The 102,694-nt window shown below is 42.2% G+C and overlaps 1 pseudogene; it reads right to left on the bottom strand.

Annotated features, from left to right (window-relative positions):
* Positions 1-29,218: 29,218 nt before the first annotated feature.
* On the bottom strand, positions 29,219-102,380 carry LOC138842403 (lipoxygenase homology domain-containing protein 1-like; annotated as a pseudogene).
* Between the last annotated feature and the right edge of the window lie 314 nt (positions 102,381-102,694).

Genomic DNA, 102,694 nt, shown 5'->3' with positions numbered 1-102,694 from the left:
CCTGTTCATCAGCTTTTCATATTGAATGATATAATGAAAGGGCTCAATTCCAAATATTGTGACATTTTACACAGTCATTATTTAAAATACTTCCAAAATGCCAAAAGGAGCATAATGCTAATGAGATAAAAGGCAATTTTGCATAGTTTTGACAAAGTTAGGATAAAAAAGATACTCCCTAGCAGGAGGTCAGGTGAAATCTGGGAATTAACACACCTACTGAAGAGGCGTGGTACCAAGAAGGATGTACATCTACACAAGAAAAATAATGTTTTGATTTTCTATAAGTTGTAAAGTGAACAAGACGCATAAAAGGGAAGAAAAATTTTCAGTGTTAATAGCAAACTTCATTTTTCTAGCTTTGGTACAAGAGTAGGTACAAACATTATTAATATGCTATTAAACATGCCATTAGTTGAAACTATTAAAAGAACATTAAAAAGCACCAACCCGTACATTTTTAGGGCTACCGTCAACAATTAAAGGTACTTAGAGATTTTCTGAGTAGAAGACTATATATATATAAGTTGTACTATATGTAGCTTTTGAACTGAGTGAAATGTGTCTCCCTTAAGTTGGTTAGTCTCTTCTGGTATCTGTTAGTTTCAACACCTTGTATGACTTGTGATCTGTCAGGTAGACAGGGGAACAGTGGTCAGCAGGGTACCTCGGCAGGCTGGGTTCAGGAACCCAGGTGCTTTTATACCAAGTTTTCCAGAGCTGTGGACCTGGCTGAAGGGGCCTGTGAGCTCCAGAAATGCCCCCATGAGTGCCTAAGGGACGGGGGTCCTGGATGTCTCATTCTTGGGTTTCTCAGGAGGGAGCCTGTTCAATATATGAGATTTCCTTTGTGAGGAATGTATATAAGCAAGAAATTATATTGGTTTGAAAACATTTTTTTTTTTTTTTCAGAACAGCTCAAGAGTGAGGCCCAGTGCTAGGACTTGATAGAGGAGAAGTAATTTGGAGTCGGAAGGAGGAAAATGACTGGCTGGTTAGAAACGGTCTTTTTCCAATGCATCCTTGGTGACGTGGAAGGCCACAGAGTGGCCAGCTGCGTCCAGGCATGGGCTCATTATGGGCAGAACTAAAACTGAATAACCTTAGTGATCATGAAATATTCCTTCCCACCAACCCTGTTTTATGCATATCAATAGAAGTGAGCAAATGTGTTTTTTTAAAAAAACTTTCAAATGACTCTGCAGACTGAAGCTGAGGCTACAGTTACAGAAGGATACCCGTCCTCACAGAGTGCAGACGTATACTGCAGGGCAAGATTTGACAGGTCGGGATAGAGGGGGCATCAGATCTGCCTGGGAAAATCAGGCAAAGCTTTCCAAAGGACCTGGGCTCTGCTCACGGATTCATGCACCAATTATGCACTGATTGTCTACAGCATGTCAGGACTCAGCCTGGTGTCAGGAGTGGGGTGAGGGGACAGACACGTAGTAACAGTGACCCTGCCGTTTGGGAAGGGACGTGATACAGACACTTGCAGGTACGTTTTGGGAGCCACCTGAGAGTCATCTTACCCAGTCCCAAGTGGAAGGGCTGTTAGTGATGGCTTTCTAAAGAGAAGGTGCTTGAGCTGAGTGCAAAAAGTGTGACATAGGGTCGGGAAAGAAAGACAAAAATGAATCTATATGGAGAGCACATTCTGAGCAGAGCCACAAAGGGAAGAAACAGAATTTGAGCAGTGATGGGAATATTGGGACTTGGGGGACTAAACGATTTAAAACACAGAGATGAGCAAATGTGAATCCGTTGCACGCATACTGAATGTGAAGTGAGGGTGCCGAGACAGAGGAAGAAAGTCTGTCAGAGAGGGGAACAGTGGGTGAGAGGTGTCATAGGAATGACATGGCAGGAAAATGAGAGCCCGGAAAGTCACATGAAGTTCGATCTTATTTTCTACCTAATGGGTAGCCACATGATCAGTGATGACATTTAGAACAGAATCTTGCAGCCAAGGAAGGAAAGGGATCAAATGGGGAGGCAGCATGGCCAGCTGGGAACTACCAGGGCAGTTTGGGTGAGTGGTGTGCCAGTCTGCTCCGAGGTGGCAGCAGGGGGTGGGATGCTGGGAAGACATCGTAGAGGCAGAATAACTGCAGATCGCATGTGGCAGGAGGGAAGAGTCCACAGTGGCTGGGGCTTCTGGTGTGATAATGGCATCGCCTAAGCGGCTCCGTAGTGAGGGGATCAACTATCTGGGTCTCTCCTCTCTAGTAAAGATCTGACGCAAGCCATGTCAGGCAGTAGGTTGCTAGTAAACTAGCTGGAAGGAAGGAAGGAAAGAAAGAAAGAAAGAGAGAAGGAGAGAAAGGGAGAAAGGATGAAGGGAGGGAGGGAGGAAAGGAAGCAAGGAAGGGAGGGAAGAGAGGAGAGGAGAAGAAAAGAGGAGAAAAGAGAAAAGGGAAGAAAAGAAAGCTCTGATTTGAGACTTTTTCCATGGTGTAATGCTTCCACTATGGCCAATTTCAAGATACCAATAGTTTATCAACTGGCTTGCCAAATTCCTGGGTATTTGCCAAGGGACTCCTCCCAGCCAGTTTGAGAGGGCTCTCATCCTCTGCGTTCTCTCCAATGCCAAGCATTTGCTCATCCAAAGAATTAAGTATGACTCTAGAGCAGTGCCCCCAAGAGAACTTTCTGCAGTGACAGAAATGTTGTGTATCTGTGCTAGGTGGCTACTGAGCGCTGCAACTGTGGCCAGTGCAATGAAGGACTGAATTTTTAAGTCTAATTAATTGAAATGTAAAGAGCTACGTATGGCTAGCGGCTGCTGTGCTGGAAAGCCCAGGTCTGGATATATACAGAGCAGGTAGAAAGCCCTGATTTTTATGCAAATAATATCCCATTTATAGGGAGCAGAGAGAGAGAGAAGATTGTGCTAACATTCAACTGTCAAGGCTTACGCAAAACCCAGGAGGGATGTCAGCAAGACAGTGAATAGTTTTCACTGTCTTCCCTCCAAAGAACACCAATTCTGACTCTCACTCACAGATGAGAGTAACTGTGTGAGTCAGGGAGTCCAGCGAACTTCTAGTACATCATTGAAATAAAAAAAAATATCTGACATTGGATGCATTGAAGAGAGTAAGAGCGACCGTGTCACTCTACCTGCATCACCCCTTCCCCAAGGCAGTCAGTTCAGTGCCAAGAGACAGCCCCCGACCCAGCCTGCAAATGTTCTCACGGGGGAAAGTGAGAGCATGTGAGCGAGGTGAGGGCCACGCGTGAGGCTGCTGAAGAGGTCCACTGCTTTCTCATCGCGTCCAGAGTACTGAGGTGCTCTGCATGACGGAGGGCTGGGGAGAGGCTGGCACACAGCGTCCAGGGCTCAGAAATCATCAGTTGGATGTGGATCCTACTAAGTGCTTTGCAGACGCCATCAAGGATGCTTCTCTGATCAACCACCCCCAAGCGACCCATGGGCACCCTACACTCTGTGCACCTCGATCACACAAACACACATGTCCAAAGTGCCACATGTTCAAAGTGATTATGAAAACATCACAGAAGCAGTTATCAAGAGGAGGGAAAGTACTAAAATGGGAAGCTCCGTTGGCTTGCTCTCAAAGCCTAGCTGACACTGTTCTGTCTTCAGCATCATTTTCACCTGATACAAATGTTTTGGTCCTTTCTCTCTGCAGAGAATTCTTTGCCCGGTTGCCTGTCTTTCTCTTAAGAGGGAACCGGCAGCCACTGTCACAGTTCACCTCGTGATCTGTATGTTCCTTTTCTATTTGGAAAGACTGGGAGGGGTGGGGAGACCTCATGGCTGACCCGAACCCGGGCGGGGGTACCGCATGCAGGAGGCAGTCTGCAACAGAGTGTGAGAGAAAGCAGACACACTAATGGTGCTGCAGAGACTTCACACGAACAGCTTCAGCTCTGGGAAGACCGTCCCGTGTAACAGACATTGTGCTAAATGGGAACAGGCAGTCCTCACTGGGTCCTCACAATCACCCCGTAAACTAGGCAGTATTAAGCGCAGCTTCCAAATGAGGAAATTGGGGCTCACTTATAAGTAGGAGAATTAATATTTGCACCTGGTCTATCTGACCCCCCCAGCCCACCAGTGAGTCAACCTGTCAGTTGCAGCCTTTATAAAGTTATAGTTCATATCAGTAGTTGATTGAATCTGATTAGAGTTATTGTGACGTAACTCCTCTCTTCACTGAGTTAGCGTCTAGCTAGCCTTAAAAAACATATTTTAGAGGCTTCCCTGGTGGCGCAGTGGTTGAGAGTCCGCCTGCCGATGCAGGGGACACGGGTTCGTGCCCCCATCCGGAAAGATCCCACGTGCCGCGGAGCAGCTGGGCCCGTGAGCCATGGCCGCTGAGCCTGCGCGTCCGGAGCCTGTGCTCCGCAACGGGAGAGGCCACAGCAGTGAGAGGCCCGCGTACCACAAAACAAAACAAAACAAAACATATGTTAGGCTAGCAAGACAAGAGGGCAAAGAAGGTCTGCATGGTACGTGTTTTTACGCACAGAATGATCTGAAGGCAACTTGCAGCTGAGTGTGGTGTGGGGCGTTTGCGGTGAAGATTGATGCGCCAACACAGTACCATTAACTACTGTTAGAAAACTCCCAGCCGCGAGTTGTCAAACGAGAGGGCTTAGGTTAGTTAATATTTATTTGTGAGGACGAGTATAACTAGATAACGTTATTTTGAGCTGTTTCAACTAAATTCCACTAAAAATTTTTCGTAAAATCTGGGGCATTATAAAAGATGACTCACCCAAAAATGTCCACTTGCCCCAGGATACCAGCAATGAAAAAAGAAACAGGATAAGGTAGGCGAATAGTTTCAAGTCAAAGAGAAGATCACGTGTCTGGTTTCCATGGAGCAGGCCATTAGGAGCTCGGGCCCGGCCTCTGCCCGTCTGCACGACGCTAAAAACACAGCCATTCGGTCCTTTTCTTTGTCTTTGTGTCATTAACTAGTGTTGGTTTATGTGACACTTGAAAGAAGTCACACAGAGGACGGCGGTTTCCCCTCGGGGTGGGTGTTGTTTTAGACAGACTGTGGAAACTTGTTGAAGAGACGTATTCAACTATTTTATCCAACTGAGGACTTTCTTTTTTTAATTAAAACTCGGAGAACGACAATTTGTCAGACATTAAGTGGTTCACGAGATTTAGTTTCTCGCCATCTGGACTTTGAATCCTATCTTGCAGCAAAGAAACCAAGGCGGGGCTGAACTGCTCTCAAAGACAGTCCAGGGCTTCAGACTCCAGCTGGACACACGCACTGAGCACAAAGCCACCACGCGCTGCCTGAGTTCCCCTTTACAGGTATGTACTGGTGCTGTCGTGGATTTCAAGAAATTGCAGAGCTGGTTAGCAGAGATGACATCACAACTTCCAGGAAGGGTCACAGATTTTTGTAAGTGGTTCAATTACTTTTGCTGCCTCTGGGGCACAGACTCCAAGTGTCTCTGAACTGTCATTCTTTACACTGCTTGTGGTTGTCAGCATGCTCAGCGGGAAGACAAAGGGTCTCCAGCCACATGTCTCCTAGGGATCTTGCAATGTGGCTATGACCGGACTGTTTTAGTAACAGCCAGCTCCAGTAAAGCGTCCTCTCTTGAATTGGTCGTCTGTGATGTAGGTTTGGAATCACATGTGAAATACACTCTAAAACCCTCCCTAACCCCTGCAATTTCAAGACCAGAGATTCTGTCGCTGAAATTTGCAGGACTGCTTTAGAGTTATCCTGCTAAAAATATTTATTGAACACGTTAGTGTCTGCCTACAATCCATATATTGAATAATGAACAGGTTACTGTTAATCATAGCATTATGATCAATTAAACATTTATATGTATTATATATACAGTTGGATATCTCCCTTTTAGCTCATTATTTTATAAAAATAAAAGCTTGGGCATCCCTAGGACACAGAGAGCTTTATCTTCCTCCATCTTGCCCATGGTGACCCCATCGTGGTTGTAACATAACATAATACTGATCATAAGTCTAGAAAATTTGTTCTCAGAGTTCCCATCCCCATAAGCCACTTCAATTTAGGGTACCCAGGGTGCATTCCTACTCTCTGGTGTTACAAAAGGGTTTGCAATCAAGAGTAAAGCTGAAAGGAGAACAAATGTGAATAGTTTGCACTCAGAAGGGAAACAGGTACTGAAACGTCCACTTGCCAGCCAAGGCATCATTAGTTCTGCCCAGTGGGAGATGCACCTGTTCGCATGGCAAGATCAAGAATTGTAATGAACCATGTTACAGTTACTATCAGGATCATGATTTTCATAATTTCAGAGCAATTTTACATCCATGACCTCATTTCATCCTTGCCGTAAATCCAGAGAGGTGGACAATATTATTCACATTTTATAGCGGAAAATAGCAGTCTTGATAAAATGTCTTTTACCCAACACACTTGGCCAACAAGTTAAGAGGTGAAATCAGAAGGTCGTTTTCTTATCACCATCTTTGTAAGTTTTAGGAAGAATGATAATTCCCTAAGAAAGGATGCGGTAGGTTTGTGCACGGCTTCACGCTGCCTGGCCAACCTGCCCTGGGTACCAAGAGGGCTGGACCAGTGTATACTGAGAGAGGATTTCTGGAGTTCATGCAGTGTGAGGGGAATTCTAACTAGACATCTGATCACTTTTCTGTGATTGGAGATTATATGCTTTGTTAATAGGGATTCCGTCACTCAAAAACCTTCAGAGTGTTTTGGAAATTTAAGGAGAACATATAAAAATGACAAAGTAGCTTTTCTAACATAGACTATGAATAGAAAAAGTGACTTTGCAAGCTTGTACATAAGTATAAATGGAATAAGGCGGCTGGGAAGATTTTCGAAGAGTGAACGCTCTGTCTTCCCTACCATGACCTTGGTTCTTAATTAAAGGCAAATATGGCTTCACGGGGACCATACATTCTTCCCCTGAGTTAACAGCATACCCTCCACAGAACCATTAAAGTCCATGCTTTTCACAGCATTAGACGCATCTCTCAATCTAAGTCTCAATATAACACTGGATCTTTTAGAAAAAAGTGTATTTGAAATCTCTTGGTTTGGGAAGATAAAGAATCTTGCAAATCAGCCTACTCATTGGGGAGAACATCTTGTACCCTAACAAACATCCCCTGGCTTCCGGTTCTTACTAGCAAAAGGGACTTTGAACAGCAATGTCTTCATAGGTGTATTTTTCCCACATGCATGTACACAAACATAGGAAAATACCTGGAAGCCATTTAAAAGAATATTTTGTTGTAGTCGATGGTTTGGATTGCTGTCAAAAAGACTTTTTTAAAAACTCAGCTTCTCAAAGTCATGGTGATTTTCACTTACTTGGTGATTTTCACTGCATCCATACACAACGGAGATACATTTGCAACCAAACTTCCCTCCTACTCACTAATTTTAAGATGTTCTTCAAGAAACAGATTTCTTAAATGCTTGACTATTTTAGTTAAATTCATCAGAATGTTGGCCTCTACCTAGTTGCTATTTCATTACTTTGCTACATTCTTCCTACCACTCAGAACACATCAAACTTTTATTTCACTATTGAGCTTCCAGAAATTTTATCCAATTTTACCCCTTCTTCCAATCTCTGCTGTCTTAGGGTTATATTCTATTTTATCGTGCCAATGATTTGATTTACTACCCAACTGAGTTGATCATTACATAGTTACCCTCCCCCAATTAAAAAACATGATATGTGGAATGCTGCCAGTTTTCTTAAGTAATGAATGTTCTAATTCCCATAAAGTCTTTACTGATAAAGGCAGCAAAGAAGACTAGCGACAACATAGCCTATGCAGTCAATTCTTTCTAACTAGGATGTTTTCCATGAAACATCAACTTTCTAACGCTACACCCTGCTGTTCTGATTATTGTATAGTATTTAAAAATTGATAAAATGTCACAATCCATTCAGAGAGTAACACTTCAAATTTAAAAAAGAATAATCTCTTCGAGAATACTAACGTTCCGGCAAGACCATATGTAAAGAAGGATGAAGTATCTTCTCCCCATGGATCTTGACCAACGAGAATCACGGAATTCTATTTCCAAGTGGCCAGTGAGTTACCTACCCAAGTACAAATGTGAAGTAAATACACTCTCATGAAGCCGAAAGTAAAATAAATGGTCACAGTTTGCAGAACTGTCTCCCTGAAGGATACCTCACGGGTACGAACTGAAATAGACACTTCTGATCAGGAAGCTGTGAGGCTGGGGGAATCTAATCATGTTTTCTGTCCATTCTGTTTCATGAAACTCTCAGACTTCATATTTTTGTATGACAAACAGACCATGAAATAACCCACAGGCATTTAGGAGACTTTCAGCGCCCTGAGGGAGGAACCTGTGCTGCTGCCCCAGTTACTCTCTGGGGTCTGAATGGTCGGGGGGGGAGGCAGGAGGGGTGCCCGTAACAGCTGGACAAGAGTGGCTTCTCTGTGACACACCACCCTGGGCTCAGGCCACCTTCCTGGAGCCGTCCCTCACTGTCAGCCATGGACATTCACCTTAGAAGAGGAAAGCCTTCTCTGGCCACGATGGAAAAGACCCAGGTTCTACAGCAGAGACAGTTCTGTCATTGGTCCTCTGTTTCACCAAGAACTGGTGGCCAGCCATGGCAGGCCTGGCCTAGCAGAGGTTTTAGGATCACAGCCCTACCAGAGTCTGTTACTTTCTACTTGTGACCATGCAAAGATTTAGTCTCATTCTTCTTTTTTCATAAAATCTTAGGCTCAGTTTAAAGATATCCACATTTAAAGATAAAAGATATCCTAGTTGGAAAAGGGGCAGCTATCTGGTCTGATTAGTTCTTAGGGCTAGTAACCTAGTATTCGATCCTTCATCAAAGATTTGTGGGATCCTACTGTGTGCCAGACACCACAGGCCCCCAGGATTCTGTGATCAAGAGAACAAAAGGGCTGCTCTTCTAAGAGCCTACGTTACAGTGGGAGAGAGCCAATAAGCAAATAGGCCATCAATAGGTACTCTCTTGGAGGATGTGAAGTTCTACAAAGACATATGGTGGGGAAATGGGATAAGAAGGGCCCGTGAGTGGGGCACGGGAGGAACGCTGCAAGTGGCCAGCGAAGCCGCGTGTGCTGGTGACACCAGAGCTGAGATCTGATGAGAGAGAAGAGGCTGCTCTGGGACGGTCCATGAGTACAGTTCCAAGTGGATGATCCCAGAGCAGGGACCACTAAGTGCTGTGGTGCTGACCATCTGCTCTGTAAATAGCCCATCAAACGTGCTGGGAGTTAAAACACACGCACGTGCACAATCCTGGTAAGGTTTAGTTTTAAAATCCACATTAGACACACCAACTCCCTGCACTCAAGGCGCAGCAAATCCTTTTTTACAGACGGTCTCTGTCTCTCTGTTGGATTCCCACAACTTATTATACAAAGCGCATCTCTCAGTGACAAGGGATTCGCTGGTAGCCGCAGGAAGAACACTTCGTCCTGGGGTGACTGGTGAAAAGGGGGAGGTTATGGCTTCTTCCTCTTGAGCCATTAACCTCCTGTGTGCTCTTCCCACGCTGAGCTTCTGCGGAGTTTTCAACTGTTGTAACTCCTACCATCCACCTCTGCCCAACACGTATAAATGCTGTCGAATATTTGTCAACATCAAGGGCTTTAAGGCTTAATGATGTCATCCTTCTAATCTTTAAGAGGGCTTATGAACTTGAAAAAAAATGTTGAAGCTGAGAAATGTCACACCAAAAATATCAATGGACTTCAAATTACCTTTTTAAGTTCAAAATGCAATCTTTTAAGTATTTAATTTATAAGCTTTTTAACTTCTAATTGCGGAAGATATTTCAAAACTCATTTGTTTACAAAGCATGCATTACCTCAGTGCCAGTAAGGGGCTAGCTACTGCCAACTAAGTAGAAAATTGTGGCTTCTATAAGACCTTAAAACCTAATGGTGATAATGTTTGCAAACATGAGCCTGTATCGCAGGTAAAATATTCTAGATAAAATTATTCCTACATTCAATATTTCTGGTTGCTTTTTGTGAAGGGTACATTTTGAAAAGTAGCAAAGACAAAACATTAAAGAGATGAAAGGTTGAAAATCTCTTTTTACTCACAGGCAGAGTAAGGGAAATAGACGTGACACAGATAAAGAAAGATGCTCTGAAGAAATAGTAATACAGATATTTCCTTCCTTTTCCCCATATGAGTATACTTCAATCTTCCAAGGTCAGGCTTAATAAACTTAGAAATCTCTAAAGCCTCAATACCTGGAGCTTGGTAAGTACTTGGTAAATATTGACGGAATGGAAGGGAGGGAGGGAGGCAGACACGCCATTAAGAGTACATGTGTTCCAAAATGTGTATTGAGATTATCAGGATCCAGTAACACCCTCTCCCCAGTGGGTTCCAAATAAATGGAGGAGAAGACAGGCATCAGATGGGCATCAAAATACGAACTTCACACTTGGTGAGACTGGATGGAAGACATGACTTTGCCGTGGTGCCGGCAGGAGGTATAATCCTAGGATGCACCGTGGGCCACTGGTCCAGTGCAGCCCTTCCTGAGCTTGCTGTGTAAATAATCCGTCACTGCCTGTCTCCCTGCTGAGCCATGAGAGTGGAGACTGACAGACGGAAGGCTAGAGCTGTTCCCATGAGGCAGGCTCTAGGACGCACCCCTATTTTCCACCCTATGTGGAAAGGCTAACAAAAAATCTCCTGGAGATAGATAAGTACAACCAGTTCTTGATCAATTTTGGGAAAATGAGGAAAGGTGTTTTAAATGACGCTTAACCCAATGAAAAAAACGGAAGTATTTGAACAGACTCCCCACCAAAGAAGACTTGGTGAAAAATAAACACCTGAAGAGATGTTTAATATTATTAACCATTAGGAAAATGCAAATTAAAACCTGATTAGATACTAGAATAGCTAAAATTTAAAAACTGACCACACGATGTGTGGACGAGAAGGTGGAGCAGTGTGAACTCCTGTACACGGATGGTGGGGATGCAAAATGGGACAGCCACACCCGGAAACCGTTTGACAGGTGCTTTTTTTTTTAAACATCTTTATTGGTGTATAATTGCTTTACAATGGTGTGTTAGTTTCTGCTTTATAACAAAGTGAATCAGCTATACGTATACATATATCCCCATATCCCCTCCCTCTTGCGTCTCCCTCCCACCCTCCTAGGTGGTCACAAAGCACCGAGCTGGTCTCCCTGTGCTATGCGGCTGCTTCCCACTAGCTATCTATTTTACATTTGGTAGTGTGTATATGTCCATGCCACTCTCTCGCTTCGTCCCAGCTTCCCCTTCCCCCTCCCCGCATCCTCAAGTCCATTCTCTGCGTCTGCGTCTTTATTCCTGTCCTTCCCTTAGGTTCTTCAGAACCTTTTTTTTTTTTTTTTTTAGATTCCATATATATGTGTTAGCATACGGTATTTGTTTTTTTCTTTCTGACTTACTTCACTCTGTATGACAGACTCTAGGTCCATCCACCTCACTACAAGTAACTCAATTTCGTTCCTTTTTATGGCTGAGTAATATTCCATTGTGTATATGTGCCACATCTTCTTTATCCATTCATCTGTCGATGGACACTTAGGTTGCTTCCATGTCCTGGCTATTGTAAATAGTGCTGCAATGAACATTGTGGTACACGTGTTTGACAGTTTCTCGTAAGTTAAACATACATTTATCATATGACCAAGCAGTCCCACCCCTAGACATATCCAAGAGGAATGAAAGCAGATGTCCAAAGACCTGTGCACACATGTTAATAGCAGTTTTATTAATAATAGTCTCAAACTGAAAACAAATCAATCTTGCAAAATAAAGAATGTTGCCCACCATCCAGTTCCACAAGAATCAAGCCATTAGCCACTGCAGTCGGTGACCCTCAACACACCCTGCAAGGAATTCAGGGTGAGGCACCTTGTGCTCTGGGAAAACAGACAGACCAGGTCCTTAGATAGTTAGAAATATTTCAGGAGAAATTTTTTATGAACCTAGATTCTTGCATCTTCCCATACTTAGAAAAGCACTAAAACCATTAAGTAAGCTATCTGTTCCCTCTGACTAGCAGCAACCTTCTACTCAGAGGCATGTATACTTTGACCAAAATCATATACATACTGACCTCGCCCACGCTCCCACCTTTTCGGAGCAGATCCTCAGAGCTATCTAAGAGGGTATCTCCCGGGCTGCAGTCCTCAGTAAATCCCCAAATAAAACGGAAACTTACAGCTCCCATGCTGTGCGGTTTTTTTTTCTGTAGACCCTCCAGTAAAAGATTAGGCAGTTGGGTCTGTGTCCCACGGGATGCCACGTGCCTCTGGGCAGTGGAGTGGTCAAGAGCTCGGGCTCTGGAGGCAAAGGCCTGGCTTTGAGACTCAGGTTTGTGACTGCCCGAGGTAGTACCTCCTCCCTCCGCCTCAGTGCCCAGGTCTTTCCTGTAGGCATCAGTACATGTCTCTCGGATTACGTACTAACTGAGACAATTCAGGGAATACAGGGCCTGGTGAACAATAACTTAAATGCCAAGAAGTGACTGAGTCCACCCCAATTTATAAAGGACAAGTGACCACTTCCACATCTGCTATTTGAGTCTATGATTAATAAAAAGTTCAGGCTGACGGAGCCTGTGTCACTTCTGGTTGAGAATCCTGCATCTCTACAAAGGGCTTCTCAACCCCAAGCCCTGTAGTCAGAGCTCTGCCTGCCTGGGTGTCGCCTCCTGAGAGCTCAGCGCCTGACACAGGTGGAACTTTTTCTGTCTCTTTGAACAGCCAGGCTTCAAAGAATTTAGAGCAAAAGCTATTTTAGGCACTTTGGTTAAATTGACAGGGCTGCTCCTTTCCTTAAACTACCTGTGACATGTTACATAGATTCCTGCTTAGGTTCCACAACTCTGCTATTTCCTGAACTTTGTAACGTTGGGAAGACTGGTTCTTCACAACTATTCTGCATTCAGGAAATTTGGCAGGGTGTTTAAAGCCAAAAGGAACCCAGTCCACCCAACATGGCCCGCCTTAAAGGTCCCCACTGCCTGCGTAGTGAAAAAGATACAACAGTGGTAAATCAGAAATTCCCCAGGCTGCACAATTTCCAAACCTCAGAAACACAAATGTAAATGTGGATACGTTGTCAAAGGCAAGATTTATGAAGAGGATAAATGATGGGACAGCCTCAGTCTCACCACCATGAAGCAGTGGGATTCCTAATTCAACAGTTGCCCAGGGGATTCCCGAGTGGTCCAGTGGTTAGGATTTGGTGCTTTCACTGCCCAGGGCCCAGGTTCAATGCCTGGTATGGGAACTGAGATCCCGCGAGCTGCATGTCATGGCCAAAAAAAGTTGCCAAATGCCAACACAAGGACCAGCAACCACCAGATGGCGTGAGAGTCACTCTGGGCGCCTCTTGTACTCAAACAAGTGAACCAACAAAAAATGCTCTGGACCCCACCCTCCCGAAAGTCCGGTGCACGAAGTCCGCGGGGGGCCCAGGGGTCTGCATTTTAAATAATGTCCCCAGCTTGTTCTGATGTACACTGACATTTGGGAATAATACCCTGAACAGAGTCAGACGGAAGAAAACTCTTACTTTGGGCTTCCTTGCAGACTTTTAAAAAATGTATTCAGAGACAGAAGATGTGATTGCAAATGCATTTTAAAATCTCTTCACAAGCAGGCCCTGACCACCTGCACTTAGAAACTACAAAGAGAAACTAAAAGATGATCTTCATGTATTAAATGTATTAAATAAATCAAAACAAAAAAATACCCTGTGGTTAGAAACCAGAACTTCTGGGTTTCAAGAGGTGGCGTCGGGCAGAGAATTTTATTCCTTAGCATTTCCTTTTCCTTGCATTGGAATGGAAATAAAAGCAAAGAGAATGTGTCCGAAATCTAAATAAAACCTACACCACAAACTCAAGCGCTAATTGAGAGACTGAATAAGCAGACCGCAGGCAGACTGACAATGACATAAAACTCACACGTCTGCTGCCACCAGCCCAGTCAGTAGCAATGGCCCCAGATGGCCAGGACTTGATCAATAACTGCTAGCTTCCCTGGCTTCTGTCCCTTCTCACAACTTAGGATCCACCAGCAAAAGCCAAATATACACCCCAAGCACTGCCAGGGAATGCGGCTTCCACCCAGGCCCTCCAGCAGCCTCCAGTCGGGGCCACCTGAAACCTTCCCTTCCTTCCACTCTCAAGCTTTCCACTTCTCATCAGGCCCTTGAGTCTCTGCCCAGGGCAAGTGAGCGGGGTGGAGCTTCTTGCTACAGCAAGCTCTGAGCAAACAGCCTTTGCGCTTCTCATTAGGATGGTCTCTGTTTATGTGCACATCATCATCAAAGTAACATAAAATAACAAGCAAAACCCATTACTCCCACTGTTCAAGAGCTCCGTTCCACAGGGATATCTCTGCCAGCGGCTACTCACTACAGCCTGAAGTTAAAGAAGTAGGGGCTGGGGTGGGAGTGGCAGAGCAATTGTCCTGCTGTGAGAGAGGGCTGGAAGCAGGAAAGATCTCCAGGCAGACAGGACAGGAAGGGCGGATGAAAGCTGCCTGAGGAAAGAGCTTGAACTTGCTAGAACACTTGGGCTGCAGACGAGATGGACTGACACTGATGACTTCAGTGGTTATGGGAGTGTATTTGAAGGACCGGCTCTGATACCGAGCAGGACCTTGGGGGGCTCCTGGACACAAAAGCCTTTCTGTGTCCCCTGTTTCTCGATTACAGGAAATAGGCTTCATTCAGCCTCCATGATCTTCCCTGAGGTCCAAGGAGGAGGTTCAAATAGATGCTAATCAGGAAAGAGAGGGGACGCGGAGACAAGGGAGGAGCAGTCAGGAAACAATGGTGCAGCCTGGGGGCAGGGTCCCGGGCCCCCCTCGAGGGATACACACAGTACCTTTGAGCCGTTTTGCAGATACTGAAACCCACACCAGGTGGGAGAAGTTAACGGTTAACAGTATGCTGCCCACAAGCACGTAGACCCCGGACTCTCTGGAACCAGAAGCTTGATGATGCCGGCTCCGATTACCTCACCTCCAACCAATCAGAAGAACGTCCACGAGCTGACCACGCCCTCTTTGACCCATGCCTATAACACTCCTCACGACCCCCTCCAGGTTGGGAGACACAGTTTTGAGGGCACTAGCCCGCTGTGGCCCTCTTTGCCTGGCAAGACAATAAAGCTATTCTTTGCTACTTCACCCAAAACTCTGTCTCCAAGATTTAATTCAGTGTCAGGGTACAAAGGCCAGATTCAGCTTCAGCTCCTGGGTGGGGAACCAGCCAGGGGGCTGAGGGAGGGACCCAGGCAGCTCCCTGGACCAAGGGCAGAAGTCCCGGGGCCCCTTGCTGGCTCGGGATGAAATGCCAACATTTTTTGGTCTCTGCCATTCACAACTCAAAGTCCGAGTATTAGCTTTGCTTGGGTCACAAGCCCGTCTCTAGCTGAGGAATGGACAGAGGAACAAGGACCACAGTCCTTAGGAAAAGCTGATTTCTCAAAAGGAAAGTGGGGTGTTCTTAGAAATGGAAGATGGGTGCTGGGCGGCCCAAACACAGTAAGTACTAAGGAAGGGCTCCTGGAATTTAACTTAACACGTCTCCCTTCAGTCTGCTAAACTCCAAAAAAGGGGTGGGGGGAGGGACATTTTTACGTGCTGGGCAATCTACTGACAATTTCAGTGTGCCTGAAACCTTCAGGCGACTGTGTCATGCTTCACTTTGACCTCTCCTCAACGACCACCAGCTTTATTGTTAAAATTTAAAAAGCCAGTAATCACTAAGCAGATTAGCAGTGAAATAAACTAGAGAGTCACGAAAGTTAGGACAATGGGCGGATTGGTGGTAAAATAACTTTGGGGACAGAAAATTTACAAAAATAAACCCTTTTGAGCTCACCTTGAGTCTTTTCTTCTCCACAGGGTATTCACTGTAATATTACTAACACGAGTGTAATTTCAAGGAGTGGGATTGCATTTTCATGGATTCTATTAGCCAAATGTCTCAGGAAAGATAGCACATTAAGCTTCATCACCAATTTTAAAGCATTTCCGAACATTCTGAGGAAATCATTGCGCACTCTGACCCACAACTTCTGGGACTGTCACTTCAGGATACATTTTTAGTTGCACTAACTGACAATGACATGTGGCAAAACAAGAGACTTCTCAGATCTATTTTTCTAAGAGTATCTTACTGGGCGAAAACAGAATCACAATAACTGTTGGGGAAAAAAAACAAGATGAATTTCTTAAATTATTTCCATTTTCTCAGCCTCCCAACTATCCCCATTATTCCTTAAGTATATATTTAATTTCCATTAGGGAAACATAACAGTTTTTTGTGCCTGCACTGATCCAGGGGGAGGATACAAGATAAATAAGATGAAAATTCCTGCTCTCCAGGAATTCACTGTCCAGTGGGGGCAGTGGACTGCTGTGTTCAAAGTGGTCTTCTCTCCTTTACTCTTCTCCCTTCCCTCTCCCAAGCAGGAGTCAGGGAAGGCAAATCTCTGACCCTAGAATCCTGGGGAGAAAGGCTGGGGCTCCTCCAGGAATGTATCCCTTACATATGCAGGTAACTAAGATAGCCCCCATTTACTTTAAATCATTCATTCAATTATTCATCTATTCTTAATTTTTTCAACAGACTACAAATTCAGCGATTCAAATCAAGTGGCATGACAAGACTCATTCCCACCTCCATCTTCCACATTCCTCAACCCCATCTCTGCCCTGCCACTGGTAACCTCTTTTTAAAACTTTTAACTAATCTCTTGGATGTCTGGAAGAAGCAAATTCATAGAGACTGAAAACAGGGTAGAGATTACCAGGAGCTCGGGGGAGAGGGAGATGGGGAGATAATTATTTAATGGGTACAGAGTTTCTGTTTGGAATGATGAAGCAGTTCTGGAAATGGATAGTGGTGATGGTTGGACAACATTGTGAATGTTCTTAATGCCACGGAATTGTACACCTAAAAATGGTATCACCTCACACCAGTTAGAATGGGCATCATCAGAAAATCTACAAGCAACAAATGTTGGAGAGGGTGTGGAGAAAAGGGAACCCCCTTGCACTCTTGGTGGGAATGGAAATTGATACAGCCACTATGGAGAACAGTATGGAGGTTCCTTAAAAAACTAAAAATAGAATTACCATATGATTCAGCAGTCCCACCACTGGGCATATACCCAGAGAAAACCATAATTCAAAAAGACGCATGCACCCCAGTGTTCATTGCAGCACTATTTACAATAGCCAGGTCATGGAAGCAACCTAAGTGTCCATCGACAGCTGAATGGATAAAGAAGATGTGGCTCATATATACAATGGAATATTACTCAGCCATAAAAAGGAATGGAATTGGGTCATTTGTAGAGACGTGGATAGATCTAGAGACTGTCATACAGAGTGAAGTAAGTCAGAAAGAGAAAAACAAGTACCGTATATTAACGCATATATGTGGAACCTAGAAAAATGGTACAGATGAACTGGCTTGCAGGGCAGAAATAGAGACACAGATGTAGAGAACAAATATATGGACACCAAGGGGGGAAAGTCGGGGTGGGGGTGGTGGTGGTGGGATGAATTGGGAGATTGGGATTGACATGTATACACTGATGTGTATAAAATGGATGACTAATAAAGACCTTCTGTATAAGAAAATAAATAAAATTAAATTAAAAAAAAACCAAAACAGTTCAACCCATATATAGGATTAAACATTATATACAAAATGTTTTACCTGCTTTTGGAATTTATATAGAGTTATATTCGTATATTTGTATTTCTTTCTTATTTTGCCCAACATCGTGTTTATGAAATTCATCTGTGTCATCGACGTGTCTGTAGTTCATTCACTTTTGTTGCTGCTTTATGGCCCAACCCATGCTCCATATTTGTGATGGTCCATGGATATCTGAAGAAAGTTGCATTTGGCATGTGTTGGATGCAGTGTTTTATATTTGTCTATTAGGTCCTTTGTTAATCATGTTATTTAAATCTTCAATGTCTTTTTTTTCTTTTTGCTATTTATTCTCTCAATTACCAAGAGAATAAGTATGTGTTAAAATCTCCCAATGTTATTATATATCCATCTACTCTTATTTGTGCTTATGTTTACTTCTGCTATATTATTAGTGACATATTAATTTAAAATTATAATCTCTTCCTGGTATATTAAACCTTTTAATCTCACAAACACACGTTTGCAAATTTTATCCTGTTTTTTTCCTTTCGGTGGTTACACTAGAAATTCAAACATACGTATTTAATCTAATACCTTTATCCTCCTAGATAAAGCAAGGGCTTTGAAAAGAGTGCTTTACTTCCCCCTCCCAACTTATAGACTTACATGGTATTTCTTGTTTCCTATTTTAATTCTATCTCATTTTATTTTAACCCAGTACTATCACATGCCTGCAGTCTATGTTATTTTAGGTCTTCCTACTTATTTGCCACTTTCTCTGATCATCATTTCTCTGAAGTCTCAGTCTTTCCATCTGCAATCACTTTCCTTCTACCTGAAGCACCTGCTTTAGAATTTCCCTTAGTGAAGGTCTAGTGGCAAACTCTTAGAATTTTTGTGCGTGTATCCTTTGTGCTAGAGAATATCTTCATTTTGGCCTCACTCCCCCTGGCTGGAGAATTCTAGGTCCTCCTCACAACTTTTCAGAATTCCCAAGCTGTCCCTCCATTCTCTGGCCGCTTTGTTGCTCCTGAAACACCGTCTGCGACTCTACGTCCTGTTTCTTTGAAAGTAAAGTAACTTTCCTCTCAGGCTGCTTGTTCATTGTTCTGCACGGTTTGGGTATCAGGCAGTATATACCGCGTTGGCGCTAAGATGTGGGTTTCCTTTCACATATCCTGTTTAAGATTCATTGGGCTGTTGGAAATGGTATCTTTCAACTTTTCTGGAAACTTCCCCACCATTATCTCTTCAAATATTGTCCTCTAACATTCTTTGTGTTTTCTCTAGGAATTTGATTAGATGTAATAGAACTTACCATTTTATTCTCAAAGGCTCTTCACCTCTCATTCACACATATCTTCTCTTTAGTCTTTCTCTGCTACATTCTCGAAAATTCTTGTTAACTTCCGTTAACAAATTCTCTTTTTAACTGAGCTTCATTTGCTGTTAAACCCACACACCTAGATTTAAATTGTAATCATTCCATTTTAAAATTTCTACAAACACTATTTAGTTGGTTTTTTCAGTATGCTAGATTAATTTTACAGTTTTCCACTTAAACAGATATTTTCACACCAGTTGCTTTTTTTTTTTTCAAATGTACTATAGATGTTTTTATACTCTGTGGACAACTCTAATATCCGAAGCCTTTGCGGTTCTATGTCTCCTAATACTCGTCAGTGCTTCTTTCGTGTAATTCAGAGCTGAGCTTTGATTTTACCGGGCACCGTCCATTTTCCTTAGCAAATTATTTGTGGGGATTCCTTGAGGCTTAATGAGAGGAGCATTCCCTACCCAATCTTCCTCCGCACAGCTTCTGCCTGATCTCAGCCCTCCCCTTCCCCACTAGGCTCCACACAGATGCCTGCTCCAGCTGTTAGGAATACAAAATACAGCTTCTTTACTTCCCGGGAGGGTATGTACCCTTCAGAAGTGGGCTTACGTTCGCACTTTCTAGGATCTGTCACTGCTTGGTCCCGCAAGTGTCTGTTTCAGCTGTTTTTGACAGACCATGTCATGTATCTGGGAGTCTGCAGATTCCCACTGCCTCACACAGTCACTGAAATTGAGATTGTACATTTCAGTCCCTTTGTTAATTTGAGTAAGAACAGAGGGGAAAGATTCTTTTCTCTGCCATCATCATGTTCATATTGGGAACAAAGTCCTGTCTGTCATCCGTGAAAGCCAAAATGTATAAGGGTTTGTGCTGATGGAGGAGAAGGGAGAGGGTTTTTAGAAGCAACAGGGTAAGGAGAAGAGATTTTTCTCTACCAGGAGGAAACAGGTCCGCAGTCCCCAGAGCGGTGGGATCCCTACTGGATTTGTCATCTTCGTGTAAGGAGAGATCCCGAGGGGGGGCAAACTTCCCAGGAGAGGCTGCATAGCAGCCTGGAAAGGAGGGGCCCAAGGCACTCAGGGTACCAGCCTTGCCAAAACTCCTGGCATTTTGAGAGTGGCCCGGAAGCAGAGCGAACCTGCTTCAGCAGAGACAATGAGAGACGGGGGAGGAGGACCGTTTTCTTTCCTTTCCAAACAGAGCATCAGCCTGTCAGATTCTCCTTGGGAAAGAGGACGTGCCACGACTATGCTTAAGAAGAAATTGTCTACCAGGCTGCGGGATGGAGACGTAGAGCCAGACATTAAGTCGGAGTATAGAAGATAAAAAGTGTAATATCTGCCACAGTTTTGAGTATATAAACTAAGATCCACGCCCACTATGGAAATGACAGCTGCCACTAGAGAGGAAGCACAGTGATATGGAAACACAGAGGATGGGGTGACATAACTCTGACTGGAGCTGAGCACTTCAAGCTTGGTCTCAGAACGTGAAAGCCCATTTTCCAGGCAACGAGGGGAGGACCTTCCACGCACACAAAACCACACGGGGACAGAGCTAGAGAATGGTGTGTTTGCAACATTCCAATCCACTGGCATGCCTGAGCTTGCAAAGACTAATGTTGACCTCATGATCACGACTTTGCATATTTATACACTTCGTGATCAGTTTAATTGGTTCTCTCTCCAGTTGCTGTCACGGAGGCGTGGAAACAGCCCAGGGAAGCTGCTGTTACCTTCCCAGAACTTCAGACCTCTTGTGGTAGAGAATGAAGGTTAATTTCTGAACTTGAGAGCCTTTGTTTCGTATATTCTATTCCACTGCCTGAAGGAATTGAAATGAACCTCCATTTTCCAAAACATCAGCATGAGGAGGGTCTACTTTGCAGAGGTTCTTTGCCTCTAAAAGTAATTGGAAATGTGAACTATTCAGAAGTATTACAGGCCCTTATAACTGTAGGATAAGCCTAACTCTGGTGGGCTTTCTAGAAAGCCCCTCCTCCCTATTAAAGAGCGATCAGCTTAGCTCTCCAAGGCACTGCACTGCCTAAAGCCACAGAGAAGTTGTATCACCCTTTGGTACAACAAATGCATCACTGGTATTTACCCACGCCTGCTTGCGCAGTGCATGTATGAGAACCCTGCAGAACCAGCAGGACACCAGCAACATCATTGCGCCATGACTGTAGCTTGCTGGTGAAGATAGAGGATTCAGCTCCTCAGATGAAAGTCTCTTCACACCCTCTTGACTTTGCCCCAGACGCAAGCCAACAGGAGAAGCCGCCAGGGCTGTGCTAGGCAATCATGGCGCTCCGTGAAACAAGCCACATTGTGTTTTTAGCCCTTGTTTTTGCACTTGTCTCCCAGCCCCAGCGTTTCCCAGGGACACACACGGCAGTTTCTGGATTAGGAGTTAACATGATTCTCTCCACAAGAAAAGGACACTTCTTTCCACTTGACCTTATACAGCAGAAACTAACACAACAATGGAAAGCAATTATAGTCCAATAAAGATGTTTACAAAAATAAAAATAAAGTATATGGGAGAATGTGGGTAGGTTATATGCAAATACAACGTCATTCTGTGTAAGGAACTTGAGCACCCATGGATTTTTAGTTTCTGCAGGGGGTCCTGGATCCCATCCCCTGTGGATACTGGGAGACAACTGTAATGATATGCATCTCTTCCCAACAGTGAGATTGAAATCAACCACAGTGGGAGTAGTTCCACCACAGAAATTGGCAAATGCAAATCAGGTCTTGATTTATTGTTTTGTTGATTGTCTAGACATAAAGTGATATAGAAAATGTTAATAATGGTGACCAAACTTAAAAGTGTACTGTGTCTATAGCCATTACAATGGGAATAGCACCAGAACTTGAGGAAATATTTTTTCTGGATTCAAAAATTATCTTATTTAACTTTTCTTGCATAATTGGTGAATGAGTGAAGTCCCAATATATGTCTTCATTGTTTCATTTTTGTTTTATTAATTAAAATGAAAATATTCATCTTAAAAAAACAAGAATCTATTTGCCTTCTGGGCTTCCCTGGTGGCACAGTGGTTAAGAATCCACCTTCCAGTTCAGGGGACAAGGGTTCGAGCCCTGGTCCAGGAAGATCCCACATGCCACGGAGCAACTCTGTGCACCACAACTACTGAGCCCAGGAACCACAACTACTGAAGCCCACATGCCTAGAGTCCGTGCTCCACAACAAGAGAAGCCACCGCAATGAGAAGCTCACGCACCGCAACGAAGAGTAGCCCCTGCTCGCCGCAGCTAGAGAAAGCCTGCGCGCAGCAATGAAGACGAACACAACCAAAACTAAATAAATAAAATAAATTTATATAAAAAAAGTATCTATTTGCCTTCTTTGTACCACATTCTCTGTTCATTTTTGCCTTCTCAGCAAACCCAGAAATAAATATGGCTTCTCTGCACTTTATCCAGTTTTCAGGGTACAGTCGATATATATGGGGGTTAGACTGAGACAGATGGTGCCAGAATCTGCTACAATAAACAAATAAAGAAGAATCAACACTAAATGGGTGAGATCAGTGTTTACACCACCTCCTCCCCCAGGAGAGGACGGTGACTCTGCCGCCGGATAGAAGTGGGAAGCGTCCGGCTCCCGTCTGTGTGGTGGGAGTAAAGGGGCGGGACTACATTCACAATTGAAATATATCGTTGCAGGAAAGTTTGTAAACGCAGAGGAGTTGAGTGTGATTGTTTGTGAGTACGAATTCCATAAATACACGAGCTGAACCAGGTATAATTTAATACTCTAATCTCTTAAAAGGTGCGCTCAATCGCAGGGCAGGGACGATTCGTGCATTTAATAGACTCAGAGTTCTTACCATGAGTCAGGCCGCGTGCCAGGACAAGACACGCAGAGGAGTATAGAAGGGTCCCGACTCCAAAGGGCTCAGGATCTAGCAGGAGGGGTGCCACCTGTGTGCAGCCACGCTTTACTCACTGGGTCCCCCACTAGCACAGAAGTCCCCCGGCGGGCAGGGAGAACCACTGAGCTGTTTGCCATTTACCCCGGTGCCTGACTCTGTGTCTGGGACACAGGAGACACTTAACAAACTTCTGCTTAATACACGGGTGTGTTTCCTCAGTACCCGCCTTGTGCGAGGCACCATGCAGCAGCAACAGCAGAGGCTAGAGGCGGTCCACCAGGGTCTCCTACAGCCAGCGTGAGACATACTGGCTGTGCTAACCCTTAACACGGTCTGCTTGCCACTTTAGGGAAAAAACCGTTTTAAACTTCAAATCACTGACGCTCTACTATCGATGTGTGTTCAAACTCAGATGTGAAATGTACCATTTCTAAGGACTAGGTTAGTCCTTAGTCATGGAGCAGTGAAAGGTAAACCGTGATAACAACAGCTTCTATCTGTTGAAACATTATCTGTGGATCACTGTATGTCAGACCCACCGGTTGTTTATAAGATAATTGTAGGTAGCATATATCTAAACTACGATTTTTTTTTTTTTTTTTCCGGTACTTAGGCCTCTCACTGTTGTGGCCTCTCCTGTTGCGGAGCACAGGCTCCAGAAGCGCAGGCTCAGCGGCCACGGCTCACGGACCCAGCCGCTCCGCGGCATGTGAGATCCTCCCAGACCGGGGCACGAACCCGCGTCCCCCGCATCGGCAGGCAGACCCTCAACCACTGCGCCACCAGGGAAGCCCTAAACTACGATTTCTGTTAGACATAGATTCATTTAATATGTTTTAGGGAAAGAATGTAATGACATCAGTGATTGCATGGATATTATGAATGTGGTTTAAAATAAGGCAAAGCTCCCTCCACCCTCAAATAACCTAATTTAAAGACAGCTTAAAGAAAAAAAATGTTGAGTATAAATGGTCCAGGTGGTACCTGCATGTGACAAGAACAGGAAGGTCACGTGCAGGATCAGCTGGGTGATCTCCTGGGACACCTGAACACACACGGAGCGATGCGGGCTCTGGAGCGGAACCGCCGGGTGCAGGTTCTGCTCTCCTATTTATTTCACCCGATGAGCGTGGGCAAGCCTCTCCCAGTCTCTGCTTCCTCACCGGCCGAATGTGGAGGATGAGAGCATCCACCTCGCGGTGGCAGCATCGAGATTCCAACCCAGGTCTCTGACGTCAAAGCCATGGCGCTCCTCGCTGAGCCACTGAACGGGTTGGAAGAAGCACCGAGCTGACAAGATGCGAGGCTCGCTGAGAAAACTGACCGGCGGATGGAAGACGTGTGCCCTGCAGGAAGCCCAGCTGCTCACCGCTGCAGCCGCAGCGACCAGCTCCCAAGAGACCGAGTGGACGAGGGTGGGTGTGAAGTGCAGAGGGAATGGTAACCAATCAACTGTTTTCTTTTCACATTGTACTCTGTACATCACCACCAACACTAAGAGAGACAAACTGCTCTCCAAGAATACGACTTCCACTTTAAAGTTAACATAGGTTGTATAAAAGCCTCTTACTGCCATCAAGCATTATGTACCCCTTCAGTGACTTTCCACTAAGGCCACCTAAACATTCCAGCAAACCCAGCAGGTGTCAGGTTTTCTGGAAGAGGAAGTGGGAAGAAGAGGAAACAATTTGTGCCCCGCACAAGGCAGGTACTGAGGAAACACACCCGTGTATTAAGCAGAAGTTTGTTAAGTGTCTCCTGTGTCCCAGACACAGAGTCAGGCACCGGGGTAAATGGCAAACAGCTCAGTGGTTCTCCCCGCCCGCCGAGGGACTTCTGCGGGCTGATCTCCGTCCATCACTGGCTGGTACTTCTCCCAAAAGCAATGAATGCGTCCGACACAAGCGACGCTGCCGGGGATTCGCCCCAGCACTAGGAAAGGGCGGACACACTGTGACCATCAGGTAAATAGCCTGTTGAAGGCACAGCGGAACACCCAGGTGGGCCCTCTCAGGAGGCCGGGATCCAGTCCCTCCTGCCCCGCAGCTGCCTTCCGCGAGCAGCTCCCACTCAGCCCTGCCATCATCCTGGTACGGGTACAACCACTTGCCAGGGGAGGGAGAAGGTAAGTAACATGAGGGAGGATGTAAAGAAGGCACATGGCTTAGAACGGAAAATAAAATACAGAAGCGGTTTAAGGAGGCCTTCAGGGAGAAGCTCAGAAATTTTTAAAAGCATTTAATATTTCAAGCCACACCAAACGTTCTCTAGGAGGACAACTGCAGTGAAACTGTCCTGCACTCAAGCTGAAGGTTACATTGAGTCATCCTTTCATGTTAGTTTTCAGAAACATCCTATGGTAACATTACAAATATTCTAATATATCTTAAAGTCAGTAAAACTTTCCCATTTGCAGTGTCCACAGTGGAAGCCTTTGTACCTCTCCTTTCACGTGATTGGTAGGTGTATACAGTGGCTAAACCCTCAGACTCTAGAACAGGACTCTTCAAGAGAAATATAACAAGAGTCATGTATGTAATAAAAGGAAAAAGGTGAAATTAATTTCAATATTTTCATTTTAATAAATTCAGAAGATGATCATTTCAACATGTAATCAATATAAAAATTACTAAGATATATTATTGTGATGGTCTGAATATTTGTGTCTCCCCCCAATTTTTATGTTGTTATCCTTTGGGAGGTGTTTAAATTCTGGAGGGTGGAGCCCTTTTGGATGGGATTAGTGCCTTTGAGCAAGGCTCCAGAGAGCTCCCTTCTCCCTCCTCTGGGAGGACACAGCAAGAAGTTGGCAGTTTGCAGCACAGCTTGGAAGAGGGCCTTCATCAGAACCTGACAATGCTGGCACCCTGATCTTGGACTTCCAGCCTCCAGAAGTGTTAGAAATAAATTTCCGTTGTTTATAAGCCACTAGACTATAGTTTTTGTTACAGCAGCCTGAATGGCTTTATACAATTACATTCTTATTTATTCCACATCTTTGACAGCTGGTATGGACCTTACACCTACATCACACCTTGATTTGGAATAGGCATAGCTCAAGAGGTCAACAGACACCTAGCTCCCGTGTGGGGCAGTGCAATTCTAGATTTACATGTATCTTGACCGGAACCCTGACTCAACCAATCATATTTAAGTAAGAAACTTGACCTCTGTGTCTCAGCTTCCTCATCTGTGGAATACAGTTATCACAGAGCCCGTGCAGAAGTCGTCTGTGAGGATCAGATGAGATTGTGTGTAGTCTTGCTTCACCGGGGAGCCTATTCCAGGGTCAGAGAGCAGTAAGCGCCAGCTGGGGACACGCCTCTGATTTTCTCCCAGCCACACAGAAGGAGAGGCGTAAACAAATCTTAGTGGGTCCAACAGCAGAGTAGACTCCCTCTTATTTTAACTCTACAATAAAGTTCTAAATAACTTCTTTCTCAGGTACTTTTTCTTTTCTTATTAGTAGAAGGGGACTTGAGTTTAAATGGCTAAGTTATGCTGAGGAAACTAGTGAAACCTGTCTTCTATTTTTTTTTTTGGCTGTGCCGCGTGGCTTGCGGGATCTTAGTTCCCGGACCAGGGATTGAACCGGGGGCTCTGGCAGTGAAAGCTCTGAATCCTAACCACTGGACCACCAGGGAATTCCCAAAACCTGTCTTCTAAACTCTCTACAACCTCAGTAAATTTTCTGACAAATCAGTAATCAAATTACTGAACTCAGTCATTTTTGCAGGGATCTTCCTTAGTGGATAATTCAAAAAATCATGGTGATAAAATGCAAACAGTAGGTTTGATAGACACTAACTTAAAATTCCACAGAGTGTCCAAGGGACCAGGAGGCCCTGCACTGACTGGCTTTTCTGTGATTTGCGCAGGGCATTTAATCTCCTTAGGCGTCAGTTTTCCCATCTGTCAAGCAAGGCAGGAGACTAAATGTTAAATACGGTTCTTCCACCTCTAATGGGGTAGCAAGAAAATTCCCCTTTTATTACTTATGTAACCCTGGGCCTTCAAGGAGAATGAGCTAGGCAAACTCTGCCAATACTGCTAGAGTTCAGTTAATGATAACAGTGCAATGATATGCCGTGTGTAGTATTTCATATGATCTAGTATAACACAGTAAAACATGTGACTACTTTCATTTGTATCATTCCGTTCTTTACAAATACAGTTTCCTTGTTTGTAGTTATTCCAAAATGTTGACAGACCCTGGAGAAATAAGTGACTTCCGTCTTGACTTCTACTCGTCTGCATTTGCCAATAACATTGATTTTAGCTCTGAAGAGAATATGACTATTAGCACCTGCTCTGCATGACTCTTGATCTTTTAAATGTGACACATTTATAAGAGCAATAAGCTTTTATTTACTCTTTAGGTTATTCCATGTTTACCATTGTATTAAAAGCAATAAAAATATGTTGGATAATATTAAGCATAGCTTCATATGATACCAAATATCTAGATGTGATATAGAACCAAATGTGGTGTATAAGCTGCCCAATATAGTAGCTACTAACCATCTGCAGCTATCGAGCCCTAGAACTGTATCTTGTTCTACCCAGGAACTGAATTTTTATTTGATTTGATTTTCATTAATTTACATGTATTAGTCACATGTAGCAATTGCTACTGTATTGGACTGTACAGATCTAGATTTTTAAAAATGAAAGTTAACTATTTGGAGAGTTCTGAATACTTGACATATAATTTAGAAATAAAAGTTTCTACCTCCTTTGCATGTATGGCATTGTATCTAAAGATTTATTTAATCTAAAATTGCTTCTATTGCAATAACATTTGTCATTGTGGAGCTTCTAATCACTGCAAGACACTTTTTCAGGTAATTTATGTATATTGTGTGAAATCCTCAAACAACTTTGCAAAATAGGTGTCATTATTGCTATTTTACATAAGAATAAACAGAGGCTCCCAGAGCTAGTCTGTGAAAGAGCTGTAATTCAAAGCCAGTTCTGAAAAACTTCAATTTTTCCCCATTAAGAAATAAAGAGTTCTTGCAAAAACTAAAACTATAAGGTCTCTTCCTACAACTTGAAGGTTATAAAATGGCAGTAACTCCTATGAGGCACATACATTTCAAATGGATGTGTAGTAAGAAAACAAGCAGAAGACCAGAGGAGTGTTATACATCTTGTTCATACAAGTAAGAATGCAACTCCATATAAAGTTTCAAAAGTATGGATATTTCCCAGAATCGGAACTATTGTAAGGTAAAACCCACTCAGTCAACCGAAGTGCTTCCCCACGTGTCCGAAAGAGTGTCCTCTTCAGGAGTCAGCGATGACCAAACACCTGCTGAACTCAGAGCACGCATCCCTCCTCCCCTACCTCATCAACAAGTGGAAGCTCCTTGAAGACAGGGGCGCTTCATTTTTTATCCCTAGATATCCAGGACTTGGCATGGTGCCTGACACCTAGGAGGCATGCAGTTTGTGCTTGAGTCAACGGATGAATAAATGAATAAACACAATGCAATGCATGTGTTCTCTAGATTCAGGGAACATGTAATCACCTAGACATCCACCTTGGCACTTGGGCTCTCACACATGTCTCTATCATGGCCCTTAGGTCGTGAACGTTTGTTTTCACGTGGGCGTCTACTGAGTCCTTGCAGTCAGGGACCATATTACTTTATCCCTGAATCTCCTTAGCTACTCCACTTCTTACCATGGTTCATGGTAAATTACTATTTGTACCATGACTGAATGAATGAACCAACATATTCTACAGATTAATAACGACAGGAAATTCGTTATATGATTTCTATTTATAGCGCACTTTGTTTCAAGATGTTGTTCATAACAACCCTATAAAGTAGGTAGGTCTAAGTTAATCATTCTTAGCATAAAGAGTCTGAAACTGAGGACCAGAGAGTTTAAGTGATACTCCTATGAATGGTCAATGAATTCCAGAGCTGCCCTTGCAACTGAATTCTCTTAACCTATATTATATCTACACCATATTAGAATAATGCTTTAGAGTTCACAGTTCATACATACACCGTCATTTGATTTTAAATGCTTCAGATGAACCAGGAGGAACAGGTATTATTCCCACTTTAAATACGAGGAAATTGAACCTCAGAGACATTGACAGCAATACCCACGTTTGCAGATCTAGCGGGAAACAGAGCACCTGTTTGAGAAACAGAATCAAAAACCTGTTTTCTAAGACCTAATTCAGCGTCCTTTCCATTTCAGCATGCTTATTCCAGAAAAGAAAAATACTAAATGTTACAACATTTAGTAATTACTAGTGTGGATAAAGAACGGCTTCCTGGGGAGAGAAGGCCTTCAGCTCGGGTTTTAAAGGAGGGGAGGAGGTGGCCAGACGGATGGAGGGGGCAGGCTGGTGACACAGCTGGAAGAAATGGGCAGTGACACCACACCTGTTGCACGGGAACAGCACTTCTTGATTGCCATCTTCCTTTTCAGATTTAACGATAATCCTCTCAAGAAACCAACTGTTTACCTGTGTAAGTTGACAAAGGAGATCGCTTTGACTCTTAGCATAAAATATACTAGTACTGTGATTTTATTCATAGAATTTCCTAATTTCCTGTTAAAATACACTTGTCAGGCAATTTGCATACAAAACTATGCACATCCAAGTTATAGCAGCAGAGAGATGCAAGCCTCAGTGAGCTACCTGATTACTCAGAGCAGGGGAAGCAGAAGAAGAGAGAGGGTTCTCTGCCAGGGGCACAAACTCTCTGTTACATTCTTTACAAAGTATTTAAAAGCCAAACACAGCAAATTAACTCACATAAATGCATTTCAGTACGTTATTTAGAGAAGACTGATATGTTTAAATAATAATGTAAAGTCACAATCATCATTCTTAATGGTAAAAACTTAGAAGTTATCACTGATTATTGCATTTGTCAATGTAATTAAATAAAGGGAAAAAAGAAAAAAGGAAGGAAAGAAGGAAGAAAGGAGAATGAAAAGTAATTTGTTGGAAAAGAAGAAACAGAACAGTCGTTATTCATGGATAATGTGACTTTCTAAATTTAAAACCCCAAGAAGTTACAGAAAATAGTGGAATCAATAGAGATGAGGAAAATGGTTAGATATACAATAAATATATAAAAACCCATGACATTTCTATTGACCAGAAAGGAACAGGCAAGAAGAGTAATAAAAACTTAAGAACGTAGGGTAGGGCTTCCCTGCTGGCGCAGTGGTTGAGAGTCCACCTGCCGATGCAGGGGACACGGGTTCGTGCCCCGGTCCGGGAAGATCCCACATGCTGCGGAGCGGCTGGGCCCGTGAGCCATGGCCGCTGAGCCTGCGCGTCCGGAGCCTGTGCTCCGCAACGGGAGAGGCCACAACAGTGAGAGGCCCGCGTACCGCAAAGAAAACAGAATGTAGGGTAAATCTAAAGACAGATGTAGTATAGTTTGTAGAAAGATTACCTAAATTTCAGGAGTGACAGTAAAGAAGACATAAACAAATAGAGATATATATATTCATGAGTATAAAGAAATTAGAGATGTCACGTCCAAAACGTCAATGTAATTACATCAAATTCACCATAGGGTTTTACAAGAAAGTTGACAAGTGCATGGTAAGATGTACGTGGATGAGCAGAGCCCAAGACTGTCTCAGGCACTCCGGGACTACAGTAAGGTAGGAGAGTCATCCTACCAGGTATCAAAATGTATTATAAATCTATACTAAGTAAGACAACACAGAATTGGTGCTGGCATAGATAAACTGACTGATGGAATAGAAAAAAGGACTTGGAATTGACCTACACGTTTACACAAGCTGCTCTGAGCAACAGGGCAGAACCATGAAAAGACCACATGCTGAGACCATGCGTGATATCAGAAGACATCAAAGGCTCTTACTGTTGGTTATAAATGTATAAGACGAAAAAACTCAGCACCATATTTAGAACACTGTAATTTAATACAGTGTAGTTTAACACATTAGAAACATTGAGAATTAAAAGGTGTACGTCTTTGTTTAAACAAACAAACCTTATCAAGAGGAATTTGGTGCTTGCCTTCTCAGCATACAGCTCACCGTAAAGAGTAGGCATCAGTTTTCTGCTTTAGCAAATTGGCCACCTGCTTTCTGAGGTTCCCTCAGCTTCATTTTATCCTCTGTGATTTCATCCCATAAAATATCGCCAAGAGTTCCTTTAATGTGACGTTTTTTACCAACATCACCTTCTCTGGGACGTGTTCATCCTTCTGTCACAACCACTTTCCTCATTTACGGTCACAAGTTCCTTTCACTAAATTCTGCTGGCTATTATCTAAAGTCTCACAAATAGTGACAGCGTCAACATTCCCACAGTCGGATGTTGCTTCTGTAACTCCATTTATGTCTGATTTGAGCTTCACTTCCAGCATTATCCCTTTTGGTTTCTTTGATGTGCTTTCGTCTTTGAATTACACATTTTTGTGAAGTGTCAGTTGAGTTTGTCACTGCGAGACAAGGAGTCAATACAGCTACAACTACAACTACGTGCTTCGCTGTCTGTGCATGAACCGTGTGACAGACGGGCAGTGACGCGTCACTGTCAGACCCTGAGAGAAACGCAGTGATTGGTCGCTGCTCAGGATGTGCATCTGGGACTTAGGTGGTGATTCGTGGGCTGAAGAGCTAGCAGTAAAATTTGGACTTTATGCAGTTACCATGATCAAACCGTGGTAACTGAAGTTTGAAGCATGTTGTCGGGGGATTTCCATTATTTAACTAAATCATTGTAACTGGAATTAGTGCAGACAGAAGCCGTGCAAAGTAAAGACTGCCTGTATGTGATGGAGGTGGGCAGACTTTGTCGAGCCCTCAGGAAAAGATGGAACCTGTGATAAGCAGTGGGTACCAGTGGCTATACACACGGAAAAGAGGGAAAGTGGATTCTAGCCTCCTGTCAGACACGGAAATCAACTACAGTTGGAGTAGATATCTAAATCTTAGAGAGACGAGGCTTTATATATATATATATATATAAATAAATGTGCGTATGAACATACATACTTATATGAATATCTATCTACCCATATCTACATCCATCTATCTATCTATGTATCTATCTATATGGAATATCTTAGGGGTAGAGAAAGGACTTCCTTAAGATATGAAATGTGCTGATCATTAGAAAAAATACCATATTGTTAAATTCAACCCCATTAAAATTAAGAATTTCAGTTCATCCAAATATACCACCAACCAGACAAGACACTGCAGGGGTAACTGCTCGCTGTGCCGCCACTCCTTCTTCAACCCCTGCAAGGCTCCAGCCCACATTCCCCAGGAGTCTCTGCAGCTATAGATAACAGGATGACTAGTTTCTCAGTAATGACATGTGACCAGGAGTAGTGTGGGCAGTTGCCACTTCACTTGCCTAAAAGACACTGTTGCCGGGGACTTGCGCTCTTTCCCACGTGCCGTGACCAGCTCTGACCACTCAGAGGAGACTGACGCGGAGCTGGTGGTACACTAACAAGCTGAGGGGACCCTGGCCCCTGAGGCCTGGCAGGGAAGCAGAGTCCTCACAACTGCTCACGCTGGGACTGTTACCTGAGTGTGAAATAAACTTCTATCTTTTTAAAACCACTTTTTGAGTACTTTTTCTCAGAGGACCTTTGCCTTTACCCTAAATCTTATAGACAAGAACATGCATTTCCACCGAAGACGACATTCAACAGACAAAAAAAAATGAAAGAATGCTCACTCTTCTTAGAAATCAGGGAAATGCGAAGGAAGACCACGACGCGATACCATCTTAGACCCATCTAATAAAGGCGAAAATTAAGTGTACTAGGTGTTTATGAGAATATGATGTCATACAAATTCATATACACGCTAGGTAACAGTAAAACAGTACAATCCCTCTTGAAAATGCCAGGTTATCCTATAAAGCTGAACAGGGTCCTACGCTTTGATCCTGCGGTTGGCGTCTATGGATTTACCCTAGAGCAGGGCTTCTCAGCCTCAGCACCACTGACATTTGGGGCCTGATAATTCTTGGCTGTGGGACCGTCCTGTGCACTGTAGGATGTCTAGCAGCTTCCCAGGCCTCTGCCCACCAGATGCTGATAGCACTCCGTCCCCAGTGTGACAACAAAAAACAACCTTCAGACATTGCCAAGTGTCCCTGGGGGATGCCACATCACCCCCGTTTGGGAACCTCCTCCCTAGGGAACTCTGGCTTCTATGCAGTTGGGGACACATATGAGAATATTCACTCCAGTGTGTATGTAACAGTTCAACTGGAGACAGCACAATTATCCATTAACAAGAGATGGATACATTAATTATGTACAAGAATTTCTCACAATTCACAATTTTTACAAAGCACAAAAACTATCAAAATTATTTTTAGGGATACCTACATAATTAGTAAAGACTTTTTTTTTTAAGCAACGATTAAAAAAATCAAGAAATGATAAAAGAAAATTTAGGATGACGGCTTTGGGGGACAGAACAGGAGAGGTGAGTACAGGTACAGCAATGTTCTAGGCTCAGATTGGGTGATGGTTTATCTCAGACTTTATATATAATACAGATTTTGAAAAGGAAAAGAAAGAAGCACATAGCCTAGATATTCTATCATGGTAATTTTTTTTTCTTTTAGTGAAAAGAGTGTGCAGAATGTAGGAAGGAAAGTTTAGTCAAAGAATTTTAAAATCATGTTATAGTAATTGCTTTCAGCTTTCCTCACCCGACCCCATCAGTCAGAAGAGCCCATAAAAATCCTCAAGTGTCTCACCAAAGCCAGCCCTCCCTCCTGGCCTACCTGTCATTTTTCATCTTTTCCCGGGAATCTTTGCGTTCTTCTGGACAAGGCAGGTCCCCTGGCCACTCTAAGGGTCACTTTCAGACGAGGTGCTATACTTTACCTGCTTATTTCTTATGTGTCTGCCCCGACCCAGCCCGGACGGTGAGGGCAGAGACCACCTGCACCCTGTCCATATTTGAATGCCCAGCCTCTGACAAGTTCCGGCAACAAAGTAGGAGCTCAGCAAAGAACTCTTACATCAGAAAGCAGAGCTTTTTGAACCAATGGTCTGAGACCGCGTGACTCAGAATCCCCTAAGATGCTTGCAAAAAGAAAAAAAAAAAAAGCTTATTTCTGATGACTCAGTCCCTACTAAATCAGAATCTCTGCGGTGGGCCCAGGAGTCTAGTTTGTTTGTTGTAAGGTACCCAAATAATTCCTATTCTGAAGGTTTACAAAGTATACTGTAAACATAGGGCTCTTCACTGAAGTTTTCTATTTATTCTATTTGAGGTGAGATACCCACAGATACAACTGTATCCGAGCTAAAAGAATAACGTTGTTAGCAGCTTCTCCTTTTAAAACGGGAAGTTAAAAAAGGGTCCTGAGAGTTTAGCTGAAGTCTTTCCATACCTGCACAGGTTTTTAATCAGTGTTCCACTGGAAAAAAAATCAATATTTAGAAGTTTGTTGGTTCCTCCATCTAAAGCTTTTTTCTATATGAGTAATTTAGCTTCTTAAATATATTTCAAATCACAATGTTCCTTTAATTTTCCCTTGGCCATTTTTATTCTTTGTATCAACCAACCGTGGTAATAACACCTGACCCTTCAAAACCCCGCCCCTTCGTGTAACTTTCCTCTTCTTCCTCTCATCCAGAAAAGGTCCTGTTCTCACAGCAACTCCACGGTACCTCCTGCAGTCTTTGGGGTTAGATCTTCCAACACTGTTGGCTTCCCTCATCACCAAGAGGAGTCTCAAAATAATTTTTTAAACCTAGAGCCTGGTTAAGCCAGGGATTTCTGCTAACGGCCCTGTTCCGACCCATCTACAGCTGCTCTGCAAATCCAGACCTTGTTTGTCGGGGGACTTAGGATAAAAACAGGAAATGGTGCAAGTTTCCATCCCTCGTGGAGATCAGGCAGAGGCCACGCCTCTCTGCAGGGATGCCATGTATGGGGGGCGGCAAAGCGTGTCTTTCTTCCCTCTATTCAATTCCTTATTTCTGCTTCTTTCTAATAATTTCCTTCATGTGATCTTCATCTCCTTTATCACGTGTCTGTTTTCTTTCTATACACTTGACCTTCCCTTTTCTTCTTCCTTTCTCCTCGGTTTGGCCCAAAATACACACACTTCTTTCTTGCAAAAGTCATTTTAAGCTCTCCTCATTCCTTTTGAAGAGCTTTACTCAAAATCATTTCACTGATTTAAATCCATTCATTCAATACATTGTCATTCATTAAATTTCTACACTATTAAGCACTAAATTAGGCACTGGGAGAACAGAGATGAATACCATACAATACCAGACCTCAAAACATTCAAAATCTAGTAGAAGGAGAAAAGGCGTCTGGAAATAAATGTAATAAACGGTTTAGGTACCATGATATGAGTTAAAATATGTAGTTGCATTTTAGCAATAAATAATGCAGATTCCAGAGTCAAATAAATTTAAGTTTGAATTCAATAGCTCTAAGGGAGATAAAGACGATATTAATAAAGATAAAGAAGATATTAATGAGGTAGAGTTGACAAGACCTAACTAACAGTTGTGGAACAGGTAGAAGACAGGGAGAGAATGGGATAATCAAGGATGATTCCTAAGTTTCTAGTTTGTTGCAGGGCGTGAAGGACAGGAGCCAGGGGAAACGCACCTGCAGGGAAACATGATAGATGCAATTTTGAAAACTGCCTAGTGGGTCTGGAGATTTTAAACACACACACACACACACACACAGACACACACACACACACAATAAAGCTTCTGTATTCCTAGGAAATGTCTTCATAATAACATAGCAGTGAGCTTTTAAAGTCATGTAATAAGTCTAATCCAACAAAACTTCATCTAGCCATAATTTCTTAAAATTATTTTCTCATCTCAATTTTCCATGAGTTATACATTCATCTTTCCTTTCATCCACCTTTTATGCTACTTTTAATTAATCTGAAGAACAAACTTCTTACTAAGAAAATCTTACCTGGACCTGTCACATCATGACTAATCAGAACTTTCTTCAATTTTCCAAGAGACACTGCCTCGATATTAAAAAATATCAACGTGTATGATAAAAAATGAACTCAGTGACCATTAGGACATTTCTTTCTCTAGAAAAAAATAGCATTGCTATTAGTATTATATTAGTACATTACTATATTGCTATATATTACTACTATATTATTACTATTACCATAAAAATTACCCACTTACTATTTTACGTTCAACGTCCTATCCTATGCCTTGTGGGACATGCACAAGCATGTAACATGTAATTCTTGCCTTCCTCAATCATATGGTATGCCAGAAAAAGATTTATAAATTTTAATCATAGCGTTTATTTTGTCTACTACTGCTAGTGGTAATAATGGTTCTTACAGCCCTTACAAGGTACAAACCCTTCTAAGGGTTTTTTATATAGTAATTCATTTAATTCTTAGAATAAGCCATGAGGTAAGCACTGCTTATTTTCTCATTTTACAGTTGAAGGGAGTGAGACACACAGAATTAAATTCCTCACCCAAGGACACCATCTAGTAGCTGACCGAACCAGGACTCAGACCCCAGCGGTCTGCTTTTCCACCACTGCCGTTTGCCTCTCGGTGGCTTTCAGTTCCAAATGAACTATGTACTGAAATATGTGTATGTATGTACACATATGAAGTTTTTAAACAGACAATTTGTTAACTAGATATAAAGTGCACACATTCTAAGTGCACAACACACTCAACGCACACACGTCCACGCAGATAATAAAGCGTCAGCCTCACCCAGGACTCACCCCCACGATGGCCCATCCAGTCATTAGCTCCCCAAGTGGAACCAGCAACCTGACTTTTTATGCTTCTAATCAGTTTTGCCAGGTCTGGGACCACAAGCAGAAGCACACAGTGTGTTCACTTTCTGCTCGGCTTGTCTCACTCAACCTTTGGGAAATTCATCCATATTGTTTTGTTTAACGGCATTTTGTTCATTTTCATTGCTGAAGATGATTCCAAATTATTTATCTATATTACTTGTGGACAATAGTTTCTAGGTTTGGGGTATTACAAATAACCCCCTGCTCAGAAGGCTCTCGTACATGTCTTTTCACGCGCACGTGCGTACGTTTCTGTTGGGGAACTGCTGGGTTACAGAGCTTTGGTAGATGGTCTCAGTTTTCCAAAATGCTGATGCTGACACATGCTCTGTGGGCTCCGTGTCTCTGTGAGAGGCCTAGGTGCTCCAGAGGCTCGTCAATACTTGATGCTGTGATTCTTCCTAAGTTTAAGCTGTCTGATAGTGCACAGACACTTCATTGTGGTTTCCAGTGTATTTCCATGGTTACTAACAAAGTTGGATACATTTTTCACATTTGCTGGCTAGTTGGACAACCCCTTTTACAAAGGACATATTCAAGTGTCATGCTTATCTTTTAAACTGGGTTCTCTTTTTCTTGTTGATTTGAGGGCATTCTATATATGGTCTGGAAACAAGTCCTTAGCCTGTATTTATTTTACAATACCTTGTCACACTTTCTGACTTGTCTTAATGGCGTCTTGAGGAACAAAAGTCTTGAATATTAAAATGGTGTAATTTACATTTCCCCCTTTATTTGTAGTGCTTTCTCTGTTTTGTCTTTAAAGGTCTGGGGTTAGAGAACGGGCATCATTACTTAATGGCTCCAGAGTTTCAGTTTTGCAAGAGGAAGGAGTTCTGGAGATGGATGGTGGTGACGGTTGCACAACAGTGTGAATGTACTTAATGTCACTAAATTGTACAGTTAATTATGGTTAAAATGGTAAAATTCATGTTATGTATACTTTAGCCCAATTTTTAAAAATTTAAATCCTAATCTATTCGCAGGGTCATGAAGATTTTCTCCTATGTTCTAGATATTTTATTGTTTTATCTTTCACACTTAGACCTAAATTTGTGTGGAATTGGTTTTTAGGTTTAATATAAAATAGGGCTCATGATTTTTTTTTTCTATAATGATACCCAGTTTACTCTCTGAATTCATTAAAAGACTATTGTTTCCTTGATGCTGGACATAAGGATACGTAGCTATTCTTCTGGCTTTTGCCTGTTTCTCTGCTCTATTTGTCTTGTACCAATTAATGCTGTTTTAATTGCATTAACTTTAAATCTTGATATGTGACAGTGTGAGTTCTCCGGTTTTGTTTTTCTCAAGATTAATCATCTTCAACATTATCTGGGGTGTGTTTGACTCTTTGCATTTCCACATATATTTTAGAATGACAGTGTCAATTTCCATTAAAAAATACTTCTGGAATTTTGATTGATATTGCATGGAAACTGCAGATCAATTAGGAGAGAAGTGAGAATTTTATAATATTGAGTCCTCCAATCCAGGAACATAGTATATCTTTTTTTTTTTTTTAGTTGCAGTGCCTGGGCTTCTCTAGTGGTGGCGCATGGGCTCCAGAGCATGTGAGCTCAGTAGCTGCGGCGCGTGGGCTTCATTGCCCCGCGGCATGTGGGATCTTAGCTCCCCGACCAGGGATCAAACCTGCGTCCCATGCATTGGATTCTTAACCACCGGACCGCCAGGGAAGTCCCTATATCTCTATTAATTTGTGTCTTTTTCCATTTTTCCAATAACATTCTGTAGTTTTCCACGTAGAGCCTTGCTGTGGCCCCGAAGTTCCTGTGTGAAATGGGCTCATGGGTGGAGCGAGCGTGGTGGCAGGGGTAGAGTTGTCCGTGTGGCCCGAGGACCTGAGCTCCCTCCCCTAACGCTGCTTTGGCACCAGGGCTGTGGGTTCCCAGGATGCCAGCTGAGGTCACAGGGACCCAGTGCCTGCTGCCTACAGCAGTGACCTCTGGGATACATATTCAGATCAGCTCTGCCTCTCTCTTTCTCTCTTCCACCTTCCTTCACGGCTGCTTCCTGGGGTCACTTCCCCCTTTAATGACCTGCAGGACCCGCCCCGGGGAGAACCCACACAAAGGTCCCTTTTTCCGGTGGGGCTTCATGAGGGTCTGTCTTCACTGCTGGGCTGCATCCCTGCCCCAGGAGCCTCCTAAGTCTCTGCACAGCATCTCAGGCTCTCTGACGCCACTTTCTGATCTAAGCTTCCACTTAACGAACAACGGAACAGAAAGCTCTGCTGAGTATCAGGTTCTCCTCTGAACTTCCTTCCTATCGAAGATCGTGGACCCTCAAGCCCTAACTGCCTTGGCAGCTCTCCAGTGCCTTCAAAGCCAATTAAAAAAGACACACGTTTCTAGTTGTCAGCAGGATGGTCATTTTGTTACAAGCTATACTGTCCGTCCTATCTGGAGGTAGAATCTTGGGTTTTTTTTCTTTTTTTGGTGGGGGGTGAGGGTACTTGTTTTTAACAGAAGAGGAAACTGGGACTTACTCATGGTGGCATTGTTCTTGGCTAAGTCCCACTTCAACTCAACTTGAGGACAAGATGCATACCAAGAAATGACCACACCTACTGTACTTCCTAGCTGGTATCATATGAGCATCGCAGGAATTTTCTGTTGGAGTGTCTTTTTGGTTAGAGAAATTAGAGGAAAACTTGTGGGCACGAATTTAGAAGGATCTTTTTATTACCTGTCCAAGCCAAAACTTGACTTTGTTATTTTTTGGATTGATGAAGGCTTCGATTCCCTGAATCTCCTCTGGTGCCGATGAGGTTGATAAACATGTTAGACTCTGACTTGGCACCTGGCCTCCTGCCAGTGTACACGTAGATATCATAAACCACCACTGAAATGTCAGAAATCTGGTATTATCTTTCTCATATTTATTTTCTCTTTGAATGTAGTTAGATACCCTGGAAGGGAATCAGACCATTCTTTAACCTAGTTGATATGAGTTTTTCCATGGTACTTGGCCTTGGCCCTTTTTCTTATGTGCACCCCTATTCAAACACACTCTTGACTATTTCATGTTTAACCCATTCATACAGACTCTCAGCTATTCCCAGAACTACTGTTTCAAAATAATTATTGTTAGCAATTACGCACTTTCATTAACCACTACACTTTCACAGTTATTATGAGAAATTGTATTTAAAAAAAAAACTCTTCTCTCTCTTAATTAGATAAAAGTGGCAATTTCTTCCCCTGAAGTTTGGCTGTTCTAATCACAGCTGGTCACTCATGCTGCTACTTCATGGAGATCACTATTCCAATAACGGAGATTTTTAATAGCCTTGAGAGGGAAAAAATACAAAGATCCTAGAGAGATGCAAATTTAAATATGGTTTTTAAAAAACAGCTCAGTGAGGTACCAGCAAATTATGATCCACTATATTTGACCTTAGAATTAAAGCAACTTCTGAGACACTGGTAGAAGTCACTAATTTAGGAAAGAGATTTCTCTTGCTGATACTACTAATATGGATAATATCTTGGATACAATGAGTACCTTTTATTCCAGGATCCTAGAACTCTTTCTAAATCATCCTCAGTGCAATTGAACAGCTGCATTTATAGAAATTCACATTAACATTTTCCAAAGAACTCAGACATGAAAATCCAACAAGTAAGAAAACAAAGTAAGCGAGAAACATTGTCTGTTTCCATCACACCTGACCTTTAAAAAGACAAACGTGGTATACTGGGAAATGGTGTAAGCAGAGAAGATAAATCAGTTTCTTTGTGCTGTCTTACATATTCTAAAATGCCCCAGAGTGAAACCCAGCTGAGCTTAAACAGAAAATTAGAACACTGATGAATTTAGGACAATCACAGAAACCTTAAAAACTACCTATTAAGATGATCTGGTCTTACAACCTGTGTAGCTGCATGAACTGAATAAAGCTAAAACTCATGGTAGAATTCTTCATAAGACAAGTGTGTGGACGAGCATGAACAGAAGTCTTTCTAGAGAAACACTGTTTCTGTTTACCCAGAATATTTTCATTTAAGGCAAAGAGTGAACTTGTTTACAACTTAAAAAAAATAAAGATATTATATATAAAATAGATAACTAATGAAGACCTACTGTATAGCACAGGGAACTCAGTACTCTGTAATAAACTATATGGGAAAAGAATCTTAAAAAGAGTGGATATACATATATGTATAACTGATTCACTTTGCTGTACACCTGAAACTAACACAACATTGTAAATCAACTATACCTCAGTAAAAATTTTTAAAAATAATAAAGACCTTTAAAAAATTAAAATACATATGACAAAAATGAATAGTTAAAGGTTTAAAACATGCATATCAAAAATTATTTAGAACTGAGACATATATTTGCAGCACAAACAACACAGCCGTCCCTCAATCATTGTACAGGGCAATGACCACATCCTGTACCTTGACTGCTACCTGCACACACCTTCAATACTTCTCAACTCTGTGCTTCCAGAAGCTGCTATAAATTAAATTTAATATACACGCACCGAAAAAAAACAAAACTTATCGTCTAAATTCAAAGGAAGAGAAATAAATGTACTAGAAATTTTAGAACAAAGTGATTATCATAGATGAGCACTAAATTTTATTCTCAAATTACATCAAGAAGAGTCACATAGTTTATATTGTTAAGTTGAAAGAAAACATATGATCCCGCTACGAGAAACACATGTTTTGCTGGAATCTGTAACAGTAATTCTCCTTTACCAGTATTAGATAACACGATTCACGAAGCATTTGCTTCTGCAATGAAAGCATGTAGATTCTTTTTAAAAATGCTAAATGCATCACAATAGATTCTAAAAACTCCAGACTTTTTCATGATCCGTAAGGCAATATAAAATTCTTCCTTATCCAACAATGCAAAGGGAACTTTTAAAGTTACCACGTTGCTTAGACACACCTTAAAATACCATGTGCTAAAACAGCAAGTAAAGGTCAGGAATCCTTTGTTCAGTGTCTGTCCTTGGGCATGAAAGTCAGGGCTCGATGTTGTTGGTTTAATGGCAGGGTTGTACGTTCTAGCTTAACGACACGCATTCTGTTGTAAAAATGTAGAGGTTGGCAAATTATCTTTAGGAGAGGGACACCCCACACACAAGGGTGAACTCCTGAGGGATCCCAGTGATAAGGCCAAAATGTGAGTTAGAAGAGAACCTGCAATTAGCTCGAATACTTGAAAACTATAAGGATGGGTCTCCAGGTGTCAATGTTATACAGAATGGAAGAGACCATTTTACCTGAACATATTCAAAGGCAGGTATTTCTGACTACAAATACCATTCTTGAAGCACTGGATTTTAAGTAGTTATTTTAAGTAGTTGTATCTATCACCCCCTTAGCTAAAAGTATTTGAAAAAGTTAACTTGCTGATTTAGGTTATCCGTATATGTTGGGCGTTTCTGCCAATATTTTTTAAAAGTTCTTTTCACCGTAGCTGATGTTGACTTTTTCTTTCCGACAATTAGTCAGTAGATTCAGCTGTTCGGAAAGCCTTTCCCATCCGCCATCAGCACAGAAGAAAATTCTTGTCTTCTATTCGCCCCAATTGTCATCCACTTCCTTTAATAGCTGTTTGTTTTCACTGTTTGGGGGGCATTCTTTCACTTGTGTTTGTGATGTCACCATCTTGAACACTCTCGTCCTTATATTTACCGTATTTATCGTCATTTCGACAATGTCCCCATCTCTCAAGGAATGCACAGTATATGTATCATTGCAAAGCTCAGCATTCTTTGGGCTTTATAAACCTTTGGCCTACATAATAAGATTTAACACCATCTCATGAGGGACACAAAAATCTTTCAAATTTCCCCCCCAGTTTTTTTTTTTTTTTTCAAACATCATTTGAGGGCAGAGTCTGTGCCAAGCGTTTTGGTTTTTTTTGTTTTTAACATCTTTATTGGGGTATAATTGCATTACAATGGTGTGTTAGTTTCTGCTTTATAACAAAGTGAATCAGTTATACATATACATATGTTCCCATATCTCTTCCCTCTTGCGTCTCCCTCTCTCCCACCCTCCCTATCCCACCCCTCCAGGCGGTCACAAAGCACCGAGCTGATCTCCCTGTGCTATGTGGCTGCTTCCCACTAGCTATCTACCTTACGTTTGTTAGTGTATATATGTCCATGCCCCTCTCTCGCCCTGTCACAGCTCACCCTGATGACTTAACAGCCTCAACTCCAAGCCTTAATATCGCCATAAATAGTATCCTCATGATTTTCCTTACAAGGAATCTTGGATTCTTCTGCTTCTGCTTACTGCATACAAAGAGTAAAAAATCCATCTATCTATCTATATTTATATTTACATTATATATATTTGCTCTTCATGGGGCCATATATAATTCTTTAGTCACAAGGATATATTAAAAATGTCACATGGCTGGGGAGAAAGCTATAATATGATTTTTCACTGGATGTTTACAAGTGGGAAACCAAAGGCACGATGGGACACGTTCCCTTCAGCACAAGTTAAGAGGGAGGAAGCATGACCCAAAGAGGAAGTAGAAAGAGACACCTCAGGGATGGCCAAGAACACAGGGTGGTGCTCACACAGGGGTCCTCGCCACATCTGAGGGTGACTTCCAGGAACTGACATGTCCACTTGGAGTAAGAGAGGGAGCAGAAAGAGAAGCATCCTAAACTGACCAGTTTTCACCCAAGAGAAACTAAGCTCTATGTTGGAATTTACTGTTTATTTTGAATTAAAAGGATTAAGATTGCCATCATCCATGGAAAGAGGGGCTTGGAATATTTGTAAGTCAAGAAATATTATTCACATGTAGTAAAATGCACTCTTTTAAGGTATATGGTTTGATGAGTTTTGACAAATAGGCACAAGTCCTTTAATTATCACCATAATCAGGACAGAGAACATTTCCATCACCTTAAAAAGCCTCCTCATGAGGGGAGTGATTTCAATCAGTTATAGAGAACAAAAAAGATGATGCTTTTGCAGTCCTCAAAGTTATGATTGTGAAGACTCAAACCCATCACATGATGATAAAAACAATGCAGATATAGTAACAGCCAGGATGATATCTAGAAATACTGTCTCAGACGTGATATCTGCCTGATTTTTGAATGAGCATATAAAGACATTGAATCCAATTAACTGTTTATTAAATATATTATTTTTATATATAATATATAAATATATTATATATTACATATAATATATAATATATTATATATATAAATATATTTATACTATATTTTATATATATATATAAAATATATTTGGTGATGTTTTGTGATTTTAATCTCAATTCCATTTGAAGGAGCACCTCTTAATATCCTATCACGCCAAGAAGTTTTTCATTCCCTTGGTGGTGATCCCTTGATCACCCAAGGTATCAGCTATGTGGTGATGAGGGGCAGCCTCTTCACAAATCTATCTGGAATGGAGAGTTTTAAACATCTAGACACCAGGAGTTTATTTGTGGAACTGAATTGAGTCCTTTGCCATCAGGCTCATTCAGGATCATTAAGGGCCATTGTATGTTTCAGGAGGAAAGGACCACCTCTAACCCATCCAAGATGTCAAGATTGAGCAACTCTAAAGAAGTACCGATGGCCAAATAAAGTCAGCCCCAGAAGTAAATACGGAAAGAAGCAGGCGGCTGCCTTACTCCACGATCTGCCATTTACGGTATCAGAGTGTCATAAAAAATTAGTTGAACCAGGAAATATTCCTCCAGATCTAGGCAGCTATTTCAAGAGAAATGCCCTAAAGAGAAGCGATCTTCTCACTTTAGGATGATTTTGAATAAATAATGAAAGAATATCTAGTAATTCTGTTATGAAAATCACCTGAAATTATTGATGATATGTCAAACAGTGAATGCATTCATAGACTGTCTATCAGCCAAAACACTGTCCACCTCACGTGGGCCATCCTCCTGCACAAGTGAGTTATCCGTGTCCAGGGCCTCTTGAACTCCCTCCCCTAAACCATATGTGTCATAAGTGCAGGGCTCACGTCTTCCTTAGTTTTGAACCCCTCGCTCCCGGCACATGTAAATACTGAATACTACTGAATAAATGAACGCCTAGTAATCCATCCATCCACCCATTCATCCATCCATCCACCCATCCATCCATCCATCCATCCACCCATTCATCCATCCATCCACCCATCCATCCATCCACCCATCCATCCATCCATCCATCCATCCATCCACCCATCCATCCACCCATCCATCCACCCATCCATCCATCCACCCATCCATCCATCCACCCATCCATCAGTAAGTGTTGTGCCCTGCTCCTGCTGGTTGCCCAAAGCACTGCTCAAGTGTGAATCATCTAGAAAGTGCTGTGGCTGCTCTTCACGCAGATCTGTGCCTTAAACAGAGCCTACTTTCCCAGGCTCCTTTTGCACCCAACTTTGCTCTTATTCCCAGTTTATTTCAGGGTCCACCTGGCTTTGGGCTCTTTGGCTTTGCCTCCTAATCTTACATCTATATGTGCCAGTAGGAGTGGACAACAGGGTTTGGTTTCCCAGACTCTGACCCTCTCCAAGGAGCACCCGCACCCCCCAGTGACTGAGGAACAAAGGGGGGCAGAGAACTAGCATTGTCAAACCCCCCACGCTACTGCCAAGCGAGCGCATGGCAAAGGCCTCCTCATCTTCTTTATGCAGATGGCCCATTGGTGTAATTCATTCCCTGTTGGTCTAAAACTCCAAGAGTTCTCAATCTGCTGCAACAAAATTCTCCGTTTATCAAATAAATGATAGAGTCACATAAATGTATCATTCTTCCTGCTGTGTCCTTAAGGTTGCAGATTTCCCTTCTCCACTGGGGGTATACTGTTCAAATTTTCATTGGGAAATGACCTATGGGACCTCCCCTAGAGAGACGTGCCTCTGTGCAAATGTCTGTGGGCAGACACACACACACACACACACACACACACACACACACGCCCTGAGTTGGGGGCAAACTCAGTGATACTCCAATGAAACTCATGGGACCTTAAATCCTAAGTACGGCCCTAACTGAAAGATTCTCCACCCAGGCCCTTCTAAATACTTAGCTCCCCAATTTAGAGATGGGGTACCAAAGAATCTCTGGGCCAGCCCGTCTCCTAAATCTCTCCAGCCGGCAGGTGACCTGGGGACATGACCTCTCAGTGCCCTTTCCTCCATCCTGGGAGACAAACTCTTGACACATTTCAGGCCCTACCAACCTTGGCTGACATAAACAAGAAATCCCAGAGCCTAAGGAAAAGGCTAAAGAGCCATGAACCTTACAGGTGAGTCCTCATCTTCCTGTCAAAGTGCACACAATGTGTTTAGCAAATGTCAGCTTTGGGGGTTTTTGTCTGAACACGTTCTCAATCCGGAAAAAGAGATGTAGTTGTTTATGTTTGGGGAACTTCCCCAGTACCGTCTTTTCAGCCACAATGCTCAAATATTCCCAGGTAACACTGCGTAACATTGCCCTTGCAGGATCTTGTGGGGCCCGCCCCTCTGCAGAGGGGCAGGGGGAGGGGTGCGGGGGGAGGGCCCGGTGAGCCCTGAGCCTGCTGGCACCGCCTGGGGAGTGTAACCCCTGGCACCAGGAAGCCTACGCAGGCAGCACAACTCAGCGTCACTAAGAGGAAGCCCTCGGCTGAATCTCTAATTGGATATAACTAATGGACTGTTGCAGGGCTTTCTTGCAGGTCACCAAGAATTAAGCTTTCTCAGCACTCATCATGGCGTGATCGTGTTGATACAAACTGCCCAAAAGAATCAGAGCTCAGACACAGATGGTAAATGAGATTCAGCATCAAGCACGTGCAGACACCTCCATCTGCCCTGAAGGTTTGTGGTCCGAGACCATATATGTTGGCGGTTCGGGGCTGAATCCCCATGGTTGAAATTTTTTATCTTACTGCTGAAAAAAGAAAAGAAATGCCAGGGTAAGGGAGGGATGGATTTTCTAACTGAGAAGGCCCCTGGACCAAAGACCTGATGGAGGGTGAAGGAACTGTCCGTGCAGAGGCCGGGGAGGCAGGGGACAGCGGATGTAGCAGAAGGGCTGAGGCCTGGCGACATTGGGAAGCGCTGAGGCTGGATCTGGGGGAGCCAGGGAAGGACTGGTATGAGGTGGTGATGACTTGGGCTTTTACTCTTAGCAAGTTGGGAAACCTTTGGGACGTAGTAAGCAAAAGAGTGCCAGAATCTGATTGACATTCTCCGAGGGCCCCTCTGGCTGTGGGGCTGAGAAGAGCCTGCCCTCTACCCGAGCTGTTCTTTGTGTTTGTCCTCCCATCATGACACCAGCCAAGCAGTAGGAAGGAAGCAGGACGAGAGACAAGTCTCAGGCAGAGGACCAAGGAACCAATTTAGTGCTGAGTGCCACCCAGGTGACAGCACTGCGGTCACTCTCTCACTCCTCCTGATGGAAGCCCCACGCAGTGACCACTCCCCGGTTTGTCTGCAATGGTCCCAACCGACATCTGTTGTCTGGGCGCAATGATTAACGGAGCCCTTCTTCTCTCGCAAATGTGCCCTGGGTGGGATGGCCAATGTCACAGAGATCACTCTAGTATAGGTATCAGCCCCACTTCACAGACAAAGTAACTGACACTCAGAAAACCTGTGTCATCTGCCCCAGACTGAGACCAGGATTTGAGGCCACACTCTGCTTCTCTGAGCTGCAGCTGTCTCCCTAATGAAAGGATCTGTCTCTCTCTGAAGCCCACATTTTCCCCTTGAATACGGGTATTGGGATAAAGGTTAAAGCATTAAGGAAAGCTTGCTTATTTTTTAAACTTATCTTAGCTCAGCCGTTCTCATCTAAAACTGGCTCTAGGTTGTCAGTAAGCATTTTGGAAAGACACTTTCTCACTACTTAAAGTCTGATAAACACAAATATTTTGAAGCAGACACATTATTACGGTGGTACTTTCTTACATTCTCTCACAGTTATTTCTTGATTTGAAGGAAACCACTAAGCACACCTCGTGTGCACTTGCCAAAACCTAGCATCAACCATTTCTTCGGCCCCAGATGTGGCCCCAAAGCTCATCTGCCGTTACCATCCATCTCGTGTGGAGAAAACCCGGAGCCAGAACGTGAGCAGGCTGCTGAGAGCTGAGCCGGCAACCTTATCAGCTCCGGGCATCCCTGCCAGGCCACTGACTACAGATCCTGCAGGACAGCCAACTGAGGGCCAACAGCAGCTCCCAGGGCCTTTCCCCACGAACCACAGACGGGAACACCTAGCAGGAAGGTGTGGATGCCGCATGTGTGAAGGAGTTCCACTCGCCAGGGCTCACATCCAGGAGGAGATCACTGATTCCATCAGCAACCTAGCTCAGGCCCCCAAAGGGTGATGATTTAGAGTCTAATCGTCTCAGAATCCTTTTCTTTTTGAAAACATTCCAGCAATCTTTTGAAAAGATGAGGCAAAGTCACAATATTAATTGGCTCGGAGTGTAAGGGCCAAATGCAAGGGAAAGCACTATTTCGTGCTACCAAATTAAAAATATGTATATTAACCTCCAGTGGGTCCCTAGGACTCTATGCAGCCTAGCAACCCGACGTGTTAATAGCTTAATTAAAACAAAAATTCCTCCACATCCCCCTTTGTGTTCTTCCCGAAGCCAGCTTCAAAATGTTTTGACAGACGAACAATTTTAAAATATTGAAGGTCAACCCCTCCTTACTCCTCCTTCCAAATCCAAACCGGAGAAGCAGCGATTCAGTGGTTTGGATCTGCTGTGGCTTCCCGTGATGTCACAGGAAGAGCAAATGAACCTCTCCGTGGCACCAACATGATTTTCCAAAGGGGAGACAGCACCCCAGACTGCTCCGTGCTCACCAGGACATTTTGATCCCTACTTAATGCCTCAACATTGAGGTGTCATTATTTTCTCACTTTCTTATTTTAATGATTTTCTCCTAAATGAACAAATACTCAGTCTGGGAAAGGGGAACCTGGACTGTTTGTCAGAACCGGAGAAAAATGAGAAGTCTGGCTGAGATTAGAGCGAGGTATCATGTATTACCTTGTATTATTTTGTAGGAGAAAATGTCTTAAGAAATGGTTGGTGTGTTTCAGCTAAGAAATGACCGCTGTAAATGGGAAATACTAATGGAGAAGTTTCGTTAGCTAGTCTGGGGAAAGGATGAACAGAAAGATGCAGGGGAGGCCTGCCGAGCCTTTATTGCTGCTCAAGTTAAATGAACCCCAAATCAATAGTTCATGTAAAGCACAATGACGTTTCTTTTGTATCCTGGATTTTTAAAAAACCCATACAACTGCCTTCCACATTTTTCTACATGTAAAAATTGTGCAAATATGTCAACTAGGACGCAACTGGAAAAAATTCAAAATGGTTGCCTAATAGAGTTTAAATAAAGTTCATTTTAAAATAATGCAGCCTTTTAAAGCACTGCAGATTGAGAAATAACAAATAAAACAAACCAATAAGATTTCTTCTCCTTCTTATTGGTACTATGGATTTCAAAATTCTTCTATACATCGCTTTTAAAGAGCAGAATGGATTCTTGACGAACGTTAGCAACTGGGTGAATAGTTTAGATAGGTCCTAGGATGATGAAGGGTGAACACCAGGAGTCTACATTTCTTAGGAGCCTTCTGTCATTTCCACTTCAGACTTCTGGACATCCCTGGACACCACTGCTATCCTCACATGACTGCGAACAACTAAAGCCATTAGGATCTCGAGCTGTATGTATTGAATGAGATTTTATATGAAAAAGCACTTTTGCAAACTGTCAAAATATATACAAAAAGAATTACTATTGGGCTTCCCTGGTGGCGCAGTGGTTGAGAGTCCGCCTGCCGAGGCACGGGACACGGGTTCGTGCTCCGGTCCGGGAAGATCCCACGTGCCGTGGAGCGGCTGGGCCCGTGAGCCATGGCCGCTGGGCCTGCGCGTCCGGAGCCTGTGCTCCGCAACGGGAGAGGCCACAACAGTGAGAGGCCCGCGTACCGCAAAAAAAAAAAAAAAAGAATTACTATTATAAAACATTTCTCCATTCATTAACCTGGTCTTACCCTAAATCTTTCTCACCATATCTGAATTAACCAAGTATTTCTATGGCACACGGCCCATGCGTCATGCTAACACGTAGAGGTCCTGCGGGAGATGCAGCTACTTCACAGGAAGCCCATGGGGAGGGTAGACTCCCCACATACATGTAGAGGAAACAGGCTGAGGCGGAGGGGCAAGTGATGGCTTCCAAGCACCCGTGATCCTCGGAGCCAAGCCTTCCGAGGGAAGCAGAAAACAAGCAACTGATGGGAGGGGAGAGGAGGGGGGTCGTTAGACTGAAGATGCTAACGAGAGCCGTGAAAACTGAGCAAATGTGGGATCAGGAGCCCTGTCTGCACGGTGCTCACTACTCCTGGCACACACTAGGCACCTAATAACTGTTGGTACGTGGGCTTACCTTTGCGTGTGGAATGGTTGAATGAACAGACCATGAGTGGGTATTAAAAATGACGAGACACTGAGTCACTTAATGGGATGCTGGGGCTCTGGGTAGGAGAGAGGACAGAGCTGAGGGTGGAAGTTGGCTCTCCTCTATGCAGAGTGAACCCCTCAGAAGCTGGGGAGAGGCTCAGCAGGCACGGAGGAACGCAGCAGCTCAATCTGCGTGTTCAAGGGACAAGGACCAGGTGGGGCCGGTGATAAAAACAGAAAAAGATCAGAGGAAACAGAGCTAGGGTGGTATCACATGATGGAAGTCAGGGCTGGAGAGAGATTTAATGGTAGTGACGGTAATAGCGAGTGTTTATCGCGTTGATTACGATGTGCCAGGAGCTAAGTACCCGAAGTACATTATCCTAAAGACTAAGTGCATTAGCTCAGACTCAAAGCAAGCCTATGACACAGACACTATCTTTATCCCCGTTTTATAGATAAGGCAATGTTGGCCAAGGGAGGCTAAGAAGGTTGCCCAGGGTGACGAGGCTATAAACACATGGCCACGCCCAGACTCACCCAGTGCGTCTGCTTCCAGAGGCTCCAGAAATCTCTGCCTCTTCACACGAGGGGTCTGGGACACAGAGGAAACGTGTGCATGCACGCAAACACGTACACACAGGGGCATTTAAACAAAGAGGCCATCGGTATCCATTGAGAGAACAATTTTACTACAGTGGTGGCAGCAGTAACAGGGTGGTTATCAGAGACACAGGAAATGCATAGAGAGAAAAGTAAGGCCATGTATGAGTTCACTTTTGGGCAAAAATAAAAACAAAAACTTAGTAAATGAATTCAGGTGCTTCTAAGTTCATGATTGCTAACATTTGGTAACATGCTATAGCCAAAAAGAAAGTCACATTTAAATGGCTAGCAAAAGAGTTCACAGAAAGATGAGCTGACGACATGCATACCTCTTTCTGTGGACATTTTCCCTTCTGAGCAGCCAGACAAGTGTCAATCCCAAAGCCCTAATGCTCTAAGTCAGGCAGAAGCAAACTACGGCCTCTGGGCCAAATCTGCCAGCACCTGTGTCCACATAATCCAGGAGCTAAAAGTGCTTGTTACTGTTCCTTAATGGTCAAAAAAACAATAAAACAAAAAAATCAAAAGCAGAATACTATTCCTTGACAAATAGTATTATATAAAATTCCAAATTCAGTGTCCACAAATAAAGTTTTATTGGAACACAGCCATTCCATTAGTTTATGTATTATCTATAGCAGTGTCTCACTAACTGGCAAAGTTGAATAGTTTTGAGAGACTTCATGGCCCCCAAAGCATAATATTTAGTGTTTGGCCAGCTACAGAAGAAGATTGCTGACCTGTGTCCCAACTAATCTCAATTATTTAAATTTTTAATACACATCACAAAGGAAATGAAATTCTATACCTGGCAAGGGTGCTTTGTTAGTTCTCACAATGGGCATTTCCTTCCATGTATTGCACCATTTTCATTCTCAGCTATCCAGGAATCAACAGGTAGACACAACAGCTCACATGTGTCTATATTTTCAAGCCTAATTTCTTCCAGATACTACCTGGGACCCTTTCCGCTGTTGTCATTCCAATACGTGTTTTATACATTTCGCCAATATCTTTAAGATTAAACTGCAGCACAAAAGAAAAAAAGGAAATAAAACTTCCTACATCTCCAATTTGATTTTTCAAATTGCAAGTTCATATCCAATTTCGAACTCAGTGGCTACTTCTGCCCCACATACTCCTTACTGATTTCCATGAGAACTAGTAACTTGTGACACCATGAAATACTGTTTCATATGGTGAAACAAGAATCCATTGACCACAAACAAACCAACAGATTAAATCCAACTAGCTTTCATTATATCATTTTTTAGCAACTACTATTTTGCAAAGTAAGTGTTTTTTTGAAATTATTGATATATACTAGTTATTTCAGTAGTTAGATCTGAAGAATAAAATAATCTAATAAAAGAATAAGATAGTCCCAGATAAAAATAAAACGGTTTTCGGGACTGAGATACGGGGTCAGAGAGAGAAAGGCAGAAGAGAAGTGCACATATAGTCCATTCCCATCGCTCTAATGTCACATTTTGAAAATTGCAATAATATCAGTGAACTCCCACTACATAGCCAGAACATGAAGATTTTTAAAAATTGCTGTCTGAGAATGTCTGATTTGGGTACTTGGAATTATTAACCAAAAAAAGGATGCCAAACATAAAATAGGTAGCTAGTGGGAAGCAGCCGCATAGCACAGGGAGATCAGCTCGGTGCTTTGTGACCAGCTAGAGGGGTGGGATAGGGAGGGTGGGAGGGAGACGCAAGAGGGAGGGGATATGGGGATATATGTATACGTATAGCTCATTCACTTTGTTATAAAGCAGAAACTAACACACCATTGCAAAGCAATTACACTCCAATAAAGATGTTAAAGAAAAAAAGAGGGTTAAGTATACACTGAATTTAAGGACAAAAGTAAAGCACTCTGTATACCCACATTTGTTGATAATTCTGTTTATTATATACACTACTCCAAGAACATTTTAAATGTGCACCAAGTAGATTAAACCATGTAAACATTTAAGAAGTTCTTATTACATACTAACACTGCCCTAAGCAAGTATATACACATGAAAAAAACCAGGGCTCTCACAACCCACGTACGAAGACAGAGATGTGAGACACTAATTCACTGCATTCAAAGAGACGCAAGCAAAGCAGAGGCCCAAGAAGAGTGTGATGGGGTGAGTCAGTGCACGGGGGACAGGCAGGGAGGGCCCTGGACTTTGAGGAATAAGCAAGCCCATGAAGGAGGGCAGGAGACAGGAAACGGCACAAGCAAAACCAAGCAGGGTAGAAATGGTCACTGTTCCTGAAATTTTTAAATTCTAAGTTGTATTCTATTTGAACAGAATCTAGTATGCTTTCAGATACGAACAGGTACTTCACAAAGGTAGATGCTGCTGCTGAGAAATGAACCTGGAGCAGGCATGGTGGCCTCTACTTGGGGGAGGGGGTGGGGGGCCGAGGCAGCGTCTAGCATGAGACCTGAGGGCACCGGCTTTGGATCAGACGCACCGTGTGCAAAGCAGGCAGTACGACCTTCTGACACTGGGATTTGGGGGCAAGCTACGTCTTCTCTCTAAACTTCAGTTTCCTCATCTACAAAATGGGGTATTAAGAATCACTTTGCTGGGAGGTTATGAGAGTAAGTGACAGATTAATTAGCAAAAACTGGACAAATTAACACATATTATATCCTCAATGAACACTGGTGGTCTAAGGAAAATAATAATTATTAGTAGTAGTAAAGGGGGATTAGAAGGAATTCAGTGACGAATACAATGGGGAGAAGAAAACTAAACACCATTTGCTTTAATTCTACAAGCAGTTTTTCCAGTGCCTTTGACCCTCCAGCCCTGCGCTGGGCATTCAGATGGGAGGAGGAGATAAACCAAAGGAGATCAGTCCTGTCTATCTGGTGTGCTTGCCAGCCAGCAGCATCACCAGGGGCTCCAAGGAGGGTTGTCTCTGCCGTGTAGGATCAGAGTCCAGTTCTGGGAAGCAGAGCCCGAGAGGAGAAGCATGGAGCTTGTCAGGGGAAAACAGGCTGGAGGCTGAGTCTTCTCATGCCACCAACATCCCTGACCATCAAGTTCCTATTTGTAAAAAGGACCAAAATAGATAATCTTGTGAAAATGCTTTGTAATTCGTAGAGTGTCAACCCATACAGGTCTAGGGACAGACAGCAGGGTAGAGAGGTTTGAAGAGTTCTCTAAAGAATAAGCAGGAGGGTTTGAACTGACATCTTGGGTTCGGACCACCATGATCCTATTCTTGGAGCTCATGGGATTGAAAAAGCTGGGAAAATTAGGCAATAATTTGAGGGCTACTCAAGAAAGAATCTCAGGATTATCACAAGAAAGGATGTTTTCATTTGTGAACAAAAATGGAAATGTCCATGCAAAAAATAGCAGAAAAGATTCTCAAAGTTGAAAAATCAACTTGAATAAAATACACTCCTTTTTCAACTTCCATAATACAATGCATATCTTACATTTTCAAAGAGGAGGCCTTTTACACTAAAAGTTGCATAGCATGTGAGAGAATGGTCAGATACAGAATTATGAAGGAATAGCCTATATTTTCAAGGAAAACAACATGCCTAGTGGATCCAGGAAGAGTCACACAAAAAGTTTATGGAAAAAATATTCCCTCTTCAGGTATCAACTTTCAGATGTAGCTCTTAATCCAGCCATTTTTGCACATGTAATGCTCACTTGGATTTTTCTAATTTGGAGACACTAAATCTCTTCATGCAGAACTTCAGTATTTTCTCAATAAACAGTAAATAAGTTATTTTTTTAAACTTAAAATCTATTCTAGAAGCCAATTTCATGTTGTGCAAAGCCTGTATTCTTGTTTAAGAAGGCGTTCACGTTTTGGAAAAACATAATGGAACGTAAATTAACTTTGTGATCACTAAAATCCCATCTGGGGTGTTTCATCTTAACTCAATTTCTCAATTCAAAGAGGATGGCTCATTTTACGTATTTATTGCCCTTCAAATGAATATTATGGCTTGAAAGCTCAGGACAGGAATGTGGATGTGTAGACTGGAAACTTGAGTTCTAATACGTTAGAAACACTGAAAAGTATTAGGGTGAATTTTTTAGAGGAAGCAACACCTCCGAAAAAGCCCTCACAAAATCCACAGAGCAACTATAAACATAGACACTTTGTTACGTCATACAACATGAAAATGAAAACAAGATGCTGTTCTCCTACACACATCCTGGGTAAACATTCTTGATATAAATCAGCTCCAGGGTACCCTTCAAAGGACAGGAAGCAGGATACTCCTTCCTCATTTTTCATAGGCTGCCATTGGTATGCACTTTCCTAGGGGTCCTGCCCCCCGGCCTTTTCAATCCACCAACCATGTCATTCCTCTTCAAAGAAGTGTAAAAGAAACTTTTCCCAGCTTAATAAGTGATATTTAGATTTTAAAGGGGAAACATTTGGGTCCTAGAATGTTCAGACCTCCTTCTGAAACTAGACAGGAGTCTCTGAATTGAAGAATGCCGTATGTATTATTCTAAGTTAAGTTCAAAAGCTCTTCTCTCACCAATCTTAAAAGCTTAAGGAACCTAGTGATCTCAGATTCTACTAGGTTTTCCCCCATTCCCAGTCCCCAGTCCCTGGGTCTGATCTTAACTTTCAGAGAGAACAGCTTCTCACACACCTGATTACCCAGTGATGTCTCTAAAGATTTGGGAGCCACTAGCCCTAAACTAATTCTGGGTACATTACACACTGTACTCTCAATTTCTTCATAAACCTTGACAAACTTCAATCTTTGGTCTCTTCTGGTTGTTGACTTACTTTGCTATCTCCCCCACTGGACTCTGAACTCTTTGAGGACCTGAGTTCTGTCTTCTTTTCTGTATCCTTAGTATTTACACAGCATTTGGCATGGAATGGGTGGTTATAAACATTTTCTGAATAAATAATTTAATTATTTTTTATTTTCATGTGTTGCCTTCATATTCTTTGATTTCTATAAATATTTTGGTGGATGAAAAAATCTGATGATAATATGGAAAGTTATAATGACTTGTTATGACGTACTTGTGGTAGGTATCTGAGCCCCAGTAACCAGGAAAAAGTCTTAGTCATACTTTGACATGTTTGTTGCTTTTTATTAAACTCAGTAATAATTTGTAATCCAATTAATGCTGTCCAAATGAATGAAAACATGGCTTTTACCATATTATGTCATCTAAATTTTTGATAGTGAACGCACTGGGAAACAAAACCTGATATCTTTATAAGGAGTGGTATGATAAAGGATAAAACCAATGTCCCATAGTATGAATCTTTGATTTATTCTAACATAGCAGAGGTATTTTTTCCAGATATTCTCATAAATCTTGATATATCTTGGACAAATATAAACAGATTGTGATCAATTCCAATTCCAGTTTAATCAATGACAGAGTAGCTTGTATTGACCTAGTCCTCTAGCAATAACCATGACAAACTCTGGATAAAATAACTGTCTAAAAGCCCTGGGAAACAACCAAAGTAGCCAGAAAAAGAGGGGATTTGACCTTGAAATCATGGCAAAAAAAAAGACCTTACCCTTGAAAGTGGGCAAAATCTAGATTAGCATGGCTTTTCCCCTGAAGTCATTTCCAAGTCTATAAGGCATAAAGAGGGTAGAACTCAAGGAGAAAGCCATAGAATAATCTGTTGAAGAGTGAGCAGATTGAATTTGGGACTGCCAGTGTAGCTGGAAATTGGGAGGGGAAGTCCTAGTAGGGTGGAAACAAAAAGGTGATTCCCAAATATGCATACAAATTCCAATCCAATTCTAGACCAAGCGCTGCACTATGCATGGCAGCTAAGACTCCAAGGAGCTTGGAGAGAAAACAACAGTCAGAAGCTGAAAGAAGAGTGGCAGTTGCAGCTGCTGCTGGCCACAGGGAGAGACTTTAGAGTCTGAGTCCCAGCAAGTGATAAGAGCCTGGTGAACACCTAGGGCTTTCCAGTGAATCCCTGAAAGTGCCACGCATTAGAAGTGAAGACGACATCTCTTTACTAGAGAGATTCTCCCGAGGCTAAGGATAAAACTGAGATATACCTGCCCAAACAAGGCACAAAAACAAACCTCTACAAGCTCAAGGTGATCCACCAGTAATTTAACAAAACTCACCATTCTTCAGAGGTATAGAACACAATCCAGAGTCTCTACACTATTATCCTCAAGTTCTAGTATGCAATCAAAACTCAACAGACATGAAGAAACTGTAAAATGTGAGCCTAGTCAACAGAAAAATCAGTTAATAAAAACAGACCCACAAACAACCCAGAGGTTGAAATTAGGAGAAAAGAACTTTAAAATGGCTGTAATAAATGCACCAGAGAATCTACAGGAAAATGTAAACATAATGGGTAAAGAGACAGAATTTTCAGGAGATAGCTGGAAATATGAAAAAAAACAAATGGAAATCTCGAGTCTAAAAAATGCAAATGAAATAAAAATTAATTGAATGGGATTAATAACGGTTTAGATACAAAAAAAGAATCAATAAAACTGAAGACAAATTAATAGAATTTATCCACACTGAAGTACACAATAGGAAAAAACTGAATAAGAAATTTTAACAAAGCCTCAGTCACCTGTGAGACACTATCAAGTAAAGTAGCATATATGTAACTGGAGTTCTGGAAGGAAAGGAGAGAGAATGGGGCAGGGAAAATATTTAAAGAAATATTTATTAAAAAATTTCCAAATTTGATCAAAATCCCATAGATTCAGAAATCATAGTGCACCTCAAGCAAGATATACATAAAGAAGCAAATCATAGTCCAACTGATGAAAAGGAAAGAAAAATTCTTAAAAGCAGTTTAAAAAAAAGACTATATATAGGGCAAAAAAATAAGGGTGATGGCTAACTTCTCTTTAGAAATACAAAATACAATGGAACAATGTATTTAAATGTGTATAAATGGCTAAGTAAAATTAAAAGCTGTCAACCTAGAATTTTATATCTAGCAAAAATGAAGACATATGAATATATTTTCATTCAGACAAAAGCTAATAAGATCCATAGCCAGCCAATCTGTACTATAAGAAATGCAAAGGGAAATTCTCTGGGCTTAAGAGGAATGACATTAGATGAACATGTAAATTTACAGTAAGAAAGGAATAGCATGGAATTTGTAAATATGCAAAAAATATAAAAGATAATTTTTTCTATCTTATTAAATTTTATACAAATAAGTTGACTGTTTAAAGCAAATGTAACAATGTTTTGGGGGGTTTATAACATATATAGAAATAAGATATATGACAATAATTGTACAAAGAATGGAAGGGGCATAAATGAAATGGTACTTTTTTTTCTTCTTTTCTTTTCTTTTCTTCTTTCTTTTGGCTGCACCACATGGCTTGTGAGACCTTAGTTCCCTGACCAGGGATTGAACCTGTGCACTCGGCATGAAAGTGTGGAGTCCTAACCACTGGACCAGGAATCCCCTGGAATGGTACTTTTTAAAGCTTAGTATATGACATGTATATGTTAAGAACATATAATGCATACACAAACCATCAAAAAATAAAAAGAGGCAAGAGGCATAAGTAAAACACCAAAAGAGAAGATGAACTGAATAGTTAAAAAATTTGTTTAACTCCCAAAGAAGGTAGGAAAGAGGAATAAAGTAATACTTGCAAATCGTATATCTGACAAGATTGCAGTATCCAGAATATATTTTAAAATTGTTAAAATAACAATGAGGTGCAGCCACTGTGGAAAATTTGGCAGTTCCTCATGAATTTAAACAAACCATTACCATATGACTCAACACTCACTCATGATAAAAACTCTCAGAAAAATAGGAAGAGCATTTACAAAACAAAGAAACAAATCCTGCAGCTAATGCTATACTCAGTGGTAAAGACTGAACGCTTTTCCCCCAAGAAGGGAACACAGCAAGCGTTTTCTATGTTCTTCTACTATGTAGTGCCGAAAGTTCTAACCAGTGCAATAACTCAAGAAAAGGAAATAAAATGCATACAGATCCAAGCTCTTAGACGTGACTCAAACAATACAACCCATAAAAGAAAAAATGATAAGTTGGATTTCCTCAAAATTAAACATTTTGGCTCTGCAAAAACCCTTTTAAAAGATGAAATGGCAAGCTACAAACTGATGGAAAATATTTGCAAACCGCATATCTGACAGAGGACTCGTACCCATACACAATATTTAATGTTCAACCTTCAATACCCAGGACCTTAATGTCTTACAGAGTTGCCAATATCTATAAAGAATGACTGCAATAAGGAAATAAATGAGGACCTATAGATATAAACACATATATATATAAAACAAACTTCTCAAAACACATTAAAAAAACAAACACTTCAATTAGAAATGGGCAAATGATATGAAGAAACATTTTACCAAAGAGGATACATTAATGGCAAATAAGCACGTGAAAATATGTTTTGTATTAAGGAAATACAAATTAAGGACACAGTGAGATACCACTATACACTTACTAGGACAGCTAAAATAAAAATTAATGACAATACCAAATGCTTGCAAGGATGCAGAAAAACTGGATCTCATACGTTGCTGGTGGGAGTGTAAAATGGTAGTCAAATCTAGAAAACAGTTTGGTACTTTCTTTAAAAAGCTAAACATACTGCCATACCACCTAGCAACTGCACCCCTGGCATTCACCCAGATGCATGAAAACTTATGTCCACACAAAGACCTGTACAAAATGGTCTAACATCTTTATTTATCAGAGTTCCAAACTGGTAACAACCAAAATGTCCCTCAATGAGTGAATATGGTATGTCCATACCACGGACCACAACTCAGCCATAAAAAGGAATAAACTATTACTACATGAAACCATTTGGATCGATCTCAGGGGCTTATAATAAATGAAAAAAAAAGCTAATCTCAAAATTCACATGCTGTATAATTCCAATTATGTAACATTCTCAAAACAACAAAATTATAGAGATTTAAAACAGAATAGTGTTGGCTGGGGATGGTGGTGGTGCGTGAGTGGGCGTGGGGCTGTGACCCTGAATGGATAGCTCAAGGGCGATCTTTGGGGGGTGAAATAGCTCTGTATCTTGTTTGTGGTGGTGGTTACATGAATCTATGCCCCTGATAGAATGACATGTAATGATACCTACCAATGTCAAAGTCTTGATTTGATACTGAACTGTAACTATGTAAGATGAACCCATTGGAGGAAACTGGGTAGAGAGTATATCGGATCTCTACTATCTTTGCAACTTCCTGTGAATCTATAATTATTTAAAAATAAAAGTTTTTTTTTTTTTTTTTTAAACATGGACTTACCAGCATTTCGTTATGATCAGTAAGGCCATTGAGAGGTCTCATCTCCAAGGAGATGAGAGATTTTTGTTTGCATAGTTAGCTCTCATCTGGGCATCTAGCTAATTCACCATTTTAGAGCAGATTGTGACCCCCCCTTAAGTCGACTGTTAGGGGTGTCCAGGGCCAAGGCCATCCTTCTTTGCCTTGGTATAGCCTTGGTGTAATACCTACTTTTTCGTGGATTACTTAAATAACTCACAATTCTCTGTGTTTTTTTCTTTCCTTCCCACACACATAGAAATGACACCAGCCAAGCAGTAGGAAGGAAGCAGTACGAGAGACAAGTCTCAGGCAGAGGACCAAGGAACCAATTTAGTGCTGAGTGCCACCCAGGTGACAGCACTGCGGTCACACTCTCTCACTCCTCCTGAGGGAAGCCCCACGCAGTGGGGAATGGTCCCAACTGACATCTGTTGTCTGGGCGTAATGATTAACGGAGCCCTTCTTCTCTCGCAAATGTGCCCTGGGTGGGATGGCCAATGTCACAGAGATCACTCTAGTATAGGTATCAGCCCCACTTCACAGACAAAGTAACTGACACTCAGAAAACCTGTGTCATCTGCCCCAGATTGAGACCAGGATTTGAGGCCAGACTCTGCTTCTCTGAGCTGCAGCTGTCTCCCTAATGAAAGGATCTGTCTCTCTCTGAAGCCCACATTTCCCCCTTGAATACGGGTATTGGGATAAAGGCTAAAGCATTAAGGAAAGCTTGCTTATTTTTTAAACTTATCTTAGCTCAGCCGTTCTCATCAAAAACTGGCTACAGGTTGTCAGTAAGTATTTTGGAAAGACACTTTCTCACTAAAGCCTGATAAGCACAAATATTTTGAAGCAGACACATTGTTACGATGGTACTTTCAAGATATTTGAATACATAATTAAAATAAGAAACAAAATACTCATATATTCAAGCTATCCATAAAGTAGATGTGTAGTTTTTAATTTTAATACATTTTCATCTATGGAGGATATAAACAATTTGCAAAATGTAGGAGAGATGGAAATTACTCATCATTTAAATTAAATTGCTAATGATTCATTTTTTCTAATTTCTTTCTTTTATATTCCAGGTAATAAAAACTATGCTATGCTGAAAGACATCAAAATTATCCAAAATCACGGTGGATAGGTTGAAAGATAAGATTTACACCATCGAATATTCTACTCTGTGGGTAATTTTTCCATTGCATTTTGCAGACTGTTTACATCTTTTATAGAAGTGAATTTATTAAAATTTCAAATGCACAGGGCTTTACAGGAATTCCATTTATTAACACTCCTTTATTTATTAAAATCAATAAATAATTAAACATATACTATTATATATACCCTTCTTTGTATTACAACTACATTTTGTACATTTCATATTCACTTTTCTCTTTTGAATGCAATTACCAATGCATGGCTTTTCACAGTCTCCACTTATTTCAATTAACTATTACGATTATCATCATTATTACGAAGATAACACTTCCAGCTTAGCAAATGCAAACCCCTTTGAATTTCTCCTTCTGTGCTTCAGCACTGCCCTTGACATTTTTGAAGCTATTACTGATTCCGGACAACAACATGATATTCCAGACCAATTCTGTTTTTCCCACTGGGAGACATGGAATCAATTTCCCACCCAGGTATCCTGATTCTTTTTCGTGGTCTGCAACACTACGTACAAAACATGGGCACTAGGGACACATGAGAGGGGGGGTGAAAGTGCTGCTGCTGTTGGGACAATTACTGGTGACAGATTGAAGAAATCTGCACCTTTTTAAGGTCATGAGTTTACACTAATTTTTCCAGTTTATCACATTAAGTTGCTTTCTCTACTTTTCGTAGTATATGAGAAGCCACCTATACTGATAGTCTGATGTTCACAACCAATATAAGGGATTATATTTGTACCTCTTTCTACAGATCAGAAGGCAGAGTTTTAGAAAGTACTGAATTGGCCATCATTGCCCAGAAAAGCAGAACATGGACTCAAACCCGTAAGTATGATAATTTCTTTCAGACAATATAAGCCCATTGAAATTGGTGTAAATGTGTTAATGTGAATTATTCATATGGTTTAGCAGGATCTTTTTTTTGTTTTTAACAAACACCTATTGGATTATCCTTAGCACTCCCAACAGCTGCCACTGTGTATCTGGACATGGGCCTCTTTCCACCAGCTGTGTGTAGAACTTGATGGGCCCTTTCATTGATATGTGATAGTCTTTCTATAACTCTAGAAGTTGTGTTCCGCTCTATTTTTTATGGCTATCATTATAAATTTTTGTTTCTTTTTCCAAAACACCTTGATTTACTTTTTGTTCCCCACCCATGCCTTACTTTCTTTCTCTCTCTCTTTCTGTCCCGGGAGATCGTTTCTGGCATGTCCTACATCGCTAATTCAATCTTGGCTCTGCTACTTCTCACTCCCAGACATAAGCATGAATTTCCATTCTGCTGTTGCCTTTTTGTTTCTGAGCCACTTCCAGCTTTACCCCTCAGCTTGCTACTTGTCTCAGGACACTCTCTCCTTATGGGTCCCCTTTTCGGGGTCCTGGGGACCAAGGCTTCTTGCTCTCTGGTTAGGACACCGCTGTCCTAAGCTTGTCTGGGCCCCGCGGTGGTCTCACCTCTCCCCATCCTCACGCCCCCGCCCTGCCCCCTCTCTGTGATACACTGTAATAATACTGCTCCCCGAGTCCCTTCTGCCCCATCTCCAGGGCTTCGCTCCTGAAGACGCCACTTTACAAGTACACCCTGTCACCACCAGTTTCCTCCCACTTTGGGGTCCCTGGTATCTGAGATTTGAAGTATCTGCCTTGTTCTGAGATCCTGGCAGGAAGAGTCCTCCTGCTTGAAGAAAAAGCAGAGCAAATAGTAATCCGCCTCTCACAGTAGTTCCATGGGAAAAGGACAGGTGGCCGGCTTCTCCAGCAGGCGTAGGCCCGGAGGAGCTCAGAGGACCAGGCGGGGATGGTCCCAGCACACATCTCACCACCTTTCTTGAGGCAGGTGCCCTCCTTACATAAAGCTGAGCCCCACTTCCTGCCTCAGTGCCACTTAGATGTCCTTCTGCATCAAGACGGCTGTGGTTAGCCTTAGTTTTCCACGTTGAGATTTTCACCGTTACTCCATCTGCATGTGTTCATTGGGGGATCAATGCTGTTCTGAACAAAAAGTCTCAAGCTAAGTAAATCTGATGGATTTTTACAAAATAGCATTTCTTAGGGCTGGTGGAAGTTAGAGAACAGGAAATCTGTCAGGACAGCCCATCATTAGCATAAGGCTGATTTCAGACACAGTTTGCATCTTTGCAAATACACTGTTCATTGAATCCATCTCACAGTTGAGAAAAATGAGCTAAAGTAGCTAGTCCAAGGTTATATAGGAAGCACACAAACTCACAACACAGGCCTCCAGCACATTTGGTTCAAAACTGTCAGTCAAGTTTATTCTTAACCAAGGCGGCTGAAGACGACCTTGGTGTGAGCTCAGTGGTGTTAACATAGCCCATCTTTGCAGTGTTAAAAAGGATTGAGAGGTTTTTTTGTATGTTTTGGGGTTTTTCTTATTTTATAGACAAACTCTGGTTGTGAGCATTTAAGTTGGTCAAGTTTTTTTTTTTGTTTTTTGTTTTTTGGGTTTTTTTGCGGTACGCGGGCCTCTCACTGTTGTGGCCTCTCCCGTTGCGGAGAACAGGCTACGGAGGCGCAGGCTCAGCGGCCAGGGCTCACGGGCCCAGCCGCTCCGCGGCACGTGGGATCTTCCCGGACCGGGGCACGAACCCGTGTCCCCTGCATCGGCAGGCGGACTCTCAACCACTGCGCCACCAGGGAAGCCCGGGTCAAGTTTTATAATAGGAAAAATAAGCTCTATTAGGAAATGTCACATTTCCCAATTATGAAATGGCTTACATAGCTCTTTTCTGAAAATAAAATGAAATAGGCCATATATTAATTATGACTCTCTCTGTAAGTGGGATTTTGTAAAGCTACGAGCCAAGTCTAATAAATTAAAATGAAGAGCGCATATTATTTTTAAAGAAAAATGTTTTACTTTATGTCTGTGTGAACATCAGTAGAATTAACAGAGTAATGAGATGTTCTAGAGTCATTTAACAAAAATTATTTTGTGTATAAGTGAAGAAATTGTTTAGAAAATTAATTGTGACATAATTTCCTGTGTATTAAACATAGTTTTATTTTGCACACATAAAAACACACATTCTAGTCTCCACCAAGTCACCAAGCTGCTCTGTAGTTTTCAAATACCCCTGCCTTTACTCAGATCCCACTCTGTTCAGTCTCATTCTCTGCCATTCCCGCCACGCAAGCTCCTCACCAGCTCCCGAGGGCTGTGGGCCTTCCCCATTAATATCTTCCCTCCTACTAATCTCCCCACCCACAGTGTGTGCCCAGGCCTTTCCTCCACCTTTCCAGGCCCCAGACAAAGTTCCAGCCCAATTCCACCTCTTCCAAAACCATCCCCAAGACACCAACCCTAACCTGCATTGATGACCTTGGTCTTTGAATTCCCTCAGCTCTTAATTATTCATGCATTCTGTCACTCATGCAAAAACTTTTATTGAGAGCCATTAGATACCAGGCACCGTTCTAGGCACTGGGGAGAGATAGCAAGGAATCAGATAGACAGGGTACTTACTCTCCTGGCACATCCCTCCTAATGGGGTGAGAGAGAGAATAAACGAACATGGGAGAAAAGCAATGACGTGCTCAGTTCTCTACAGAGACTGAATGGGCTGTCATTCTACATGGGATGTCCAGGGAGGGCCTCTTGGAGGAGGTGATGTTTAGGCCGAGATCTGAATGACAAAAAGCTATTCAGCTGCTGGATATTAACGGAGAGAGCACTGCCAGCAGAGGGAACAGCTACCATAATCTTTGAAAAGCCCAAACATGGGAATGAGTTTGGTTGGTTCAAGTGTGCAGCAAAAAGAAGTTCCCTGGGCTGTTCGGCCAGGAGAAGCCAGAATGGGTGGAGGACAGCGAGGTGGACATGTAGCGTCCGTCAGGGATGGGACTGTAAGCAGGAGATAGCGTGACCTGGTTTATGTTTTTAAAAGATTCCCCTGACTGCTCTGCAAAAGAAGGATTGCAGGGCGGTAAAGTGAAAGCCGGGTGGGGGGGCTAAAGAAGAGACTAGGGTGTGAATCCGCGTGAGAGAACCTGGTGACCTTGACTAGGATGTTGGAAATGGACGCAGAGGGAAGAAGAAGGATTCCGCAGGTATTTGGAAGTACACCTATGCCACGTATTTTATCTGACTACACCCTCAATTTCTTGGGCTGAAATTCCACCTAATTTGCCTTATATTTCCAGGTTAGAAATTTTCCTCACTGAAGTCCTGTCAGAGTTCAGTAGTTCTACTTTTTCCCTGGCTTTCGTTCACATTCACCATGTCACATCCCTCATCCCTTCTTATTCGCTGTAAAGGACCACTGGCCTTTTCCATGTCTCCAGGTGCACAAAGCTTTACCTTACAGAGATCTTTTATGAAAGTTCCTGCTGTTTGTTTTTAATGTGTTCTTAATTTTGTCCCTATATGCATTTTAGAACATAGCTTTCAAAATTTTAGTTCATCAAAGAAATCTCTGTGTAATCACTTTATTATATAATTTCCCCCTTTCTCTCACTGGGATTGTTTATAATTAGAGAGTAAGGTTTTTAATTTTAAGAATCTACCTTTCCTTATAAGCCAAATCTCCCAAAGATTCACATTTCCATCTGTGAAAGACAGAGTTGAGACCCAGTAGTCATGACAGAGCTGGTAGACAAGAGCTCTGTAATGCCCAGATAGTGTTATGGTCACATTGGGATATATGAGTATGCTACAGGTTTATATTCAAGTTGTATTAAAATTCCTGAAGAAATAACATCACTAGAAGCAAAGGCAAAATGTTCACATCTAGACATAAGGTAATCCCCATTTTAAAAATTAGCTATAACTGAACCAAATATGAACTATCTTTCTGAAAATTATTAACATTTGCAAACAGAACTTCAAGGCAGGCATCTATTTCTAAAATTTACAATATTAGACCTGGTCTTCTTCATTCTCTCTCTCTCTCTCTCTCTCTCTCTCTCTCTCACACACACACACACACACACACACATAATTTTGTTGTCATAAAAGTGCTCCAAGAATTAAAGGGCTGAAAAGCAGTTTACAATGCTGTATAACCCATCTGTCTGAGCTACAAATGAACCACCCCAGACCATGAAGAAAATCCTAGACTTCCTCGGTAATCTACCTCAATATTCACATCGCATGTTAGGAATATTATTATCAAACTACATTGTCTGGAATATAAAAAATCAGTATTGGCTGTACTCATAGGCTAGAATATTAAAACTGCACCTTTTCTTTGAGTTAGGGCAAATATTAAGTAATGGTCACTATGTTATTACTTTATTTCATTTAATAAAAGTTCAAGAAGAGAGTTTCAAATTAATTTATTTTTAACAGCTTTAGTGAGATATAATTGACATGCAAAACTGTACATATTTAAGATACACAATCTGATGAGCTACATATGCACATACCCATGAAACCACCACCAAAATCAAGGTAATAAACCTGTCACCTCCAAAATTTTCCTCACTCCCCTTTGAAGAAGAGAGGACTTTTAAAAATTTCTTTTATCGAATTATAGTTGGTTTACAATGTTGTGTTAGTTTCTGGTGTACAGCAAAGTGATTCAGTTTTATATATATGTGTGTATATATATATATATATATACACACACACATATATATTCTTTTTCATATTCTTTTCCATTTTGGTTTATTACAGGATATTGAATATAGTCCCCTGTGCTATATAGTAGGACCTTGTTGTTTATCCATTATATATAATAGTTTGCATCTGCTAATCCCAAAATCCTAATTTATCCCTCCCCCACCTCCTTTCCCCTTTAGTAACCATACATTTGTTTTTCTATGTCTGTAGGTCTATTTCTGTTTTGTAAATAAGTTCATTTGTATCATATTTTTTAGATTCCACATATAAGTGATATCATATGATATTTGTCTTTCTCTGTCTGGCTTACTTAACTTAGTATGATAATCTCTAGGTCCATCCATGTTGCTGCAAATGGCACTACTTTGTTCTTTTTTATGGCTGAGTAATATTCCATTGTATACAATATACCACATCTTGAAGAAAGAGTTTTAAAGCTTGGTTTTAACTGGAGAATAGGACAAGCATTCTAAGCCTTAAGAGTCATTCAACAAACATGTCACAAAATATTTTGAAAGTAGTTCTTCCATAAACCACCTGCCTGACTTTTAAAAGAATAATTCAGTCACAAAGGATAGAAATCTGTGGTGGTGGAGCCAGAGGAGAGGAGAGCTGTGTGTGTCAGTCAGATCACCCAAACTGTGAAAGAAATGCTAGACCATATGCTGAGGCTCTTTTTAAGGCAGAATTTCTACTGTTTTCCATGGGCCCATGGGTGCTATCATTTTATGATCAATGGCCAACTTCTCCAAAGAGAGAGAAAGAAAAAAATAGCTGAAGGACTTTTAGCAGGATCAAAAGTCAGCTTAACAAAGTCAAAATTCTACCAAACAAAAGAGTACTGAGTAACCAGCACACCTGAGAGCGAGCTCTGAAGACACAATAACCAGGGCCCTTGCTTCACGGGGCAAATTGGGAAACTAAACTCCATGTCTAGTGCCCTCCCACCGATATGCAGAGGCCCATTACAGGGCCTATCCATTGCAGAATTTGCTGCGTGAACTCTGAGAAAGTACACCAGGCTTTGTATGTTCTCATGATCACCGGTCACGCGCCTTGTTCTCGACGGTCAGAGAAACTACATCCACCCCGTCCGACCCAGTGCCTCACCTGAAACACCTCCAGGGACACAGAGGTGACTCTGAGAGACTTTGAGTTTTGTTTGTTTGGGTTCTGTTTAGTTTTCACTCTTGAGTCCTTCATGGGCTCACTCCTTCCAGGCTGATGTCACTTTAAGGTTCTCTCCCTTCTTGTGCTCCGTGAGCATCTTGGAGGCTTTCATAAATCCATTCATTTTCAGAATTACAATAAGAATTTGGGGTTTTTCAGTCAGAACGAACCCAATCTCACAACAAAAACCAAGTCAAGATCCTAGATGTTTTTCTGGTGTCGTAACAACAGTGACGAGGCCAAGGCCTGAGGTTTGCTGAGAGAAGGAGGGTCGTGGCCAAACGCTTTCATGTGACTTCAAATCCTTGCAGCGACCCTGAGAGACACGTAATTCTCTCCATTTTGCAAAAGAGGAAAGAGAGTTTCAGAGAGGTTGTGTCATGTGCCCAAAGCCCCCTGGGCCCTAAGTTTCTGAGCAAGGACTTTAATTCAACATGACTGGATCCCATAGTGCAAGGCCTTTCCACCCCAGGGCACACAGAAACAGTCGTAAGAGTTAACCCAGGAGGTGAACCCGGTCCGGTCCATGGAGGAAAACAAAACAAAACTGTAACGACAATCACAAATCGGTGTTTCACGCGTAAATCAAATAGTTTCTCCCTTCCCACCCCTTCCCGTCTACACAATCACCCTTGTGTAGACACAGCTGTGCTATCAAATGAATGTCATGTGTGAGTGTGTAGGTGTGACTGTACTGCGAGGACCAGCTCCCCAGTTTTGACAATATTCTCTAGGGAATTATGTGATATTTCGTTTGCAAGAGCAAACGCTTAAACAATATTAAGGCCGATTCAGTTAAAATGTCCTCTGCATCTGCTGAGTGGGGAAGGTTTCCATTTTGCTCTAAGTGTAAGCGGGCTGACAGCATCCGTCCACCATTCCCGGGCTCTGCGTGCAGAGGCCTGGCTTACGGGGCACCTCATTTCTATTCCCATTCGGGGCAAAGGTTAACCATTTCTGCAAACGCTGACACTACACTGAGGCACATTTAAATAGTAAAGCACAGGCATGGCGTCACACAGAACTGACTGAACTAGGGCAGCAGAAGCCTCCTGTCGGCTTGCTGGGGTGTTGAAGGCAGAGAAGGCTGCAGAGAAAAGGGTGCAGGGTACCACTGGGCGGATGCACCCCGGCGTGTCCGGGAGGGCTGTTCACGAAACTCAGACCCTCAGTGAGACAGCCCTCGGGTCTGGAGGTTGCTGTCCGTGAACTCAGTCTCTGAGTCTGGCTAAAGGAGAATGAAAAATATTTCACGGGAACCACACAGATATTTGTTTGATGCCTCCTGTTAGTAGACTCGGGGCACTGCTAGAGACAATTTAGGAGTAACTAGAGTTCAGTGCCTAAGGCTTCGCTCTCATGCTTGAAACGTGACTCACTTTCCTGGCCCGCAAGCCATCAAGTTGGACTGGGTTTCCCCTTAACACCCCCTCACCATTACCCACAAAATGATTCTCACAGAAAACAAGAGCTAAAACTACATTTTCACTGTGGCACAGAAGTGTTGACACCAGTGAAATCTGGTGGCCAGATGGATTAGTAAGAATGAGTTACCACAGGCATTTAAGAGACTGAAATAACTATAGCTTGACTCTTTGGAGGATTATCGAGAATATCATCCCTACATCCCTTACTTTCTAATTCAATAGAAAAATGCTAGATGGATGGATAGATAGATAGGTAGATATAAAAAAGAGAGGGAGGGAGGAAGAGAGAGAGAATTGGACTCATGTAAAAGAGTCTACAATCTACGTTTATGCTTGAGACAAAAATTAACACATATTTATGAGACAAAGGAAAACACGTGGAAGTGAAGACCTAATAACCTTATAGATGTTTCTAAGGTTGATTATTGAGAAGCCAGTCCCGAGGATGAGACTTTTTTTGTTTGCTTGTTTGTTTTCTAAATTTATTTATTTATTTATTTTTGGCTGCGTTGGGTTTTCATTGCTGTGCGTGGGCTTCCTCTAGTTGTGGCGAGCGGGGGCTACTCTTCATTGCAGTGCGCAGGCTTCTCATTGCGGTGGCTTCTCTTGTTGCGGAGCTCAGGCTCTAGGCAAGTGGGCTTCAGTAGTTGCGGCACATGGGCTCAGTAGTTGTGGCACACGGGCTCAGTAGTTGTGGCACACGGGCTTAGTTGCTCCGAGGCCTGTGGGATCTTCCCAGACCAGGGCTCTAATCTGTGTCACCTGCATTGGCAGGCGGATTCTTAACCACTGCGCCACTAGGGAAGTCCTGATGAGATGTTTTGAACATTAATCTGTGTATTATCATATGATTGGAGCCAATATGTGCATTTCATAAGGGAACAAAAATCTTATAAATGTCCATATTTCTTGTGGTGTTGATGACTTCTGTAAGTTCCTCTCTTGGTCTCACTATCACACAGCTGTGCCACTCTGTAATATACAGACCAGTTTTAGAGAACAGGATACAGACTGTTCCTAAAACTGACTCCACAAGTACTTTTTTCTATAAAATGCTTTGATTCGATTATGACTGAGCTCTGTCCCCAACCTCACTGGGTACCAGAAAGAGAGGAAGCACGTTGTCAGTGGGCAACCCATTTGGACTTACCTGTACAATCCTGGATTCCATGAAAACCATCAAGATCAAGCCCTAAACTGGAATCAGTTAAAACCTGGAAACTTTAGGGTTCCCTACCACAACCTTTTGAATCTGTGGATTCCACCCATAAGGAAATCTAAATTTTGAAATATGTGTTTAAACTCACTAGCAGTCTCAGGTTTACCCACTTCACAGAGATTTGAGGGCCTGTGTGTGGCAGGAGGTGATGCTGCAGGAAGGGCTGTGGAGAAACACAAAATGTTGACTTAAGTGCATCTAGGGTTCAAGGAATGTCATGTTTTATTATTAAAATTGCAAATAGCGCTGATGAGAATATGGGGAAGGTGGGTTTGGGGGTGATCCTGGCAGGGGGCCCTATAATAAGGACAAGTCTGGCTTAGGTGGAAGCAGCAACAATTACAAGGAAAGCTGCACAATGCATGTCACACACAGCAAAATGGATGGACCCTCACACAACGTGCTTGTCAAAATGAGGGGCTTCTCCTGCTCTAAGCCTGGACTTACTTTGGCTCTTTCAAAATAAGCAAGGAGGAGGGCATCTCATGGTAGCAAGGGACCTAGAGACCATTCTGCAGGGTTTATTCTGCTATCTCTTCACCCTCTACACAAAACTACTTTTCACAGCATTCAAAGATGACCACTGTATGTCCCCTTAAATTCACATGTTGAAAACCTACCCCTCCAGTGTGATGGCACTGTGGGGACAGTGGGAAGTCATAAGGTCATGCGGGTGGAGGCCTCAGGAGTGGGATTAGTGCCCTTATAGGAGAGTCCCCAGAGAGTTCTCTTGTCCTCTTTGGGCCACGTGAAGATACAGTGGGAAGCTGGAAGCCAGCAACCTGGAAGAGGGCTCTCTCCAGAGCCCGGCCATGCTGGCACCCTTGTCTCAGGCTTCCAGGCTTCAGAACCATGAGAAGTTAATTTCTGTGGTTTATAAGCCACCCAGTCTGCGGAGCTTTGCTATAACAGCCCAAACGGACAAAGAGAACCACCCTGGATTTGGCTCTCCACATGTGTTCTGCATCCTTTTTTCCAATGCATTTGCACAGATTTGAACCTCTTGTCATTGAGAGTGGCAGAAATAAAGATCTGGCCAGATAACAGGTCCTGCTTTAAAGCTGGGGAGGGGGTTGGTGCCACCTTCCACGCCCTTCTCTGTGGTGACACGCAGTGTGAATCTTCTATGTCATGTTGGGCAGGCCCTTCTTTCCTCTCCAGAAGCAACATAAAACAGTAACCAGGACAGCGTTTGAACAGGGATTCTCCACAGGAACTGTGCAAGCATTACATGTGTCATATGTTGCAATAATGTGAAGTTTATCTCTCTGAGAAAGGAACACAGGGATCTTGGTGGGACTTACTTGGGAACAATAGTTAACAGTCAACTTATTTCCAACTGTTTTCCAATAGAAGGGAAAAAATAATTCAATATATGGTTAGTTTTAAGAGGCTCCATGCCTTTGAAGGGGATTTGAATATTCTCCGGGAACAACACTTGGACAATCAGATGTAATAATAATAATAATAAATAATGGCCAAAGGCAAAAGATAGAATCGCAGAGCTTTTAAAAATGTATTTAAAAAGTGATCAGCGACTAGCTGTAAGGGAACAATTGCCCCCAAACAGGACTAAGTATTTCAAATGTTCAGAAAACACCAAAAATCTTTATGCTGAGATCTAAATAATCACCTTAGTTTCCATCTCCTCTCACTGATTGCTTTATGGGAAGCAGAGCTCTCCAGCACGCAAGTGATTTTAAAATATTGCTTAGTATTTTTTATCCCAAGATAATTACCAGTTCATGCTGATGCCAAATATAAATTATGTTTATTTCTCTCCAAAAACCATGGCAGGGATTTTCATGGCATTCGCTAGAGCACGTGATCAGACGTGTGCATTACTTTGAAAGGTTACTCATATATGAGCTCCAAACTCGCATGTACACTTTGTTGAGGATGGTGACAGTGTTCGCTGGTCTGAGCTTACATCAGTTTATTTCACTTTCAGATGAGCTCTTACATCGAACTCTCGGCAGTACTGACTTATTAAAATGCTAGCGTTTGCCAACTAGAACACTGTCAAGCGTGTTTCAGCACCCCCGTTCACGCTGCCATTCAGGGGAAAATGCTCTCACTCTCACACTGCATCACAAGTGACGGTCTTAATCCCACCTGAAGTAATAGAGCTGAAGTTGCTACTTAATTTCCAGCATCCCCCTAACGATGGCAAGTGTCCCTGCAAACGTCAGGCGTGCAGTTCTCAGTATCAAAGTAGATTTTGCACAGTTTGCTCTAGGAGAGAGTGCTGTTGTTTCTTCCCTTAGCAAAGTCACCAAACAAGATAGATTTTTATTTCTTTTACAGTACAATGGCTGTAAAAGAAACAGTCATCTTTATATACAGCCTGTCTTCCTGGCCTAAGGTTGAAATAAATACAGAGAATATGTTTGAATTTAAGGCTTTTCTGAACAACACAGTCACCAACTACTTACATACTGCATGAATCTGTCTTTTACATCTTTCAAATGCCAGCTGCAGACTGCATCTCTTCCCCTGAATCCCCGTTGCTAATACTATCTGAGCAGGCTATTTTGATGTCCTGTGAGAATTAGGCTTCTTTTGGAAGCAGAAACATAACTCCCACTGGTCCTGATGCAAGTTCTGCATATTGCAGAATGAAGACAGACAAGGTATGAGAAAACTGAGCTGCTTACTTACGACCGCATAAGGTGTTAACCAGCCGTCCGTACTTCTAAACTTTAGAACTATCTCCAAGTTAATAAGAGCACATTCGATCTTGTATAGACCCACATTCTTTCCTGGGAAAGGCAGTGAAGGAAGCAAATGTCATTGCCCAGAGTTTAGAAATAAACACAGGAAGATGTGGGTAATATCTTAAGTAACAAAGGTTGAAGGGCAGAGCGAAATCACTTGGATAAATTAAAAGCTATTCAAATATTTGCTAGAACTCAAGCTTTTAGCTTCCTGGAGAGCTCATATTCTTCATTAGCATTATAAAATGAGATTTATTCATTATTTATGCAATGGGACGGATCATACTGGCACAGAAAGAACTTGAAGCTTTGCTGGACTCTGTGAAGTTGATCTAGGTTGAATGGAGCGTGGCCATCAAGGGTCTCCTGGTAACACAACGACCAACTTTTCAGAGAGCTCAACAGATGTACGTCAACAACTGTGCACCAGACCCTTGTAAGAGTTTTAAGAAAGAAATGGTAAAAGAATGAATACAAATGAAAACTAAAGAATAGGAAAGAGAGCCTTGCTCACATCTCCTCGATTCATTAAGAAGATTTATGAAAGCTGCAGGCATGATCTATAGTGACCAATCAGGTGTCTTAATCCGTGATATAATCAAGTGATCTCAGAAGATCAGGACTGTGACCCTCCCACAAGTTACGAACCTCAGTATTAAATGAAAGCCATCCAAAGCTTAGGCTGATGGCAAATCTGTGCAGGATGTGAGGGGATGCAGACATGTCCACCTTCACACTACTGACAGCCGAGGGACACTGGACAAGACCTAGAAGCAAGGCCATCTCTGACCACTCACACCAGGCATCCTAAGACCACCTTGTGGACAGCTGTGCGGGGAGGGCAGCCTAGTTAATGGGATGGCGTAAACCTCCATGCACTTACTGAGGGATCGCCAAGTGGCAAACATTTCACTCCTCCTGATTCTGGGACAAGAGAGAGCTTTATTGTACCTCAGTGAACTCTGCATCCCATAACCTCCTCTTCATTTGGTTGATGAGGAAATTTCATGGCTACGATGGTTATAACTGTTTTTAATTGAGGTATAACTGACATATAACATTATATGAGTTTCAGGTGCACAACATAATGATTTGATATTTATATATACTGCAAAATGATCAACACAATAAGTCTAGTTATTTGTCACCATACATAATTACAGATTTTTTCTTGTGTTGGAAAATTTTAAGATTGATTCCCTTAGCAACTTTGAAATATACAATACAGTATTATTAAGTATAGTCTCCCTGCTGTACATCACATCCCATGATTTAAAACATATCCAATACGTCATAATTTATACCCGTGCAGTCAAAGCAGTGAATGGATTAGTGATATGATGGCCTAGGTTGTGGCACATTTTAGAGAGGGAAGTCTCTAACCAGTAACTACTATGATTACTTCCGACTAAAAAGAGGAAAATATTATTCCCAGTTTAGAAGAGTTTTCTCTTTGAAGGATGAGTGATACCCCCTGCCCTGTTCTTTGAAATCTGTTAGAGTACCTCAGTCTCTAAACGTATGGACAACGTGATATAATGAAAGGCTGATATAGTTTGCATACCTAGACTCACAAAAGTCTGTGCCCGTTGCTCTTTTCAAGTGACCTGTTATTTTGTAGCCTGCATCCTAGCAGGTGGAGGACATTTAATTAAAGGTCGTATGTAGAATACTCCACACAAACCTGGCCCTTTGCAAGTCGTCCATAAATATTAATTTTGATACTCTATCAGGCAAACAAGAATGAGACATCTCTGCCATTGAGAACCTGCTTGTGTGGATTAGTTTTCTCTCAAAAGCCTAATTTTGTGGCAAATCAGACTTTAAAGACAAAGGTAACAAATTGATGTGTGCCAGTTTATTTTGGGTTCCACACAGCATTCGGTAACCTTAACAACAGTGTTGTCTGAGCACGAGAACTACTATCCATCTCCCCTTGAGATACTAAATGGTCTTCCTCATCCATTACTGGCAACAATGTTTTAAAAACAAGGAATGTTTTTAGTAGAAATACAGAAAAGGAAATGGAGGGGGAATACATGAGCCCTTCCTTAAGTATCTATGATGGCTCGTATTCCAACTACACCTTCAAAACTATTACCAAATGAAATGTAAGCCTGATTACATAAGTTATGAGCTCTTAGAGCACATATATTCACATACAGCAAGATATAGAACTTTAGGAATTTTGTTCAGGAAACAAACATAGGGGTTAAAAAATGAGAACTGCGTTTGAAATTTTAAGCCTAAAAGCCAGAGCCGTACTGCTTGCCAAAGAGCAGTTATACTTCTTGGCTGGTACGTAACCAAGGAGATCTTGTAAAGAGAGATGGTTTTTAGTATTTTTTAATCAGCCAAACCTAAGGTAAATGTCTATGATTTTACATTGAGAAGATGTCCATCTTTAAGCTCCCCAGTTGATGCTATGTTAAGAAAAAAGAAACAAAACAAAGACAGTACATTCACTACCTTCTTCAACTTCTGTAGTAGATACAACCATTCTATACTAGAGCAGGGTGGTCTCCACTCAAAAGAATTAGTGTTTGCCTTTTAGCACTTAGCATATATCCTGGAGGCTGCCGGGAAACACAAGGTACCACAGGATCCATCATTCACAGTTTCAGGTACCCTATGTAATGGCTGGATTCTCTAACAGCCTAGAAATCATTGACCATGTTCATTTGCCTTCTGTGGCACCTGCAGACATGGAAAAAAATCTAGGAAAATGAAAAACATTTCCACTACATGAGCATGCACCTGGTGTCATTGCCAGAGAGGTCATAACTAATGTACTGACACAACACTGAGGGTCTGACCGGGTTTGACAGTATTTTCCAGTTGTATACACTCAGCGGCTTTTTAAAACAAGTTCAATTAACTTGACACAGCTTCACAGGGTATAACATACAATAGGTAAAGCCACTCAGCATAAGATGACTCAAGTCATGGGTATGAAAGAGGTCACTGGGGTTTTTTTTCTTGGTTTTCCTTTTTTCTTTGGACTTCATTTTTTCAGAGCAGTTTGAGGTTCACAGAAAATTGAGGGGGTGTACAGAGATTTTCCATATACCTGCTGCACCCACGAATGCAGAGCTTCCCCCATGATCAATACCTGCCACCAGATGGTACATTCATTGCAAATGGTGAACCTACGTTGGCTCATCACCATCACCCGAAGTCCACCCTTTACATTACGGCTCACGCTTCACGCTGCATATGCTGTGGGTCTGGACAAATGTATAACATGCATCCGCCATTATGGTATCACACAGAGGATTTTCACCGCCCTAAAATCCTTTGCCTATACAACCCTCCTCACCACCCAACCTCTGGCAACCACTGATTTCTTTTTTATTGTCTCCATAGTTTTGCCTTTTCTAGAATGTCATATAGGTGGAATGAAACAGAATCTGCAGGCTTTTCATATTTGCTTCTTTCACTCAGTGATATGCATTTAAGACTCCTCCATGTCTTTTCACGGCTTGAGAGCGCACTTCTTTTTAGTGCTGAATGATACTCCATTGTCTACATGGACTGCCGTTTACTTATTCATTCACCTACTGAAGGGCATTTAGGTTGCTTCCAAGTTCTAGAAATTATGAATAGAGTTGCTATAAACATTTCTGTGCAAGTTTTTGTATAAATATAAGTTTTCAACTCCTTTGGGTAAGTACCAAATAGTGAAAATTCTGGAGTGTGAGGTAAGAGTACGTTTCATTTTGTAAGAGACTGCCGGACCGTCTTCTAAAGTGGCTGCACCACTTCGTCTTCTCACCAGCAGTGAATAATTCCTGTTGCTCCACATCTGCACCAGCATTTGGTGTTGTCAGTGTTTCAAATTTGGGCCATTTTAGGGGCTTCCCTGGTGGCGCAGCGGTTGAGAGCCCGCCTGCTGAGGCAGGGGACGCGGGTTCGTGCCCCGGTCCGGGAGGATCCCACATGCCGCGGAGCGGCTGGGCCCGTGAGCCATGGCCGCTGAGCCTGCGCGTCCGGAGCCTCTGCTCCGCAGCGGGAGAGGCCACAGCAGTGAGAGGCCCGCGTACCGCAAAAAAAAAAAAAAAAAAAAAAAATTTGGGCCATTTTAATAGGTGTGTAGTGGGATTTCATTATTTTAATTTGCATTTCTTTGAGGACACATGATGAGGAGCATCTTTTCATATGCTTCTTTGTCATCTGTATGTCTTCTTTGGTGAAGTATCTGTGAAGGCCTTCTGCCTATTTTTAACCAGGTTGTTTGTTTTCCTATTTTTGAGTTTTAAGAGTTCTTTACATATTTTGAAGAAGAGTCCTCTATCAGACATGTTTCCTTTTGAAATATTTTCTCCCAGTCTTTGTCTTGTCTTCTCATTCTCTTGACAGTTTTCCACACAGCACATGTTTTAAATTTTAATGAAGTCTAGTTGACCAATTCTTTCTTTCACAGATTATGCCTCTGGTGTTGCATCTAAAAAATCATCACCATACCCAAAGTCATCTAGGTTTTCTCCTATGTCATCTTCTAGGAGTTGTATATTTTTGTGTTTTACATTCAGAGCTATGATCTTTTTTTGAGTTCATTTTTGTGAAGGGTGTAAGGTGTGTGTCTGGATTCAATTTTTTGCATGTTGGATGTCAGCTGTTCCAGCACTATTTATTTAAAGTCTCTCTTTGCTCCACTGTATTTCCTTTGTCCAGGATCAGTTGACTGTACATTGTTCTATTTCTAGGCTTTCTATTCTGTTCCATTTGTCTATTTATCTACTCTTCCACCATAGACACACCACATTGTCTTAATTACCATAGCTTTATAGTAAGTCTTGAAATCTGGTAGTGTTAGTTCTACAACTTTGTTCTTCTTCTTCGATATTGTGTTGGCTATTCTGGGTTTTTTCCCCTCCCTATAAACTTTAGAATCAGTTTGTCAATACCTACAAAATAACTTTCTGGGATTTTTATTGGGATTGCACTGAACCTACAGATCGAGCTGGGAAGAACTGACATCTTGAAAATATTGAGTCTTTCTGTCCATGAACATGGAACATCTCTCCATTTATTTAGTTCTTTGATTTCATTCATCATTTTTGTAGTTTTCCTCTATAGTTCTTATACCTATTTTGTTAAATTTATATCTAAGTATTTCATTTGGGGGGTGCTAGTATAAATGGTATTGTGTCAATTGACTTTGTATATTAAACTTGTTTCCTGTAACTTTGCTTTATCACTCATACATTAGTTCCAGGAGGTCTTTTTTTTTTTTTTTTTTTTGCTGATTATTACAAATTTTCTATATAAGCGATCATGTCATCTGTGAACAAAGACAGTTTTATTTCATCCTTTCCAATCAATATATCTTTTTTTCTTCTTGTTCTTGTTTTAATGCATTAGCTAGGACTTCTAGTATAATTTTGTAAAGCAGTGATGACAGGGGACATCCTTGTCTTGTACCTGATCTTAGTGGGAAAGTTTCAAGTTTCTCATCATTAAGTATGATGTCAGCTGTAGTTTTTGTAGCTATTCTTTATCAAGTTGAGGAGGTTCCCCTCTATTCCTAGTTCACTGAGAATTTTTATCATGAACACATGTTACATTTTGTGTGATGCTCTTTCTGGATCTGTTGGTTTGGTCAAGTGATTTTTCCTTTTTAGTTTCTTGATGTGATGGGTCACATTCATTGGTTTTTGAATGTTGAACCAGCCTTGCATACCTGGGATAAATCTCACGTGGTTGTGGTGAATAATGATTTTATAGATTGTTAAATTCAATTGGCTAATATTTTGTTGAGGATTTTTTCATCTTTGTTCATCAGAGGTATTGATCTATAGTTTTCTTTTCTTGTGAAGTCCTTGTCTGGTTTTAGTATTAGGGTAATGCTAGGAAATATTCCCTCTACTTCTATTCTTGAAAGAGATTGTGGAGAACTGGTATAATTTTTTCCTTAAATGGTAGAATTCATCAGTGAACCTATCTGCACCTGGTGCTTTCTGTTTTGAAAAGGTATTAATTATTGATTAAATTTCTATAATAGATATAAGCAATTCAGATTGTCTATTTCTTTTTTGTGTTTGCGAGTTTTGGCAAATTGTGTCTTTCATTGAATTGGTCCATTTCATCTAGGTCCATCATTTAAAAAAAACTTTTGGGGCTTCCCTGGTGGCGCAGTGGTTGAGAGTCCGCCTGCCGATGCAGGGGACACGGGTTTGTGCCCCGGGCCGGGAAGATCCCACATGCCACGGAGCGGCTGGGCCCGTGAGCCATGGCCGCTGAGCCTGTGCGTCGGAAGCCTGTGCTCTGCAACGGGAGAGGCCACAACAGTGAGAGGCCCGCGTACCGCAAAAAAAAAAAAAAGGATAGATACCTAATCAAAGTGGTAGTCAGTTTCATACATGTTAATGGTTAAGAACTATGTAAGGACTACAATAGATGTTGCACTTTACCTTGAAAAAACATGAAATTTACTCGGGGAAGGTGTGTGGAAAGAAATGCAGCTTGTGAGTTATAGTCAAGCGGTGGAAGGAGTGTTATCAGAAATTGGAAGGAAATTTTTAACACCAGATATGGACAGATGTGACAGACAGTGAACTGAGATAGAGGTAGATGCCTGAGATGCGGGTGTGTGTGTGTGTGCGTGTAGTTTCTATACTCCTTTGTGACCTGGTTCAGTTGGGTGGAGTTTTCTGTGTTTCTTGTGGATATCTTACGCATAATTAGCACATGTGAAACTCTAGCTATGCTCAAATTGTTCCTTAGTATATCAATCATGTTGGAACAAATTCACATTTTCAAAACAAGTGTTATAGCCTAACTAATTACACTTTATTTCCGTCTTAACATTTGTCATTACATCTACTTCTTATCCTAATATCTAGTCTCAATGCTTCTAACGCGGTGCCCTCCCCGTTTAGGAAACCTATTCTTCCAGCCGTGCTTTCGGTGGCAGTTCAATCAGTGGGTCGCTCTGTCCTTCAAGGGGTCTATAGCTCTAAGACTTGCAGCAGCTCTCTTCAGCAATTCGACGTAAAAAAATATCTCTCCCCTGACACCTTGTCTTCCCACTGGAAAGCGGACAACCTCCTTTTTCTGTCAAAGTCCTACTCTGTACCCTGTCATGCCTCTGCCTAATCTCCTGATTCTCTTCAACTAATAAGCGTAAGGGGAAAGGCTCCACATCTATAGCCACCATCTCTCTTCACACCATGACAGACTCTTTACTTCCCTATCAGCTCTCTCGGTAATAGCCTCTTTGCTGGCAAATTCATCCTTTTTCTTTCCATTTTCATGCCCCATTCCTGTAAAGCACCTGGTTGCTGGTCACTGTTTTATTTTCCTGGGGCTGCCATAGCAAAGCACCACAGGCTGGGTGGCTAAAACAATAGAAACGTGTTCTCTCACCGTCGTGGAGGCTGGAAGTCTGAATCCAGTTGTCGGCAAGGCCGTGCTCCGTCTGAGACTCTGGACGGAGTCCTTCCTGCCTCTTTCTAGCTGCTGGTCGTGGCCATCACCCTTGGCTCACGGCAGCCTTCTTCCAATCTCTGTCTCTGTCCTCACAGGCGTCTCCCTATGTGTCACTCTTCTCTCTTATTAGGACACCAGTTGTATTGGATCAAGGGCCTGCCTTATTTCCAGTATGACCTCTTGTTAATTTACATCTTAATCACATCTGCAATGACCCTATTTCCAAATAAGGTCACATTCACAGATACCAAGTGTTAAGATGTCAACATCTTTTGGGGGGATACGCCCATAACAGTCACCTCTTCTTTCCTGAAACTCTCTCGTTCATTTGCTTTCCAAATGCAATAAAAATATTTTTAAATTTCTGAATGTCTACTCTGTGCCCCCGTCTGTGCTAAACATTTTACATCGGTTTTATATATTCCGCACAATCCTCACAACTCTTAGATAGGTGCAATTATTTTTGCCCATTTTACAGAGGATAACATTTTAAATAGCTGCTCACAAATACACAGCCGGTCAAGTGGCTCAAATGCGAATCTAGGAGATCTGATCCTGACACCCACACCTATCACAATCCTTTGACTAGCAACCCAGGATCACAACTACTGGGAAAATTAGTACTTCACTGCTGATCTTAGAAAACATGGCTGAACTAGAATGATGGGAGAAAATCCCAAACCGCAAAGATTTAGGAGAGAATGGGAAGAGAAAGAGACAAAGCAAGAAGGGTAGATTAGTATTTCAAAAGGTTTTGCAAAGAAGGGAAGGAGAACGGTCGGTCGTTTCAGAGCAGAACAAGGGTCATTTTGAGAACAGGGGAGCATAGCATGTTGGTAGAATGAAAGCAGAGGTTAACTAGAAGCATCCTGAAAAGGCAAGAAGAATAAGGTCGGCTGATGGAACACCATCCTGAAAGGCAGACGAGGATGTGATGAAGACCAGACATCGAGGTGCTGGTCATTGAAAAGGCACCATTTCACCAGGTCTCCAGGGAGGGGTTAGAGAAAGACGTTTTTTTCTCTCGTGTCTCAGCTTTACCAAACATCTAACATCTATCTCAGAGCAGACTTCATTACACGCCCTTTTTCTCTTCTCCCCACAAAGGTTTTTGGCCTAATTAAGGAGAGGGTCGAGCCATTCTTTTTTGGCATTCCTCCAATAAATAAAACCTGATTACTATCTGCGGCCCATAATCTTTTTGTTTAATATGTAGCCATTAAATGAGAAAATGTATTCCCTCTGAAAAGTGGTTACCTTCTTTTTGTAATTTATTCTGTGTTGGGATTTCGGTTTCTGAAGTTTTTTCTGCATTTAAGCAGAGCAACTCTACCAGCTTTTCTCGGTAACAGTTCACATGTGAAAATTTGGTAGTCGAGATGTAGATGTCGTTCAAAAATACTTCAACTTCTGTGACTGAGGGAAAAACTCAAGGTAAATTGTCCCTAGGAGCTGACATCCACAGGAGAGTCAGTCGTGTCAGCGGGGCATTGCTTAGTGCTGCAATTCCTACGTGCCCGATGCAGTCAGTGCGAAATGTCACCAAATTCCAAGTTTCAGGTCCACCAAAAGATAAATAAACAAACACATAAATAAATAGAAGGAGAAGAAGAAGACGAAGACGGAGGGGAAGAGGAAAGAACAGAAAAGAGAAATATACAGAAGAAAGCCACACGGAGCTTCGCCAAAATCAGAATGACATGCTGGCCCCCATTTAGCTAATGGCTAAGAATCTGTAGATCCTCATAGACATCTAACCTGTAGACAATGAAGAGGCCCAAGAGAAACGCTCCTGCTCTTAACGTGCACACTCACTGCCTTTCTCCAGGCCACCAGCCTAGTCTGGGCTCCCTCTGCGCTTCCTCCTGCCTGTAGCCTCCACTCGTGTTTCTGCACAGACCCCCATCCCAGCAGTAGCCACCCACCAGCCACCTGCCAAGCTGCCTTCCTGCCCTCATTCATCTGAAAAATGATCTTAAATCCCACCCCATCAGGAAGACTACCCCAGTCTGTGGGCAGGATTTTAAGAATCAGCCTCAGGAATATAAAGACAAGAATGTTTTATGCTTTATATAAAGTGCTTTAATTGTGAGCTCTTTCAATCTGTCCAGTAGCATTGTAAGGTATTATTGTACCCATTTTACAAGGGAGGAAATTAAAGCTTAGAAACATTAAGTGGTTTGTCCACATTTCCTAGACAGTAAAGGTCACAGCTGGAACTCAAACAGAGGTCTTCTAATTCCTGCTGGTATAAATTGTTCTTAAAAGGGCAAAAATGTATGATGCACTCTATTCTAGGAACATAAGCGATATTCAAATGATTGTGCAAGTGCCCTGTGAGCGCTTAATAAATATTAAACCTATTCATCTACAAAACTAATTGCCTTCATACAGTAGTAAACGAGAAGCAGGAAACTGCCTTCTAGGAGTGAAGGGCTTAGCCACTAACTTTGCCCAAGCAACAGAGAGAGAGTACTATTTAGTGTTTCAATTTGCAAAAATGCAATGAAAAGCTCAGCTGAATCTCTGGGCAGGTTTATAAGCAAATAATAACCATATAAGATACATGGGATTCCTTTATGATGCCCTCAAAGTGAGAAGGATCACAAGGGAAATTTAACAATGAGCGCCCCAAGAGCAATGAGCAAATATTCAACAGACTTCAGCCAAGTCACTGTCATTAAACTTTCATGCTTTCAACGTGAATATGCAGGAGTGTCTCGTCTATGTCAGTCAACGGATAAGATTCAGGAGTTAGCAGCTGAGCCAGGCCCAGGCCCTACAGTCTAGGAGCTCTTCTCTGCCTGCTCTCTTTGAACTTTCTGCTCTAATGGACTCTTGCTCTGATTTTGTCTTGGTCATTTTTCTAAAGATGTCTCATTTTTTTCCAGCCTGTCTCTCAGTGACATTTCAGGTGCTCCTCTAGGGTTGACTCTGTAGTCTACGGAGGGTAGCTGTCAAAACTGCTGCAAAGCCTGACATTATTTTGCAAGCCTTTTTTTGAAGGAAGAATCTTTCTCCACTCTCTATACCATCCTACAATCAAGGCTCCCTTCAAGACCTATGATTGGATCAGGAGAACATTACAGTTGCCCCACTGCCACATACAACATGAACTAGTTATACAAAAGGCAAATTTTCACTGTTCTGACAGTACTGAGATAGTAGTGTTTCAACACTACTTGGCTGGTAGCTCTTAAATTTCATGGATTTGGTCACATGACATATTATAGGCGCAAAAGTCACATTTACATCGGGTCGGTCCTTATTCGTCTGCAGCGGATTACAGAAATCACAGCCATAAACAGAAGATTTCATAGAGGAATAGAAGTTTAATAGAACAAAATATGATAAAGGGGAGAGCATGACTTCTGGAATGACATATTGAGTCCCTCCATGTATCCACTCCGCCAAAAATGCGATAGCAAAAATGATTGAAATCAAAATTTCAAGAACTCTGGAAGTTAACCAACGGCTCGCAATGATCTGAGGAGTACTTATTCAATGAAAACTCTAAACCCTGGTAAGAACAGAAGGGTTTGTGCACTGTAACTTGATCTACTTCCATTTTTCTCTCACCAGTTCCACAATATCCTTAAACTTCAGCCACCTTGCAACCACAGTAGCTGTGAAAACCAACAGGAAGCCTGTGTACTTCCAGACACAACACAGACTACTGAAAACCAAAAATAAGGGGAGAACACCGGAAGCAGTAAGAGAAAACAACTCATCACATACAAGGGATCCTCAATAAAATTAACAGCTGACTTAGAAAACATCAGAGAGCAGTAGGATGACATCGTCAAACGACAAAAGAAAAACTGTCAACCAGGAATTCTACATGCTAATTAAGACATTCCGAGAATTCATCACTAGCGGAACAGCCTTACAATAGAAACTAAAGGGAATCCTTTAGGTTGAATTGAAAGGACACCAGAAGTAATTCAAACCCATACCATTGAGAAAGTTAAAAGACAACTCACAAAATGGGAAAAAACATTTATAAGTCACATATGTGATAAGAGACTCATATCCAGAATATATAAAGAACTCAAATTCTTTAGTAAAAAGATAAATAATCCAATTAAAAATGAGCAAAGAATTTGAATAGACATTTCTCCAGTGAAGATATACAAATGTCCAACCAGCGCATGAAAAGATGCTCAGCATTACTAGCCATTAGGGAAACGCATCTCAAAACCACAATGAGACATCATGTCACACCTACCAGGACGACTAGGATCAAAGAACAGACAATCATACATTTCCGTGAGAAGGCAGAGAAATAACAGTCCGCAGACGTTGCTGGTGAGAATGTAAAAATGTTTCAGCCACTTCGGAAAACAATTTGGCAGCTCCTCAAAATGTTAAACACAGAGTTACTACGTGATACAGTAATGCTACTGCTAGGTGTCTACCCAAGAGAAACGATGACACACACAAGCATGGATGTTCATAGCAGCATTATACCTAATGATTATGTCTATTCATAGCTGGAAAATAGAAACAACCCAAATGCCTATCAACTGATAAACGGCTGAATAAAATGTGGTCTATCCATACAATTAAATATTAACCATAAAATATGAAATACTCATACTTGTTACAACATGGATTAACCTTAAAGCATTATGCTATATTTTAGAAAGCTATACACAAAAGACTCCATGTTGTATGATTCCATTTATGTGAACTATCTAGAACAGGCCAATCTGTGGAGATAGAAAGTAAATTACTGATTTCCAAAGGCTGGAGAACAGGGGGTTGGAGAGTTACTGCTACTGCATATGGATTTTGGGGGGAGGGTTATGAAAATGTTCTCAAATTAGAGCGTGGTGATGGTTGTACAACTTTGAGAATGTATTAAACACCAAAAATTGTACACTTTAAACAAGTGAATGTTATGGTACGTGAACTCATCTTCACAAAGCTATTTTAACAAAATGGTAAGAAGTGAAGATAACTTACATAGATCCACAGTCACATACGGTAGCTTGCAACAAGGTGCTGAGAAATTTTAATTAAAAGATTCACAGACTTAGGAAATGAACTTATGGTTATAGGGAGGAAGGGTGGGGGAGGGAGGGATAGTTAGGGAGTTTGGGATTGACATGTACACACGGCTATATTTAAAATGGATAACCAACAAGGACATACTGTATAGCACAGGGAACTCTGCTCAATATTATGTAACAACCTAAATGGGAAAAGAATTTGAAAAAGAATAGATACATGTATATGTATAACTGAATCACTTTTCTGTACAACTGAAACTAACACAACATTGTAAATCAACTATAATCCAATATAAAATAAAAAGTTAAAAAGATTTTTTTAATATATCATCAGTTTTACTGCAGGGCAAAAAAAAAAGAAAGATACTAAACACTACATATGGCAGAAATAAACACCATGATTTGGGGTGTGTAGTAATGATTTAATAACAATTAAAATTTACCAATTACTATGTCTTGCTGGGCACTGTGCTATAAATTAGACACTTTTACAAAGTCCTTTGTCAGAATGGATCAAGAGAATCCCATTTCTCAGAAAGTGTCATAAGGAAATAAGACAGCTTTGGTAAGTAAAAAGAAGAAACTAAGGTAAAAAATGTCTTTGTACAGCATTATTTATAATAGCTAAAACCTAGAAGCCATTTAAATGTCCAACAATAGTGAAGTGTTCATCTACCTTTGGTAAATGCAGTGGTAAATTTCATATACATAATATTTAATCAATAAAAATTATAACTGGGAAGACTAGCTCCTTGTTTAAATAAAGGGCTACAAATTTGCTTATGTGCTACAATATTAACAGCAAACATGTATTGAGCATTTCAGCTACTGCTCTAAACACTTTCCATGGATTAATTCATTTAATCCTCATGGTAACCCTTCGAGGTAAGTGATATTCAGGCACATAGCAGTTAAGTAACTTGCAGAGGTCAGCATGCTAGTAAGAGGTAGGGTCAGCATTTGAATCTTGGCCATCTGACCCCTCAGACCGTGTTTTAGCCTGGACCACCTTTGGTGGAGGCTGGACCACCTTTCCAGCATAGCGTCGTACTCCATGGATACAGACAAGGACCAAAAAAGATACTCCAAATGGAAACATCTGACTTGATGGAAAGATTAGGAGTAAATGTTTTCACTCTAATTCTTTAACCTTCTAAAGTTCACATACTTTTTGGCTTTATACAAATAGAAAGCGAGGGAGAAACAAAAGTCTTATAGTCCCATCATTATTCTTGTTTCCCAGCTCCCTCAGGATAAAAGATTTCATGTTTACCGAGAAAATGTAATGCAAACGCAATACCAAAGCAAACAAACAAAACTTTTCTCTATTCCATCTTGAGAATGTGTATTGTAATATGTCTTAGTAAGAAAGTTATATCAATTTTACCTTGAATATATCTGCATGGTTGGGGTTAAACAGCTGGTGTCTCCCAGATCCCAAAATAATAGGACCTGAACATCTCGTTTCTCCATAGACATAAAGGGATACTGTTGCCGCGGTGCCGGCATTCTCAAGATCCCCAGTGACAATAGTCACCTTCCAATCTCCTTCTGCAAAGGAGAAAGGAAATCAATATGAAATTGTGGAGGAAAACCACATTGATATTAGGAAATGAGGAATTCTGCGTAATCTACTTAGTTATGAAATGAATAATTTGTGAACTTATGAAGTATGAAAATCATTGCTAATCATGGACTCCCTTTTGGAAGGTAGCATGTAGAAAAGTTTTGGCAATCTTATAGCATTTTAATTACGAAGCAAATAAGCAGTGGGCTTTTCACGACAACAGATACTTGGGGGAATTTAGCACTAGGTGTTTGGCTGGCGGATTTAGGAGTCTATTTAGGCATCACTGGCAGGTGTGGGTGGGAATGGGTGACAGACATGCTGACAGCCTAACATGAAGGCATTATCTGCACTAGGAGTCACCCTTTCAAGCCGGGGCTGGTGACACACTTTAGAGATCCGAGCAGAATCATGGAGACGATGCAGAAGACCTAAAAACAAAGCAAAAGGAGCTAAAAATTTTTTCAAGGAAAAATACTGGAGTCCCCTAAGGGTTGGAATGTTGTATGTAGGACCCAGCAAAGGAAGTTGGGTTTGGGAGACGGAGGATGAAGAAAAGAGGGATTTGAAATAAAGAAAGACAACATATCATGTAAGCAGAATGGATGGCTGAGCTCCCTGCCCTGGTGGTGCTGGGAACACAGGAAGGCTGAGCGAGCAGAGAATGACAGAAAACCTCTTTTTAAAAGATCTGCAGCTTGTTCTACGATTGTTTAGCTGGAAAGACGAACTGAGATGGTATTTATTTGATCATTTGGTGCACTTTGGAAAACTGTACCATCAACCCCGCAGCAGTAAACCCTCTGACGCTGAGGGCGCACCAGGCAGTCAGGCAACAGAGGATGAGGTCCTGCGGCTGGAAATCTATGCAGGGCACACGGTCCACTCATCATGGGTCATCCCTGGATTGCAGGGACAATTTAAAGACGTCTTTATAGTTATTTCCAAAGGCTCCATGAACACACACCACCTTGTGAGTATTTTTTACATTTTCAAAATGTGATTAAGACCCACCACCAACCCGGACACCTGAGTTCTCAGCAACGTCTCCAAGACGTTATCTTCCTTTCAATACATAATGCTATTCTCCCCTCCCCAATGTGTCCACAAAGATCATTCATATATCTGATTGCTTTAACACAACTTGTGTCAAGTAAATTTTGCATAATGTTAGAGTTGATAATGAAGGCGGAGCTTAAGGCTTGGTGCCAAGATGGCCCAGGAGTACAGACCTGAGAAAGGACCCCTCCGCCCCTTCTACCCTGTGGCAAGTATGCTTTGAAGAACTGTTATTCACATAGGAAAACAGGAAACATGCAAATTTCAAACTATAATTCCACTGAGAATCCTATCACGATATCGATTCTTACAGAAAGCTTTCCACCTGGGCTTTGATGAATAATTCAAGAAGTTAAAGAATCTCTTTCCTTTTTCTAGATCTTTCCCATCTCATCCTCATCTCCTTCCCTGCCACCTGAGCCTGCCCTGGGACCTGGCATCATGCTTTCATGGGGAGAAGGTCAGGAATGAGTTTGCACATCAGCTTGGATGTCTTGTTTACTAAAACAGAGGCAAGCAACAATGATCCATGGATTTATATGATACTCTTGTGTTCTTCCCTTCTGGAATTAGCATGTCACCAGGACATGAGCTTTAAAGATGGAGTTACTAATGAAATATCTAATGTGATGATTTTTGTTGATTTTCAAGTTTTCCTGGGCATAATTTTCTTTTCTCACTGGAGGAAAGTAAGTATTTTCCAATATTTCTATAGTATACTTTTAAAATATGATCGCTTAACTTCTCTAAGAATGTCTCAATATCTAAAATACAAAATAGGAACATTTGTAGAAAATAACATAGAGGAACACTCTGAGTCTATATTTAAAAGTTCTACTGTCCTGAGAAACAGTTGATTTTTATCAGAGTTAAAAATATGTTCATAATTTTTGTATTGCTTATAATATGTGTCACAGTTACAAGTTTTTTTCTGTAATTTGTGAAACTTTTTCACCAAAAAAATCAAAAGAACATGAGTTCAGATATTCTGTCTATACAAGTTTTTCTTTCTTTTTTCTTCCCTTGTAGCTGCTATCTATTCAACCAAGGAATCATACCCAAAAATACGGTCATCTGTTAACCCCTTTAGAAATCATTTCTATTAACTCAAAACTCCCAAAGGAAGAAACAGAATTTCATGTAATTGAAGTATTTCTTATGTTTACCAGGGTTTTGAAAGGCTTAAAAAATGCCATTGTTGATAATCTACCTCAGACGGTCCCATTTTATTCTCTTTTTGTTGGCTTTTGACCTTAAATTGGGGAAGACACTAAATCCTGCTACAGAAAAAAGAAAAAATTTCTCGGACACTTCGTCCTAGTAGGCTTATTTTTCTTTTGTGTCAACAATACTTTTAAAGAAGTCTAGATATACTCTATGATCTCTAAATAGCCCGTAGTAAGTTTGGATTTCTTGTCATAAGGAAGTAAGGTTTAACGGGAACTTCCACTTTAACAATGAAAAGTATAGGCTCTGTCGTTTGACATTCCTATGCACCTAAGGGCAATAAGTATATATACAATTGAACTAGAAAATCCTGAACTTCAGGATACAAAGCTATGCCAACAATGGGAATTCCATAATACTTGCTAACCAGCTGGTTTACAGATATTAAGTGTCCATATTACGTACAAGCCTTGTGATGGACATTCAAGAGGCTCTAAGGGACCACGTGAGTCAAATCAGGAAATCGGACTCCACAGAGTTTATAGATCTCACCTAATCCAAGCTTCCTGGTGATTCACTAGCAAACCACAAGCTAAGCGTTCTTCCTTTGGAAAGATCATAGACCAGGGTTGGCAAATTATGGCTCACTGGCCAAATCCAACCTGCCGCCTGTTTTTGTGATTAAAGTGTCATTGGAACCAGCACCCTCGTTTGTTTATGGATTGTCCGTGGGAGCTCTTGTGCTACCTGACAGGGTTGAGTAGCTGCCACAGAGACCACACGGCTTGCAAAGCCTAAGATGCATATTAATCAGCTCTTTATCATAAAAGTTCGCTAACGCCTGCCCTAGATGACCAATACAACTCAAAAAGGTCCTCTCCAGCCTGCAACAGAACATGTGCTGGTTCAGACTGAACATGTGGGATATAAACAAGGCAATGCAGAGCCATCACGCCCCATCGATTTCCCAGCTCACGTAACAGTTTCCAAGCATGCCCCAATCCACAAACACCAGGTTTATTTACAGCAGGCAGCCTGGACAAACCAGGCGTATCCTGCTGCGTCATGCTGCATGATTTAGAGAACTCCTCGCTGATAACTCCCAACCCGCTTGCTCTTCTGCAATGTGACCACCTACCGCTCTGTGAAGAGGTGGAGTCTATTTCCCTCCCCGTGCGTCTGGGCTGCCCTTGGCCAATACAACACAGCAGAAGTGACATTCTGGGACCTGTGAGTCTAAGTCAGCCTGGGTCTGTCAGAGCACTCGTGGCCCCCGGAGGCACACAGCGAGGCTTCAGGCAGGTAGATAACTCCAGGTGAGCACCCGCGGCGGCAGAACCATCGGGCTGAAATCACAGGAGATTCACCTAGGCAAACCCACTTAGCTGAGCCACAATCTACTGAAAGATAACATAAATCACTGTTTCGAGCCACTAAGTTTTGGGGTGGTTTCTTGTGCAGGAAAAACTGGAGCAGCTGTTCAGACCAATTCACAGGCAGGAGCTCTCAATTATCTTCTTACTTACAGATACCGTTTGTGTTTTTTCCAGGAGGGCTGACTGTTAGCATGTAGGCAAGGAATTTGACTGAGGCACCCCTTTCATTTCCCAGGTAAAGGGGAAAAAACAAAACAGACTGCAGGCCTGCTGGTAACTTTTTCCTCTCCAAGTTTTCTTACTAATTGGAGGTTTATCTTCAGGAAGGCATGAGCGAGTTACTTGGGTGAACAAAGTCCCTGTAGCTGGTGGGGTTCAAAGCCCTTTCTTAGATCTGAGCACTTCATCTTCACCTTACTCTGTGCATTGTGTTACAGGGGTGCATGGACTTGACTTGGTGGCTCAGAAAATTGTCCCTGTGGTTGAATACAGACACTTCTGTGTCTAGAAGCGGTTTCAGTTACTTGGCAACTCTCCACTGAATGAATACTCAAAGAAACATAGGGAGGATGCCTGGAAATTACTTGCTTGTTCACATACTGAGGGAAAGTCTTCAAGCTGCCTGCGGTTACACAAAGCACAGTAAACACTGTGGGACTGGCACACTTTGCTTGATGACACACACACAGCAGCGCATGCCCCTGACACGTACCCAAGCATCACAGGGAGATGCAGCGAAGGTAACAAAACCCAGTGCGCCTGTGCAGATGCACCTCCGCGGGCCTGGTTACGGGAAGGGAAGGTGGAGCCAGCCTATGAAGACAGGTACCACGCCGCCGCAGAGACGCTTGCGCAGCGCCTGCCAGGTGGAGGGGAGCCTCGGCGCAGGGGAGATGGAAGAGAAAGAGAACTGCAGGCCCTGAAGTTAAACAGATCCGCCTCCACCCCGAAGCCCCCAGGGGAGGGTCCCCCAGACGCCACGTGGTGAATCCAAGAATCCCTTCCACCCACCGTCCCTTGGCTCCTTGAGAGGGGCCTTTTCCCATCTTTACTTCCACGGCGGTATTTTAACCTTACTTACAGATCGGCAAGCCTGTGAAATGCTTAACTCAACTCTGCTGGTGATACTGACACCCGCCGAGCCACAGCACCCTCAAAAGCAGCCTCCGACCCCTGTGGCCCCCTCACAGGACAGCTTTGCTTTGCTCCACCCTCCAGCCATCCAGAGGGCCCCTTCCCACCTCCAGGCTCAGCCAGGATGTCCCTCACCTACCTCTAATCCTCCCCCCCCACCCCCCCCACCCCCGTGAACTCCTTTGACCCCGGGCTCAGCTCAAGGTCACCCCCTCTAAGGAGCGTTTCCAGACGCCCTTCCCACTCACGAGAATGAAGCCTGTCCCTGCTCTCCTGGACCCGGGCACACTTCAGCCCTTAGACAAGTAAATTAACGCCACCTCTCCATGCCTCCCACCCCCTGCAGGGCACGTTTCTATCTTAAATGTCCCTGTATCCCCAACGCCTAGCACAACACCAGCACACGGTAGCCTCTCAGACAAAGAATGAGTGGAAGATGCATACAACATTTGGGATCTGTTAAGAAGTATTTTGAAAAGTAAAGACCTCATGGGTGAGGAAGGGCATTCAAGGTATTATTAGGAATGTTTCAGCACAATATAAAAGTATTTCTCAATTAACAAAGAACAAGTCTTTCTGATGATATGTCATTAGTGTTATTTTTTGTACAAAGGACAAGGACATTGTTATTTCCCTCATAATTGGTCTTGTTATTAGCACAAAGATAAGAGAAACAATATTGACCTCGTATGACCCAAATTTTGAAGGGTGAGTAAATACATTTCAATAAGATTGGCAAAGACATTGTAAATAAGACAAATTATTACTCTATTCTAATTTTGATAATTTTATCTCCAAACAATTCTATGTATATAAACTCACAAGTCCTTCAAAATACAACCTCATAAGAGGATCATGAGATTTTTTTGAAATTTTTAAGTACTTTACAAATATTTTTATTCTTCCAAGAGACAAATATTATTAATCCTATTATACACGTAAAGCAATAGAGAAATTACATGCTGACTACCACACGAGTTGGGAAACATTTGATTCTGAATTAGAAACAGTTATGCTTCCTAGAATAAAATGCTTTCAAACAATGCTTAATATTCTCCACTTTAAGTCCGGAAAACAACCATAGAACCCTATCAGCAATGAATCTATTATATATTTCATATTGATGTTGGATTGGGGGAATCTCTTGTCGTCTCTCAGGTTCTGTTCAGTGTGTATTGCTGTGTGAAGGACACCCCAGTTCTAAGTGGGGAAGCAGTGCCAGAGACCGTGGACGGCGGTGCAGCCTGCTCCCCTCTCCAGCCCAGATGCTGGTCCAGCGGGGCTGCTGTCAGATGCTCAAGACCCATGACACATCTCATCACCAGGGAAAGGAGATTAAAAATGAGCATCTACTGCGCACATGCGACGCACCAGGGTCTGTGTAAGCGCTTTACAGATATAATTTTACCTAATCTTCACAGCAGCCTGATCGTTTCTATTATTGTCTTCGTTTTAAAAGAAGGAACTGAGACACGGGGAAATACAGTGATTTACCCAAGCCATGCAGGGAGTAAGTGGTACCATCAAGATTTAGAATCCACACTATTAACCAAGATGCTCAGTAGCCTCTCTGCACGCTGGAACCCGTTACATGTCACTATTCAGGTAGAATGACTGTTCTCTAGGGCAGTTTACCACGAATCCCCTGCCCCTCTGGGGGATATATTCAGCTCCACTTCAAACCTTGACTTGGCAGGGAAGACGGCATCACAGTTAAACGGCAAGTTCCTGTCAGGTGCCCAGGTTCCCTGTGACCAGCCTCAGCCTGGATTCCAGCTTCTCATCAGAGGCGTCCTAGCACAAAATCCCCCTCAGACTCGCACTCGCTGCTAATTCTCCCCGTGCCGCTCCACCTCTGCTCACCACCACCTCACTCTGGCTGACCTAGAGGCCTCCCTGTGGGTATCTGCTAACAGTTCTCAAGTACTTTGTGTTCTGATCGCCGAGCAGTGTACTAGGTCCCAACCTACCTTCGGAAGCACATCGCTGTACACCAGTCACTAGAACAGCAACCCATGACCTTCATTTACGTAGACGTCAAGTCTTGACTGAGGTATGCACGTCTCCGTGAGCTACCCTCTACCAGTTCTGCTGCTGTGGTCATCGACTGCCGTGCAGCAAACCACCCTAAGCTTGATGCCGTAAGACAGCAACAATTGCTACTCTTGCCAATGTGTCTGCAGTTTGGGGCAGGCTCGGCAGCGAAGGCTCTTCCCTGCTCCACACGGTGTCAGCTGGGGTGACTCCAATTGAGGGCGGGGGGATCTGCTTCCAGGATGGCTCTTACATGACTGGAAGCTCCGCCAGGGCTCAGGGCAACAGCCTCTGTGTCTCCGCAAGCAGACCTCTCCATGTGGTCTAGGCCTCCCTGTAGCATGGGGGCTGGGTTCCAAACATCCCCAGAGAGAGAGGCAGGGCCAGGCAGAAGCGACATCGCCTTTCAGGACCTGCAGTGCACAGCAGAAATGTCACATAGCGTAACTTCTGCCCCACACGCTTAGCTGAGGGAGTCTTAAAAGTTTGCCCAGGTGACTCCACCCTCTGATGAGGAATTGGCAAGGTTCTGGAAGAGTATATGGGACAGGAAATGTTATAACTGCAAACATTTGTAGCAGATGCAGTCTGCCCCCTTCCGACACCCCTCAGCCCCCTTTTCCAACAGAATCACGATTCTCTAGTTCAGTGGATCCCCACAGGGGGCTGATTTTGCTTCCAGGGGACATCTGGTGATGCCTGGAGACATTTTTTATGGTCACAACTGGGGTTGAACGTTATTAGCATGGAGTGGGTAGAGGCCACGGATGCTGCTAAACATCCTATATTTGACAGTCTCTACAGCAAAGAATTATCCAGCCCCAAATGTCAGCAGTCTCAACGCTGAGAAACCTTGCCTCAGATTAAGTAAGAACCACTTGATTAATTTATTTCACCCCAAACCGTACTCTGCTATCTGTGAATTATCTCTAAACACAAACTGGTTGAAAGTAGGCTCTTTGTGGCAATGTGTCTGCATAGCTCTTGGATGTTCTGAAGATGCTGAGATCACAGTATTTCTGTGCTAATGTCAAATCCACTCCATTCAATTACTGTGTTGAATTACGGGTTTTTTGTCTCAGTCAGGGAAAGGCGTGGACCAATATTCTAGAATCAATGGCACACGAATGACTAGCCAAACACTGGCTATTTAACGGCAGGAGAAAATGAGGCGAAAGCCAAGCAGGGGCCTGGGAAGCCCTGTGTCCTCTTCCTGGCTGCTCACTTAGCTCTTCCTTAAACCCACGCCGAAGGTTCCGGGCACCGAACAGCAAGTCCCAGCAAACATCAGCCTCTGCTGCAGAGAGCGCGCTAGGCTCACCTTCCTCTTCGGGTTCCACACCTCTTCACACACGGCCCCTCCTGTCCATTTAGTCCCTGGAGTCTGATGACCCGGTTGCAGGCTGTGTGTCAGGGCCGGTGAGGCAAAGCCCAGAGGCGGCTTCGCTGGCACGTGCGCTGCACACACCGCGGGCACTTCTCTGCGACGCTGGCCCCTAACCGCCCCCCACCCCGTTCCCAGGCACCCCCGCTGTGTCCTCCTCTCCAGGAAGCCAGACTGACACGGGCAGAAGGTTCTGACGCAGGAGTTCATTACTGTCCACACAGCCACTGAAAACTGTGCCATAAGTGATGGGAGCAGGGGGCAATCCCAAGCCATCGACATTAAATTCGGGATGCAGGAGGATTTCATAGGGTAGTTTATGTTCTTAATTATGTTTAGCTGAGGCTAATAATTAAATTTCAGTTTCTTCCCCAGAGCAGATGCCATGTGGGTTGTGAGGCCAGTAAGCATATATGGAAAATAGAATCACGAAGACAGGAAATATTTTAATCTATTTACCACAGATAATCCACCAAGTTGCTAATAATCAGGCTACAAAGAGCTGGCATTGCCTGTAAACAAATGAGCAAGTGCTCCAAGAATGTTACAGTCCCTCCAGTCAGAAACCCTCGAGGGCGTGTAGGAAGCAGAGCCATTTCGAGCGCAGCAGTTTTGTGTAATGGTGAAGCACTGAGTTCTTCCTTTCACTAACTGCTTGACTTAAGACCAGTTTCTGATACTTCTGAGCCAGTTTCCTGGGATGAGATTTTTACCACCACCACCATCCCCTCACCCCCACCCCCCACCCTGCACTATAACACCATTAGATTCCAAATAAATGGCAAAAACAAACACACAAAAAAACTCAAAGCCCCAAACTTTTTAGTTCATTATTTCATTCCCAAGGAAGTTAAGAAAAAATCCCCAGTGCCAAATAACAATAACGATAAAAGGGGCCATCGGCAGAAACCAAGGGGTGAGCACAGTTGAAATCAAGACGGCTAGGGACTTCCCTGGTGGCGCAGTGGGTAAGACTCCACGCTCCCAGTGCAGGGGGCCCGGGTTCAATCCCTGGTCAGGGAACTAGATCCCACAGGCATGCCGCAACTAAGAGTTCGCATGCCACTGCTAAGGAGGCTGCCGGCCGCAACTAAGGAGCCCACGTGCCGCAACTAAGGAGCCAGCGCAACCAAATAAATAATAAAATAAATAAAATTTAAAAAAAGAAAGCCCGGCTGACCTGTTGTGGAGGTGCTGAGGCCCCGGGCTGGGCTCCCAAGCGGGTGGGAGCAGGCCAGCCTGGCAACTTTGGAAGTGAGCCCAAAGGGGCTGCAGCCTTGGTGAGAGGTGGGCCAGCAAATAAGTGTCAGGAAAGGGGGTTTAGCAGAAACACAATTTGTCTCCACAAAGGTTCCAGGTGGAAAAGAGATTAATAAGGATAATAACAATAACGATGATAATCTCCCCTGACAGTTAAAAACATACTTTCACTTGGGCCCGGAATGAGGTTGAAAGCTAAAAATCCAAAGATATGGCCTAATAAGTTAGAAAAATAACACAACAAAGTAAATCCAAAGATATAGATGATATATACACACACATAAACACACGCATTCTTGATGTCCGTGGGAAGTTAGAAGGCGCTCCTTTAAAGCAAGAACAGTACAGGCTATGGAGTCAAAACCATCTGGATTCAGATTCTAAATCTGCTATTTGCCACCTGTGTGACTTCAGGCAAGCTAAAAACAATCAAACAAACAAAAAGCTTCTCTGTCCTTTAGTTTCATCACCTGTAAAATGGAGCAGTGATACTATCTACCTCATGGGTTATTGTAAGGATTACATAAATGAGTATATCTAAAACACTCAGCACCGACACAGCAAATCCTATGTGTTCACTACTAATGCTCCCATTACTGCTTCTCCACATTGTACCAGGGACCTAGATAGCATCTTAGGACGAGAAAAGGGGCATGATCATTCACATGTGATACGGCTGTTTTTCCAGATCATTCAGAAGTATCTTGTGAAAATGTATTAGAATTAGAATTCATTCAAATGTACTTATTATTATAGGATTAATATAAACGTATTGGCTTAATAAGAGGGTTTAGTATAGTGGCTAGCTATAAGAGCGTTACACAGAAGGCACTGACAAGTTAGAAAATTCAATCCAGCAATGTACATTAAGAATATTATCTCATGACCAAGTCCAGTCTAACTCAGAAATGCAGTTTTACTAGGGCAATGATTTTACCTGTAGAATTATACTTATGTTTATAAGGTGTCAAGCTTTGGAAAATATGCCTTAGATAATTGTGGGAGTTCATTAAACATGGCACAGAGTTAGTGATGGTACCTAATTGTACCATCACCCCAAAATGAAATTAGCTCAGCTGATTCCTTCCTTTTCCTTTCCTTCTACCATTACACTGAAATAGCACATTTTATGCAGCAACATAAAAAGGGATGAATTGTGTAAATGTGCTTCATACACTTTCAAAATCTAAGACTCATGGTTGCTCCTCAGGACTGAACCACAAGGGAACCCCGCCTCATCAGGTTAGACTTCCTAACTTCTCAAGGTTCTTGCCACACCATCAATTAGCTTATTCACCTAACTATAAGACTATCAATGTATTTCTAGAATCACATTGAAACGGAGCAGGGACCCCACTTTTGGTAACAATATCGCAAGACATATTAAAGATCATATTCTTCAGAATTTAAAAATGAAATAAAATAAAAGAGGATCATTCACAGACAAATGATAGTGTCTCACGAACTAAGGTCTGTGATTAATCCACATTAGTACTGTAAAAACAAAGACAGACCTAGAGTCTGTCATACAGAGTGAAGTAAGTCAGAAAGAGAAAAACAAATACCGTATGCTAACACATATATACGGAATCTGAAAAAAAAAAAAAAGGTTCTGAAGAACCTAGGGGCAGGACAGGAATAAAGACGTAGATAGAGAGTGGACTTGGGGACACGGGGAGGGGGAAGGGTAAGCTGGGACGAAGTGAGAGAGCGGCATGGACATATATACACTACCAAACGTAAAATAGATAGCTAGTGGGAAGCAGCCGCATAGCACAGGGAGATCAGCTCGGTGCTTTGTGACTGCCTGGAGGGGTGGGATAGGGAGGGTGGGAGGGAGAGGCAAGAGGGAGGAGATATCGGGATATATGTATACGTATAGCTGATTCACTTTGTTATAAAGCAGAAACTAACACACCATTGTAAAGCAATTACACTCCTATAAAGATGTTAAGAAAAGAAGACATTTTAGTGAGGCCATAAGAAAAAACTAAAACCACAGAAATAATAACCAGAAAAACCACCTTATAATAGTTTATTTTAACCAAAATTACACTGATAAACTATATCTACCAAACTCCTAGGTAAACACCTCTGCTGTATAACGTAACTTCACTATATTCGGTAACACTTATATTGATTACATGGCTAATATTATTAACAAAGGAATTTCAACACTTCCATCCTTAATTAGAATCTTCAGTTTAAAACTATTAGCCTCTATTATTCATATATGCCCTGCCAAGTTCTGGAATTAATGGATAATTTTCCACTTAGAATGTCATTTCAAGCTCTATTACTTAAGGGCTTATTGTAAGACACAGACCTTTTGAGACCCCTTAAAGTTACTTACTAAGTGATTCCAGAACATTAATAAAATTCTGTCCATATTAACACATGCACAGCCTTTTCTCTATAAATAACTAAAAAACATAAAGTAAAATCTAAGCCGAAATGCAATTTCTACCATCAATAAATGCAAATGCTAATCATCAGCCTGGACAGGGTGCTTGCATCTCAGCAACCATCCTAGTCGGTACGGGACTTTATGAATATAATAACGTTAGCATTAAACCTAGCCTGGTTTCAAATTCCCACACACAGTACAAACATTGTTGAAAACACAGACGTTTGCTGACTTGACATGCATATTAGGAATCCGTACTTACCTCACTCAGATCAGCTTTAAAGTGTAAACATATTAATAACACAGTTGCAAGTTGATTTTAAGAGGATCTAATAGCAAAAGCTAATCTCAAAGGACTTAAAAATAAAACTGAGAAACCAATATGCAAAGTTAGTGGCTAACAAAAAGTATATTAATAGAAATTAATCCTTTGAAAAATAATTATTTCCCCTATACATTTAAGTTATTGAAGGGAAAAAGCTTTTGTGGCTAAAGTTACTTATGCTCGTTTCTTTATAAATCAAGCTATAATTTAATACCTGTTTCTAGATTCATTTTAAGTATATTTAATCAATAGTTTAAACTCAATACAAATATATTAAAATTTGTACAAGGCAAGTAATCTTAAAACAGAAATAAATTATTTCAGATAATTAAAAAGACAAAGGGTGGCAATAACACTTACCATTTGCTTCCTCTTGTATTTTAGCTTGATGATTTATTTGCATTTCTGAAAAAATAAAAGCAAAGTGCAGTTAATGATAGATCTGTCTGATGACATTGTAAGTGGGAGAAAAAAAAAGTGTGACTTTAACTCTTAAATGGGAGCAAATCCTTGGGTTGCTTTTTAACTTACAGGAGGGCATTTGCATTGCCAAGACACACTTTACACATGCTTCTATTTTCACCATGAGGAATAGCTGGAAATCTGACGTGAAGGGTAAGCTACCTAAGGGGACATCCTGGGGGCACCTGGGTATGTCCTGGCTGTCAGTTGTACCAAAATCATGTTGTACTTTCTTCTATTCAAGCTGTCATTAATCCTCACCTTGTAGATAAAGTTCGATTTCTGAATGAATTATGCCCTGAGACATAAAGGGAAGCCGTCTGAGGAAAAGAAAAAAAAAGAGAGAGAGAAGAAAACAGGAGAGAAAATCAATTTTTGTTTTTCTCTATTTTTACAATAAGTTTGATTCTGCATTAATTTTGAAAGTTAAAAGGTAATTATAGGAGTATCTTTTTAGAAAGTCAAACACAATCCAATCTACTGTGTACTCATCACTGTGGGAAAATGACACCGTAACTGTGGCTTGAAGAATGAAACGTCTGAACTGCTAGACCTGCGGACCGACCATCTGCCTCTCAGTCCTCACGCACTAACACTGATAAATGCAGCCGGGCCCCCAGCGGGTCGCTGTTCATGACGGGGCTGTGACGAGACCAAGGGCGGGCCTGAGACTCTGAGCCTGACCCCGGGCTCAGGCGGAGAGTGGCCACCCCTTGGTCTCAAGGAATCTGGCACAGAAAGGTAGGTGACACCATTTTAGTACATCCTGAGTGGCGACTCTATCTTGCTCTCACATAGCTTCCTTTAGTAGCTTTTCCTTGGCATCTCCAAAAAGAATCACATTACCTTAAAATTCAGGGCAAATATTCCCACTTTGGGAAATGTGCTTTCGGGGAGTAACAGCACATCCTGGCAGCTTCCCTCTAAACAAACCAACTTCCACGTTAGAAGCAACTTGTGCAGAAGAAGGCTGAGCTCAGAAAACCCAGCTTCAGTACTTCCTGGCCTTGTAATGTTACCCTCTGGAAGCTCAGTCTCCTTGACTAGATTACCTGCCTCAGAGCTGTGATGAAGCTGAAAGGCACAGCCTTGTGGAAACACTGCCTGTCCTACTAAGTGGTACCTGAATGTTACCATTATCCCACGGTAACCACAGTTACGGTTATCCCACACGCCTTCCATCCATCCACCCAGGCAACAGACGTTCAGGAAGAGCCTTGTGTGTGCCAGGCCCTCTGCTAAGTGCTGAAGATGCAAGAACAAGAGACAAGCTCAGTATAAGAGGAGAGATGAACGTGCAAAGGTGTGGCTGTGCAGATCGTCGTACGTGATGTAAGAAATGCTTCCAGGTGTTATAGGAGCAGGAAAGGGGACTGGCCACCTCCGAATGCCCAGAGTGGGGAAGAACAGGCACATTTCAACGAAGAGGTGCCGATGCAGCTGGAATCTGGACGGTGAACAGGTGCTTGACAGGAAGCCAGAGGTCAGGAGGGCACGGCAGGGAGGGAGAGCACAGGTGAAGGCACGGAGAGCAGATGCTGCAGGGCCGAGGCACAGGAGGTTGCTGGCAAGACAAGGTGGGGGTGCAGTGGGGCAGTCGGGGGGCCACAGGGGTCACTGGAGGGGGGCGAGAACGCCAAGGAGTTCAGAGGCCGAGCTGTGGCGCTAATTCAACCACACCGGCCTGGAAATCACTGGAGGATGCTAACAGGTGGGGTTGACAGGAGACCTGTGAGCTCACACATTCCACTCAGCTGTCAGGACCGCTCTTCCCTGCACCCTTCAAAGGCAAAGAGAGACCTCATTTCCTCTGACCGCTCAGCTGACAGTGTCCTTTCTCTCCCCCCTCTAGAATCTAATAACATAGCATTATTTTATGCATTGACTTAGCCCCTAATTATGCCATCTTGCTTTGTTTGGGTTTATGCACCCATCTTTGCAGCTAGACGACTGGCTGCATAGCTTCCTTCACAGGCCAGGACAAAGGAGGTCACCTTTTTGTGTGTAAGAACATAGGCTCGGGAATGGTGTGGAGTCAGACTGCCCGGCCCATGTTCTCAACCTCTCTAAGCCTCAAGTTTCCTCATTTGTAAAGTACAGGTAATAATCATACCTACAGCATAAGGATGCAGGATTAAACATACATATTTAAATTTCTCATCTGACACCTGCTATCTGACATGTGATAAATGGTCAAGAAATATCATTACTATTATATTCTCTCATTGCCAAACACAGTACCTTGTACATAGTTGGTGTCACAGCAAATGTAATTCAGGCGACAGTCATCCCCCATCCCCCATCCCCTTTTTAGATGTTCCAGAAAGAAGTAAGCCTTGGAGAGCAAGGTTTGTACCAGAGGACCTGCCTTCCATCCTAGCCGACTGGAGATTAGTTAATCAGATGTTCTCTCTTAATATTTTGACCTAAAAGATATAGCAACTGTGATCCGAGAATGCTGCCCAAGGAGGCTTCACGGTACTGGTACTGGTAAGGCCAGCTGGTACTCCGGAACCCGAGCCTGCTGCAAGCCAAAGAGATGGGTGAGAACCTTCCAGAAGAAGCTGATCTCCAGAGAGAAGAATGGAGATTTTCAACGAAGAGACACTT

This window comes from Globicephala melas, chromosome 17 (genome assembly GCF_963455315.2).
Source record: "Globicephala melas chromosome 17, mGloMel1.2, whole genome shotgun sequence".
Lineage (NCBI taxonomy): Eukaryota > Metazoa > Chordata > Mammalia > Artiodactyla > Delphinidae > Globicephala > Globicephala melas.
This window is presented reverse-complemented; position numbering and strand designations above follow the sequence as displayed.